Source organism: Argentina anserina, chromosome 3 (assembly GCF_933775445.1).
Source record: "Argentina anserina chromosome 3, drPotAnse1.1, whole genome shotgun sequence".
In the NCBI taxonomy this organism is placed as follows: Eukaryota; Viridiplantae; Streptophyta; class Magnoliopsida; order Rosales; family Rosaceae; genus Argentina; species Argentina anserina.
This window is the reverse complement of record NC_065874.1, coordinates 15,871,544-16,009,026: the sequence shown is the minus strand read 5'-3', so window position 1 is coordinate 16,009,026 and position 137,483 is coordinate 15,871,544. Positions and strand designations below refer to the sequence as shown.

At 37.4% G+C, this 137,483-nt stretch overlaps 15 protein-coding genes, 1 long non-coding RNA gene and 3 pseudogenes across 23 annotated transcripts; 9 read left to right on the top strand and 10 right to left on the bottom strand.

Annotated features, from left to right (window-relative positions):
* Positions 1-258: 258 nt before the first annotated feature.
* On the bottom strand, positions 259-3,577 carry LOC126786349 (probable LRR receptor-like serine/threonine-protein kinase At3g47570). Of its 3 annotated transcripts, XM_050512146.1 has the most exons (3): positions 3,115-3,319; positions 807-3,028; positions 259-691 (listed from the first exon to the last, which is right to left on the bottom strand). In XM_050512146.1, the coding sequence occupies exons 1-3, from the start codon at positions 3,171-3,173 to the stop codon at positions 321-323; spliced, it is 2,652 nt and encodes an 883-aa protein (XP_050368103.1). In that variant the 5' UTR covers positions 3,174-3,319; the 3' UTR covers positions 259-320. The 3 variants fall into 3 exon arrangements, with proteins under 3 accessions (XP_050368103.1, XP_050368102.1, XP_050368104.1); XM_050512145.1 differs by having other exon boundaries at positions 807-3,577; XM_050512147.1 differs by having other exon boundaries at positions 474-684; positions 807-3,577.
* Positions 3,578-10,645: 7,068 nt separating this feature from the next.
* LOC126786350 (DNA-directed RNA polymerases II and V subunit 6B-like) lies at positions 10,646-13,579 on the top strand. Its single transcript, XM_050512148.1, has 7 exons — positions 10,646-10,756; positions 11,481-11,565; positions 11,739-11,772; positions 11,859-12,028; positions 12,113-12,164; positions 12,937-13,004; positions 13,167-13,579. The coding sequence occupies exons 2-7, from the start codon at positions 11,531-11,533 to the stop codon at positions 13,234-13,236; spliced, it is 429 nt and encodes a 142-aa protein (XP_050368105.1). The 5' UTR covers positions 10,646-10,756; positions 11,481-11,530; the 3' UTR covers positions 13,237-13,579.
* Positions 13,580-15,528: 1,949 nt separating this feature from the next.
* Positions 15,529-20,871, bottom strand: LOC126787167 (probable LRR receptor-like serine/threonine-protein kinase At3g47570; annotated as a pseudogene).
* Positions 20,872-24,036: 3,165 nt separating this feature from the next.
* LOC126787166 (probable LRR receptor-like serine/threonine-protein kinase At3g47570) lies at positions 24,037-26,368 on the bottom strand. The gene is made up of 2 exons (XM_050513088.1): positions 24,496-26,368; positions 24,037-24,383 (listed from the first exon to the last, which is right to left on the bottom strand). The coding sequence occupies exons 1-2, from the start codon at positions 26,366-26,368 to the stop codon at positions 24,037-24,039; spliced, it is 2,220 nt and encodes a 739-aa protein (XP_050369045.1).
* Positions 26,369-26,416: 48 nt separating this feature from the next.
* Positions 26,417-27,331, bottom strand: LOC126788663 (probable LRR receptor-like serine/threonine-protein kinase At3g47570). Its single transcript, XM_050514674.1, has one exon. It carries the CDS (start codon positions 27,173-27,175, stop codon positions 26,417-26,419), a length of 759 nt encoding a protein of 252 aa, XP_050370631.1. The 5' UTR covers positions 27,176-27,331.
* Positions 27,332-35,098: 7,767 nt separating this feature from the next.
* LOC126787787 (probable 2-carboxy-D-arabinitol-1-phosphatase) lies at positions 35,099-40,642 on the top strand. Its single transcript, XM_050513687.1, has 9 exons — positions 35,099-35,439; positions 37,378-37,483; positions 37,607-37,823; positions 37,922-38,037; positions 38,237-38,335; positions 39,367-39,393; positions 39,470-39,568; positions 39,707-39,814; positions 40,119-40,642. Exons 1-9 carry the CDS (start codon positions 35,099-35,101, stop codon positions 40,485-40,487), a joined length of 1,482 nt encoding a protein of 493 aa, XP_050369644.1. The 3' UTR covers positions 40,488-40,642.
* Positions 40,643-40,954: 312 nt separating this feature from the next.
* Positions 40,955-42,292, top strand: LOC126788509 (uncharacterized). Of its 2 annotated transcripts, none has more exons than XM_050514508.1 (3): positions 40,955-41,141; positions 41,222-41,325; positions 42,001-42,292. In XM_050514508.1, the coding sequence occupies exons 1-3, from the start codon at positions 40,987-40,989 to the stop codon at positions 42,006-42,008; spliced, it is 267 nt and encodes an 88-aa protein (XP_050370465.1). In that variant the 5' UTR covers positions 40,955-40,986; the 3' UTR covers positions 42,009-42,292. The 2 variants fall into 2 exon arrangements, with proteins under 2 accessions (XP_050370465.1, XP_050370464.1); XM_050514507.1 differs by having other exon boundaries at positions 41,997-42,292.
* A 14,396-nt stretch (positions 42,293-56,688) lies between these two features.
* Positions 56,689-58,106, top strand: LOC126788397 (uncharacterized). Its single transcript, XM_050514388.1, has one exon. It carries the CDS (start codon positions 57,103-57,105, stop codon positions 58,015-58,017), a length of 915 nt encoding a protein of 304 aa, XP_050370345.1. The 5' UTR covers positions 56,689-57,102; the 3' UTR covers positions 58,018-58,106.
* Positions 58,107-63,172: 5,066 nt separating this feature from the next.
* On the top strand, positions 63,173-66,285 carry LOC126788394 (cytochrome P450 71D11-like). The gene is made up of 2 exons (XM_050514385.1): positions 63,173-64,451; positions 65,640-66,285. The coding sequence occupies exons 1-2, from the start codon at positions 63,474-63,476 to the stop codon at positions 66,273-66,275; spliced, it is 1,614 nt and encodes a 537-aa protein (XP_050370342.1). The 5' UTR covers positions 63,173-63,473; the 3' UTR covers positions 66,276-66,285.
* Positions 66,286-67,444: 1,159 nt separating this feature from the next.
* LOC126787165 (uncharacterized) lies at positions 67,445-68,573 on the bottom strand (annotated as a pseudogene).
* A 77-nt stretch (positions 68,574-68,650) lies between these two features.
* LOC126787163 (cytochrome P450 71AU50-like) lies at positions 68,651-70,122 on the top strand (annotated as a pseudogene).
* Positions 70,123-79,088: 8,966 nt separating this feature from the next.
* LOC126787162 (receptor-like protein 34) lies at positions 79,089-79,787 on the bottom strand. Its single transcript, XM_050513087.1, has one exon. The coding sequence runs from the start codon at positions 79,785-79,787 to the stop codon at positions 79,089-79,091; it is 699 nt and encodes a 232-aa protein (XP_050369044.1).
* A 12-nt stretch (positions 79,788-79,799) lies between these two features.
* LOC126787161 (receptor-like protein 6) lies at positions 79,800-82,013 on the bottom strand. Its single transcript, XM_050513086.1, has one exon. It carries the CDS (start codon positions 82,011-82,013, stop codon positions 79,800-79,802), a length of 2,214 nt encoding a protein of 737 aa, XP_050369043.1.
* A 7,957-nt stretch (positions 82,014-89,970) lies between these two features.
* On the bottom strand, positions 89,971-90,899 carry LOC126788399 (uncharacterized). 2 transcript variants are annotated; one of them, XR_007671363.1, is made up of 2 exons: positions 90,688-90,899; positions 89,971-90,275 (listed from the first exon to the last, which is right to left on the bottom strand). It is a non-coding gene; the product is annotated as an uncharacterized LOC126788399 (long non-coding RNA). The 2 variants fall into 2 exon arrangements; XR_007671364.1 differs by lacking the exon at positions 90,688-90,899 and adding an exon at positions 90,415-90,681.
* Positions 90,900-91,680: 781 nt separating this feature from the next.
* LOC126788390 (DUF21 domain-containing protein At1g55930, chloroplastic-like) lies at positions 91,681-99,002 on the top strand. Its single transcript, XM_050514378.1, has 14 exons — positions 91,681-92,583; positions 92,899-92,996; positions 93,095-93,188; positions 93,662-93,739; positions 93,898-94,001; positions 94,082-94,163; positions 94,885-95,024; positions 95,177-95,255; positions 95,363-95,426; positions 96,575-96,666; positions 96,769-96,834; positions 97,455-97,571; positions 97,992-98,162; positions 98,597-99,002. Exons 1-14 carry the CDS (start codon positions 92,011-92,013, stop codon positions 98,834-98,836), a joined length of 1,998 nt encoding a protein of 665 aa, XP_050370335.1. The 5' UTR covers positions 91,681-92,010; the 3' UTR covers positions 98,837-99,002.
* Positions 99,003-100,018: 1,016 nt separating this feature from the next.
* On the bottom strand, positions 100,019-100,366 carry LOC126787160 (uncharacterized). Its single transcript, XM_050513085.1, has one exon. The coding sequence runs from the start codon at positions 100,364-100,366 to the stop codon at positions 100,019-100,021; it is 348 nt and encodes a 115-aa protein (XP_050369042.1).
* A 7,633-nt stretch (positions 100,367-107,999) lies between these two features.
* Positions 108,000-113,514, top strand: LOC126787159 (putative F-box protein At1g32420). Its single transcript, XM_050513084.1, is given in 5 exon segments — positions 108,000-108,124; positions 108,126-108,399; positions 109,286-109,514; positions 113,323-113,330; positions 113,431-113,514. Coding segments are annotated over 5 exon segments (720 nt in total).
* An 11,805-nt stretch (positions 113,515-125,319) lies between these two features.
* LOC126788393 (zinc finger CCCH domain-containing protein 18-like) lies at positions 125,320-129,559 on the top strand. 3 transcript variants are annotated; one of them, XM_050514381.1, is made up of 8 exons: positions 125,320-125,422; positions 126,312-127,227; positions 127,324-127,491; positions 127,605-127,784; positions 128,308-128,384; positions 128,615-128,785; positions 128,871-128,997; positions 129,084-129,559. In XM_050514381.1, exons 2-8 carry the CDS (start codon positions 126,323-126,325, stop codon positions 129,151-129,153), a joined length of 1,698 nt encoding a protein of 565 aa, XP_050370338.1. In that variant the 5' UTR covers positions 125,320-125,422; positions 126,312-126,322; the 3' UTR covers positions 129,154-129,559. The 3 variants fall into 3 exon arrangements, with proteins under 3 accessions (XP_050370338.1, XP_050370339.1, XP_050370340.1); XM_050514382.1 differs by lacking the exon at positions 125,320-125,422 and adding an exon at positions 125,498-125,609; XM_050514383.1 differs by lacking the exon at positions 125,320-125,422 and having other exon boundaries at positions 125,702-127,227; positions 128,880-128,997; positions 129,084-129,558.
* Positions 129,560-132,217: 2,658 nt separating this feature from the next.
* On the bottom strand, positions 132,218-135,278 carry LOC126788396 (transcription termination factor MTERF9, chloroplastic). Of its 2 annotated transcripts, XR_007671362.1 has the most exons (5): positions 134,873-135,278; positions 134,417-134,605; positions 133,637-134,329; positions 132,681-133,381; positions 132,218-132,539 (listed from the first exon to the last, which is right to left on the bottom strand). XR_007671362.1 is itself a non-coding variant. In XM_050514387.1 (4 exons), exons 1-4 carry the CDS (start codon positions 135,155-135,157, stop codon positions 133,064-133,066), a joined length of 1,485 nt encoding a protein of 494 aa, XP_050370344.1. In that variant the 5' UTR covers positions 135,158-135,278; the 3' UTR covers positions 132,574-133,063. The 2 variants fall into 2 exon arrangements, 1 of the variants encoding a protein (XP_050370344.1); XM_050514387.1 differs by lacking the exon at positions 132,218-132,539 and having other exon boundaries at positions 132,574-133,381.
* Between the last annotated feature and the right edge of the window lie 2,205 nt (positions 135,279-137,483).

Below are 137,483 nucleotides of genomic sequence, written 5' to 3'. Positions count from 1 at the left end.
TATCATAGTTTTGGAATTGAGCAATTGATTGATGTTGCTTGTGCAAGTTATCTTCATAAGTCATAGCTAATCATTACTTTGAGACACAGATTATTGCCTCTTCAGTCTAAACTACTTCAGAGACATATCCTCAACCATATATCCTATATACTTCAACTTTGCTAGAATTATCAGAACATTTACACTAAAACACACTTAAATTAACTCCTTCATCTTTTTATTATAGCATATGGAAATCAAAAAAAAAAAAAAGGTGAGCAAGAAGCATACAACACAACATATATAGAAGCCATCATAAAACAGTAATAATGTAGGAGGTTCTAGCCAAGAAGATTGTTCCTAATGGAGTGCAATTCAAATACGACAATACTTATATCCTTTCGGTTTGTTGGGAATTCAGCAGAACATCCAATTCCAATTCCGAATATCAGCTTTAAGCACTCCTCAATTTTTTGTTGTCTTCTGGAGGGTTGATTGCGATCTTCATCAACAGTTGTGAAGCCTCCTTTGAGTCGTGAATCCATAATCTCCTCAACATGTTCAGGTAGAGCTAGCTTCACAAAGTTATGAAGATTTAAGTTGCCACTAAACATAGGATCAACGGGCCTCTTTCCAGTAAATATTTCTAACAAGAGAATACCGAAGCTATATACTTCCCCATATGTAGACACCTCACATCCCATGCTGTACTCTACAGTTTAAAAATTATCACTAATGTTTCTCAACACCAACTGTACATAACATAAATTGGCTCTCAATGAATAATGCAACAATTATTGAAGATGGGAAATTTGCATAAGAATTACCTGGGGCAGCATAACCAACCGTTCCTCTTATTCCAATGGAGCTTGATTGAGTTCCAGAAACGTTATTTGTCAATTTTGACAGAAATCTTGCCAGTCCAAAGTCGGAAACATGTCCAGTAAGCTCTCTATCCAAAAGAACGTTACTTGGTTTGAGATCACAATGCACTATTGGTGTTTCACAATGATTGTGTAGATAGTCCAATGCAGAAGCCACATCGATGGCGATATCAAGCCTCTGGACAAAACTTAAAGTTTTGGGTGCATCTATTCCTTCTTCAATTCCAGTGGTTGGATGAAAGTACAACCAGTCTTCTAGGCTCCCATTCTCCATGAATTCATAAACTAGTGCCTTGAAATCATTTCCACAAAAATCAACACTTGAACATGCAGTTATAATCTTGACCAAATTTCGATGTCTAATATTTCTTAGTGCTTCACATTCAGCCATGAAACTCTTTGAAGCTCCCTTGTATAACATGTTGAGTACCTTAACAGCGACAACTCTATAAAGATCGAGAATTTTTTTGTATACAAAACCAAAACCACCCTCACCAATTAAATTAGTGGAAGAAAACCCATCAGTTGCTTTTAGAAGAGTTGCATATGAAACTTGCAAAACATAGTTCCCCTGAGTGCTCAACTCATTTGATTTCATTTTCTTCCGATGGAGTAAAAAGGATAGCACCATGGCAATTACCAAGAGAGTAATCCCAGATACCAAAGACACAACTATTTTCATGGTACGAGACAAACCTCTTGGTTTAAACACTTGAAATTTGCACTGAGGAAGTCGAAGTTCTGCAAGACCTCCGCAGAGTGCGGTGTTTCCAAGAATTGACGTTGCACTTGCATTCTTAAAAACACCTTCAACTGGTACTTCTCCCCATAAGTGGTTGAAGGATATGTTCAGCTTCTCCAGGTTTCCAAAGCTCTTAAAGAATTGTGGAATTTGTCCAGAAAAATTGTTTCGAGAAATGTCTAAATCTCGAATGCCTCTCAAGTCCTTGAGAAATGATGGAATAGGCCCCTTGAAACAATTGTGTTGCAAGTGTAAAACTTCTAAACTCTCACAGTCTCCAAGGCTATTAGGAAGCTCTCCTGAGAACATGTTCTCAGAAAGGTCAAGTATACCGAGATTACTCAATTTACCGATTTCCGCCGGAAGGGAACCACTAAAGTAGTTTTTGGACAAGTCTAGGTAAATTGATAAGGAGAGCAGGCCACTAAATAGTTGTTGGGGTATCGTACCACTAAGGTCATTTTGAGAAAGATCAAGCACCAACAACTTGTGGCATTTTCCAAGACTGAAAGGGATGCTGCCACTTAGATTATTTTTTTCCAAGTAAAGACGGAGTAACATGGTCAAATTTCCAACAGAAGACGGAATGCTTCCTGATAGTTGGTTTGACAAGAAATCCAATTCCACAAGTGATGAAAGCTTCCCAATGTCAGAGGGAATGCTACCTGAGAAGAAGTTTTCGGACAAATCCAGTGATGGCAAATTCACAAGATATCCTAAACTAGTTGGGATGCTCCCATGTAGTTTGTTTCCAGGGAGCCAAAGGAATTCAAGACTGGATGAGAGATTGGATATTGATGTGGGCAATGTCCCTCCGAAATTGTTGTATCCTACATACAATAAGCTTAACTGTGTGGCATTCGCCAATTCTGAGACAAAATTCAGGTCTCGTTGTCTACCGCTTCCGAGATAATTAGAATGGACATTGAAGACCGTGAGGTTATGAAGCTTTTGCAAATTGGGCACTTGTCCAGTTAGACTGTTAGTTCCAATATGGAAAACCTCTAAACATGTTGCATTGGATATTGACAAAGGAAAGACCCCACTAAATTTATTTCCCGCAATGCTGAAGAGCTTTAGGTTAGGAAACGCAGTGCCCAAATGTGCGGAAACAGTCCCCTGAATTTGGTTTATTGCAACAGAAAAAGTCACAATAGCAGAAAGGTTGTAAATGGAGGGTGGGATGGTACCGGACAAGTTATTTTCTTGAAACGAAAGAAAGGTTAACCTTTTCAGTTGGCCTAGAGAACTAGGGATGCTCCCGACAAAGTTGTTTCTAGTTGCAGGTAGTGCCGTAAGAGATGAAAGGTTCCCCAAGGAAGAAGGGATTTCTCCAGTTAAATTATTTCCTTGTAGAACAAGTATTTGAAGCTTTGACAAGAAACCAAGACTTGAAGGGATTTTACCCACCAGCTTGTTGCCACTAAAAGAGAGAAAGGTGAGGTTGAAGCAACTGGATATGTTTGCAGGAATATGGCCAGTAAATGAGTTATTCTTTAAAGATAATACCTGTAACCTACGCAAATTCCCAATCTGTGGAGGAATTTCTTGAGTAAAGCTATTGTCATCGAGGCGAACTTCCCTTAGAAAGCTCAGATTTCCTATGTGAGGGGATATGGAGCCAGCCAGGCCTTGGGACTTGATGTTCAACCCAGTGACCCTCTGATGATGCCTTGAACTGCAAGTGACACCATGCCACAAACAGAAGTGAATGGAGTTATTCCAGGAGTTCATGACTCGATTGGGATCATGGTGTACGTATGTTGCCCTTGATGGCTAAGAGTGCCAGCCTATCAGTCTCATTTCCAGCTTTCAGCTTAGTGGTGAAGGATTGGTGCAAATGCATGAAGGAGCTAAGACCGCAAACGAACATTGAATTAGAAAGAGAGCATAATACTACTAAGATCATCACTTGCATGGCCAACAACCGCATTTTGTTTGGAATAGCTTGAAGAGGAGTTGCGGAAATTTGTTTGTGAAAAATACTGCAAGTTTGGAATGGAGACATGTCAAAGTGATATTTAAGGAGCAGGATCAGATCATAGGAGCGCGCAGAGTATGAACTTGACTATTTATTAAGAGTTCATACCTTAATTTACCTGTGAAGTCACCAGGTACTGACCCAGTCACAGACCTTTTGATGAGAAGAAATTACCTGCGAAGGTTCAAATGGAACGTCATCTTGCTCTTCTATACTCTTATGCTTTGTATTCTATCAAAGGAATTAAGGAAATGGGTGCCCACCGAATGACATGTCACAAAATGAGAGGAGAGGTTCTCCGTCGCAAGTATAGTCTTCGTCGTCGTCTGTCGGCAGGTAGCGGTGGCGGTTACTACGTCTTCTTCGATTCATATTCATATTCAAGTTCATATTTGGTGTGGGCCAGGCTCCGTGGTGAGTCCTAATTTGTTCCATTTATGTGTGCAGAGGTCGTAGACTCATAGACTCGGTGATAACAAAACCAGTATCTTTCACCAACAGTCCCTCAATTCTGGTGTACCTACCAATGTGATACCTCAACTCTTAATCATACCAATGTGATACTCAGACTCTAGTATTGCTATCATTGAAGTACTTCCGTCAGTTTTTTTTCAACTTCTCCGTCATCTTGGTGACGTGGCAAGTACGTGAGGCCCACAAAAAGGGTTAAAAGATAAAATTAACCCTATCTGAAAGAAACAATGTTTTTCAGGCCCTTTACCTTGAGAAAGACACCCAACAATTCCAATTTTGGCGTCAATTTTCCCTCCCTACTCCTTAATTTGTGTCTCTTATCTAAACTAAAGAACTACCGCCAACCAGTCGACCACAATCTGATTAAACCTATATCAATCTCATTTTCTATTTTTACCCTCGCACTTGTTAAACTAACAGAATAAATATAGAAATTTATATGGAACATCTCATTTCCACAATCTCATAAGAATATAGAAACACATAACTTAACGAAATTCAAATACATGTGTTAAGTACCATTAGTTGCCACCTTTTATGTTGATCTGCCATGATTTTTGCTTGTAAGAACTAATGGTACTTAAACATGTAGTTGAATTTCGTTAAGTTATGTGTTTCTATATTCTTATGAGATTGTGGAAATGAGATGTTCCATATAAAATTCTATATTTATTCTGTTAGTTTAACAAGTGCTAGGGTAAAAATAGAAAATGAGATTTATCTAGGTTTTATTAGATTGTGGTCGACTGATTGGCGGTAGTTCTTTAGTTTAGATAAGAGACACAAATTAAGGAGCAGGGAGGGAAAATTGGCGCCAAAATTGGAATTGTTGGGTGTCTTTCTCAAGGTAAAGGGCGGGAAAAACATTGCTCCTCTCAGATGGGGTTAATTTTATCTTTTAACCCTCTTTGTGGGCCTCACGTACTTGCCACGTCACCAAGATGATGGATAATTTTGAAAAAAATTGACGGAAGTACTTCAATGATAGCAATACTAGAGTCTGGGTATCACATTGGTACGATTAAGAGTTGAGGTATCACATTGGTAGGTACACCAGAATTGAGGAACTGTTGGTGAAAAAAACTCTAACAAAACTGATGACAGATTGTTTTCACATAATTTTACAGAAAATTAAGCGGGCTAAATCTTCGTTTCGAAAAAGCCAATGACATGAAACATATCAATTATATGTGTGTTGTGGCTAGCCTCGTACTTCTACGGTTCTACCAATGCCCAGCATGATGCATACTCGATCTATAACCTAAGCTTTTTTGAAATTGTGCGGGTTTGCAGTAATTTTCTTCAGCAACGTTAGCATGGAAATAAAATGGACTTACGTGTGGGGATTGTCGAATGACTAGTCGTATAAGTGATCGACTCCCACCGAGTATGCAGAATCATCAAGTATTATCTAGAATGCTCCTACATCAGCCCTACTTGATAATCTTTCTTGTCAGTTAGTGAGTTGATCGCTATTTTCTTCTTGAGCTTGATATTCTTCTTGTCTGACAGAGTATCAAACTCCTCACAGAAGGAATCTCATGGTATTCATGTTGTAAGTACCGAAAACAACTACTGTATGACTATGTTAATTACAATAAACCAAAAAGGTCAATTTGTAATTCAAATTTGGTCATAATTGTCAATTTGCACTATAAAGTTTCATTTGAATCAATTTATCTCTTAAACTTGATAAAAATACTGATTTTCACCATATCCGTTAAATTTAATATTTTCCATCTAATTTTAAGTCACATTTCATGCATTTGAGGGACAATATTGTCATTATATATTTATTCATATTTAATAATGAAATAAATTAATAAAATTACTTAAAATGAACACTTGTTACAATGTTTTTTTTCGAAACATGTTATTACGTGATATAATATGTTAAAAGATTTTAGAAAAATATAAATAAATACATTAAAAATTAAAAATAAATGTGTGTTATGTGAGAATTACTATTCTATCATTGTGTGTGTCTTAGCCTTATTAGGTTTCATGTTAGAGATAGATTCGTATATCTGTAATAGATTAGGACTCCGAATCTTACAGGATTATGGTTATGTAATGCCTATATATATGCCTCATTATCAATGATTAAACGGTTACGTTTTGTTCCTCTTCCAACAATGTGTGTGTATATATATATATATACACAACACACTATATTTGAATGAGTGAGTATGTTGAATATATAATTCGAAGTAGGGTTAAGTATGTAGAAAAAAGATGTAAATAAATAATTTGATTAAAAAACAATCCTCCTTTTAAAAAATATTTTTATTTATTTTTTTAAAAAATATAAATAGAAAATGACAACATTACCCCCACGTGCATGATATTTGACGCAAAATTAGATAGAAACAGTTAAATTTAACGGATATGGTGCAAATCGGCAATTTTTACTAAGTTTAGAATGTAAATTGACTCAAATACAAGTTCGGGGTACAAATTGACAATTTTAACCAAATTTGAGATGTATTTTAATAATTTTTCCTTACAATAATTTATTTACACTCTCATAACCCTAGTGTCTTGAGTTGCAGTTGTTGCACGTACTATTGTCTCCGTCTCTTTTGCTTTGAGAAACTTGTAGTAAACTGCTAAATGATAGGGATATCGATCAGGGCAGTCATACAATTTTCTCTACGATTTTATTATTACTGGAGTTGCAATACTACTTTTGGTAAGTCCAACAACAAATGCTTAAACAAGATCAACACATAAATCTACTGCCAGCGAAGCAGCATGCGGAGTGACACACTATAGTTACATAAGTGAGAAATTCTGCCATGCGTCGAACGCACTAGCTGGCAGATACGACCAGAATCCCGTGCTGACACGTGTGTAACATATCACACGCCAGCATCAGCCTTGGCTTAATCGGCGACGATGAATCGTACCTCAACTTCCTCTTCTGAGGAGTCAAATCACAGTTGCTTCCTCCAACCTCGTCGACGCTCCTCTCTTATTCGTCTTTAGCGGCGCGCTACGGAGCAACCGCGACCTGTTTGCACTTCATCGAGCTGAGCTTCATCGACGACGAGTTTGATCTTAGCCTGTCGCGGAGGCATAGTATCTCTGACGACGGTGGATTCGAGGTGTTCGACGGTGTCGTTGGCGATGGAAGGCATTGTGAATCAGTGAAGAAAACTAGGGGCAGAGATCAGATCTGGTTGGAAATAAGAGGAGATGGAGGGTATAAAGAGGAGATGGGTGAGAAACTAGGACCTGGATTATTACTGGGGTCTAGATCTTGAACAAGCAGAGGAGGAAGACCAATTTCAATACCTTGCTCAGGGATCGCCGGAGGATAGAGGAAGATAAGTTGATCTTTTTTTTTTGAGGAAAATTCACTAACAGTCCCTGAACTTATGTGGTAAGGACAGTTTGATCCCTGACCTTTAAAAATGATCAAAGAGATCCCTGAACTCTTATTCTGATATCAATAAGGTACTTCTGTTAAAACTTTTGGAATATTTCGTTAAAATATTCTTTTTCTGTTAATTTTGTCATTTTGTTATTTGTTAGTTGGGAATTTATTTCTTTGAGTTGATCTAATCGAAGATTAAACCTTTCGAGTTGTTCTGCAACTTTGTTATTGCCTTTTTCTCTATATAGATAATCTAGAAATTCAATCAGGCTAGGTCTTAACGGATCAATATCTACTACTCCAATCTCCTTTTGGAGATGAATATGTTCGTCGTATAGGATATTTAATATTCTACAAACGTATTCTATGGAGTACTGACTTTCTTGAATATGTTTTGAATGAAAGCACACTTGCCACTTATCAGTAGCTTTTTCAGTACAAAAACACTGGTAATTTTTAGGTCTGACTTCTTTTTTATTGGATAAAATGAGCCAATTTTGTGACATAAGCCTGGTCTTCACTTGTTTCTGAGCGAAACAAGCTCTGATACCAGCTAGGGCGAATCTAACCGATGCTCAAAATGTGAAGAGGTTTATGATCTTCTTCAAAAATTTCTTGAAGAACTTCGATATTTTCTTGGGATGCGTAGATTCTACGCTGTATTTTGTAGATAATATCCCAATAATTTTTGGTATTTCTTGAAAGGTTCTTTCTATTTGTTATTAGTTTTTTATATTTTTCTTTTTCTTGTTGCAGTTTTTTTAAAGACAGTTTAGCAAACGCTAAAAGCCTAAGTCTATAAGCTATGATAATTGCTATGATGATAAAATAACTGTTTACCTTTGAGTATAGAGGGTAGATTTAAAGATTAGTAAACTTCTTAGAAAAATAAATTTTAAGAATTAAGTCCACCATGCTCCGTCAAAATTTTAATAAAATGACAAAATTAACAGAAAAAATAATATTTTAACGGAATATTCCAAAAGTTTTAACAGAAGTACCTTATTGATATCAGAATAAGAGTTCAGGGATCTCTTTGATCCTTTTTAAAGTTCAGGGATCAAACTGTCCTTACCACATGAGCTCAGGGACTGTTGGTGAACTTTCCTCTTTTTTTTTATATCTGAAGGAAGATAAGTTTATCGGAGATACCAGTTTTCGTCGGTCTGTTTCATTTGCTTTACCGACGTGGATTTATGGAACACATGTCAATAGAGGAGTGGAACACATAAGTTTGTACCCCCTCACTTTGATTTTATAATCAGTGGATAATACTTTAAGTACAATAGATTCAAATTTGCTCACCTCCAACATTAGATTGGTCATATTAATGTTCAATAGAAAACTGTCACTAATTGAGAAGTTGTAACCATAATTAACTCAAGGTGATAAATGAAAATTAGTGTCATTATTAATGATTTTTTATATGATTTATGTGCCATTTCGTTCTCTATCATCATCTCCTCGGCTTCTAATTCAATTTTCCTAATGCCCATGTCAGCTCAATCCCATACATTTCATCTTGTCTTTGAGTTTAGATCATATTAACATTGGAATTGCAAAAACATAGGTATTTGATAATGAGGGAGAAGATTTTTCTTGGTCCAACGAATCAATAGATTTGACTTGCAGCGTGTTGAGTACTTGAGTTGATGTGTTGCGAGAGATATTAAACATAAATTAAGAACATCTCTAAAAACAATTATATTCAAACTACTTAAGTTACACCAAATCGTACTATAGCCTAGTTTGGTACAACTTCATTTAAAAAAAATCAATTTTTAAGTCGACTTTTAAAATTTATAATGTTTGGTAACTTTGGAAAAATTAGTTTTTTTTATAGAATTTATAGGTTACTCACAACAGTTTTTAGAATAAACCCCTATTTGTTTTTACTGAAAGCTCAATAAATGTTAATATTTTTTTTATAAATTTTCAAATAACTACCTTATCTATAATCATTTTTAATATATTAAAACAAAATCATATCCTTTTTAGTCGTTGACCATATGTACAACAATTTTGTTAAGAATTTACTAAATAATTTATTTATTGACAACACTTGTAAAAATAATATTTACTAAATATAAATCTGTTTGAAATTAATTTTTTTTGCAGTACAATAAAAATAAAATAAAAATAAAAAGTTACAATAATGCCACTCTAGCCCTAACTATTAACACCTACCAGCCGAACTAAGAAAAGTTAGTTACCGAAGTTTCGGTAGTACTGAGCTAAGATAGAGAAGTTAGAGTCGGTATACAGTGCCAAATACCTCCATGGATAATATAGTTAGGGAAAAACTTGCGTACAAACTAGTATGTACGCGTGTGTCCGAACTTTCATTTATTTGTATACTTTGGGAATATAAATACATGATTTGAACCGTTCAAAAGTTTAGTTTATTACTAAAGATCATTTCTATAAAATATCTACATAAACAAAAATCGTTTGTTTTGTCGATTGCATCAAACAAATGAACGGTTTATTGTGAAAGTTAGTAGTCTCATGATCAACCATCAATTTGTTTGATGCAATCGACTATGAAGACGATTTTTGTTTACATCAATTTTTTGCAAACATGATCTTTAGTAATAAACTAAATTTTTGAACGGTTGAAATCATGTATTTATATTCCCAAAGTGTGCAAATAAATGAAAGTTCGGACGCACGCGTACATACTAGTTTGTACGCAAGTTTTTCCCATATAGTTATCTATTTCTTTTCGGAAAAAACTTGCGTACAAACTAGTATGTATGCGTGCGTCCAAACTCTCGTTTATTTGCACACTTTGAGAATATAAATATATGATTTTAACCGTTTAAAAGTTTAGTTTATTACTAAAGATCATTTATGTAAAAGATCAACATAAACAAAAATCGTCTTCATAGTCGATTGCATCAAACAAATTGACGGTTGATCATGAAACTACTAACTTTCACCATAACCGTTAATTTATTTGATGCAATCGACTATGAAGATGATTTTTGTTTATGTTGATCTTTTACAAAATGATCTTTAATAATAAACTAAAATTTTGAACGGTTAAAATCATGTATTTATATTCCCAAAGTGTGCAAATAAACGAGAGTTTGGACGCACGCGTACATACTAGTTTGTACGCAAATTTTACCCTTTCTTTTCATGAATTATAATTAATTTTTTATTTTATTTTGGTCGATTCCGTCGACCCACCCTAGTAAAAAAGACGGGGGAGTAGTATCGCGCCTCATTCAGCTAATTCAGTACCTCCTCTTCTCTTGAACCATCGAAGACACCTGCGCCTCTTCTCTTGAACCGTCAAACCGCAAATCAGGGTCCAATCTCAACCTTCAATTCTCAAATATTATCACTGAATTTCCTATTTGCGTTTCGTGATTTTGATTTTAAATTCTATTCGAAAACATAAATTTCAGTCCTGTCGATTGCTTCTTAGCAATGAAGCTCAATTTCCCGTGAAACTCTATTTGCAAGATGTTTGTATTTCAGTAAAGTAGTTAGGTAACTACAATTATCAGTGAAGCAGGTTTGAACAGTATATCATCCTTGTTATGTTTTCTGTGTTTTTCCATATGCGAACCAAACACAGGGACCTGTTTATAGCTTTATAGTACTACTGTATGACACTTTACATTTATCAGCTCTAGCTATATGCCTTGAATGAGGTCCAGCATCAATTCCCTGGTGTCGTAGAGCTCATGGAATTTTCATGTGTGCAACTATTATCAGTCTAGGATTATTATTTTTTAGCTACAAGAAGTTCTAAATTGCATAGAGCTTTATAGTTGTTTTTGTCCTTTTTTTTTTCTTATTAATTTTCTGCTTTGTGCATTCTTGGCGATTTAACACATTCCATTGGGCAGCTACATGTTGCTTTGAGAATTACTCAAGTGTTGCACTTTAGTTGATTGTGAAACACTTCTACCACTTTCTCTTCTTCAACCAGTTGATCCTAGAGACTTATTTTGATTAGCGTTCACATTTGCTGCTTCTTTCATGTCAACTGGTTTTGTTCTGATGTCATTTTTTGTTGAACTGTAGGAAGCTGAGTGATATTTTGAGCAGAAAAGAGGCTTGTTGAGCAATATACAATGGCTGATGACGATTACAATGAGATGGATATTGGGTCTCTCTCTCTCTCTCTCTCTCTCTCTCTCTCTCACACACACACACACACACACACACCCTCCTTCATATGTCTAACTGCGAAATTTATGCATCGTTGTTCAATATCATGTGTTTCTAGGTTTAACACTGAAGAAACTCCATTAGTGACAAATGAATTATTTTTCTATACAGATATGAGGATGAGCCTGTGGAGCCAGAAATAGAAGTAAGAAGTTATTACCTTTTATTTAAATATTGTAACAAAAGTCGGTTAGTGAGGGATGTTGCTAAGAATGGGATATCAATTGTCAGGAAGGTGCAGAGGAGGAGGATGTGGATAACAATGATGATATTCCTGGAGATGCCATTGAAACTGATGACAAGGAAGAACAAGTACCGGTGGAACGACCTCGCAAAACATCAAAATTTATGACCAAATATGAACGTGCTCGAATCTTGGGTACCCGTGCTGTGCAGATTAGGTATTTTTTAGACTCATATTAGTCTGATATTTTGCTGATTACTTTTGGCCGACCTTGTAAAAATCTATTTTTTTGGATGAGCAGCATGAATGCCCCTGTGATGGTTGAGTTGGAGGGCGAGACTGACCCACTTGAGGTATTAGATTCTTCTATACCACTGGATGCAGACAGTTCTTGTTTATATGGTTACCTTATCTGCTTTATTGCTTTGTACTTGGATACATTGAAATTTTTGCCATCCATTACTGAATTTTATTGCTCTTGGTCAAATACTATTATGTCAATTTAATATTGCATCTCTGTTTGGGTGTGTTACTTTCCTGATTTACTATCACTTGCACAAACAAGAGACTCTATGGGTTTTCAACTGTTGTTTTCTTTATACTCCTCAAATTCGAGTAAGATTTAAAAACTGAAGAATGTTAGAAACTTGTGTTGCAATTATATCAGAAGTAGAACGTGTAGGTTGCTTGTGTAATGCCATCAACTAGAGTAATGGTGTGTTGTGAGTATGTGCATCTTGGCAGTGCATGAGATTAGCAATATACAAACATATTTCTGGTTCGCCCATTGTTAACTATTCTCTTTATTAAATTCGGTATTCACATCGAGAAGATATTGTATGATGTGCTTTGTAGTCTAGATGCTCTTTTCTTCTTTTGGTGGTTTTTGTTTTGTAGCCAAAAAAAAAAACTCTTGTTTCTTATAGGATTATGTTTATATAAGTGCAAACTGCAAAGTTTGTATGGCTATAAATTGATTTGCTTGCCTTGTTGAAGAAAAATTGAAGAAAAAGCACTGACATGTGGGAGCTTCAATTATCATTTGCTAGTGCACACTAGTCATGATGTACATGTTGTTTCCTTATTCTACTCAAGTATAATATTCTTGTGTTTTGGATTACTTAGATTGCTATGAAGGAGCTTCGTGAGCGAAAGATACCCTTTACCATCCGCCGCTACCTGCCTGATGGAAGGTGAGATTCTGATTTTAGTTTTGCTTCATTACATGCATCATGCATCGAGTGTTGCTTAAGTAGCTATTCAACAAGTTTGAAAATTATCAACGCAGGAATTTACATGCTGTGATTTGATGTGTCTTTGAAAAACAAATGTTTATGGGTATGTATAATTTTCAGCTATGAAGACTGGGGAGTTGATGAACTGATTGTGGAAGATTCCTGGAAGAGGCAGGTGGGAGGTAACTGATCTCTTAATTACAAGCAAGGAAATTGTAATATAATGTAGAACTTGTTTGGAGGATTTTACTAGTCTAATTTTGTGTTTTAGCACTGCCGCTATGAACTACATGTTAGAGCACTTGTATGTCCAGTATGTTTGAAACTTTGGTCTATGCTGCTTTAATGTCGTATGTGTACTCAGTTGGCAGTTCATTAGTGTCATTGTCTAATCTATGCATGGACACAATTTGCAAATTGATAGCTTTGTCTCAGGGCAAGCTTTCCTCATAGTGTGGCAAAGACGGTTCCTACTCTGGGGTCTAAAAAATAGTAATATTTATATCTAGTGGTTTCCCTGTGAATTTATTTCACTACGTGACCATATGCAAGGGTGGTTTTCGGGTTTTGTATTTGAATCGAACCTCAACTACAACCAAATTCAACACGTTTGAGACTCGGTTTCGAGGTTGTAGTGAATAAAAGAAGCAACCTGGCATCTATGGTTCCCAGACTATTCCCCTTATCAGCCTAAAATATGACCAAAAGAAAGTTACTTGACCTCTTCTACTGATGCTTCGGCCTTCAGTAGTTCAATATCGTCTATTTGCCTCTGTCGGATGTTGCATTTATCGTATCAGTCTTATTCAGTGAGTTTCAGGCAGTATCACTATCACCCAATGCAATAAGAAAACCATCTTCAGACTTGTAGACTAAAACAATAAAGCTGCAATCATTGATCTCCATTCTTGGACGAGTGCAATTTTTGTAAGGGGTTTGGAACCCAGCCAAGTTGGGAGCTCATCCCACGCATGACTTATTTCATTAACTATCAAAAGGACATTGAGGGGACATAAAGCCTTCCAGGACATTAATAAACAAAATGCAGAGTTTCTCCTCAGTTTATGCATATCACTCAAGGTGCCACATGCACTAATGTCACCAAAAATATAAGGAATGGTAGCCAAATAAGAATTCGTACCACATCAAAGTTTGGTTCTGCAGACAAGGATTGGCATCGAACTTGAAAGAAAACTACATCCTACATCTTGGCTATGGAAGAGCACATACTTGCAGTTGAGCCAAAAAATATATAAGAAAATAAGAACACATACTATATCCACAGATCATCGTCGACCAAGAGAACAAACTCTTCTCTACCATAGCGTTAAACACTCTGTTAGCCTCACCAACCTCCTAACTCCAGCAATACCAAGCAGCCAAAGTGTTCCACGAGACAACATCTCTCACGGGCATTTCGTCGAACAACTTCAGTGCAACCCAAAACTTCCCAAACTTGAAACACACGGGCGATAAGCAGTGGACCTTGTCAGCCTCAGTCACTCAGAGAAGGCCGGCGCAAGCCTTGAGCACAGAGGTGAGCTTGACGGCTAGGATGTTAGTGTTGGTGCTGAGGTGGGAATGGGATTGGCTTTGGTAGAGGTGGCGTAGGAGGAGGTCAGTGAGCTGTCGGCGGTTTCCTTAGGCCGGGGCTGTCCCCATTTGTTCTGATAAAATAATTCTTGTGTCCACTTATAGAGTAAACTTCAGAATTTACCATTGATCCGATTATATGCTGCTAAACAATCAAAGTAATTACATTAATGTTAACACCTTCTTGCCCCTAGAGTCACCTTATTATGCTAATGCAGTTGTTGCATCAATGTGGAAGCAAAACTCCATTGCCTTCCAGCATGATGACCACGAAGATGAACTGAGTAACAGATCTTTGCTACTCTTAGCAGCGCATGCCCTTCTAGCTTTGAGAAGCTTGTAGTAAATTGCCAATTGCAAGCCTAGCAGCGCATGCATGCAAAATGCTTGTTGGCAGAGGTGTCGCCGAGTCCGTGAAACAATTGCCAACGACACAGAGCCTATCATTGCATGGAAATATTAAACCTTTGGTGATGCAGATGTGCCTGATTTCAACTGAGCATGAGAGTCATACTGAAAGCTTTGACCAAATTAACTGTACAGAAAAGATTTCACTCAGGGATGGCATAAAGTATAGGATTCTTGCAGCTATGAAACTTAAACTCCTTAAACATTTTATTACAATGAAGACTCAAGAAAAGTCAAACACACAATTGCACTCTAAATTATTTTACATGGTAGTAACAAGAAGACTTCAAAGGAAACATGTGACACAGTCTTACAACTTATTTTTAAAAGCCATCACAAAACAGTTCTAATGTAAGAGGTTCTAGTCTTGAAGATTGTTCTTAATGGAGTGCAATTCCAATACCACATCACTCATGTCCTTTCGGTACGCTGGGGATCCGACAGAACATCCAATTACGATTCCGAATATCAGCTTTAAGCCCTATATATTTTTCTGCTGCCTTCTGATGGGTTGATTGCCAGCTTCATCAGCAGTGGTAAAACCTCCTTCAAGAAGTGAATCTGTAATCTTCTCAACATGCTCAGGTAGAGCCATCTTCACAAAATTATGAAGATTCAAGCTGTCATTGAACATAGGATCGGTTGACCTCTTCCCAGTAAACATTTCTAACAAGAGAATGCCGAAGCTGTTTACTGTCAGCGTGAAACACGCCCGTGATTCACGGAGTGTTTTGTGGGTAGGCTAGTATATATGTAGGTGATCTGTGTATGAAAATAATCAGGCAATATAATCAAATTATTCAAGTTGGTATCAGAGCTGAGTCTCTGTTTTTTCTGGGATTTTGTTTTTGGGTGCACTTCGGTCTCGCCGAGGACGACGCAGAAGTTCTTATTTGCTCCGGTGCTGCTCCGGTGGTCACGGCTGCTGTCTCCTCCCCGTCTCCGCTTCACAGCTGCTGTCTCCTCCCCATCTCCGCTGCCCTCTCCTCCAAGCCCACCTATGCTCCAGTGGTTACCCCGAGGCACCTCCCCGCTGCTCTCCCCTCCTCGCTCCGACGACGACGCGATCTTCGAGACGCTCCTAACCTTCGGTGCTTGTCTTCTGCTCCGGTGGTTACCCTGAGGCACCTCCCCGCTGCTCTCTCCTCCTCGCTCCAAAAACGACCGCGCTCCGATGACGACGCGATCTTTGAGGCGCTCCGACGAAGACGCGATCTTCTGTCCACGCGATCTTCGAGACGCTCCTCTCCTCCACGATCGCGCTATACCTCCGGAGGCGTAGCGACGACGAAGACGACATCCAAGATCAATCGGCGAATTTCTGCCTTCGACCTGGTCAACTCGACCCGACCCGGTCAATTCCGCCTCCGACCCGGTCAACTCGACCCGACCCGGTCCGGTTAGCTTCAGTCAGTGCATACTCACCAACGGTGTAGGTGCATTGACGACAGATTGTTCTCCATTTCTTGTGTTTTTGGCTGTCTAATCCTTGATTTTTTTTACATTGTTTCTTTTCAATGGGTTCTGGACACCAAACGGAGAGCTCTAGGCTTCTTGATGTTCAATTAGTTCCGGAACCAGATATCTATGGTGTGGTTGTGCATGATCATCATACTGCTGGAGGAGCACCTACAGCCTCCATTGTTGGCCGTGGTCAAATTGGTATGGCTTTCAATATTTCTCACTCTGTTAGTTTTGATACATGGATTATTGATTCTGGTGCATCTGATCATATGACTTATGATAAATCTTATTTTACCGAATTGTCCCCTCCACCCGTACCCTATGTTACTAATGCTAATGGTGAGGCATTCCCGGTGTTAGGGACAGGGTCTGTTCGTATTACTCCTACCATAGAGCTTCACAATGTACTTTATGTACCCGTCTTATCTCATCATTTGATATCTGTTCCCCAATTGAACGCTGACGCTCAGTGCTCAGTGACCTTTTTCCCTTGAATAATTTGATTATATTGCTTGATTATTTTCATACACAGATCACCTACATATATACTAGTCTACCCACAAAACACTCCATGATTCACTCCGTGATTCACGTTGACACTCCCCCTCAAGTTGGTGCATACATATCAACCATGCCCAACTTGCTAAGTGAATCATAAAAGACCCTTTTAGACACTCTTTTTGTGAGCATATCAGCAAGTTGCTCTTCTGTAGAAACAAAAGGAAAACTAATGATCTTCGCGTCTAACTTCTCTTTTATAAAATGACGATCAAACTCCACATGTTTTGTACGATCATGTTGCACATGATTATATGAAATATAAATAGCTGCCTTGTTGTCATAGTGCAGCTGCATAGCACATTTAGGCTTAATACCCAAATCTTGTAGCAAATTTCTAAGCCATAACAATTCGCACACTCCCTGAGCCATACCTATGTATTCTACTTCAGCACTAGATCGTGCTACCACATTTTGTTTTTTACTCCTCCACGTAACAAGATTACCTCCAACAAAGGTAAAGTACCCTGATGTGGATCTCCGATCTGTAATATTTCCAGCCCAATCTGCATCTGTAAAGCCACAAATCTCAAGGATATTATTGTGATTAGAAAACATTACTCCTCTCCCTGGAGCTGACTTTAAGTACCTCAAAATCCTCACAACAGCATCCATGTGATCCACACTCGGATTATGCATAAACTGACTCACTACACTTATTGCATACGCAACATCTGGTCTGGTATGTGACAAATAAATCAGGCGTCCAACTAGCCTCTGATAACGAGTTTTGTCAGTGGACACTTGATCTGGGTACTCTGCTAACCGATGGTTCTGCTCAATAGGAGTATCAATTGGAGTGCAATCTAACATACTTGTCTCCGTTAGTAGATCAAATATGTACTTCCTTTGACACAGATAGATACCATCACTTCCCCGGGCTACCTCAATGCCCAAGAAATACTTGAGTGTACCTAGTCCTTTATCTCAAACTCTGTGGCTAGCTGCTTCTGTAATATGTCCACCTCAATAATATCATTACCAGTAACTACCATATCGTCAACATATATGATTATGGCTGTTACCTTCCCTTGTTGGTGTTTGAGAAATAATGTGTGGTCTGAATTACTCTGCATATAGCCAATTTTCCTCATGAATTGTGAGAATATTCCAAACCAAACACGAGGTGACTGTTTAAGACCATACAAAGACTTTCTCAATCTGCATACGGAGTTACTTGGAGAAGCGGCTACATATCCAGGAGGAAGATCCATGTATACTTCCTCCGTTAGTTCTCCATGAAGGAATGCATTTTTAACATCAAACTGCCTAAGTGGCCAGTTCAAATTAGCAGCGACAGAGAATAATACCCGGATAGTGTTTATCTTTGCAACAAGTGCAAATGTCTCATCATAGTCTATGCCATATGTCTGGGTGAACCCCTTCGCTACTAGGCGTGCTTTATACCGGCTTACTGACCCATCTGGATTATGCTTCACTGTAAACACCAAACGACATCCTACAGTCTTCTTGCTATATGGTGGAGGTACAAGCTCCCAAGTATTGTTCTTTTGTAATGCTTCCATCTCTTCCTCTATTTTGGATCTCTCAATGCATCCTGCACTTTGTTAGGTACTGATACAGTAGATATTTGATTCACAAATGACTCATATGACTTAGATAATCTTTTGGTATATATAAAATTTGCCACAAGATACTTTGCTTTAGTCTGAAGGGTAGGTTCATATTTTTTTGTTGGTTGACCCCGAGTGGACCTATTTGGCAAAACATATTGTCTACTATTATCCCTCATAGAATGACTAACCTCAGATGAGTGATCTTCTGTACCAGGAGAGCTTTGGTCAGGGGTATAAACAGCTGTACGGGAAACATGAGGGGCAGTTGTGTTGTCAGCTTCTGGTGCCTGAATCTCTCGAGTGATGACCTCCGGTGATGCCTGTGTAGCTGACACATTGGTAATCTCAACGGAACATGTTACCATATCGACTAACTCACTGGTCTCTCCCTCTCCATGATACAGCTCTTCAAAATATGAATTCTCCCCCTGAAGAGCAGTATCAGAAGAGGAAAAATAACTCATGTCCTCAAAAAATGTAACATCCATAGTGACATAGTACTTCAGGGTAGGTGGATGATACCACCGGTACCCTTTCTGATGTCCTTCGTACCCAACAAACACACATTTAACTGCCCGAGCATCCAACTTAGAACGCTGATGTTGTGGAAGATGAACAAAAGAAACACAACCGAAAACACGGGCAGAAAGATTATGAAAAGAGGGTAATGAGACATGAGATGCAAGTACCTCATAGGAAACTTTTCCTTGAAGGACACGAGATGGAAGACGATTAATGAGGTGGGCGGAAGTAATGACAGCATCACCCTAAAGGTATTTAGGCATATTGGCACTAAAAAAAATACACTGAGCCATATTAAGTAAATGACGATTTTTTCTTTCAGAAACCCCATTTTACTCAGGTGTGTAAGGACACGTTGTTTGATGAACAATTCCGTGTGTGTTAAAGAACTCCTGAAAGACATGATTCACATATTCCCCCCCCCCATTATCAGAACGAAGAACTCGAATGGTGGCATTATATTGTGTTTGGACAAAGGTATAGAAGGCACAAAAAGCGGGAAAAACCTCATCTTTATTTTTAAGAAGAACAATCCATGAAAGACGGGTGCAATCATCAATGAATGACACAAAATATCGCATTTCTGACACAATAGACTCTTTAGAGGGTCCCCAAACATCAGAATTAATTAATTCAAAAGGAAGAAAACTTTTAGTAGAAGTGAATCTGTAATCTTCTCAACATGCTCAGGTAGAGCCATCTTCACAAAATTATGAAGATTCAAGCTGTCATTGAACATAGGATCGGTTGACCTCTTCCCAGTAAACATTTCTAACAAGAGAATGCCGAAGCTGTATACATCTCCATATGTCGACACCACACTTCCCGTGCCGTACTCTACGGTTTAAGCAATATAAAAAAAAGTTATCACCAGAACCATGACATAACATAAAAATATAGCTAGTGAAGACAAATGTAACCCGTGAAGAAGTCCAAAAATCTGCAAAAGATAAGTGGATAGTTACCTGGAGCAGCATAACCAACCGATCCTCTTATTCCAACAGAGCTGATTGAGTTCTGGAATCTTTATCAGTCACTTTTGAGAGAAATTTGGCCAGTCCAAAGTCAGAAACATGTCCAATAAACTCTCTGTCCAAAAGAACATTACTTGGTTTGAGATCACAATGAACTATTGGTGTTTCACAATGATTATGAAGATAATCCAATGCGGAAGCCACATGAATGGCGATATCAAGCCTCTGGACAAGACATAAAGGTTTGGCTGCATCTATTTCCTCTACAATTCCAGTGGTTGGATGAACGTGCAACCAATCTTCTAAACTCCCATTTTCCATGAATTCATAAACGAGAGCTTTGAAATCATTTCCACGAAAATCAATATTTGAGCATGCAGTTATAATCTTGACAAGATTTCGATGTTTGATATTTCTTAGTGCTTCACATTCAGCTGTGAAACTCTTTGAGGCTCCCCGGTGTAACATGTTAAGTACTTTTACAGCTACAACTTTATCAAGTTCAAGAACACCTTTGTACAAAGAACCAAAACCACCCTCACCAATCCAATTAGTGGAAGAAAACTCATCAGTTGCTTTTACGAGCGTATCGTACGAGACTTGCAAAATAGAGTTCTCCAGTGTGCTCAACTTGACTGCTTTCCTTTTCTTATGATGGAGTAAAAAGAATAGCACTAAAGCTATTACCAAGGGAGTGGATCTGGATACTAAAGACACAACTATTTTCATTGTACGAGATAAAACTCTTGCTTTAGACACTTGAGATTTGCATCCAGGAAGTCGAAGATCTGCAATTCCCCCAGAGAGTGCGGTGTTGCCAACAACTGATGTTACACTTGCATTCTTAAAAGCACCTTCAGTTGGTACTTCCCCCCATAATTGATTGAAGGATAGGTTTAGGCTATGTGTCACGGGCCGACTTTTGTAGAGCACAAGCGGACCGTGCGGCACTTGCTAATCGATGAACGAGTAGCAAGTAAGCCAAGTGAGTACCTTGTAAGGGACAATGGAAACCACACGATGTTAGTGGCAAGCAAGAACACAGTTTTTATAGTTGTTTGGCAATCTCATGAACAATTGAATAGACAACAAGAATGATCTCACGGGGCGCAGATAATTGAATAATTCATCTCTTTATTGATGGTAAGACGTTAAGGGAGGCGCAAGTACATGTGCTTACCTATATTAGTTCCGTAGGCCAACCGTCGCCGCCTAGGAACCCTTCTCTATAATAGCATATTTTGCAAAATTAGACTTGGCAGGGGAAAACATGAAACCTTCTCACCATGAGCCTACTAAATAAAGGAAATTACAGAAAATATAAATTACAATACTGCCACTAGCACGCAAACAACCGGCCGTAGACATGACTCATGACCTTGGACAAGGTTGCTTGCGGCCTTACAAGTGCTGCTCCTAACATCCTCCCCCACTAAAGCTGTCGGAGCTCTCGACGACTGCCTTTGAGTTGAAGTCTTCAATCTTCTGCTTGAACTTCTTCAGTGCCTCCACATTCTCCCAGCTTACTTCTTCATCTCCAAACCCCTTCCACTTCACCAAGTACTGCTGGCGTGATCGCTCTTAAACTGCTTGGTTTCGCCCCTGACTCTTGAACGTGCTAACAACTCTTTCGGCTAAAATCTCCTCGACCTCCTTTGGCTTGCTTGATCTGATCTCCACAAGTTCTCTAGCAGGCTTGGTCTTCCTTGTTGGGATGGTGCGGCTTGAGGTTGCTGACATGGAACACTGGGTGAACTTTCATCCATGGTGGTATGGCGATCTTGTATGAACACTTTCCTACTTTTGAGATGACCGGAAGCATGCCTTCATATTTCCTGAACAATCGCTTATCTTTGGAACAGAGGAATTTGAGTTGTTCGGGGAGAAGCTTAACAAGCACCATGTCCCCTTCCTGGAAGGCTCTAGGTTGCCGGCCTTGATCTGCCCATTTCTTCATCCTCCCCACTGCCTTCTCTAAGTAAGCTTGAGCAATCTCGGCATTTGCCTTTCACTCTTTGGTGAAGTTGAAAGCACGGGGATTGTTTCCCCCTGTACACCTCATGCACGGTGTGCGGTAGGAGTGGTTGTTGACCATTAACTATCTCGAAAGCACTATTGTTGGTGGCTGAACTCTTCTTCGAGTTGAAACAAAATTGTGCTACATCTAGCAACTCCACCCAATTCTTCTGGTTTTCTTGGACAAAGTGCCTCAGGTACTCTTCCAGCATTAAGTTGAACCGTTTGGTTTATCCATCTGTTTGTGGGTGATAACTGGAAGAGATGTTGAGTTCTGACCCCAGCAGCTTGAACAACTATGTCCAGAATGACCTTGTAAATCTGGTATCTCTGTGACTGACAACATTTTGCGGTACTCCCCAATACTTCACGACATGTTTGAAGAAAAGGGCCGCGGTGTCTTCGGCCGAGCAATGTTTTGGGGTTGGCACAAAAGTTGCATACTTTGAGAACCTGTCAACCACTACGAGGATGCCGGATAGCTCTCCAACCTTAGGTAAGTTGGTGATGAAATCTAAAGAGACACTTTCCCATGGTCGGATAGGTACTGATAGTGGTTCTAGCAACCCCTGGAGTCTTTTGCCGCTCCACTTTATCTTGTTGGAAGGTCAAGCAAGTCTTGGTGTATTCCATCACATCATCCCTCATTTGTGGCCAATAGTAACCCTGCTTGAGGAGGGCGTGGGTTCTTTGCCATCCTGGGTGACCCGCCCACAAGGTGTCATGACACTCCATCATGAGCATCCTTCGCAGCCCATCGGCCCGGGAAACATACACCCTTCCCCTCTTTGTCATCAACAAGTCATTCTCTAACCAAAATATGCGGATTTTCCCTTCCTTTACTAACTTGACAAGGGCTTGAGCTACTGGATCCTTCTCTAGATTCTCCTTGATCCTTGCCTTAATATTTGTAGCTACTACACTGCCAGACATAGTAGCCAATACACGAAGGGCCGCAAGGTCGGCCTTACGACTTAAGGCATCTGCAACTTGATTGGTGCGACCGGCCTTGTACTCAAATTCAAAATCGAACTCCGCGAGGAACTCTTGCCATCGAGCTTGTTTTTGAGTTAACTTTGGGTGTGTCAGGAAGTATCTCACTGCAGAGTTGTCAGTCTTGACTAGGAACTTCGACCGCAACAAGTAGTGTCGCCAAGTCCTCAAGCAATGAATCACGGCTAACATCTCTTTCTCATGGGCCGTATATCTTCTTTCTGGGGGCGAGAGCTTGTGGCTCTCATATGCTACCGAGTGTCCTTGTTGCATTAAGACACCTCCTAGAGCAAAATCAGATGCATCGGTTTGCACTTCAAATGGTTTGCTCAAGTCTGGTAAGGTAAGGACGGGGTCCTCCATAACAGCCTGTTTCAAATTTAGGAAGGTTTCCTCACAACCTTCATTCCAACTCCACACCACTCCCTTATTCAAAAGCTCTGTTAAGGGAGTCATCTTTTCCGAATAATTTTCAATGAACCGCCTGTAGTACCGCCTTCATGGTTAGTGTATAGCATTTCAAATACACAAAGAGTGAATAGCCTATACTAAAACGAAGACAAACTTCAATTACTCACAACCATCAGAGAGTTTGTCCACTCCTGATGTATGAACAAGCTGTGATCACATGTTTCCAGAATACAATAAGAGCTAGCTTGTATACATGATATCATATACTCCTTATTCTTATTATTACATTAATGGAGTCTGAAGCGTCAAACACAAAATCGCGCTCGAAATAAACTACAGTAGTAGTAACAACAACAGTTTTTTTGATCAAGTAACAACAACAGTTGAAAGACTGCATATGACAACCTAAAAATAAAATAGATGAAGACAACAAGCATATATAAAATGCCTCACAAAACAGTATTTTGTGAGGATCTAGCCAAGAAGTTTGTTCCTAATAGAGTGCAATTCAGTTACGGCATCACTCATATCCTTCCGGTTTGATGGGGATTCAGCGGAACAAGCAATTCCAATTCCAAATAGCAAAATTAAGCACTCGTCAATTTTATGTTTTCTTGTGATGGTCTGGTCGTGAGCTTTAAGTAGTGGATCTGTAATCTCTTCAACATGTTCAGGTAGAGTCATCTTCACAAAGTTATGAAGATTTAAGCCGTCACTGAACATAGGATCAGTGGGTCTCTTCCCAGTAAACATTTCTAACAAGAGAATGCCGAAGCTGTATACATCCCCATATGTTGACACATCACTTCCCATGCCGTACTCTAGCATTAAGACATTATCACAAACGTTTGTCAAGACAAACTGTTTTTTCTTCATGAAGTATGTAACAATTAATAAAGACGGTAAATTTGCAAATGGTATGAGGACAATTACCTGGAGCAGCATAACCGACCGTTCCTCTTATTCCAATGGAGCTTGATTCAGTTCCAGAAATGTTATCTATCAATTTTGACAGAAATCTTGCCAGTCCAAAGTCGGAAACATGTCCAGTAAGCTCTCTATCCAAAAGAACATTACTTGGTTTGAGATCACAATGCACTATTGGTGTTTCACAATGATCGTGTAAATAGTCCAATGCGGAAGCCAAATCGATAGCGATATCAAGCCTCTGGACAAAACTTAAAGTTTTGGGTGCATCCATTCCTTCTTCAATTCCAGTGGTTGGATGAAAATGCAACCAGTCTTCTAAGCTCCCATTCTCCATGAATTCATAAACTAGTGCCTTGAAATCATTTCCATGAAAATCAACACTCGAGCATGCAGTTATAATCTTGACCAGATTTCGATGTCTGATATTTCTCAATGCTTCACATTCAGCTATGAAACTCTTTGAAGCTCCCCTGTGTAACATATTGAGTACCTTAACAGCGACAACTTTATCCAGATCGAGAATTCCTTTGTACACCGAACCAAAACCACCCACACCAATCAAATTAGTGGAAGAAAATCCATCGGTTGCTTTTAGGAGAGTTGCATATGAAATTTGCAAAACAGAATTCTCCAAAGTACTCAACTTTTTTGTTTTCTTGCGATGAAGTACAGAGAACAACACCATAGCAATTACCAAGAGAGTAATCCCAGATACCAAAGACACAACTATTTTCATGGTATGAGACAAACCGCTTGGTTTAAACACTTGAGATCTGCACCGAGGAAGTGGAAGCTCTGCAACACCTCCGCACAATGCGGTGTTTCCAACAACTGATGCTGCACTTGCATTCTTAAAAACACCTTCAATTGGTACTTCCCCCCATAAGTGGTTGAAGGATATGTTCAGCTTCTGCAAGTTTCTAAGGCCCCCGAAGAACTGTGGAATATGTCCTGAAAAATTGTTTCGAGACATGTCCAAATCTCGAAGGCTTCTCAAGTCCTTCATAGATGAAGGAATGAGCCCGTCGAAAAAATTACCTTGCAAGTGTAGCACTTCCAACATCTCACAATCACGGAGGCTATTAGGAATCACTCCAGATAACATGTTGTCAGAAACATCAAGTGCTCCTAGATTCCTCAACTTGCAGATCTCCAGTGGAAGGGAACCGACAAAGTGGTTTCTGGACAAGTTGAGAGAAATTGATAAGGAGAGGAGGTTAGTAAGTAGTTGCTGGGGTATTGTACCATTTAAGCTATTTTGAGAAAGGTCCAATTGCACCAATCCGTGGCATTTCCCTAGACTCAAAGAAATGCTGCCACTAAGATTATTTTCTTGCAAGTGAAGATTGGCCAACAACAAGGATAAATTTCCGAGAGAAGATGGGATGCTTCCTGATAATTTGTTGGAGTGAAGATCCAATTCCCCAAGAGTTGAAAGCTTCCCAATGTCAGCGGGTATACTACCTGTGAAGAAGTTGTTGGACAAAATGAATAATTGCAAATTCACAAGATTTCCAAAATCATTTGGAATGCTTCCATGCAGTTGGTTTTGATCAACCCAGAGCAGTTCAAGACTGGTTGAGAGATTAGATATTGATGTGGGCGATGTTCCACCGAAATTGTTCGTGCCTGCAACCAACCATCTTAACTGTGTGGCATTCGTCAACTCCGAGACAAACCTCAAGTCGCCTTGTTTACCGCTTCCAAGATGATTGAATTCGACCGAGAACAAAGTGAGGTTATGAAGATGTTGCATATTGGGCACTTGTCCAGTAAGATGGTTAGCTCCAATAAGGAACCAGACTAGACTTGTTGCATTGGATATTGACGACGGAATAGCCCCAGTAAATTCATTGTCGTCAATGTGGTACTTCATGAGGTTAGGGAAAGCAGTACCCAAGTGTGCGGGAATGCTACCCTTTATTCAGTTTGCACCCACAGAAAAAACACCAATATTAGAAAGGTTGTAAATGGAAGGAGGGATGGTACAGGAAAACTCATTTTGGCCCAACGCTAGAAAGTATAACATATTCAATTGGCCTAGAGAGCTGGGGATGCTCCCCACCAAGTTGTTGCTATAAGCAGCAAATGATATAAGAGATGAAAGGTTCCCCAAGGAAGGAGGGATTTCTCCCGTTAAATTATTAGTAAACAAAATAAGGAACTGAAGCTTAGACAAGAGACCAAGACTGGAAGGGATTTCACCCGACAACTTGTTGTAACTCAAAGAGAGAAGGTCGAGGTTGAAGCAATTGGATATGTTGGCTGGAATAGGGCCAGTAAATGAGTTATTCGATAAAGATAGTACAAGTAACCTACGCAACTGCCCAATTTGTGGAGGAATTTTGTGGGTGAAGCTGTTGTTAAAGAGGCGAAGTTCCTTTAGAAAGCTCAGATTTCCTATGTGAGGGGATATGGAGCCAGCCAGGTCTTGTGAGTTGAGGTTCAGCACGGTGACTCTTTGACGATGCCTTGAACTGCAAGCAATACCATGCCATAAGCAAAAGTGAATGGAGTTGTTCCAGGAGCTCATGACGCGGTTGGGATCATGCTGAATGATGCCTTTGATCGCTAGAAGTGCAAGCCTATCGGTATCATTTCCTTTCAGCCTAGAGGAAACGAATATAGGATTTGAAAGAGAGCATAATATTATGATTGCCACTTCCACCGCCAAAACCCGCATTCTGTTCGAACTTGCTTGAGAAAGATCGTGTCACGGTGACGGTGTCATGGGTATTTGCTTGTGGAAGTTGCAAGTTCCATTTAAGACATGCTCAAGGAGGACCCCAGGTCATAGGAGCAAGAGTATTGACTGGGGTACACTTTGAAGTCACCATGCATTGACCCATGGTCTTTGCTTTCAATATAAACAAATTACCAGTGAGGGTTCGCCAGTATATATGAAGTTCAAAAATTAATATCCATATCATGAAAGGTGTCGAGAAGATCAACTTTGAATTGGCAAGTCCCATAGGAGTATTGTCAAGACTACATCAACTGTTTTTCCATACACAAGAGGTCAAGAAGATGAGAGGTCTCCCGCCACAAGTATATATAGTCGTCGTCGCTTTGCAGATGACTGACTTCTTACGGTGGATAAAATAGTTCCATGATAAAATAGTATCGCCACTTAAGAACTTAAATAACTAAATATGTTTCTTAGGTGACGAAAAAGTCTCGTCACCTTATAATGATAGAGACGAAAAAGAAATCATGGTGTAAGTTCCCGGTATAGTGACGAATCACTTTATTTCGTCACTTAAGTTCTTCAATCACGACTCTTAGGTGACGAAATTTTCGTCACGTAACTTCTTAGGTGACGAATAATGCTCGTAGGTGACGAAAATATTTCGTCACTTTAGGGTTTTGTTCTAGTAGTGGATGGTTAAACGGTGTTTAAATTGAATGAATTTTTTACGTGATGCCTAAAAATATGTACTGATAACATATGAATTGTATAATTGTTAATGTGTTATGGTGTATGATTTATAGTTTAGATATAGAAATGCCACATTATGAATTAATTATTATAATTATATATTTATTATAATTTAATTTAGCTTCAAAATTATTAGTTTTATTCGGTTGAATTTAGGATTTTTTCGAAGTCTTTGAATTGAATTAATTGTAATTTAATTAATTCAATTGATCATTGATTAACATTCTATATCAAAACGACGACATTTAGCCTCTCATTAATTATGAGAAACCCAAACGAAGTTGTTTTGAACTGTAATTAGAAGAAAGGCCTCCAAGTCGTCTCTCTCATCTTTTCCCCCAAAATCTCCCCAATTTTAACCATTTTTGAAAAGCTTGATTGCATCAAACTTACATAATCCAGGCAATTAATAGAAACCCAACCTCGATACTTATCTAGACTCACCCATGAATTTGTTTGATTTGGTTAATCATGGTACTTTTGAGTTTTGGCTTTTGACCTTTGCTTGGAGGTGGTGGCGGCGGTGGTGGAGCATTGGAGAATGGGGCGGTGGGGTTTGGGTTTGTGGTATGGGTAAGAGAGATGAGATTGGGATAACTCCAGTTCAAAATATGGTCGATCGACACCAGCAGATGTGATCAGTATATATATTTAGGGAACCCGTAAAAATTTCGTACGTTTTGGATATTGTTTGACCGTCCGTACCTACGGTCAACTAAAAAATAGACGTTTTGACATATTAATATCCCTATTGACTGGGGCTTTGCCAAGTGGGTTTCCTTGGTGTGACCGCACACAATCGGTGACAAAAATTAGGTGGTTTCAGATATGCAAATGGTTTTTGGTGTTCGCATTTTGGTAATAGGTCTTCCTTTATGGCATATTAGTGTTGTTTTCGGTTTATCAGAAATTTCGACGGTCAGATGAGGTCTGAATTGGATGAAATTTTTCTGGGTTACTAAATATAAATATCGATCATATCGGTTGATGTTGATTGATCCCGAGAAGTTACATTCATATACTTGCTTCATAATGCGATAGTTTTATTTTAAATCTAATAAAATATGTATGTATAATATTTTATTATTTGGGGGGGTTTTACGGGCCGGCCCTTGCTGGCTTTTGGCGGGCCGGGCCGGATTTCACTTCTCTAATCTAAGTCCGGCCCTCTACTCACGGAAGCGGGCTTTGGCGGGCCGGGTAAAAACCCATAGGGCTTGCGGGTCTCTGCGGGCTAAATGATGAGGCCTACAAATTGGCATCCGTACCGTTGATACACTACACCATAAGACATCATTCATAGCGGCTGAAAATCACTATGAGACTGTCTCATAGCGTTTTAAGAAGTACTATGTCAGTGCCCGTTATAGGTTTGCAGCTTTACATAGCGCTTCGGGAATCGCTATTAAAAGACATCCAATAATAGTGTTTTCATGTTGCTATAAAAAAGTCTACAACAGCGTTTATGTACAACTATGAAAAATATCTTCCATAGCAATTCGTAAAACGTTGTAAGTTTGTTTCTATTCATAGCGTTTAACCAGTGCTACTGTCTTACATTCGATAGCGTTTTGATTCCTATAATAGCATTTCAACGAATGGCGTCATTCAACTGTCAATTTTAAGCAATATATTGTTCACTTCTTATAGCTCTTTTTAGTTATGTCATATAAACCTTCAAGATTGAAACAAAATCAGCTTCAAATTATGACAACCATACAAGCACATACTTCATTTAAAGGTTCAAAATGATACATAACTAATTCAACACAAATGTTCCATCTGAGAATAGAGTTTTAATATATTCCAACATGGACAACTAGAAATTAAACATAGTACACAATAACAACAACAACAACAAAAACCAATTTTGCTGCATTACATGACTTGAAGGAGATGATCATCTTCAACTATAGACTAATGCAATATTGCTGCAAAAACAGAAAACAACAACACCAATAATCAGAGCAGATCCTAGAGCCATGAATATATGACATAATACAAAAAACAACAACACCAATAATGGGAAATCCTATATATAAACATGAATATATGGACTGAAAACAAAACTGAACAATCAGAATGTAAACAATAGTCCCAACCTTATGAAGAAACAGATTTGAGAGAGCGAGAGAGGTCGCCGGGAGAGGCAGTCACTCGAGGCAGAGACGCCGGGAGAGGCAGTCTATAGCACTTACAACATAAACGCTATCAATTAATGCTATGAAAAACCAATTTTGTTGTAATATAATTAACAAGCTCTTTTGGATCATTAGAGAACCAACAACCTTCAGTAACTACTATTTCCTCATTTCCACTCCAATTGAACAACTTGCACTTGATAGGATTCTTGTTTTTACACTAACAATAAGTTACTTTCAACTATTGGTGACTAGAAAAATTAAGCGTGGTTTATTACCTGGGAAGCCACACCCACTCTTTGTCAATCATTTTTAAATTCAAGCAATACTTATGCAAGCAATGTCTAAAAATGAAACACACACAACTAAGAGTAATTATAACTTATTGTAAGAAAAAATAAATCTGAAACTTCATATGAATCTAGAAAGAAAATCAAGGTGCCACAATACATGCATTAGCAAATTGACTGCAAATAAACTCAATAACAATGACAATGATAAAAACAAATCAAGTTAAATTAAGATACCAAAAGGCTAGTGTATTTTACTGAGAGCATACCTGGTTCGATTTTAGCACTATACAGATACCTTTATTGAGCAATTGAGATTCTTCACCCTTGTAGATATGAATTAAACAAACAATTGATGAGGTTCCAAATCTTCCCACAAACGAAACTAGAAAGATAAAAAAACAATAGGAACCTAGAATTTTAACCATTAGCCATATATATTCACTCAGATTACTCCCCACTTATTCCTATAACTTTTTGCTGACAACTCATAACCACATCATTACCCAACCCATAATCATATAAATACAATACAGCATGAACCCACAATTGTAGGCAAATTAATTCATAATCTAAGGCTCTTCAACCTTACCATAAACAAAAATTCCAAAATTGTCATAAGAAAAATGATAGTGAAATCAACAGAGGAAAAAATTCTTGATAGCCATTACCTTTAAAGTGAAACCCAATCATTTGCAAAGATTTCCCCAATCTGAAAAGCCAAAAAACAAGAACACGGTAACAATGTGTTAGACTTGAACACTTCTACATCCAATTAAGAGTCAATCCCCAATTCATTAGTTTCAATTTCACATATCAAAACCCAAGGAGACCGAATTGAAACCCCAAAAGTACAAAGATTCAAACCTCAATCCGGATAAAGAAAAATGAGAACCTAATCAAAGTAACAATGAACCCATTTCACATTCAAACAGCGTAATCCTCATACATAAAAATGGCTAATGGTTCTTAGCAATCAAAGAAATGAAAGTTCATTAGCAGCTCAAGAAGTCAAATAAGAAAGTAGATATCCTAAACAACCATTCAAAAACTGAATTAAAGAGCTAAATCAGAAATGCCCAGAAGAAATTGCAGAAATAAAATCATAGGTAATAAGAGTGAAAAAAAGGGAAGAGAGAATTTGAAAAAGCAGAAGTGATGAGGGTGCTTACCTAGTGGAGCGATATGATATATCATAAAAAGGAACACATAAATACTTCCAGAGAGGCACAAAGACACAAAATAAAAATAAAATATCAAGGCAACTGATAAAAATAACAAACAGTTAAGAAAAAGACATGCACGCATACCAGCAACCAACACCCTATTTCTGAATGTAGAAGCAGCCTCATCAAAAACACAAAGCAGTTGAATTTTCCATGTTGAATATCGGTATGAGTATCATATACGGATTTGACGATCGCTTCTTGGATCTTCACGTACGTTACTACGTATGATTTGAGGGTTAGAATCTGACGCTTGTTATCAATTTTGAAGTAACAGCAAATACAGTCCAAATCACCCAACTTGGCCTTGGCACTGATCATCGTCGACCAGGAAAACAAAGTCTTGTCTCCGAACAACAACGATTGCCTCAAACACCCTGCTACACACGCAATACCCAGCCACCAAAGTGTTTTACACTCTCACACGCATTTCGTCGAACAGCTTCTGTGCAACCCCAAACTTCGGCCTTGATCCCAGACTGAAGGTATGCATGTACTCATCCGGGCTCATGTGTTAGGTTGGATGGAGGGGAGGTGGTGTATCGTAGCAGGATAGATGGCAATGAGCTTTACATTCCTCTAAGTTCTAAATTTTATATCAAGTCTGTTAAACAGCGACAAGCGTGACCCATAAACTAACTGTACTGATATTGTCCCAACTTAGCCATCTCACATGTGTTGGGTTTTAATCACAAAAGATCTCGGAACAATTGGGTATTATCCACTCACTTATAAGCTTTATTTTATTTGTCACTTCTTAGATGTGAGATATCTCATCTCCAACACGCCCTCTCACGTGCAACCTAATTTTTAGGTCTACACGTGACAGATTAACATCCCACATACTGTGACGAAATCAACCAAGGTCCAGTAACCAACGACACTTGGTGACCATCCAATCGGAAACTCTCTCATGACATGATAATGACATCCATTTTGGGCCCATGATAAAGTGGCACCCAACTCGGGACCACAACAGATTGGAGGCGCGACTGGAGAGGGACCCGCTCTGATACCATGTTAAACAACGACAAGCGTGACCCGTGGACCAACTGTACCGATATTGTCCCAACTTAGCCACCTCACAGGTATTGGGTTTTAATCACAAAAGGCATCGTACAATTGGGTATTATCAACTTACTTATAAGTTTTATTTTATTTGTCACTTCTTAGATGTGAGATCTCTCATCTCCAACAAAGTCACACTTGGCTATCTCTCGCATATTATCAAACCGGCATCACTTGTGCATGCAAAGCCAAGCAACCAATCGACTACTGAGAAGTCTATTACAAGCAGAGCAGCGTCATATATGCTTGGACAACTCCAACATACTCTGTCGCGGCAAATCGGCAAATTTTCTCTTTAGATTTGAGCAAATAGATACTTTACATGCTTCAAAAATAATTGCAACAATCTTCTTTCGATTTGAGATGATACAGTAATTTACATGCTTTAATAACGCTTGCAAAGTATGATGATTTTAGTAGCATATCCATTAAGGAAGCTTAGTGTTACAACCTTAGAGCCTGATAGGCTGGGCATGGCATGAGCCTTGGGCCGTGCCTCAGCGAGGCTCACGCATGTAAGGATTGCATGCAAGAAGCAAGGCAGATCAGTAGCGGAGGTATTAGCCTCGCTAGCACAGTGATTGGCTGCGTATTAGCCTCACTAGCAGGAGCCTTACAAGCACGGAGTCAGGTGCTAAGCAATGCAAATGATGCGGAGTTATTAGCCTCGAAAGATGCAGGCATATTAGCCTCGCCAGCATGCAAGGCAGATGCAGAGACAAGTGCAAGGGCTGGGCTGGAGATTAGCCTCGCTAGCAGATGCGGGCAGATTAGCCTCGCTAGCAGACCTGTAGGCTGGATATTAGCCTCGCCAGCAAGGAAGTGGGCAGATCTGACACGACAGGGAGATTAGCCTCGCCAGCAGATCTCAGCAAGCACTAGGCATGCAGTGGCTGGATGTTAGCCTCGCTAGCACGGAGCAGGCAGACCTATAGGCTAGATATTAACCTCGCTAGCACTGATCACAGGCGTGGATGCAAGACAGCAGCACGCATGGAAGGGCACAGTGGCAGGCAAGCACAGGCAGCAAGCAAGCAAGCATGCGCGCGCGCAGCGTGCATGCAGGTCGACAACAGAGGCTGCGACACTTGGCGTGCAGGGGAATGCATGACTCAACACGGCAGTTACTGAGCAGTTCCCATGTAGTGGCAGTTACCAAGCATGCAGTGGGCAGTTATCAAGCAGCCATGAAAGTTACCAAGTAGTGGGCAGTTATCCAAGACAGTTACCAAAGCAGTGGCCAGTTATCCAAGTTAGTGGGTGGTTACTCATGCAAGGTGGCGACTCAATCTTGAAGATAGGACAACAGTTACTCATGCAAGGTAGGGGAAATCAATGGGCTGTGTCAAGGGAGTTACAAGGCTTGCTTGGCAAGCATGCAGGCTGCCACATCACCCTAGGGTGGTTGGGGGTGTCAACCGCCATGCACAAATGCAGTGCAACATAACCTAGGCCAATGGGGTTGTCATTGGTAGACCGAGAAGGGGAATCACAATCGAGAGACTGTGAGAACACAAGCAAGGAGAGAACAATTGTAAGGGTGAGGGAAACACAATAGAGAGCTAGGCAGATAGGGCATGTTAGAAATGCGAAGGCTGTAAGTCTCATTGTATCCTCATTGTACCCTTAGGTTGAGTGATTAATGTAGGCGTACTAAGTGAGTTGCTAGGCAGATTGGGTTTGGGTAGACTAAGGCTGAAAGCACTCTTTGTACTCGTTGTAATCTTCTTGATCCTTTAATGAGTTAAAGGTTGGGAGCGGACTCCCGTAAACACTTGTGTTGTTTGTGTGCGTGTGGCTTGTATGCTTATTGTCGCTTGTTAGATAGTTTTCGCTGTGCAATAGACAATTGAATGAGAGAAGTGGGTAGGCTGGTTAGGTAGTGTAGGCTGCTTAACGCCATCACATAGGGAAAAAGTTTGAGTATCGACTGTGCCCGTGTGACACTTAGGAACGTTTCAATTGCCGTGTTTTTATCTACTCTTGGGTATAGTAGATATATTTTGGATCGAAAGTGAGAGACTTTAAGGTGAGAGAAGTAAAAATATGGCATCGACACTCGGCTTCTATTTAATTCCAAAAAATATGTGACACTGGCGTTTTAAAACGTGACATGTGTGACACTTGGTTGGGCTATGGCTCGCCCGCTCAGTCAGAGATCAAACTTCTTGTCTTGGGCGACGCTTTACAAGCTCGCACAATGTCTATCTGCTCAACCATAACCAACTTAACATGCTTGGTTAAATTCCAAGTTTACACGATTCAGAGACATTACAGACATTATATCTTTCCCTCACTTTCTAGTTTCTACTGCCCATTTTCAATCGTACGCACGTGGGCTTGATCAGATTTTTAGGCAAAAATACGAATGAGTGGCATGACATACAAAAACCCCCATCATATATATTCCAATTTCCTAGCGCCAAATACTGAAAACAAACAATGCTCTCAGTCACTCCTCTTCTTCTCCACACAAACTCCACCCTCTTCTTCTTCTTCTTCCCTCCGTCTCTCCCAACCCGGCCAAGCCCTACCATTCACTTCAGTACCCCGCGATGCTCTTCCGCCCTTCAAGACGAGCTCTCCCCGTCGCCGCCGCCGCTCCCGGCTTTGAAGGCGGCGAAGAGAGTGGTGCTGGTGAGGCACGGGCAGAGCACGTGGAACGCGGAAGGTAGGATCCAAGGCAGCTCCAATTTCTCAGTGCTCACCGAGAAAGGCGAGGCTCAGGCCCACACTTCCCGCCAAATGCTCATCGCTGACACCTTCGACGTCTGCTTCGCCAGGTTGTGAAACTGTTGCATTGTTAGGATCATATGAATCAATCTTGAGTTTAAGTGGTTTAATAACTTGTTTCCTGAAGTGGGTGTATGATGCTTTTGTCAGTTTCGAGTTTTATTCATCTGATTTCATTTAATGTACATTTTGGGTTTCTTATGTTCAGAGACATAAAGAATACATTTTTATATATAACTAGCTCTATTGCCATGGATGTTCGATTTCGCTTGTTCTCGGCTCTAAAGTTTGTGTCTTTGGGAGTCTTAGATAAAATAGGGGTAATGGGGCTAAGGTGGATTAGATGATAGGAAGAGTGGGAATCAAAATTTGTCGTGGGGAAAATGTGGGGAATGAGATGATGATTGAGCTGCGCAGACGTGGGAGATGGTTTTCGATATGGTATAGCTAGTGTTCCTTTTTGTGCTAAGGTGGGGATGGACTTGATTGGATATATCTTGCAATTTTATGGATGATGAGAGTTCAATTCTCTGTGTCTTTGGGTCAGTTTCAGAGTTCAAGGGCAAAGTGCGTCGATTTTGAATTCTGGAATTTTGTTATAGTTAGCTTTAATATTTGGCTGTCGAAATGTTTTTAGATCTGTATCCATCAAAGCATGCATATGTACCTTGATGTCAACGTGACATTTCTATGCCAATGGACTGGTTATTTTGGCTATGATAGATTGGAGTTGATGATGTTGTGAATCAGTCTATCAGGCCAAATGAACAGTTTGATTTCCTTGCTAAAACTATGTTTATTAATATGTATGATTCCATACTGACTGCTAAGGTATATCAGAGCCCATTGCTTGATATTCTAATGCCTTTTCACTATTGGTTGGATCTTATAACCTTTGAATGCATGAGTGCTGCTATCTTCCTTTTCTCTTTGTTATTATAGGCACTAACTTTTAGTTGAACATTTGCATTCCAGCAGCTGAATACAGTCTCAATATATGTAGTGCATGAACAATTCTAAAGTAGGCCAAAAGTCGTGAATATATCATGCGGCAAGGTTTAATTCACAATGTTAACTTTTGGTCTTTAAAGTTTTAATGAGAATTGTTGCCAATGTCAGTTCAAAACTTATAATTCCTTTCCGTTTGTCATTCCTTCGGAATTTCCCCATTAGTTGGATTTCAAATTGGATCGAACCATAAAGTTCAACGGAGATTATTAACATTGTGAATCACCGGAGAGATGATTTGTGTTCTTTTAGCCTTTTATATACTATCCATTTTGTTAACTTTTGGAAGTGTGTGTATAGTTTTTCTTGCTCTCATTCTCTGGACTCTTCATCAGTTATAGGTTCAGAGAAGGTAAGGCTGCTATAATCACTCTTAGTTTATATCATGTATTAGTATAATCAGCCTCATAATTAGGGTAGTTTGAAGTTAATGTGACTGGAGTTTTAGGTTATAGGCTGAAAACAATAGAACTGGGGTTTTAGGTTTTAGGCTGAAAACAATAATATAATAAAACTCTTGTGAATTACAACTTTGGCTATCAATGTTTTAGTGAGTAGTATAATGTAGGAAGAGAGTGTGTGCAGCTATACTCAATTCCGTATGCGACTTTTCCCTGTTGAGGGATTTCTCCGGTGCATTAGACTTGTATAATGTAGGAGGAGAGTGTATGCAGCTATAATCAATGTCGAATGCAAATTCTTCCTGTTGAGGGATTTCTCCGGTGCATTAGCATATTAGATTCATACTACTGTGGGTACAATTAAGCGAGCAAAGCAATGACCTGTCTTTTTTATTGTTCCAAGTCTTAATGATAAATTGATAATTAACTAGTAAAAATATAAAATTAAGAGTCTGAGATGCTGAGTTTAAATTCAACAACCTCCAGTTTAAGTTAAATGTAATGTTGGGCTCTGTAGTGGTGTGGGAAGCTACACTATTGAGAAGACTGTTCGGGGCTGATTTCTGTTGTATTTTGCAGTCCCTTGGCACGGTCAAAGAGAACAGCTGAAATTATATGGGACACTCGCGGAGAGGAAATGATTTTTGATTTTGATTTGAGGGAAATCGACTTGTATTCATTTCAAGTGAGTTCAATTTCTTATTTTCCTTTACTGATTGTGTACTTGAGTCACCTTCAGCTGCATTTGTACCAAAACAAAGAGCTGAATTTATTTTTGTGTTTGTTAATCCAATTTTTCTGATTGAAGGGCCTCTTGAAGCATGAGGGAAAGCAAAAGTTTGGTGCAGCTTATCAGAAATGGCAGGTAGATGCACCAAACTTTTGTATTGATGATCATTATCCAGTGAGAGAGCTATGGGAACGTGCTAGGAGCTGCTGGACCAGTATACTGTTGCATGAAAGCAGGTCTGTTCTTGTGGTTGCTCATAATGCTGTTAATCAGGCTCTCCTTGCAACAGCCATTGGTATTTTTCTGTTCTCTGTTTAGAGGTTTGCCTGAATTGTGTTTTCTAACATAGATGTTCCTTTTCACTAAAGAACTCTTCCTTGGATAAATATTCAGGATTGGGGACGGAGTATTTCAGGACTTTACTTCAGAGCAATTGTGGTGTAAGCGTGCTGGACTTCAATCCACGTGATGACGGATCACCTTATATTTGCCTCAATCGTCTTAACCAGGTATCACGCATCTTTCTACTACCTCCGTATTGTTATTACTAGACGGTATGTCTGTCTCTCTCTTTCTCCACCCCCCCCCCCCCCCCCCCCCACACACACACACACACACAAATCCCCCTCCCTCTGTTTAAGTATATCATTTATGAAGGTTTTGTAACTGGATAAGCTGAACTCTAAATGGTATTCCATTTTAGTGCAGACCCCAAGTTCACCTGTTGAAGCTGGAAGTTCAGGAGGAAGGAAAGCTAGTAAGCGGATTGTACTTGTCTGTCAGGGATCCACACAGTTGAATGCTGAGGTATCACACAAAGATTTTTAAAAAGTGCCTTGCAAAATTTTGGTTATAGTATTCTGATGAGGACATCATGCCAACCCTTTCAAGGTTTATGAATGGAAGAGATGAAAAAATAGAGCAGCTGATCACTACCTTTCTTTATGGTTGATTAATTGATCTCAGGATTTTAATTAGCAGCTGAGAAGAAGTCTAATCCAAAGAGTTTTTAGGCTTAGTGTTAATTCAAGAGTTTACTTGTGTCTTTTTGTTTCTGTTCAGTTTAGGAGTATTAAGTTTTTATTTATTAGGTCTTTTATGTTTCAGTTTCTGAATTTCAAGAGTCCTAAAGAGTCTTAAAAGCTAGTTAGTGTCAGTTATAGAACCTAGTATAAATAAATGTAAAAGCCAATGGGCTGAGATATGCTATGTTGAATAAGAATATCAGTGTTTACTGAATTTTCCTGTGATAGGATTAAGGTGAGAAACCTGGGAGAGATTCCCAAATTATAGTGTTTTGGGTGTGAAGCCTAGACTAAGGTGTGAAGCCTGGGAGTGAATCCTAAAATTAGTGTGTGCTTAACCTACAGTTCTTAGAGCTTGTGATCTAGGTTCCTAAGCAGCTACTGTGCTGCATCATCTTCCCAACTTTGAATAAACTGATTGGTTCAATTTGGTTAGCGGTTGGATTGTAATGTAAAGAAAGAAGTGATACTTCTTGCTTCCTGTTTGCAATTTGTGACGGTAGGGAGCTTCTAATTAAGTTGGAAGCCTATCTGAATTGGCCGTAGTAATGAAAAATAATGCTTCTTGGCCAGATTTATGTTAACTGAGATTTGAAATGCTATTTTACAAAGCAACTAGATAAGGCAATATGATGGTTGAACTGGAAAGTGTAAGAGTCCTATAGGACTTGGAATAGTTCACATGTGAGTTATCATTTTGAGACACAGGATAACAAAATTGTGCATGCCAACCATATCTGGAAATACTTATAGATATAGGTCTAAATTATCAGGTTCCATGATTAACATGTTTTTTCGTCTTTTGGTGAACAGCCAATGGACATGCTTGGGGTTATAAAGGTATGGTATCTACTTTTTAAGTGTTTTTCCCCTTATTGTTGATTTGAATTTGATGTTCTTTTGTGGATTATCACAGGCCCAGAAAATTGCTGAGTTACTTCTTGATTTGAGAGTGAACTCTATAGTTAGCAGTCCTAAGGAAGCTTGTATTGAAACAGCAGTTGCCATCTCCAGAGTAAGCTCATTCTAGATGCTCTAAGCTCTCTCAGTATGTAAAAAATGTATTCATAGTTTCCAAATAATTTTTCATCGTGTATTGGAGATCCACATCATTTGTTTGAAAGAGTTCTTAAATTTTTAAAACCTGTTGTAGGTACAAGAAGCTGCAGATTGCTTGGGAGCTGACTCCGTGCCACGCTGTGTGGAGATGAAGCAGATGGAGAACCTTGATGTTGAAAAGATTCTTCAGAAGTCAAATGAGGCAAGTTCCATAAAACCATCTTTGAGCATACTGCATATCTTACTTAGATGCAAGGGGCTTTATTCAAACTGAGTAACCTAAGTCATAACTGAGTTGATAGAGATGAATAAATCTGCTTGAATTTGTCCCAAACTACAGAACGGCTGAGCAACTACCATGAAACATGCATGCATGTGACCTCTTTGTTACCTAAAAGTGCAACAGGGTCCATCAGGCTGTGAACAAGCTAGTTTGATAACATATATCTTCTCACACTATTTGGTTGATTATCTCTCCTAAGTTTCTTCTCATCTCTTTTTTCCAGAATGGAACGGTAATTCCACCTCTTCAGCCTGGTTGGCCTAATGGATGTGCGGATAGAGTTGTGGAAGCTTTGTGGGATCATTCTGAAATGGCCTGGCAGTCTCTGCTAGAAGAAGTAGCTGATGAAGCAGCACCGGAAAAAGTTGTTGTTGCAGTCGGTCACCCTGCATTGCACATATCACTGCTGGGGCACTGCCTGAATTTGACAAAAGAATGGCTGGGATCGTTTCATCTTGACGCAGGAAGTATCAGTATTATTGATTTTCCTGATGGTCCTAGCGGGAGAGGTGTTATTCGGTGCATAAACTATACTGCCCATTTGGGGAGATGGTCAGTACCTATAACCACATCAACATTATACGATAAATAAAATCATTCTTGTTATCAACTACTGCAGTATAGAAACAGGCGTAATTGATCCTACTGTATTGATGTATGATATAAAAAGAAATGGAATTACTTTAAACCATGTACATTAGGAATTTAGTTTGTAGTTCTTATTGTTGTAATTGTTACCGGTGTTGAACTCGTATGCTTTTTTAAAATCGTGGTTATTTAGATTAAATTTTACAAGTAAACAGATTACAAAACACTTACCAAACAGAAAAGTTATCGTGATGAGTCAAATATAAGGGTTTCTTTTCCTCAAAACTCAATACCAAACTAACCCTTAAGTCTGGCTCAGCGGCTTTGTTTAGACACAAGGTAAGAAAATAATAACTGTGACACGTCAGCTTGTTACCGGTGAATTGCTCTGCCGTGTAAAAATGACACGTATATAGGGGGAGTAGAAACGAGGGTGAACACAAAATCATTACAATAGTGAGAAAAGGGCTTTACAGAGGTTTTAGGGTTCTAAAAGACGCACAATGTCAGCCTCAGTTGCCGGAAGAGCCACTACTCTCCGGGCGTTTTGCAGAGCAGCGACGACGACGACGACGACAACAACACCTCCTAGAATATCAAGAACCACGTGCCTTCCTTCGATTCGCTCCAATTCCGCGCCTCGTTGTCCCACTTTGAGGTACCACTCAATCTCTTGTGAGTAGAGATGAATATGAATTAGTGTAACGATCTGTCTTTGTGTGTTTTGGTGATTACAAGGCTGTTGCGAAGAGAATTGAGCTCGCTTCAACCCCTCCACAGCTCCATCGCTGCTGCTTGCCTTGTTTCTAAGCTCCCAAATCTTGCTGCCTCCTCCTCCGAAGGTCAGTGCTTCTATTTTGGTGTTTTACTAAATTGTTACATAGGATGTCAATTTAGAACAGTTGTGATGGTTGTGTTTGAAGTAGTTATGTTTAGCTGTTAACTTACCGGGTCGATTGAGTCATCGAAACGCGTGGTTAGTAACAATAATGTGAAACGTGTCTTAGTTTTATTAGATTAAGAGTGACAAACTGACAACATTTCGGATGTTGGCAGTGCCTACTTTTATAGTTAGGCATCTGTGTGAGAACTGTGGGAAATGTTTTTGAGGGCGTCTGGGCTCTGTGCTTTCGTGTTGTCTATGTGTTTGAACAAACTGCTCTCCGCTTTACCTTTACTTTCAGCCTTTATAAAGAAAAAATAGAGAATGAGTCAACGGTAAATGAGGTATGGATTGTTTTGTTCAAAGTTGTAGAGGGGACAGCGGTTTAAGCAATGAATATGAGGAAAGACTAAGCTTGACGGTGTTTTTTGGGCAAATATGTGTCGTCTATTCTAGTGATGATCAATTTCTCATCAAATTACTTGTTCTGAAATGGGACAGTTTAGCAATGGTACCTGCTTTATGCTCTGACATGTATATTTGTGGTTTAGATTACTTGCTTATGAATATCCTTAGCTCTTTCTTGAGAGTTACATGATCTGTAGTATGTTCTTCTTTGCCCTGGGACAGGTAGATTTGTGAACTATCTCAGTCCTATCTAAGAGTGAGTGCTCGCAGAGATAGAAGAGTTCTTCTGTTGTTCATGAGTTCGCTGATATGTTCTTTTGGAAAATGAGAACGCTTGTCTTTCAAGGTTAACTTCTGAACATGTTTGCTTAAATTATATAGAAAATCTTTTGGCATGTCTTCATATTCCTTGTACTTTTTACATGGTGAATTAAAGTTTACACTCATGAGTGAGATGATGTTTACTTTTTTTCAAGTGATGTCGTATGACTTGTCAAATCAGTTGTATCAAAGTAAAGAATAATGGATAAAATGACAAAAGATTTGGGGGGGAGGGGGGGGATAAATACGGGAAGATCGTGATGGAATCATAATAGTTGGCCTTCCATTGCTTCACTAATCAGGCACCAATATTATCCGTAGCAATCAGCTTAGGATATTACATTTTTTGTGCTGGTTCAATATTATAATTAGTTTGGTATTTCACTATTTTGTCATAAAAGTTTGAAATAGTAAAATTATATTAAGTCCTTATGATATGGAAAGAAGTCAAAGAACCCTGAGCGTCTGAGACCTTGTCACTATCTCATGTTTGATACTAAAAACAATGATAAAAGATGTTGGTAGGTACATGACTATATTAGTTTTGTGTTCTTAAGTTTCTTACATTATAATCAAATAGTTTTGCTATTTGAGTCGTTCAGTTTGTTACGGGATTTAAAAAAATCAATGCCAAAGTAGGTGATATTAAAAATCCACTATCCTTTCACACAATTGTTTTCTTAAATGTCAGAGTGACAGCTTCTTAAAGGAGAACTGTCACATGTTTACCGTTTTTTGCGTAGTAGTAAATACACAATTAAAAGGTCAAGTTATGAAGTAATCATGCCAGCAAAGTTGTGTTTGGAAAATGATAGGTCTTACAAGGCTTTAAGCTGCTTCCTGAAATAACACATAAGGACTGTCTTAGAGTTGAAATGTAGTTAATTCTAAGTTTCAATTTTTTTATCATCTTATTTAGTGTTAGAAATCTTCATAATGATGCAGAGTTGCAGACACATTCACTGGCTTGAGTTACCAAGTTTTCCAATATATTCCAAAACCTATCATTTTGGAGGTCTTACAAGGCTTTAAGCTGCTTCCTGAGAAGAAAACATTAGGATTGTCTTAGAGTTGAAATGTAGTTAGTTCTAAGTTTCAACTTTCTTGGTCATCTTATTTAGTGTCAGAAATTTTCATGATGATGCACAATTGGAGACACATTTACTGGTTTTAGTTAACTTGTTTCCTATATATTTCAACTTAAGTGAGGATCAGTTGTTTCTTAACAGTTTTAATAAAGTCTTGAACACCTTTCACTTGTTTACTATGATTAGCTATGATTAGTTTGAAAGTTTATGGTATATTTTCAATGATGCTCCACAAGCTTCCTATTTGCTAGGTCTCATCCCTTATGGATTATTCACGCTTAAGTCATTTGGTTTGGTTTACAGATCACCATTAAGTCTTTATGAGAATCTTGCTCTCTCTGTCTGGATCTGATCCAGTGGATCATTCTTTGTTGGTGATTCATTTACTTGAAAGTGAATGTGGTTTCCATGAGTTGGCTATGAGCCGAAATATCTGTTACTCTTTTACAGTAACTAGAAGGAATTCTTTTGTAGCAAAACCACCTACCTCCTTATTTAGGATGAAGGCATTGCTAAAATGATGGTGGAGTGAAAAATAGATATGAGAATTTGGTTGACTAGCTGTTTGGAGATACCAGAGGTGTTCATTCCTTTCGCTTTAAGCAGTTAAAAGGATCCCCCTAGTCCTGTGTCATTTCAATTCTAATTTTCTGCAGAGATTCGTATTTTTTTTTTCTTCTGAATGAAAGGCTGAGAGAATGATCATTAACAGTACTCTTATAGTAAGGCAGTCTCCCTTCACACAAATCCTTACACTCAGGATTGAGTTTTGGACAAGAAAGACTGTCGTCTACGAGATTGATTGTTGGAGGTTTCCTTTTCTCGTTCTTAGACCTCAAGAGACGACCCAGGTTGCCTATACAAAGGTGTGGCTTCAAATGGAAGACCGTATGGAGGATTTAACTTCAGAACGTTGTAGTTACTCGCATCAACACAATAAAGTTCTAGAACTACAAGCCCCAACGTTTTCCATATAATTCTGCATTAATCTCGCAGTTTGATCGGATGTCCCTTAAGCAATTCCACATGTTGGGGCGCTGGGTCTGTCACTATTCACTCACCCTTTTTTTTAAGGTTGCTGCCAACAAGCCACTGTCCATGTCGCTACACAACAGCAAACTAGCTGAAATTGCTGCTCTTTCTAGAAATCAAATCTATTGAATTGCTGGAAAGTGTAACAATTTCTTCACTAACCTATACAACAAATTGGGTGCAATTGCTCATGTGAGTTGTACTGATCCATTTCAGCCTAATGTAGTTATCCTCTCTGATCTATCTTTCTAGCCACTTGGGTTGTGAAATTGCATGTCGAGCAATTCCCGTGTCCAACTCAAATGAAGGAAGTTTGTAATTGAACAGTTAGGTTGAATTGCAATCTTAGGTTCAGAAAGGAAATCTTTAAACTTTTTACTGCAAATTCAAACTTTGAATCCTATGATCCTCATTTTTGTATACAAGCGAGTTGATGAATTATATTAAACCTTTCAATCCCCTTTCTTCTTTTAGTGTCTTACTCTCCACCACCATTATGGATTTATGGGTCTTAAACTCTTGATGTCTCTACCCAGCATCACTTCATCTCCAAAATTTGCAGAATCTGCTTCGACTATAAAGTTAGGATAACAAGTGGTAGACGGAGGTCTCAAGCTCCCCTGATTAGTCCTCTGGCGATAGTAAAGTTCATGGGCACAGGGGATTAATGGATTGGTAAATACAAACACCAACTGCTATAAGCCTGAGCTCCCTAAGTCCCTACATTGTTCAATACATACACTTCTACCTTTCCTAAGTCCTGGCATTGTTTAAGATATGCGTGTCTACCTTTCTCACTACTGATGCAGTAGAGGAGCATAGGCTTGTGGTATTCTCATATCAAGAACATTAGGTAAATGAGGGCCTCAAACTCAAAATTTTATTTGTACTGTCAGTGGATGAAAATATCATACATATGTGAGGCAAGTTTCCCTCGAATTCTTCTAGTTCTAGTGGTCCTCTGCGGGAATTGATCTTGCTTCAAGAATTGTATCTGATAGTGTTTCGCTTGTGGAAAAGTCAATAAAACAAGTTGGGTGCAATGCGTTTTGCTTCACGACGGAATGCCTCTGGCTAAACAGGTCCTATGGACGAGGGACGCCGGCAGACTTGTATTATTGTTGTAGTAGTTGTTCAACTAAGTTGAACCCTTCGTGGTCCTTTAGTGTTTTAAGTCAAACACCCTCGATAAACAGATGATACCCAAAATTTTATCATATGAATTCGCTATTGAGCTTCAGTCGCGGTTATGTGCCACCAACTGGTTGGTAAACTCGAATTTCTTCTACTAATGGTGGCCAACACTACTAGCTCATTTATGGTCCTCTTTGGACTTGGGAGGTTATGTTCATGATCGCTAGTCTAGTGTTAGCTTATTTATGTTATGTTCATGCTTCCTACGTGAAGGGACTGTTCCAAACTATTAGAATCTACTGTGTCTCCTGATACTGAAAGTGATCATGGTCCCAGCCTACTGATACCAAAATATATATATAAATCTCAGCGCAAACTAGAATAGCAATGACACAGGACTAGGTGGTCCAGGATTGAAATTTGAATGAAGAAAAACATGGTATCATTTACGAGCTTGATCATAGAAGTTCCTTCTCTCATTCTTAGACCTCAAGAACCCAGGTTGTAATACAACGTTGATAAAATGGTGACAATTTATACCAAATGCATCGCGTGTAATCACCATTAGCAGGCACAATTGACTGTAGCTACACAAGTACTTCGTTCGCAGTTTTGAGCAACTAACAGGTTCGTGAATCAACATTTCTACCATTGGTGGCTAACTAGCTTATTATGGTGCGCTCTTGGGCTTGGTAACTTATGTTGTTGGTCTAGTTTTACGTTATAAGTCACTTAATGCCATATAAATGAGTTATTTTGGTAAGCAAAAAAAAAAACAAAAAAAACAAAAGCTAATACACAAGTTACCCATCTAATCCTTGCCCATTGGTTCAACTATGCTTGGGGTCCCTAACGAAGTTGTCGATTCTCTACGTTTTTATATACTTAACAACACGTATTAGAAAAACTCGTAATTGTTTTCTACATAACATCTAGGATCCATCACCCTCCTGCAGACAGCACAAGATTGACCAAAAAGAACTTCCCTGGAAGTACATAGCCTCATACGTACTCCATCCTTGTATATACAACATTTCTCGTTTGTTTAGAAGAGAACAAACACTATGCAACGACATTAGCTATAGAATAAGGAATTGAATATAGAACTTGAAGTGTCATTATCATTTGTTAATTTCCAGTTAACATGAAATTGGACTTCCAACAACTTCCAAGAAGCTACAATAGCATCAGCGGCAATATTAGGTGCTTGCATTACATAACATTATATTTGACTTGGTAGGATACACTGCATTATTTTAGTTCCTTAATAGTAATGACTATTTTGAATGACAGTTTTCACATGCTTATATTAATTAGTAGCTGAGATGTCAGATTAAGTTGATATAAGAATTGGGGGAAAGAACAACTAGGCCAGTCCTGGTCTGTGGTTGTGAATATAACTGGAGAGAAGAAATAAAAACTGGATCAACCTAGTTGTTTGTTAATATGAGTGAGATATTTGAGATGGATCATTTGTACCCCAATAGGGCAATATGTTTTGGTCATAGTTGTTAATCTTTAATTTAGGGATTGGCTTGTCCTAATCTGAAAGCAAACTGCACTAGCATAGAGATTAATTGCATGGGGTTGTTGCACTTTGTGTAGTCCAGATCAAACACTTGGTACTCATCTCATTATTTGTTGTGAAAATGACCACTGGATTGGAACTGCAAAGCGTACGAGGGGCAAGACCTCATCTTGTTTTGCCAAGTAGAGTTCAGAATATAAGTCTATGTTAGCAACTACACTACGTGTTTACGTTGCATTTGGAAAGACATGATGAACACTCATATTCATGAACCGATGAACGTTTACTTGAATGAGTTGAATCCTTCAGATGTATGGTTTGAGGTTACAGAATCAAAACTCAAAAGCTAGCTCGAGGGTTACATATGGGCTCGAGTGGTTATAGTTTAATTTCAGTCATCAATTTGTTTGATTCTCTTTTTACATATCTAATTACAGTAAATCATCAACTAATTTGCAAACTTTCTCATGCAATAACAGTCGCATAAGCAAAAAAAACTCGAGTGTTTTTTCTATAAAGACGGGAATGATGATCAATGGATTTAGTTTAAAGAGGATTGAGATCATTGTACCTCCTTGTTTTTGATCTGAAGATCATTGTACCTCAACAGAACTATATGACACTCTTTTGACTCCTAAATATGAGCACACACATCGCAAACTTGATAAATTTGAAGCCATTGTGCCTCTTAAGGAACTTCGAACCCTGTTTAGTTAGCACTCTGAAAAACATGGACTTACTAAGCAATTCTGTTGCAAGACTAATATGTGCATTCCATGATAACCTCCTAATATCCCACCCGTTGTTGTAAAGAGATTTGCTTTCCTTGCTGAAAATATAGAAAATCTTTTGATGTGAATGTGATTACGACCCCAAATGGGGAAAGGGACAAAACAGATCAGCAGAAGAATTTTAATATGCTTAAACAAATTGGGAAGCCATGTTTGTGTATTTTCTACTAGTTTTCTTGTTTTTTGAGTATTTTCATTCCTTGATACCAGGCCTGCAACTTCGTATAGTATAATTTACAGTACAGTTGGCTCTGACAGTCTACCACTATGTAATTCTACTTTAAATACCCCAATTGCGAAATTGCAATTTGCAAATTGCAACATGCATTGTTGCCAAAAAATAATAATTGCAACATGCATGAGTGATATGACCAAACATTGCCTTCCAGTGTCCTAAGTCCTAACATGAATAAATTCATGATAGACCATTTGTATTACATATATAGAGAGAGATTTCATCCATGACCTGTCCAAGTTGGTCTTCTTCCATTATGTTTTCTTCATATTCCTTGAAATTTCAGACCCAATTGGTCTACATTCAATAGTGATCAGCAGCTTATGGTTTGTCATTTGAAATTATTCCAATTTGGGATGTTCTCAGCATTTCGTAATGGCACTGTATCAATGTTTCAAAGATGTTTCGATGCCTCAATGCTTCATGGTCCACTAGGTTTGTACAATTTGTTTGTCACGTAAGGGCTTGGAGAAAGGAGGAGGTATCATTCTCTTAGAACTTCTCCGTCGTCGTCGTTCTTCACATGTTGGTGGCCTTTTTAGGCTATTAGAATTCTAACATGTAGAGAAAAAGACAACAAAACGTGCATACGTTCTAAAAATTTTGACTGTGTCTTTGGATGGGGAATCGACGATCCAACGTCGATCGCAAAAGTGCTTCAATAGACCAATATCAAGTAGTTAACATACTCAAATCATGTGACAATATAGACGTTATTTGAACAATTTGCCAATGATATTTAAATAGAAGGTAAATATAAACTTTCGTTGTAAATAAAATTATTCAACTTCGACTTATTTTCTTTACTGTGACCGTACCTTATAAGTCTCATACTCTCATTTACCCCAGTCTAAACTCACAAAACTATTAGCTATAGACCCCTTAATATGATTTAGTAAATGCCGTGCGTTTAGTATCACCCCTCAATTTTGACCACATTGCATTAAAGTTTTTTTTTTGATTGAATCACAACTAAAGTTTAAGGGTCATTCTCAAATTTTTGCTTTATCTTTGTCTATTTAATTTTTTTGGTCAACTATTTTTGTCTATTTCACTTTCGTTTTAGATCCTTCAAGCTGAAATGCTAGTCTAGATTGAATAATATAGAACTACGTTTTCATTTCATACCCACTATAGTTTTCCTAATATTAGTAGATAAATGCGGCTGCCTCTTGAATATGCACAAGTTCATGTATAATTTAGATTAGAAGTTTAGAACGGATACATGCTAGTCTTCTGAGCAACTGAATGTAGAACAGAAATGTTAATAATTGAACTTCAGTTTCACATAGAATATATATTAGCTAATTAATGATTACAGATCGACTCTGTTTAATTACACGTATGAGAGTATTGAGTGTCACCAAACTTTTCAAAAGTAGACGCTGAAGATTTCAAGTCGTATAAGATTTTGGTGAAATGCAACTAATACCTGCCTAACTGATGGCATGATTTTCTTCCCACAATTGTCGATTGTAATTTAAGTTCTTGATTCAAGACTTGCTGGAAAGATACGAATAAAGTAACCATCATTCGTGTGGAAGGTGGCAAGTGGCAACTCTACTAGAGTAGTAAGAAAGGCCTACAAAATATGATGCCTCTAGGTTTGCAATTTTTTCATTCAAGGATAACGATGTTTTTTTTATAATTTTCAATCAAAAAATTTCAAGACTCTTTTTCTTCCGGAAGTACCAAGATATACAGAACAGAAAAAAAAAAAAAGAAAAAAAAAAGAGATCAATCAAATCATCTTGTCAGAAGTCGATGATTATTATATATTTACAAAGATGTCGTCAAATTAACTGTCCCAATAAGTGAGAAAATTTATCTTTAAAAATCTCACTATGTATGTACAACACAAATTACACTAATACAATATTTGATGGGAAAAATCACTCCAAAGTGTCCTATTGGTCGAGCATTTTGTAAGAAATCCCCAAACTCAATTCTGATTTACGAATCTATCAAAGTGATTAGGGGTACTGTGCTGCAGTGCATAATTGGAGTATTTTACATGCGTTGAGGAGTTGAGTTTTTGGTATATGAAACCTTTGTGCCACCCTAAGTTGATGAAAAAAATAATCTAATGGGAAAAAGGGAAAAGCATCACATAGTAATCACCTTAACATACTCCCAGGAAGGCAATCTCCATATTGTAAAATAGTGTGAGAATATAATTTGGTTTGTTGAGTATAACATAAACCTATTGGAAGAAAATTGGACGTCAATAAATAATATGCAGGAAGTTGGTTAGATACAAATAGTACTACAGTAGCATGACATGCATACTTGTAAACATCATGGGGACATTTAGTCTCCTTCATATTGAGGACATGTACTTGAGCTGTAATGAAGAACATGCTCTGGACAATAGCATATATATAGGGTCCATCCATATCTTACAAGTATGCATGAATGATGCTTGTACTCAATACAAGTCATTAATTGTCGCCCGTGAAAATTTAGAACTTTGGAGTCGAATGAAATTTTCATTTTTGAGGCACTTGTTTTTGAAAAGCAACTCATTGACTTAGCTTACGATTATACTAATAGTTTCGAATGACATCCCTTTTAAATAATTTTTGAGACGCTAATGGCCTAATGTAAATACATTATGTTATTTATCACTTAAACATTACAACTATGCAAGTGAAAAATGAACTCTCTCTCTCTCTCTCTCTCTCTCTCTCTCTCTCTCTCTCTCTCTCTCTCTCTCTCTCTCTCTCTCTCTCTCTCTCTCTCTCTCTCTCTCTCTCTAATAAGGTGTTCTTAACGGCTCGTATTCGGTTTGTGTGGAATTAAAATATTGGATAATGCACAACACACTGTTTAAAACGTTAGGGATGTCAATCTCTGATCTAATTCGTGATGTTCCGATGTGATCTATATCTACTAAAGATGGCAAATGGGTCTAAACGCCCGAACCCGTTAGCATCCCGGCCCGGCCCGAGTCCATTATTGTAATGGGCTGGGCCGAGCCGAGATGTTTTGGCCTATGGGCCCGGCACGACTAGAGCCTGTTTTTAACCTGGCACGACCTGAACACGATAAATTCATGGGCCGGTCCGTTAAACACATAATTTTATATTATTTATATCAATATTTAAACAATTATCATTATTGATTATTTCATTATTTTAACTGCAATATTTCACAAATATTATCAAAATAGTGAATAAAACGTCATTATTTTGAGATACGTAACGTTTTTAAAAATAAGATTATGAAATGTGTTGTAGTATTTTATTTATTTTCATACTCTAAATAGTTATATAAAACAAATATTCAAAGTACATAATATTTTTTTATTTAATTGTGTCATATAATGTTAATAGGCTGGGCCGGCCCGCTTCTTGGCCCGGCCCGACATGAGCTTGTGCCGTGGGCTGGGCCGGGCTTGATATTTAAACAAATGACCCGGCCCAAGCCTGACATGATAAATAAATGGGCCGGGCCGAGCACAGTACGAGCATGGTTTTGGCCCGTTTAAAATGGACAGGGCCGGGTTTGCCACCTTTAATATTATCTACTGCTATACATAATCTTCTAATTAAGGGGTGCCGGAGTCTTGTGGTGTTCTGAGTGTGCGCTCCTCCTCCAATGAATTTTCGTTGGTTTGGTAAGAATACCAAATTCAACCCTCTTATTGTTGATTCCACTATAGATACTCCTTTGAGGGTATTTGTGAATGTACTAAGGTGCTTTTTTTCTTTCTGATTGTTACTTTTAATAGGAATGTACTACTGAGGTGTTGCCGGCAAGGAAGCATGGAAGGCCAAATGAGGAGCAAGACGGAGACCCCAAAACCTACAAAATTATAGGGTCCGCATCTTAGACATTTTCGGGCCCCAAGTGGTGTTTGTGTCATGGATGTTGAGGATGATTTGGTTCTGATTTCCAAGTCTAGTCCGGGAATTTTGAGAATGTTGATGAGTTTGATCATTTCAAAGAGTTGGAGGAGGAGACTGATCCATGGATGTTTTGAGGAGTTTGATGTTGAGTAGGATCCGGTGGAGCTGTGACTGTGTCGTATGCGGAGGCGACTAATTCTGAAGAACTATGACGTCAAAAGAGGTTTAACTCATTTGTGTCATTTGATTTCTCATGGATGAGCATTGAACTACGCTGCATGTCTTTAATGTTTGAAAATGTGTTATTTTTTCTTTTATCAAATACAATAACTACTATGCTACAACGAGTCTGTTATGAGTTGAACTTACGACCTCTCACATACGAAAAAGACTAATATTGCTAGACTAAATAGTACTATGTATGTGTTACTATTTTGGTTATAGTTATGTATGAGTGTATGACATCTGCTGAATAATAAAAGAGTAGTTGTTTTTTTAAGTGAAAAAAATGCCACTATTGCAATCATACGCATAAGTTTGTAGTTTTTCTTTTATCAAATATAATAACGAATATGCTACAACGAGTCTGTTATGAGTTGAACTCACGACCTCTTACGTACTAAAAAAACTAATGTTGCTAGACTAAATAGTACCAGTCATGTATTACTATTTTGGTTAATAGTTATGTATGAGTGTATCACATCTGCTGACTAATAAAAGAGTAGTTTTTTAATTTAAAAAAATGCCACTATTGCAATCATAAGCAGAAGTTTGTAGTAGCAATCATAAGAAGTTTGAACTTTGAAGCAATCAATTTGTGAAATCTATATCAGATTTTATATTTTGTTGGACATGGCCAGAGGGATAGATCGAGGAGGCTAGAGGATGTAAGCTGATCACCCATACATAGGGGTTTTGATTATAGTAACTTAGTAAGTAGGGTTCATGTGATGGGACTGCCATTAATTTAACATGCCCTAGGCTAAATCTCTTCCTAGCAGCAACCACATGATACATAGTAAAGGATGGAATATCTAGAGCAGCACATATTAATATATTCGTCGCTTCCTAATTACCATGTCGACATTTTTGAATTTTACTCGGATTTCGAGGAGGAAGAACTGAAGAAGAGATAATGAACACTATGTCATAAGTCACAACAAAATAAAATCACATAACAGTAAGGAACAAAATCTCTCTGATATATCATCTGATATCTTTTAAAAAAATGATATATTTTATGAGTAAATATCTTATTTTTTCCCGTATTTGCGATATTTTATCCGATAACATAAAATATCTCCGATATTTATGATATATTCAATATATCTTCGATATTTTAGATAAATATTTAAAAAATTTATCTAAAAAAATTTAACTCAATTTGAGGATGTCTTGGACTCTCTTTGACCTGGAGGTTTTTGATTAATTAATCACCTCAAGCCTCGAGAGATATAAAAAATAAGACTAGAAGAGTAGTCTTTTCAATCGGCTAATTTTTAATTTTTCGTAAAATATATCGAGATGAGGAGTGAAAGTTCAAGTTTTAACTCTTAAAGGTCAAGCCATATCAGTGACTAGTGCTCTCCTTGACCCTGAGAGAATCCAAAATAAATGGTCACAACGTAGTCTCACACTCTCATGACGATCATAAGAGAATATCTAGAATTTTAATAACAAGTGTTCTCCTCGAGGAATATAGAAAGAATATTAATCTTTATCTCATTGACGTCCTCTCAAAAGATATCTAGATAAGGAGTGTTCTCCTTGAGCACTATTGGAGAAAGTAAGAAAACATGAGTCACATTGTAGTTTTTGTCTCCTAGAAGTTCCCTCATACCTTCATAGATTGCTAGTAACCTGTGAACCCATCATAGAAGGATGATAATACTGAAATTTGACATGCGTATTTTAGCACAAACGACTTCCTCTTCTGCTTGTGAAAGAAAGTTGAGTATTTTTGCTCTTATTCATACAAAGCAAAGGAATCGTCTTGCATATCAGAAGTTGGAAAAAATCGTATACTATTACTATAACATGAAGTTACGACTACGTGATAAATGAGCAAAGGATAATGTGATCAATGAAAACAACTATATCGATCTACTTCATGTTGCTAGTGAACCACTTCAGAATGACATTGATCCTCTTCATGATTGGATTATGCATGCACACCTCGATGATGAAAATGACAATCCTCCTCCATATGTCGTAGAAAATACAACTGATTTTGGAATTGATGTAAACAAGGTATTAACTGATGAAGTTAGAGATCCGGGAAATGATTCGGATAATGCTAGTGTGTGTGTGGCAGTGTAGAAACTCTAGATAGTTCAGATAGTGATGATGGTGGTGCTGGTGGTGGTGGTCGACAAGGTGGTGGAGATACAAGGTTTGAATATGGACAATTTTATGTAGGTGGAGAATTTGAGCAGTTTACTTGTGAAAGTAATTTTAATCATGCTACCCAAGATGAAAATCATGGATCTATAGCAGGCGGTCATGGTGCGCAACAACAAAATAGGTGCAGGAGGAGGACAAGAGGAGCAATTGATGATCAAAATATTTCATCTGATGTTAGTTCAGTTGCCTTAAGTTTTGATTCTATCAGTTTAGGCACATAGCACAGTGGGATGTCAATCGAATCACATGAAGTCAACTATCAATCTAGTCATCCTATTTACATTTATGGTCAATTTGGAGACGTTTATGATCAATTATCGAGTTGGGTTCATCTTTACTATTCCCTTCTCGGAGAAACTATTAGTAGCTCAAAAGAGATATATGACTATCATGTTAACCATTACAATTCGTACTATATGGTTCGTATGTCTTGGGCAAAGTATTGTAGTTTTATTGACCAACGTGCATCTTTTCAAACACATATAGTCTCTTTCTAGTATTAGATAAAATTAATAATTGTATTTTTTTGTATGTAATTCAATAATAAATAAATAATTTCGGAAGAGTAACGATATTTTTTTTTCAATATCCCCGATATATCCGATATCTCTCTTAAAAAAACGATATATCCCCCGATACCGATATTTTGAACCTTGCATAACACTACATAATACACCTTACTTTCAATAATAGCTACGTGTGCTGGAGCCTGGGAGAAGCAGCAGTTGCTGGGTCTACACATCTAAATTTATTTTGTGGGTTGACACTCACTTTCATAATCATCTGATTGCATGCCCATATCATATTTAGTTTATTTATAGACTACAAAAGTATAATCCCCCTCATATGCATGTTTCCACCAAAATATCAACCTAGCTCAGATCTCTCCCAAATTGCCTGTCATAAAAAAAAAATACTTACCACATTGACTTGTGTAAAATAATCATATCTTGTGTATTTGGATTTTATGGGAGTAGATTGTATATACAAACAAATGTAGACCACTGTGTTTTTTGCTGCTTTCTAAAATATCTCAAATGTATTATTGGTTCCAAAATCCTTAAAATCTGGTATTTCACAGTGTGGAAGAACTAGGTGTAAAATTACCTTCTAGGGTAAAGAATGAGCTTTAGTATGAAACTGGTGCAACATTTTCCTTTAATCTGACCAAGCTAGTATAATCACCCCCTCTTGGGGGTCATATTACCACCCAATGAGATGTTGTCATCCATAGAGAGCTCAAACCATAGTTAACTCACCATAAGGATAATTAAAATAAAATTATTATCAGAAGAGTAAAAGATAATTTAATATTATTAATTAAAAATTGCAGCAATAAAATGATTATAAACTCATTCATCTTAATCTTAAGAAACGCAGCCGTGCTCAAGCGAGCTTTTCTCATTCGGCTTCTTCAATCTTTTCTCCCTCCCTCCATCTTTCTTCTCTTCTTTATTAACAGAGTGGTGGATCTCCATCTTTACTATATTATAGGGTATGAAATGGGGAAAAAGGATTTGTTTGGGTTGAATCCATCGATTGATCTTCCTCATGACCCCATCTTTATGATCTTTTTTTTTTTTCAAAATTGTTCAAAGAATGCTCTATAAATTTCATAGTTGCTCTATGTACTTAATTAATATAATGCAAATATTAACTATTCAATGTTTGCCTCATATGATAGATTGTGTATTGGGATATTGCATTCATGGATAATGAAGACAATGGATCTTGTGAAGATGAGTACAAAGGATATGAAGATAATGCGATATTTGGTGAGACTAATGAGGTAGCGGAATATGATTCTGACGAAGTTAGTGATAATACAGAAGACCTTAGCAATGATGAATATTTGGATGTTGATTTAGAAAATTTAAGTAATTTGGATGGTAAGGAGGATGATGAACACTTTGATGTTGATCTAGAAAATTTAAGTAAGATGGATGGTAAGGAGCAAGCCGAAGTTACAAATATCCCGATTCTTGGTATGTCTTTTGAAAGTGATCAAGATGCTTACGACTATTACAATTCATATACTAGAGTTGTCGGGTTTAGTGTGCAAAAGAATAGAAGCAACACATTCAAGAACAGTAAAGTCATACAAAGAGGAAAAAAATGGTAGTGTTAATGAGTTTTTGCTTTGGACAGTAGCATAAGATCGAACAGATGGTTCTGGGCAAGGGATCACATTCATCAAATTGGGTTTATGAATGAGTTTATTAATATAAATGCTGCAATTTAATTAATAATATTAAATTATCTTTTACTTTTTTTAATAATAATTTTATTCTAATTATCTATGGGTTAATTATAGTTTGAGCTTTCTATATGGATCGCAACATCTCATTGGGTAGTAATATGACCCCAAGAGGGGGTGAGCAAAATTAAATCCGAAATAGTTAGTTACAACTCTGTTTGGCTTTGAGTAGTCACAACTTCCCTTGTTATATAAAATCACACAGCCCAATGTAAAAGGAATTAAAAGCAGCCATGATCATCCTGTCAACAAATAGTGATGATGGTGCTAACTACTAGTACCAGACCAGGTCCAACTTCTTTGTTAGCCTCCGTTGAGTCCGTTCTTTCTTTCTTTCTTCCCCTAACTTTTCCTTTTGAATTCTTTTCTGTTATGTCACCATGTATGAACTGTCATAGCAGATAAACAAGGTAAGCTTGAAGGTCTCTGTCTCAATCTTCCACTCCCTTCCCCTTCCTTCCTCTTTTTCTCTTTTTTATTAAGATGCAAAATTTAAGGTGAGAGAGGGCAGAGAATCATATTTAATTCTTGCACAAAGAACCTGTCTTTCCTCACCTTCTTGCTCATTATCTCCTCCCAGCTTCCCATTTGCAACATTTAAGACAGATCCCATTTCTCAAAAACCCCCAGATCCCTCCTTCTCTCTCTCTCTCTCTCTTAAAATCATCAGAAAGAACTGTTCTTTACAATGAGAGACAAACTGTCTTGTTTTAGTGAAAATGCAGTAAATGTGTCTCATCCTTCATGTTCTAGCTATGCAAACACTGCTTGTGTTTCTCCAACTCTATCTCCTTCAGTTCAAAATGCAGTCACTTGTCTCTACAGGATCACTCTCTCCACCACTAAAAAGCAGTTCTTGGTCACAGTCACCTGGTGCAAGAACAACTATGCACAAGGCTTGAGCATTAAGTTTGGTGATGATCCCTCAACATCCTTCAGACTCAACACCAATTCACGCCTCTTTCGCAAGAAGAAAGGCACAAAGGTCTTTGAATCCCCAGAAAGTTCCAAGATGGCGATCATTTGGGATCTCTCCAAAGCCAAGTATGATGCTACTGGTCCGGAACCTGTGGATGGGTTTTACATCTTGGTCATGGTTGATTCAGAAATAGGCCTAATTCTAGGTGACATGGGTGAAGAAGCTATGACCAAGAAGTTCAAGACTACTACTCCAGTTTCTAAGGTCTCTTTGATATCAAGGCAAGAACATTATTCAGGAAGTAGTACCCTTTACTCCACCAAGGCTCAATTCAGTGATAATGGGATTTCACACAACATTGTGATCAGATGTAGTGGAGAACATGAAGGCTTGAAGCATCCAGTACTATCTGTGTCGATTGATACGAAAACGGTGATTCGAGTGAAGAGGCTGCAGTGGAATTTTAGAGGAAACCAGACAATTTTTGTTGATGGGTTGCTGGTTGATCTGATGTGGGATGTTCATGATTGGTTCTTCAATAATCCTTCATCAAGATATGCAGTTTTCATGTTCAGAACAAGAAGTGGAATGGATAGCAGACTATGGTTAGAAGAAAAGTTGGTGCAGAAAGAACAGGAAAAGGTTGAATTCTCCTTGTTGATCTATGCATGTAAGAGTTCATAATGAAACTTAATTCACCATATCACTCTTTTTTGTTATCCTTTTATCATTTCTCTATGATTATTATGCCTGACTATGGATGATTGTAGATAGATCAACTTGACATGATTTCATATCACTGTTTCTCTCTCTATGAACCAATAATTGGAATAGCTCTTCATAATTTAGTATTTGTTGTAGCTAGTGAATGAATAATTCGATAGACCCATAATTTTCAGTAGGTTCAAAACTAGAGATATCACTCAAGATTTGCTGAGAGGAAAGTGTGAGTATTCTGTGTCAATGATAATTGCTTTCAATGTTGAAAGAATCAGAAAAGTTGGATATCTACTCATTATGTTGGTAAAATTTTGGACAAGTTTGTCTATAATTAACAGGAAAAAACAGATGGTTGATCACTGTTTATTGCTTTATAAGTTTATATGAATATAGAAGATTAAGGCTACTGTCCACTTATATAAACATTAGAGGAATTCTTTCTTTTCCCAGGTTTTGTGAATACAAACAAGCAGTTGAATCCTTTGTCTAAAATTTCACATATTTCTTGTATATATTTTCAAAATGTGACAGAACCTTATTGCTCCACTTGTCAGGAAATTATAATTGTACATATCCTTTCTTCCAAGAAACCAATTCATATTCATGTTTCACTAAACCCAAAAATTCAATTCTAAAACTCAATTTGTTTTCATATACATAGCTTGTGATTCTGAACAATTGATGATCAGCTGTTAAGCCACAAAACAGATTTAGGACAAATCATGTTTCTGTTTCTCTATGTTTTCAACAACAAATCACTTTAGTTACTTATTCTAGAGGTCTCTATAATCAATATACCAAAGTAAATAGGATCCAAAACCACTAGCTAAGTTTGGTTGATTTTGAATTTGGCTGATTTACTTGTGCCAAAAACCCAGTTTCAAATGTAATGCAATAACAAAACAGTTGAGTGGAGTGGCTTGATTACATACCCACTATTAGTACAAGTCTATGGTCCCCTTGGTCTTAAACCCTTGTTTGGTCCACTGGTGGAATCCCAATCATTTCATGCCCAATTTCAAGACCACCCCCAAAGAGAGACTCCTTGCTTGGGACACATGACTTACAGATTGCCAGAGTAGTATAGCATAGCACCATGCATGAGAAAAACCTTATAAAGCAATAGGGAGCCAGGCTAGCTATTTCTCATAGAAAAAGTGCAGGGTTACATGTGTAGTGTTGGTGAAGATAGTAGTTGGGTGGATATATGGTGCTTTTTCATAAATTCTCAGGCATAATCATGCCAATTCTGATAAAGGTACACTGCTATTCAGGGAGAGCATCACAAACACTTACTTGCATGGAGCTCAGGCAGAGTTAGTGTTGGTCCATTTAATTAGTTGGCATGTCCAGGACCATCTATGAGAAACCAACACTCCCTTTCTGGTAGGACAAGAACTTTGAGTATCATTATTTTCACATTTCAGTTCTACATGTACCAACTAATTTAACCCATAGCAGAACTGTAAAAATGAAATAAGCCGTAAAATTCCAAAGTAAAAGTTCCTCTCCTAGGCAAACAGAAATGTTGGCGATTTCAAACTGTTACAACTTATGGGAAATGCAGGGCAGTTCTTTACATTGCTTCAGTCTGGAGCTTGAGATGTTATTCATAATCTTATTTCAGAGGAGGATTCATGCTAATTGTAGCTAGGCTCTTTCTAATTACAATATTTTGTTTAAGCTTTTCAATCTAGCTTCGCGGTCTTAATTACGTTCAGCTAAAAACTTAGTTGCTAGATTTGTAATTGAACTATACTGAACTACTGATACAATTGTTAAGCATCGTCCTGGCTCAACTCATCAACTCATCAACTGTTAGATTAAACACAAGTATATGGTTATATAAAGAACAGGAAAAGGTTACTTAATTAGCAATCACTAATGTCCAACAATCCCGAACTGTCTACAGCGAATTTTCTTTTGATTTTGCTCGAGGTTTATTTGTATAGTTTTACTCTTCGAATTTGAATGTTTGGCTGATCTCAAGCAATTGATGAAGGGACCTGCAATCCTAGTAAGTAGCTGTTACTTTTCTTAAATCATGGATGAGTCAAAAAATTATAACTTTCCTTTCTTTCCATTTGTCTCCGTTGAAATGGGTTTGCCATATTTGGTGTAGGGAAGTTGATAGTAAACCAAATCCCAGAAATTAGGCTATCTGTCCAATCATGTTAGGCAAGTGGCCATAATATACTTCCACACAAGTTAAATGTACATTTTAAAGATAAAAAATGCATAGTGGAACAATAGTTATGATTACACGAAATACCAGTATCATAGCCTCTTAGCTTTGGACTTGAATTTCTTCAACTTGTGGTTGTCGACATGATCATTACTCATTAGTTAGGAATAGGGCTGCAGCCTGCAGAATGTATGTTATAGTGTGTACTATAACTTGCTGCAAATGATAATTCTATCGAGTGTCACAAGCATTTTGCTTAGGATAGCTTTGAAGGCAAGATTAAAGGCATCTCTGGACTATTTCCAAGTTCTGTTCTGTGAAAATGGAAGAAAATTGATACACCAGAGAGGAACAAATGCATTACCAACATTGTTTAGATAGTGATATAGAATGATGAAAGAAAAGGAAGGTTGTTAGAAAATTAAACACCCTCTTGACATAAAGTGTTGCATGTAATGTTTGTTAGAATGTCAGTCTCACTCACAATCTGAACTCATCTGAAATCAGGTACTCAAATATCTTACAGTAATAGAGTAGTTTTTCTGGTCTCATGCATGCTTTGAGTATTTCGTAAGAATTTCTGATTGACTTTCAGAAGAAAAGATAACCAAGAAGAAAAGCTTATGATTAAAGCAAAGGAAATATCAAACATGAGACTGAAGAAAAGCTTTTCTTTCAAATGACTTGAGAGCAGCATTCAGAAAAAATCGAACATCTCTCTAGCCTTTGAGAATCAAGCTTAACTATCAACAGCTTAAATGATGCAAAATGACATGAGCCACCAAAGCCCTTTTGTCTCCAGTTGTCACATATCACTCAACTGTTTGTTGACAATTTCCACAATAGTTTTGGAGGGTTAAAAAGATGATGCTTGACTCACTTTGGCCAAAACAGACCATTACAAAAGATGGCTTGAGTTTCTGCTTGATCCGATGTGGAATGTTCATTGGCAGTTCTTCCCTAATCAGAAGTGCGTTCATGCATTCATGTTCAAAACAAGAAATGGAATTAATGGATAGCAGACCAAAATTAGAATAAAGTTGATGCAGAAATAGCAGGATAAAGTTGATTTTGTTTTTGTTCTATGACTGTAAGAGTTCATAAAACTTGATCATAAACTCGCACTGGTCATAAATTTATTACTTTAAATCGATTCTCTTTGATAAAAGTCATTCTACTAGATGGATATACAGTTCCTCAAGAAGAAATACCATCAATGTGCCCAGTAGCAAAACCAAACCCGGCAGCCAAATTACAAAATGCAACCAAAATATGTATTGTAGAGTTGCAGCTTTTTGCATGTGATACTGTGATAGAACCATATAGAGGCTGCTTCAAATACATATCACTGAAGATTTCACAAGAATATTGCAATTATTATGGAAAAGAGATGATTGATTACTAGGTATCTATATCTGCCGGCGTCATGTTCTTAACATTTTGAGAGGCTCCAAAGTCGATTTCTGGATTTGTTTCGGACATACTAAATTGTGGTAGAATGGAGCACCCTTTTTGCTTAGAACATAGATTATCAATTAGATGCCAAATATAAAGGAAAAAAGTTTAACTTCATCCTTAACCACCAACTTATATGATCAGAAGCCTCTTGAAATGACCACATTTTCTGCAAAGCAAATTGTTTACAAACAAGGACCAGCAACAAACGATTGTTTAAAGTATCTATTTTCAGTTACTAAACAAATTTGGATCTAATTAGTAACTACTGTACTATTTTGGGAAGGCATATGCAAACCCCGTCTGCAAGGAAGGTCCTTCATAGTTCTCATGTAGTGTACCTTGCTTTACATTGAGCGATTCAAAATCCTGGTTGAATTTTAATGCCATACATTACATGATGAACCAGTACTAAACAAGATGATGAAGAAAGCCCTTTAAGTTCTTAGAAGATGCTCAACATGCATGTCAGCATGTTTTAGATCAGTAAAAAGTTATGTGATAAACGTTTCGAGATTGAGCTAAAGTGAGTTGGACAGAGACAAAAGACCAGCTGACGAATTTTAGGAGCCTGTTAACTAAAGTTCGAGTTCTACAAAAGTTGAATTTGGCTTGGATTAAAAAGGTGTGTTTGAAATATTAGTTTGTCGAAAGTGCTTGCTGAAGAATCTGGAGAAATCAAAGTCGTCAGCTAAAGTTTGTACGAAATAAAGATTTACGAGGTTACGGTAGTCACTTTAATTTCTGGTTCTTATAATCTGCACAATTTGAATTGTTTTTCTGAAAAGAGCAGGATGAAAATATAACTTTTTTATCTCATGTATACAGTTTAGATTCCGCCTGTCATCTCTCTCTGATTCCACCCCCAACATAGTTAGCAGTTGCTTACATGTGTTTACCTCGTCTTCTTCTGAGTGCACATACTATGTCACCATAAACTTTCAGGTGCTGTGAGTGTCCTGAATTGCAGCATTTGATCTCATTAGCTGCCTACCATGTCCCAGGTGGTGATCTTGTTGTTTTTGTTCCCTTGCACCTTGTTTCATATGGTTAGATATGACTATAAGTACTATGTTATTACTACCCCAACCCTGTGAACCGAAAATGTGTTCCTTCCTAGGATGAATGATTAATACTCTAAAGTACTGTAGCACAAATAATTTATTAATTCCATCTGATAACAAAGTTTTCTGTCGTTTCAAGTTTGAAAGAAGGGGAAAGAGATGTTAAGCACACGGTGATAATTTTCTAGCATTGATTCCGGCCAGGGGCGGCCAGTACAGCTGCCTGCCGATTGAATAGCAGGAAAAGATTCAGTTGAATTCATAATAATTCTTGTACCAAAAAAAAACAGATGCAAGACAATAAACAATGCAGAGGGGAGGGGATATTTATACATAAGTTGTAACATTGTTTCTGGAGCCTACAGAGAGGTATTATATTACCTCATTTCTCAGAGCATTGCCCTTGTTTCTTTCATCTAAATCTACGACCAGACAGATATGGCCGCTGCTAGATTCAGTATGGGACACCCAGCACATATCAAACACTCACAACATGCCTTTATACATTTTGTTAGGCTTGGATAAGTATTCAGGACAAGAGGACAATGAAGGCGATCCAAATTAAATGAAATCAAATGTGGAAAGCCTAGAAAAGATACTGATAATATGTCTGCTATTAATTATTGTAGTCAAGTTTAATACTGATAACACATATCCAAACAAGCCAATTTGAATTATTTGGTAGAGTGTTTGCATCAAGAAAATGCCACTGCTACATGTTGTGCAGCCTGTACTATATATACTTACTCCATAAATTGGTAAATGCATTCAGAGATACTAAAAACTCCATAATGGACCTCCAGTTATCTTCCTTCCATGTCATACTTACTTTTTCTCTGTTTGTGGTTATGGTACTGAAAATAGCAAGCAGAGGCAAAACGAAAGGCTCCGGCTCAAATCTACCACCAGGACCACGTGAGCTACCCTTTATTGGTAACATCCACCAGCTTGCTGGTTCTCTACCCCATCGCAGTCTGCGAAACTTGGCCAAGAAATATGGACCCCTTATGCACCTAAGGCTTGGAGAAGTTTCTACTGTAGTTGTTTCATCAGCAGAGTTTGCCAGAGAGGTGATGAAGACTCACGACGTAATTTTTGCATCAAGGCCCCATCTCCTTGCTGCAGACATTGTGTCTTACAACTCCACAAACATTGTCTTTGCAAAATACGGTGATTACTGGAGACAACTGAGGAAAATTTGCACATTTGAGGTCTTGAGCGCAAAGCGTGTTCAATCTTATCGACCTATTAGAGAGGAAGAGATGCAGAATCTCGTCGAATGGATTGCATCAAAAGCCAAGTCACCTATCAATCTTACAGAAAAAATTCACTCATCTACATATTCGATTACTTCACGAGCAGCCTTTGGTAAAAAGAGCAAATATCATGAAGAATTTATAGCTGTTGTGAAAGAAGGTATACAACTGGCAGGAGGCTTTGATCTTGCAGATGTCTTTCCTTCTTACAGTTTGCTTCATATGTTAACTGGGATGAGGCCAAAACTTGAAAGGATGCACAAGAAAACTGACAGGATACTGGAATACATCATCAAAGAACACACAGACAAGGCGACATCAAAAGGTGGTGAGAAGGAAGCACAGGAACACCTAGTAGAAGTACTCTTGAAATTTCACGAGGATAATGGTGGCCTTGAGTTTACCCTAACTACTGACAACATCAAAGCAGTAATCTTGGTATGTAAACATTCTACTGATCAATATTATGCCTGAATAAATAGCCTTGATTTTCAATATTGGTTGCTCCAGATACATGAAATCATCAATTTAAATTTGGCTTCATTTGCTAGTAAGGCTACCATGTAGCTGAAGGAGCATTACACCTTAGACCATTACACTTCCCATTTGTTGCCTTTGCATCTGCCATATTTTTTCAGAGATATTAAGTTGGATGCTTCAGGGTTCTTAATTAGTTTGAGAGAATGAGCTATCCTAATTCCTAAGATATGAAGAGCTGAGAGATGCTAATTAAGATCTAATGTTGGCCATTCATAAAATCAGGTTAAGTATTAGCATTATGTAGCAGCATCACATACTGATGCAGAAACTTGAATCCAAAACTCAGAAAGCCAAAAACTTTATACGTACCATAAGTCCAAATCTGACAGATACCAGATATGTATTCGATCAGCACCACATTCCTGAATACACCTTACGCCATTACTTATGATGCCTCGATATTGATTTAAATTTTGACTCCAGTGATTCATGCATCTTGGCAATAACTGCTCAACTAATCAAGTTGTTCATTTCCAAGAGACCCATCAATCAATTCAACCTGGTAGTCACTGAAGTTTAATTTACAGAATAAAAAAAAGCATTTATGATATCACATAGGCTTTAACTTAAAAACAATCATTGATAAAGATTTCTTTACTGTTAATAGTCATAATAACACAGAATATAACAATAGTCAAGGATAACACAGAAGTGTTATGTGATTGCTTTCTAAGTCTAATGATGGACAGAGTAAGAAATCCATAATAAAATATGCATGGAGATATTTACAATCAAAAGCATATGGCCTATGTGCCTAATTCATACAGGCAGATCTCACAAGATTGCTCTACTTTCTATTCGAGATAATGTAGTGCATTATACAGCTGCTACAATTGGTTCTTAGGTTTGATATTATCTCTGAAATAACATTTTCTAGTATCATAATGCTTCTGTAGGTTGTTCTCTTAAGTTCATAGGTTGATGGAATTCTAGTCAGCTTACCTGTCTTCAAGAACATTATTCTTTCTCTATATATATCTAAACATTAACCTGTGGAATAAAATTAGTTTCTCACTTTCTCCTATAGAACATGAAACTAAAAATAAGCACTAGACTAAATAAAAATGGACTCTTAATCATTTTCAGGACATCTTTGGAGCTGGGAGTGAGACATCAGCAACAACTGTAGACTGGGCAATGTCGGAAATGGTTAAGAATCCACAAATAATGAAAAGGGCACAGGATGAAGTGAGGGAAGTGTTCAATAGATTAGGGCAGGTAAGTGAAACAGGCATTAAAGAGATGAAGTATTTAAACTCGATTATAAAAGAGACACTAAGGTTGCACCCACCTGCTCCTCTATTGATCCCAAAAGAATGCAGGGAGACATGTGTGGTTGGCGGATATGAGATACCTGTCAAAACAAAGGTAGTTGTTAATGGATGGGCAATCGGTAGGGATCCTAAGTACTGGACTGAACCTGAGAGCTTTTATCCTGAGAGATTCCTTGATAGCACCATTGATTTTAGGGGAACCAACTTTGAGTTCATCCCCTTTGGTGCTGGAAGGAGAATGTGCCCTGGCATTACATATGGTATGGCTAATGTGGAGCTCCCACTAGCAATGTTGTTATACCATTTTGATTGGGAACTCCCAAATGGAATGAAACATGAAGACCTGGACATGACTGAGGCCTTTGGCATCACAGTCCGCAGGAAAGAAGATTTATGCCTTATCCCAACCCTGTACCATCCTCCACCAACTGAGCAAACCCAAGTGTAAAAGGTGATCAACGGAATATATTCTTGCAAAGAAGTCACTATTTGTATTTGTTATCTCATGTAATAAAAAACAACAGCACCTAGTGACAGCAGCGATCAAAGACTTTGCTAATTTGAATGAGTTGAGAATAATGTAAATATATTTACTGTGGGTAATGAAAATATATGAAGTAACAGAAAGAGCAAATATGCATACATAATGAGGCAAGAAAAATCACCCACACTTGAGTAATGAGTTTAAATTATAGAAATGCATTCATTTTGTGTAAGTCTTGCAATTTTGGGTCTCTTGTAGAGCCTGTGCCATTGGATTTGCCATCTAAGAAAGAAAACCAGTCAATACCGTACCAGAGGATATGAGAGGACTGTGTATGTGATGTATAAAGCTAGGGGTTAGTCAGCTGATTTATATGACTTTATTTCTCCTCCACTCGGCAAAATTGTATGCACGAGATTGTTCATTTCTATGACTTTGAGTTCCTAACCCCTTTGATTTATATGACTTTATTTCTCCTCCACTCGGCAAAATTATATGAGGAATAATTGTGGCTAACGTTTGGTTAGGAACCGAACCAAACGGTTCCTGCAAAACCTGTAGCTGAAACTATGTATAAAAAATTAAAAATCAATGCTTCTTGATGATAATGGCAACATGCAATTATGGAAGACCAATAATTCAATACGAAGAACAAAACTTTAATCCAAACCATCATTATTGAAACCAAAATCCCCAAAATGTAGTTCAAGATCACAATTGGATTTCTCAATCATGCTACAAACACCAAACTAAAGCGCAAAGATGTCATTAGATCACAAAACTACCATCTTGGGTTACTAACTTACTAAAATGAATCTCACATAAACTAAGCCACGGTAGCCCAGGTGAGGTACACTCTGTTTCTATCATATCTTAAGGCAGCACGAGACCATTATTATGATTTTCCCTATAGTCAAGGATGTATCTAATGGTTTCTGTTTCTAGTTTATCAACCAGAAAAAGGATTTCGAATGGATATTATCAGTTATTTACTCTTTGCTGCTAGATTGTATATAACATCAGAAGAAAAAAGAAAATTTGGATCAACAATGAATTGATGGTTAACATGTCAGGTACTATATTCTTTTAGTTATCGAGAAACTCAGAAACACTCACATTACACAGGTTTATATCAAAGATCATCCAGTAATTACATCAAGAAAATACAACATCTGAACGAAATACATACTTGATACCCTTAATAACATTTTGAGCTTCATGCAGCATACATTTGTGCCCATGCATGTGTAGAAGCGCCATCCCTTCCATGGGAGCCACCTGCATTATTTTGAGCAACATCAACAAGCAATACCTAGTCCTAAAACTCTGCTAAACAACTTCAAGACTGATAAGATTATATATCATACCAGAGTTGAACATAAAACAAAGAGGTATAAACATCAATGTCGTGTGACTAAAAAGAGAACCTACTACCTTAGCCACAACACTATTCCTTGAGCCATAGAAGACGGTCTCTCCTCCAACCAGAGGCTCCATGGATGAATCCTAAGCACTACTCACATCATTTTTCGCTTTCGATTTAAAATCACCACTCAAATATATCAACAAAGTACAATGTGTGCGTTTTCCATCTTCAAGATCAACACTTTCATCAATATGCCTCCCAAATCGCTGACCAGCCTTGTACCTAAATGCCCATTTCAACAAAATGCATCAAACTTTATGAACCCAAATTGCAATAGAACTCAAACATCCAAAGTATCAAACAGAGAAGCAATTCTCAAAGCATTAAATGTAATGAGCACGAGCATATCCAACATATAGAATCTGATATTAGGATTTAAGCCTACGGAAACCTCCCGTCGAATTTTGATGTCAGAAAACAATTTACTGAGCCCAGAATTCCATATTGAATCAGCAAGAACATGATCGTTTACAGAGATTCTATCATTGTCCCTAAACGCTTCACCTTTCGTTGGGCCAAGACTTCCTTGGTAAACAAACCCAATAGACTCTGCAACTTTAACAAAAGCCTTCGATTCTGCAGATGTGAAGAATTGGGTACCTGAATGCATTGGAAACAACAAGCTAAGTCAGTGAAAGATTGAATTTTGAACCCCAGAACTTTGAGGATAAAAACGAATAGATTCTTACAGTAAAATGATCATTGTCTTTGAGACCGGTTATCTGAATATTTTGTTTCGGTTTGACTGTTGGCCGCTTTGGTGTTGTCTTTGTAGAACCGGAATATGCTTCTCTTCTCTCTCCCATCTTCCTCTTTCTTGTTTCTGTTTCAGCCATACGACTCAGGGAAATCTAACGGTCAAGAATACACTAATAAAGATCCAACGGTTAACTAGAACCAAACCGAACCATTTATGTTTAATACGGTTCAGTTCTACTAATGTGATCATTTTTTTTCTCATTGGAACCGAACTGAACCGGACTTAAATAGTTCGGTTCCAATAGTTCATTCAAAAACCGAAAAACAGGGACCCATTAACAACCTTACTACAAAGACTAGCTCAAAGGTATGGGGACATCATGCACATGTGTTTAGGCCTTGTGTCTGCCATCATCGTCTCCTCCCTTCAAGCAGGTGAGCTCTTCCTCAAAACGCACGGCCCCTTGTCTTTGCAAGCCGGCCATCTCATGAAGGCGCAAAGCACATCTCTTTCGGGCAGAGGAGCTTGAGCTTTTCCCAGTATGGCTCTTACTGGCGCGACATGCGAAAGATGTGCATCCTCGAGTTGCTTAGCAACCAAAAAATTAGTTCTTTCAAGGAAATGAGGAAAGAAGAGGTTGCCCTTTTCATAGAGGTCCATTAAAGAAGTAGCTGAAACCAGTCAATCTCAGCACTAAGGTGTCGTCTCTTAGTGCCGATATGAGCTTCAGGATGGTGTTTGGGAAGAAGTATGCAGACAAGGAATTCGACAACAAGGGCATGCAATTAGCAGTTGCACCTAACTTGGGAGATTACATCCCTTGTATTGCGCCCCTTGACCTCCAAGGGTTCACTAAGCGCATGAAGGCTGTTAATAAGGTGTTTGATGACTTCTTCGAGAAGATCATTGATCAACATCTTCAATCGAGGGATGAAGAGAAGACGAAGGACTCTGTTGATGTAATGCTCGGCTTTATGGGTAATCAAGAATCTGAATACCTAATTGAATGCTCCAATATCAAAGCAATCATTTTGGTAAGTAACTAGCAAGGCTCTAGCCAGACTTGCTTGATGTCCAAGCTAGCAGTCATCTTGTTAATGTCAGTACTTGTCCATAGACTTGCTTCCCGATATTTTTTCACTTGTGCTCCACAGTACCATAGAAATATCATCGTTAATATTTTCTCTTCTTGATATACTATGATGATATACTCTGAATTTTACCATTTCAAGATGTGTCAATACTACGAAATACAATAAAAATGACTAACACCACATTCGCCAGGACATGCTTGTGGCCTCGATGGACACATCAGCAACAACAATTGAGTGGGCGCTCTCTGAACTCATGAAGCATCCACATCTAATGAATAAGGTCCAAAATGAGCTTGAAAATGTGGTAGGCATGGAGAGAATGGTGGAAGAATCAGACTTGGAGAAGCTGGAGTACCTGGACATGGTAGTGAAAGAAACCTTGAGGCTACATCCAGTGGCACCATTAATGTTGCTTCCCATGCATCCACTGAAGATTGCATTGTAAATGGCTTCCACATACCCAAAAAATCGCGCGTGATCATAAACGTGTGCTTCACAGATAGGAAGGAACAACGTGCAGATGCTTGGCTCGAGGGACAATTATACCAAATGCCTTTGTCATGTCCAACTCAGTTGGCAACAAACCATTAGGAAGTTCCCAATTGATACAAATTGGAACATATCAGCAATAATCATAATCACAACTATATCAGAATGTATAATAAAAAATACTAATTCATACAAATTTGGACCTTTATTGACATTTAAATGACAAAATTTAAAATGTGACAATTCATTCAATTTAAGATTATCTACAACTATTTAATCAAATAGAAAAAAATTGATAAGAGAGATTACTTTATCAGAACCTTGTCGGACTCCGAGCTCCGATCACCGTCGCCAGACTCACTGGACTCCGGCCACCATCGCTAGAATAAATTATTGACCCACAGTAACCTACAATTATAAATTACTGACATCTAATAACCCCCAGTAATCATATTATTGACACACATTGATCATATTACTGACCTTCAGTAACTCCTAGTAATCATGTTACTCCCATTAATCGTATAAACTGAGCATCAAAAGCTCACCTGTCCCACTAGCCACATCAAAATGATTCATTCCAGGAAAATGATTTAATTTGGAAAGTAGGGGATATTGACTAAAGTACCGTAAAGGGAACGTGCAATCAAGCTAACTGTGTTTTGATTTACATGAATAAGAGTACATGTTCAAGAGGCCAAACTATCCTTCCATAATCGGTGTAATCATGTACTCATCAAATCATTCATTATATCATAGTTTGACGCAGCGGCGGATCTAGAATTGAAATGTCACTAGGGTTAACTTTATGCGAAACGTAAAATTACTTTTATTTGCGCAAAATGTAAATTTTGTTTCTCTCCTTATATTAGGTGTGTCGATATTTGTCATCAGAATGAAGCAATTTCAAATTAATCTCTACACAGCTCTGTTTTATCTTTCATTATATATCTATCTCATCTGATGTTAATTAATAAACTTCATTACTTTGATTCTAATTTCCAAATAGGCAAATAAAATACTCAATCTTTGATCATAGTCACCAGCCATTCTGTAATAGACAGTACATACTAACACTCAATTTCGATTCCAAATTTCCAATCATTCTATATCAATACTTTAACCAACAAACCCATATACCCAAAATCCCAAATCATTTCAAATCAAATCAATCATTTCATAAGCTAAATTTGATTCAATTTTGAAAGAGATTAGAGGGAAAGAGCTAAACCTGTGGACTGGTCCAGAGCTTCAGTGGCGCGCACGGGGAAGTGGAGAATGGCGACGTGCAATGGCGAGTGGTGAGTGGTGACATGCAGGCTTGAACGAGAACTTGAAAAGATGATTAGAAGAAGAGGCTGAAGAGCAGATCAGCAAAAGCAGACGAGAAAGTCTTTAGAGATTGAAAGAAGAAGACGCGAAAGTGTGAGAGACAGATGGAGACTCGTGCTGATGTTTTAATTTTTTTTAATAGAGAGTTGGGTTTTTTTTTTCTGGGCTTTATTTTCACTTGGACTCCAGCCCAGTCAAGCCAGGGCTGGATCCGCCCTTGGTTTGACGCAATATTGCTGAAGACATTATCAACTTTCAGACTCTTTTCTCTTCTGCCTGTATTTCTTTAAATCCTGCAAATCAAACATTACCCAATTACCAAGGGCAAGGAAGCCAAATAATGCTGGAAATAGAAACAATCAACTAGTTCTTCCTAAACAATGCACACCTCTTAGTCTCTCTTCTCCTTCTTGTTCTTCCTCCTCCTCCTTCGCCACTCTCTTCAGCTTCCTCTTCCTCCCCGCCACCGCCGAAGCCTCCTCCTCCAACTGCTGCCCATGTAGGGCGAAGTCGCCTTCCTTGTTTTTGCTCGTTACGATCTGCACGAACCTCCTCTGATCTGGATCTAGACAGAGATGAGAGATAGGCTTCGTCAAAGTTAGCCAAAATTGAGGGTGAAGGTGCTACCTATGTTGCTGGAACTTAGAATGGGACACGACTGTGAATTTTGTTGACGAGGTAGAAGGTTGAGACACCGGCGACGTCGTGGTCGGGGAGGATCCGATCAGAGCAACACCTGAGAGAGAGATCAGAGTTACAGATTTGGGAGAGAGAGAATCAGACGAGAGGGTGAGAGGGAGAGGGAATATAAATAAGGGGTAGTAATGTAATTTACCGTGCAAACATTGAAATTGGCACATGAAATTGGACTGGTCAAGTTTTTGAGGATTTTTGTTGAAATGGTCATTTTTCCTAATGTATAATTGTATATACTATTTACTTTCAAAATTTTACAGGGTAGATGTCAATATACGTATATTAGAGTTTGGGCATTTCGTCCCGTATTCCGATCCCGTCCCTAAACTCTCTGAAACGAGATCTATATTTCAAAACTACATATGCCGTCCCGATTTTGATTTCAAAATAACGAGATAGGATTGTGATTAGTTTAGTAAGGCACAGTCAATCCTGTCACATCCCGAATTAATATGAATTTATAATAACTAATATATATAATGTCGTTACATCTCAATTGTTAAATTGATTAAAAAATGTTAGGTTAACAAAAACCACAACCCCCATAAGAGTTTATTTTTCTTTTCTAAGCATTAGGTAAACCGTTGTTAATTAAAATATATAATAATGGATTTAAGCTCAAGATATGCATATAAAGTTAATTAGCATGTAGAATTAAACTTGTAACAAAGTATATTATAATTGATTAATTATTTATTTTCATCATGATATAATTATTGCATTATTTGACAAGTCTCGTTTTGGTCTTGATCTCATCCCAATCCTGAACGAGATATAGGTCTGGCGGGATCAATTTTAGAAACACTTAATTCCGACCCTTCATGTCCCTTATCTTAAATTACATGATAGGATTAGGATTCACCTCATCCCGGCCATGCCCAGCCCTACATATACACTATCTATTAATTGAAAAACTTACCAGTTATCAAAAATAAAATCTTCGGTACCAGACATTACAATATTTATTTATTTCAGTGTTTTGAAAAAAAAACATTATTTCATTGTGTACCAAATTTGTATTATAACATTCTAGATCAAAAGGAAAAGTTACAACATTAGCTCTTTAGGAACAAAACTTGAAAATGAAATACACATATGTTATGCATAATGAGCACTGTTCTAAAAAGCGACCGCTTAGACCGTCTAGGCGCTAGGAGGTGGGTCACCACCACGTTTTTTGCCTATTCAGCCATCAGTGGTGTTCAAGGAATATGGCAGCCACCTAGGGAGGTAGTCCTAAGCAGTCCACGACGTTCCTCAGCGGTCCTTGACAGTTAAAATTAGTGGACTTTTAGAAATATAAAAAATTAAAACGCAGTAGAAGTAAAATAACTTCATGGTGAAGATTGTATTTTAGTTGATGACACGAAATATGAGGAAAGAAAAATGGATATTGAGTTTAAGTCCGATATCGAAGAAGTTAGTGAATGATTTGGAGAATAAGAACTTGAGATTTAGTCTTGTATTTGTTTTACAATTTACTTTTTGTTTTAATATTTTTGTATGGACTTTGAACTTAATTAATTTTGAGTTTAGACTATTTTGAAAATTAATATTGAGTATTATTATATATTTTAATCATATAAATAGTTTAAATACATGTATAAAAATAAATAAATATTTAATAATTCAAATCCGTCTAGGCGCCGCCTAGAAAGCCGTCTAGCCGTCTAGGCACTAGGAGATAATCTTTCGCCTAGCGGTTTTTCGAACCTTGATAATGGGTATGTCTGAGTTCTGAATGTTCTTTGATAACTTCTCTCACAACTAATAAGATTTACTATCTGTTAACCATATCAATTCAAGCTCTGCTAATCCGGAATTGAATGCAGCAAATCAAGCTCAATCAAGGCTGATTCCAGTATTTCCTAATTTATATAATCACCTCTCTGTAATAGCTAGTATCATGCAATAGATTGATCCAATAGTTATGTATATTCTAAAACTACAAGATCAAGATTGTTCCTTGTTCTGTATAAATTGTGTAAGACTTGTGAATGGAAATCAATCAAGTTTACCTCTCCATTCTGAAATCTTTCATGGTATCCAGAGCCATAGTCTAAATGACGCCTTGCTTATCAATCCTTCCTCTCACTTCCCAAATGGCTGATGCTCCCATCCCTCCTCCATTCCCAGCTAGTTCTACCACTACTAATCCTCCACCCTCACCAGCCACTCACACCACCACAAACACTACCATCTCCAACTTCCTCACAATCCGCTTTGATCGTAGCAACTATGCTTTGTGGCTCGCCCAAATGACTCATCTCATTCGTAGTCGCAATCTTATGAGCTATGTTGAAGGCACAAAACCCTACCCACATGCTTTCCTCCGCGATGCTGCCGGTCAAATGACTGACCAAGTCAATCCACGTTATAAGGAGTGGATTACAACTGACCAGATGATCCTCGGCTAGATCAATGGCTCTCTCACACCCTCAGTTCTGGCAACTGTCTCTCGATCCGGGTCCTCCCACTCTACTTGGACATCTCTTGCCTGCCGATATGCCTCTCAAAATCACAATCGCATCCTCCAATTGCGTAGCCGCCTCCTCCGAACCACTCGTGGGGATCGTTCTATCTCTGATTATCTTGATAAGGTGAATGAGGTTGCTGACACTTTAGCCCTTGCTGGTCATCCAGTTGATGAAGCCAATCTCATCTCTATCATTATGAACAACGTTGGGCCGTTGTATGAGACACTGTCAGCTCAGCCCAAGCTCGTGATACTCCCACCACCTATGATGCCCTTGAAGCCTTCCTTCTCAGTGCTGAAAGCCGGATGCGTGATCATAACCAAGCTGAATTGGATGCGCCTCCCACTTCACTGGTTACTCAAATGCAGCGCACCTCCATTGGTGGATCTCGGGGACGTGGTAACAACCCCTCTCAGGGCCGGCCAAATCAAGTCTCTCGGCCTTCATTCTTTGGCCCCTCCACTTATGCTCGTGGTTCTAGCTCCCGTCCCCAATATCGTGGAGCTTCCATTATTGGTCCATCACCCTAAAACATATCCGAGTTCCGAGGTTCGTGCCAAATTTGCTTCAGATCCGGGCATACGGCCATTGATTCTTATCATCGTATGAATATGGCCTATGAGGGCCGCACCCCCACCCAGCGCCTTTCTGCTATGGCTGCCGGCACCACCTCTCCCTCATCTACTTGGTTGCTTGACACTGGGTCTAATACACATATCACAAATGATCCTCACATTCTTACTGATCAAAGGACTTATAATGGGAACGATACAGTTGGCGGTGTAGTCCGTGGCCAAGGTTTGCCTATCTCTAGTATTGGAACAGTTTCTTTCCCCTCTACTCCCTCTTTTCTTATTTTTACAAGATGTCCTTTATTGTCCTAATTCTTCTGCAAATATATTATCTGCCCATAAATTACTCTCTGATCACTTATGTTATATTCTAATGTTTCCTCATGTTTTCTATGTAAAGGACCTCAAATCCGAAAAGACGCTTTTGACGGGGCGGAGTAGCAATGAGTTCTATCCAATTCAGTCGGGTCCAATATCACCTAATAAATCGAGTCTTAATAAATCAAGTTATTTTCTTTCCATTGTGTACGTGTCCCTACCAAGGTGTGACATACTCGTTTAGGTCATCCCTCCTTCCAAGTCTTTAGTCGTCTTGTATCCCAACTTTCTCCAATTGATAATAAATTGCCCACGTGTCATACTTGTCCGTTGGGAAAATCTCAGAGATTACCATTCCATTTATCGGAGTCTGTTACTACAATCCCTTTTCAAATAATCCATAGTGATGTTTTGTCCTCTCCTACTATTTCTCTTCAAGGTTTCCAATACTATGTCATCTTCATTGATAATTTCTCTAGATACTCGTGGATATTTCCTATGAAACAAAAATCTGAGGTTTACTCGCATTTTGTCACCTTCTTTACATATGTCCAAAATAAATTTTCTATATCCATCCGACAATTTCAATCTGATGGTGGTGGTGAGTTTTTCAACTATAAATTCAAGAAATTATTTACTCAACATGGCATTCATCATTGTATCTCATGTCCTCATACACCAGAACAAAATGGTTTGGCCGAATGCAAACATCGCCACATAGTTGAAACCGCTTTGGCACTTCTTGCTCATTTGTCTATTCCCAAAACATATTGGGTAGAGGCCACCACCACTGCGGTCTATCTTATCAATCGTCTACTTACTCATGTCTTACAATTTGCTAGTCCTTATGAAAAACTCTTCCATGTATCTCCAATTATTCTACTATTCGCATCTTCGGTTGTGCATGCTTTCCGTTTCTTCGCCCATATACAAAAAACAAGCTCGATTTTCGCTCCACCAAATGTGTTTTTCTTAGGTATTCGCTTCATCACAAAGGCTATAGGGGCTTAGATATGTCTACATGTCGTGTATATCTCTCCTGTCACGTTCTCTTTGATGAGTCCAGTTTTCCTTTTCGGGACCCTATTGCTGCTCCTCCCTCAACGGTGGTTTCATCTCCTTCACTTAGTATAGTTACCACCACTTCTACATATCAAGTACCTAGTACATCGCAAACACAAGGTCCGAACCCCTCATCTCCTTCACCTGCAGCATCATGCCCTCCTTCCCCGACCACACAGACCAACCCCGCACCTCCATCTCCTCTGGTGCCCTCTCCTCCTCTCACCACTGCCCTTACTCGACCCATAACCACCTATCAAAAGCGCCGCCCTCAGTCCTCCGTGCCTCCAACCTCTTCCACTCTCATCGAATCCCCTGGATCGGCCTTGCTTCCTCCCTCCTCTGCTCCATCCTCCACTTTACCCACTCGTCCTGTTACTAGAGGCCAAAACAAAATCACAAAACCTAATCCTAAATATGCTATGGTGGTGAGCTCTGAAACTCATACTATTGAACCCACATCTTATACCCAAGCCGCCAAGCACGAAGAATGGCGTCATGCCATGAGTGTTGAATTCAATGCCTTGCTTCATGCTGGTACATGGGAGCTTGTTCCTAGATCCTCTACTATGAATGTGTTGCCGAATAAGTGGGTATACATAATCAAAAAGCGTCTTGATGGATCAATTAAGCGATATAAGGCTCGTTTGGTTGCGAAGGGTTTTCGACAACAAGAGGGTCTGGATTATGGTGAGACTTTTAGTCATGTTATCAAACATTCTTCTATACGGTTGATTTTAGCTATTGATGTATCATATGGTTGGCCTATACGTCAGTTGGATGTTCAGAATGCCTTTTTACATGGTTATTTGTCAGAGGATGTCTATATGCAGCAGCCACAAGGTTTTATTGATAAAGAGTATCCACATCATGTATGCAAGCTTCACATATCGTTATATGGGTTGAAACAGGCCCCCCGAGCTTGGTTTTCTTGTTTCTCTGCCTATTTGGAGGAATTAGGCTTCATTGCTTCTCAAGCTGACTCATCTCTTTTTGTTTATCAGTCTGGCTCTGTTACATTGTTTCTCCTGATCTATGTTGATGATATCTTGGTCACTGGTACACATATAGATTATATTAATCACCTTATTGCAAACTTGGGCAAGCTGTTTTCCATGAAGGACTTAGGCTCCTTACATTATTTTTTGGGCATTGAGGTTGAAAGGACTCTTACAGGCTTGGCACTTACTCAAACCAAGTATACATTGGATTTGTTGCACCGTACCAATATGCTTGAGCCATCTCCAGTCAGTACTCCATCCAGCAGCAAACGCTTGAGTATCACTGATGGCACTTCTCTTTCTGATGGTACTGAATACCGAAGTGTTGTGGGTGCTCTTCAATACTTAACCCTTACCAGGCCGGATATTTCATATGTTGTGAATCAGGTGTGTCAATTTCTACATTCTCCCAAAACTGTTCATTGGGTTGCAGTCAAGCGTATATTGCGTTACTTGAAGGGTACTCCCACACATGGTCTCTATTATACTCCTACTAAGCTCACATTGACATGATTTAGTGATTCAGACTACACTGGAGATCTAGGCACTCGTGTTTCAACTGGAGGCACTTGTATCTACTTGGGTTCCAATATAGTCTCATGGAGTTCAAAGAAACATGGAGGGGTTTCTCGCTCCAGCACGGAAGCTGAGTATCGACAAATGGCATACACCGCAGCTCATCTCTCTTGGTTTCGCATACTTTTCAAAGATATGGGACTTCCACTGCATCCTCCACAGTTGTGCTGTGACAATATCAGTGCCATCTCTCTTGCTTCCAACCTGGTGTTTCATACTCGCATCCGTCATGTTGAGGTCGATTACCATTATATTCGGGAGAAGGTTACTCGTCAGGAAATCTAAGTTGGCTATGTTTCCTCTCAAGATCAACTGGCTGATATCTTTACTAAAGGGCTCTCTATTGCTCGCTTTCGATACATTGTGTCCAAGCTTCATGTCCGACCTCAGACCATCAGCTTGCGAGGGGGGGTGTTAACCATATCAATTCAAGCTCTGCTAATCCGGAATTGAATGTAGCAAATCAAGCTCAAATCAAGGCTGATTCCAGTATTTCCTAATCTATATAATCACCTCTCTGTAATAGCTAGTATCATGCAGTAGATTGATCCAATAGTTATGTATATTCCAAAACTAGAAGATCTAGATTGTTCCTTGCTCTGTATAAATTGTGTAAGACTTATGAATGGAAATCAATCAAGTTTACCTCTCCATTCTGAAATCTTTCACTATCAAGATCAAGATATATAAAAAATTTATTCAAATGTTGTATGAGAAAAGATCCACTGCACATCCATCCACTCTTGTATCCTATTAAAAATGGAAATACAACACAAACCCAAAGAGAAGAAGACCTCGAACAAATTAAGCTCCTCCCTCAAAAGTGAAACAATGAACTACTGTGAAGGAAGAAAACTCTAATAAACAAAGCAACATAGCAGCACAGCTAAGATACGATACGTGGATAGTCTTAGAAAAGACCCCCATGTAAACACTAGCCACAAGTAGCAGACAATACAATTGAAATGATATTAACTTATCAAGTAAACTGCAAACATTAGAGCGACTTGTAGTAACTAAGGAACAGACCACCATTAATTTCTAGTTCTCACACTAGTCTTCTTGCCCCTTTTCACCATTTTGCTTCTTAATTCTCTTCCCATGACTCTTATTCGCCAATCAACTTTCCTAATGGAAAAAACAATATATCCCACAGAAAAACCAATTACCATTCCACATCCGTAACCCATCCATACCATTTTCCAGTCAAATCCATTCATATCATCTTCTTGCTGATCAAAGGATGGTGGTTCAGGAGCTTTCTCGTTGGTACATGTTTTGGACAGTGGATATCCACACAACCCCAAATTTCCACTGTATGAATCATTTTCATATGTATCAAACTGATTCCCACGAGGTATTTGCCCAACCAACCGGTTAACTGATAGGTTTAACTTCGCAAGCGACGTCAAATCGGTTAGTTGTCTTGGAATCTCACCAGAGAGCATGTTTGAGGAGACGTCCAGCCATTCGAGATTGGTCAAGTTACCGAAGGCGGATGGAATTGGACCTTGAAGCTTGTTACTAGAGAAGTTAAGCCCCTTTAGTGATTTGAGCTCGCCAATCACCCTTGGAATCTCTCCTCTGAAAACATTGCCTGAAAAATCAATGGTTGTGAACATGGTCTGTATTTTGACCAACTCAAGCTCGAACCCTTTCATTACGACTGTGACTGTGTCTTGGTAATAGTTTTCTCCCATGTATTTCAGCTCATCATCTTGCACGTTTTTCATAGCCACCAACTTCTAAAAGTACTTCGCTGGCAAAGGGCCACCAAACTGATTGGAGGAGAGGTCGATGATCCGCAGTTTCTGGAAGGGAAATTTGGTCTCTGGATTTCCAATTGGACCATACAGTCTGTTAGATCTCAAGATGAGAACCTGCAACTCCGGAAGAGACTCCAACCATTTTGGGAAAGTATCGTTTATGTTGTTGTCTCCCAGGTCTAGAACTTCCAGCATTTTGCAATTGAGTAGAGACTGCGGCAGTGTTCCTTCCATCTGATTCCCATGAAGGTTAAGATTCCTCAAGAAATTATCCTTTGGGAATGTTGAAGGGATCTTCCCACGAAACTGATTCATATGCAAATCCAAAACAGAGAGTTTTGGACTCAAATTCCCTATACATTCAGGAATCCTGCCACTCAAACTATTGTTTGATAAATCAATTACTTTAACAGAAGTCAGGTTGCAAATGGTAGATGGCAATCGTCCAGTCAACTGATTGTTTGACATGGAAAAGAAGTATGTTGAAGGTGATGGAATAGGAAGTTTTCCTCTAAACAAATTGGAACGAAGATCAAGAAACTGTATGTTCTTCCACAAAAATTGTTCTATACTGCCCGTCAAGAAATTGTGAGAAAGATTAACATATGAAATTGAATTTCTCCCCACTTCCAACACCCAAGCTGGAAAGTTGCCTTGAATTTGATTGTTGGAAAGATCCAGCGATGTCAACTGGGTTGAGTTTATCAGGAAGTACGGAAACTGAGTTATATTGCAGGATGACATGTGCAGGGTTGAAAGATTAGGCAATGCATAATTACTGAAATTCTGAAAACTCACCATTAGATGATTATAGGAAAGATCAAGATAGGTGAGACTTTGGAGAGTTTTAAACTTTTCAAACTTCACAACTCCACTCAAGTTGTTTGAGGAGATATCAAGGTTGCTAAGTTGCACAAGTCCATAGATTGAACTAGGAATCAAGCCATGGAGCTTGTTATTACTTAAATCAAGATTCCTCCAGGAAGGAGACTGGAAATCATGGATATTACCAATGAATTCGTTGTGGCTGAGGGTCAAAGAATCCAAAGATGGCAAAGAATATACCCAAGATGGTATTATTCCGCCAAGCAGGTTGTATGATAAACCGAGTATGGTCAAACCCATAGGAATAGAACCAACAAGTTGTTCCTTGGAAGGATGAGGTACATATGAAGATGCTTTTGAAAAATTACTATGAATTTCTGGAAGTTCACCCACAAACATGTTGCTTGAAAGATCCAAGGAAATAAGTTGCTCAGAGTTTAAAAGCGACCATGGTATCTGGCCACCAAAACTATTACCAGATAGAATCAAAGACATGAGTTGTGTGAGATTACCAGATAATTCAAGATGTGGTCGTGAGAAACTGCACTGCTGAAGAAACAAAACCCTCAAAGATTTCAAACTGCTTGTCAAGAATAGCAGATCTATCGAAATTTTGGTTTCCGAGAGCCTCAAGTCATTCAGGGGACTACTCCAATTTGATTTGGGGGTATAACCTGTGAGATTATTGTTTCCACTTAAGTCAAGTTCTTCAAGATTGGGTAGGTGGAATATAGTCAATGGGAACTTCCCGCGCAGGTTACAATTGGAGAGTGAAAGTGAGGTCAAAGAAGAAGAGAAATTCAGGAAGGAGTCGGATTCAACTAAAGACATGTCAACAATATAGAGAGAAAGCACTCTAAGGCTAGTGAGGTTCTGAGCAATTCTTCTCATGCTAAGCGTGTCTATTGTTGTTCTTTCATAGGGATCAAAAGAAAGTAATCCAGAAGAGAGCTTAAGTGAAACCAATTTGGAAAGGTGGGAGATTTCAGGAGGGATTTGACCTGTGAAGTTGGAATCGGCGAGATGAAGGTGTGTCATACTTACAAATCCACCAAACATGGAAGAAATGGAAGAACCCATGAAATCATTGAAAGATAGGTCTAGCATCTTGAGATGGCCAAGAGAGAATAAGCTGCTGTTGGGGTGAAGTATCCCCTGAAGCCCGCCAAAACTAAGGTCGAGTCCGCTCACGTGACCAGTGACCCTTTCGCATGTGACACCACTCCATGTGCAACAGTCTTCATCTTTTGCCCAGGACTCCGTGTTATTAGGAGAAAACGAACTGGAAAGAAAACCATCTAGAGAGAGATTAACTAAAAATGAGTTCTTGAACTGAAGTAAAGCAGAACTCTCATCAGAATTACACATATGCTTTGAAGAAGAAGAAAGAAATGTGGAAGAGTTCGAAGACGATAGTGAAAGGTTCAATTGAGAGGCAAAGAGCAAGAACAGGAGACACGGCCACGAGCACCACCAAATCATCTTCTCTTAAAAGACTGAAAATATGTCTAATAATATTTCTGTGAGAAATTTATGTACCAAGGAAAGTTCTTTATATTGTGAAAATTTATAAGCAGCGTTATATATATTTTGCCTAGAAAATTCTCACAAACATACAATATATCATTGTCTATCATATAAAGGCATCACTCCACGACCAATCGAATTCCACAACCACTAGCTAGGAAGACATATCCACAACAAACAGAAAATTGATTCCATGATGAATTGTTGACTGCTGAGCACTTGTGGTTTTTTCTTTGTGAGATATGTTTGACTGAATGAGCTCCTCAGAATTCATTCAACTTTTTAGACTCGGTTATAGACTATTTCACATTTGACTTTTAAACTACGGAAATAAAGGCTCAAACTCTCAACTCAGCCAGATTTTCATACTCAATTCATTTTGTCTCTCTGTCAAGTAGGTGGATGCTTTTGATTAATTCACAGAATTATTCAAATTCTGAGAGCAAAGATGAGTAGTAGAAACATTTAATCGGATAAGAAAATGTGACTCAACAACAAAGCTAATCATTTTACATATCTTGATGGAATCAAATGCCACAACACCATTCTTTGAAGGAAATCGTGTTGGTAGCTAATTACTTTAACAGAATGTTACAAGTTCTTCTGATTCTATTTCTGTTGAGTCAGTTTCCCCAGAAAATGAAAATATTCAAAGTTGAGTGTTTATTGTCATTCTTTTCTCATATAAGAGTCATTTTATAATTTAAAAGTCACCTGTCATGATTCTTTTGCCTAGTTTGAGCTCTAAGATTGAATTAAAAAGGTTTTTACAATAAGGAAAATACAAATTAAAAAAACAGAATTATGTGTGATTGATGTTGATAAAAGGGATAAAAGAAAACCCTGTTTACAATACTACTTTCTATTCTGGCCGTAAAAGTTCATTTATCTTTTTACTGGACAAGTAAATGCAACAGAGAATAACATGATATTTAACAGAAAAAGAAATTCCAATATAGCATATGATCTAGCATTGAGGCAATATTCACATTTCCAAAATATTATAGACAAAAGGGAGCTATCGCAAACTTAGTCAGGAAAAAAAATGAAAGCAATGACTAAAAATTGTCCAAGGAAGCAGCTGATGTGCTATGCATATTAACTGGAAGCTAAGCTGCATGGAATCAGGTACTGGTACGTGGAAGCGAAACGTTTAGAAGCGCGGAAGCGATTTTTTTGAATTTTTTAGAAAGCGGGTACGTTTTGGAAGCGTCATAATAAAACAATATATATTTATATCTAAAAATATATTATATAAAACAACAAATTAATTACTAAAACATGATAGAAGAACAATATGATATAAAATGAGCTCAATAAACATTTTATAATGACCTAGAATAAACAACATAAACACTTCAATAACTAACATGATACTAGTAGTGTAGCTAACCACAAATGATGCACATACCTTTCAGTCAGTTAATCCATCATACACCTGACAATCTCTCCAATGACACTGACCAAGTATGTGGAATCAAAAATATATGTATCTATATTTTGCAATGAGCGGCACGCCCTAAAGCTAAACGACTTTGCGCCTATATGTATTTGCGCCTATATGTATTTGTGAGTCCATAACAACCTGTGAGTTTTTGAGCCTATATGTACCTTATTCATGAGATGAAATATGAAATTTCGTGGTTGTTCATGAACCTCACTATTCTTTGCATATTCTATAGCTATGTGCCATAGTTTTTAATGGACTCTAGAATTTACTAGAACTCACTTTTGTGATTATTGAAACGTTTAAGTCATAAAATGCTCTGATTTTGAAAAGGATAATGGATCATTTTTAGAAATACCACCACTTTAGCCAAACAACCATTTTTCCTTTTATGTGTCATGTTTGTGACCCCTTAGTTGAATCCAATTTGAGCCTACATTGAGCATTTTCTTCATCACCTATGTTATCTCCACGCTTAGTATAGTTACCTCTACCTTGTCCTATAAACTTGGCAGAATTCTTGTTACGATGATGTTGTGATGATGCATAAAATAAGTGTGGGGTGGAAGACATTTGAAAAAAGAAAGAATCTGTAACGACCCTAAAATTTCAAGTTTAAAAACTCAAAATTTCAAAGTCGTTAAACACTAAACAACTTCAATAAAATCGAAATCATTTAAAATGCCACAGCGTATCATCTCTGAGTTCAAAATACAACTCAGTCAAACCGATTATTACAAACTAAATTTATGATTCGACATTACATAAGATGGAAATGTAATGATCCTCACAATCTCTCACAAAGCTCACATAATAAATCCACTCCAATTCTCACACACAAATCCACGCTAGAAACCTCACCACAAGCAGGATACGAACGACTTCGAGTCTCCGGAGTCGTCACTCAATCTCCACTAATCAACACCTGCGGAATTATCCCCTACACCATCGAATTGGTGCACCGAGATTGTAAACACAAACCCGGTAAGCTTATAGCTCGTATGAGTAAAATGAAAATATAATTCGCATATCAATATATACGAAAAATCATAAATCAACAGATATAAATGCCCTTATGAGTCAATGGACAGCCCATCTGTTTGTCCCAAAAAAAAAATATATGAAATGAAAGTGCTCATGAGAAATCGGGCAACCCTTCTGGTTACCTAAAAACATTTATAATACGGGTACTAATGAACGCTGGTACACATCTGTTACCCCTCACGTAGTACACCGCTGATATTGGGTAACCACCCGCTACCCAATATCCAAAACAATCTGAGTACTCATGAGCCGATAACCACCCGTTACCTCACATGCAGTACTACGGCAGACAGACTAGAGCTCTAACTGTATCGTAACTTTCACCCGGCCAAAGGCTAGGTTCCGACTTGCCAAACACGTACAATAATCTCACATCATATTGTACAAACATCAAGTCCGAAGACAAATCAATATTTTAACAATCTCCATGTTAAAATCACGTACAATAATCTCACATCATATTGTACAAATTAAAATCACATGCTCGATAAAAATCTTGTCATCGAAATGACATCATCACGATAAAATCATAACAGTACATTATATAGCAAACTATATATATATATATATATATATGTACTTATTTACCATTTATACAATATATATAATCCACTATATCGTATACGTGTCATAATTCGTAAACACGTCCGAAGACAAAACGTTTAACAACACATTAAAATCACGTACAATAATCTCACATCATATTGTACAATTTAATTCACATACTCGTCATATAATTCTCGTCATCGAAATGACTAATTCCAATGAATTCATAACAGTATATAATATAGCAAACTATATATATAAGTACTTATTTACCATTTATACGAATATATATATTCCACTATATCATATACATGTCGTATTTCAATATTTAAAACTCTTGCAAAAATCTTGAATTCACCGCAAGGGTAGATTCGTAAATATGTGAGATTTTACTCACCTTATCGACTCGAGCGTAATTCCACAATTTCCGAAGATAATTCATTTCCTTGATTTATCGATCACCTTGAAAAGATAAGAAAAGAATTTAGAAACGTTTCGTAAACCTTTAAATGCCGAAACAGTAATATTCGGTTACTGTTTAGCAATTTTCGGTTTTTACGAATTTACTGTTCACTGTTACTATTTAAGTATTAATGTACAAATACGCATCCAATATGTATCTCTGTACGAGTACATACTGTTTACGTATTTCTGTACGTGTACATACTGTTTACGTATTTCTGTACGTATACATACTGTTTACGTATTTCTGTACGTATAAATACTATTCAAATGTACGTATTGTCTTAGTAAATAATAATTACCGAATTACCCTTCCAAAATTAATAATTACCTTTACTAAAAGTAATTTACATTTACATTTACCGTACGTAAATAAAATTTACATTTACATTTACCGTATGTAAATAAATTACAAAATTACCCTTTTTCAGAAACACTGTTCACGCCGCCGCACGTGGCGGCGTGTAGGGTACACGCGCCACCCGCCGGTAGGCTGCGCGTGGGGCTCACGCGCCGACGCCACCAACGGCGTGTATCTCGCCACCGCCGCCCCATTTCTCCTCCTCTCCCTCTCCTCTACATTCCTGCGGCATCACGCCGCTCCTCACCTCCTCCACGCTACCTCACGCACCGCCTAAGGCGGCGGTATCCCCCTTCATCAAATCCTCCTCCGATCTCCACAATTCCATCCCAAATTCAACCAAAATCATTACACACTCACATGCTAACATCAATCGCATCAAATTCGTACCTAGATCTCACGGTGGAACCCTTCACTCGTCGTCGGGAGAGCTTGAGGAGCCGGTATCGTCGATCGAGCAGAGGTGTGGGCGCGCGGCGACTCCAGGTTCGACCATCGTCGTGGAGGGCTCCAAAGATGGGGAAGGGTGGAAGCGTGCTTGCCTTGAGCACGGCATCGACAAAGGAGCTCGGCAGAGACAGTCCCCGTGCTTCGATCTGTCGCGAGGAAGGCTGCGGCGGCGAGGTCAGGTGCACCGGCTAGAGGTCGACTGCGGTGGTCCCTGCGGTGCTGTAGGAGTTGGCGGGGAGAGGCACGGCGGCCTGGAGGTGGAGATCGCCGGTGTGGTTTCGAGAGGGAGGCAGAGTGAGCGATCGGGGAGGGAGAACGAGAGAAAAGAGAGAGAAAGTGGGAAAAGGAGGCGGGGTGATGGGTTTCCTAAAATGGGAACCTAGCTCCATTAATTGTCTATTTATACCCGTTTCCAAAATCGGAAACGAACTTCCGACGTTAATAACTTTCGTCCGACATCCGATTCAAACACGTGACGTGTCCACGAACTCGTATCGATGAGCTCTACGACTTTCGTGAAGGAAGTTTTCGCAACCGAGCAACGGAAGAAAAGTCGATCTATACGTTGCGGTAACGTTACGTTTTCTAATTAAACAATCCGAGAACGTTTCCGTTTTCGTTTCGAAATGTCGCAAACCTCCAATTGTCGTCTTGAATTAATTTCACAAATTTAGCACTTTGAAAATACTCGACATTTAGTTTTCGAAAAAATCGGGTTATTACAGAATCAACAAGCTTTTAAGCAAGCAATGCCGAGAAAAACAAGAAAAAAAATGAATGATGAACTCGACAAGAAAAGAAAAAGAAAAGAAAAATGTTATGTTATCTTCCATTTGTGATTTGAAGTTGAGTTGTAATTGAAGCTCTAAAAATTTTTACTTGACCTTTGTCCATGTTGACTTTGTGGTTAGAATGATGATTATGTCTAACTTATTATATTCGGCCCCTGATGGTGTGTGGTGTCATAAGTATGATGTTTACTCTGCTAAATCTATATGATTACATTTGTGATTCCTTGATATTCCATGCATTTAGCTAAGCCTAAACAGTTACCTTATCTAATGATCCTAATGATTCTTAAAATGAACAAAGGTTAGTTTGTGGAGATGATCACAAGAGTTGAGTATATAGTTTTGGTACATTCGTGCACTTAATTGTTAAATGAGGTTTTCCTATGTTATTCACAAAGTGCTTTCATTTGTTGAAATATGCAAGTTATTTGATGTCTTAATATCCTTTATCTTGCATACACTTGTGTGTGAATGATAACAATGAATCTGAGTGAAAATAAGATAGTATATCTTGTGAGGAGGATTAGATTGACTAAATATGTTTAAATGCTTATTGTCTCGTATGAGTCGTATCTGACTTATTCATACTATGAAGCATGTTTATGAAACTTGGAATTTAAGTGTTTACATTCAAATGCTTAAACTTGAAAGCTATGTGTTTTGAGATTGTGAGGCAATCATTTATGGGCAATAATATCTTGTTTAGTTTTGTTTTGCTAAGGGACTAGCAAAAACCAAGTGTGTGGTAGTTGATAGGAGCACTTTGTGCGACGTTCTTAACATGTTTTTACCTCTATTTGTACTTTGCTTAGTCCTTATTGTTATATTATTGAGTCATTGAGTCGTAGTAAGAGTCTTGGGCGGTATTAGATGCATTTTTGTGTTTATATGAGTTAAACATGCAGAATTGGTCTAGAAACCTAATTTGAGTAGGAATCCTTATAGGACTAGGAAACCTAGTTAGATTAAGAGTCTTTATCTTTCTACATTTTGGTTGCATTGGCGATACTGATTTTTCTCTTTAATTCTCCTATTTATACTAATTTCCAAAAATGTCCAAATACCTTTTGATTCGTAACATTTTCATACGAACTCCGATTTAGGCGTGCCGTATGTCTACGAATTCGTATTGACGAACTCTACGACTTTCATGATTAAAGTTTTCTGAGATTCTTAACGGATAAAAAATCAACTCTTGACTCCTCACGATAACGTTTCTGAGTATAAAACGCTCGAACACTTTCGTTTTCTCCATTCGTACTATATAATCGAATCATCACCAATTTAAATATCTTCGAACAATAATTAGAAAATAATTATAAATTTCCGGGATATTACAGTAATTTTCATCGGCTATAGAAACAGGGAATTCCAGAAGTTTTGGCCCTTGATAATTACTATCTAAACTGGTGAAATGACCAAACCTGAGTTACTTGTTCTTCCAAGTGATCCTTAGTTAGCAATTAGCTAGAGACCATGTTTTTCTAAAAAGTTGAGAGAAGAGCCTCTATTAAAGCCTTTCTCTACTCGTGGATCCAATCCATTCAATAAATTAAAATGCCAACATGACAGAGATAAGTCAATTAAGGAGAAACAACGACCTGAGTTCCAGTGAAAAATAAAGACGGGAATATGAAGCAGAGCAGTAAGTGCAAGCTTGAATGCTTCATCAGGTAATAAAGAGCTGTTAGTTATGAAACTAAGAACCTGGGATTGAATGATGAACTGAACAGGTGTTGCAGACTTGATTTTTGAATAGGCAGACAGGTCGTGCCCATCGTCCAAAGCTAACCAATGTTGGAGTAGATTACCAGACCAGATGGGTTGAGGGCTTAGTCGAACTTGCATGGTTAAGACTCGGGAGTTAAGGCCCATCGGAAAGTGGCAGAAAGGTCTTACTCAGAGATGAGGAGGAAACTGAATTGGGTTGGAGTCGCGATCACAGCAACTAAATTGATAGAGAGTGCCTCTCTGGCTATTTTCTAGTCTGGTACCATTGGTGTGTAACGAATAGTTAGCTCGTTTGTTTTTTAAACAATGTGGGGTGTCAAATCCATTTATTGCACGTGTAATGGGATTGAGAGTGAATGAGAGAGATGAGAAATGAGAGAATGGAGTCATTCTCATGTCATATGTTTACTTGTTATCCGGAATGGAATGGATTGATTCCCATTTTTGTGTTTACTAACATGGAGGAATAAAAATCATGATAATACTAATTACAAGAATACCCTTACATATAACACAATAATGAACCAATGTTCTTCGTACATATTAAATCGTCAAGGTATACAACGTGCAATTTTTTTTAAACTAATATGCTAATTGTGAATTCCAAATGATCGATCAACAATGTTACTAAATTCACATCACTGCCATAAATTGAAATAAGTCCAACAAGAGTGTTTCAACAGTGAAATAGTCATTTCACATTTCTTGCAACTACATACTCAAAATCCCAGAACTAACTGAAAAACCTAAGTCCTTCCGGTGCAGGCATGTGAAGGATTATTTCTTCGGTAAAGTAATGAACATAACTTGAGGAGAGACCGAAGTGCGAGCGATGATGACCAGTTTGCACATTGTTGCTGTCAATTTTTGAGTTTGGTGTGGATCAATAGAGGACTGGCAGTATGAGACTGCTCATGATACGAGCCAGAAGTACAAGAAAGGAAAGTCCATTTGTAAGAAAATGTGAATATGAGGATTCAAATGTAATAATCATTGACACAGCAAGGGTTACATATATACATTATGAAAGCTATAAACTTGTAATCATCTAATTACAACATTATGAATCCTTAGAAAGCATAACATACCTATCATACCATCACAAAATCAGACTTTTGCAAGTACCAAATCTCTACCTTATATTGCAAAAGTAGAGGTTACCAAATACAAATACACAACAGAGTAAGTTAATTACCATTTTGAAGCAACATTCACAATCAGAAGAACCTTGCCACCGTACTCACTCAGATTTACATCATTTCCCTGATTATCTGCAACCCAGTCCATCGTATACGGATTAATTCAATTAACATCACAAACTACAAGGCAAAACATGTACACGAGTAACCCTAAAAGATTATTAACACAAAACCCAAATTCTTTCTATACCCAAAAGCTTGCTCACCCTACCTGAACGGGGTAGGAATCATCTAAAAACCCTGTTCATCTGCCAAACTGGAAAATAGAGAAGACCACAAGAGTAAGCTGGTTCCTTGGAACCAATAAAACTTACACAGTTACAAGTTACAATACTTTTATGTTTTCTGGCAACCAATAAAATCCAACTGAAATATTTTATCCCGATTACATATCCCAAATTTCTCAGCTACCAAGAAGATGATGATAGAAAGCAAATAGAAACCCAGTAAAGAAGAAAACGAAAAAGAGAAAGAGAGAACTTACCTGAGGCAGACGAAGAAGAGCAGGAGGCAGACGAAGAACAGGGGAGGTGAAGATGAAGACCTTTCAATTTAGGTTTTTAACTGGGGATATTTTAGGATAATTTAACGATAGTGAGGATATTTTTGGGATGAAAACTTGATTCAGCCATGGTTGGAATCAATACATACTCCCCCTTCCGGAATCATATTGGGGGAGTGATTGCTGGATTTTCTGGTGTGACCCACAGAATTTTCATTCCGGATGATGAGTTAGTAAACACATTCTTTAAGGGTAAACGAAATGAATCAAGAAAGAATGACTCCCTTTACTTGAAAGTAAACACGCCCTTAAGGTAGAAGTCATGTATTCACGACACACTAAGATATTTTGGCTACGCTAAAAGAGAGTTAAAAAAGTAAATCTCCGGGTGTGTGTATGAGATTTTTAGCTAGATTGGGTTCCAAATCATGAAATCATGTTTTTAAAAAAAGGTAAATTTAGGTAAACTTAGATCCGACTCAGACAATTAAACTTATAATTGATAGATCTAAACGAACCAAATCGCAACACTTACTAAGATAGATGCTAGACGATGTCAAATCACTATTTTGATTTAACTCTAAACCCTAACCTTAAACCCTAATAATAACATGAGACCAAGTTAATGCAATGATCATAAAAATCAAGCAGACTCGATTTAACGTATAAATACTAGCTTATTTATGCACAAGTAAACAATTCTAGGCATACACAAACTATAACAGTTTCATCTCAAATTTGGCATGCTGAGCTACTCAAACGCATTCCCCCAATATGTATGACACGAACTCATAACGAAAATGGTACAAGATGTTTGTTTTTCTAATAGATGGCACACAAGATGTTTTACTTGGTTAAAATTCAGAAAAATAACCATTCTTTTTCTTATTCAACAAGTAGGGTAAAGTGTAAAAGGAAACGAGTAGAGTTCAATCCAACTTGCCTCCGCCAAAGTGTACCAAGGCTCCTGTGATCCTGTCAGCAAACAAAACCCACGCAAACTCAATTTGTGTCTGCTCATTCCGCCAAGGTTGTTCTCCTCTTCAACTTCAACAGCCAAACATGTTTCTGAACAAGCCCATCAATATCCCACACCCTCTTCTCTATCTCTCCACCCTTTCCCTTCAACTCTGACCCCCTTCTCTTCATCTCCAACATCCCCACTCCAACACCCACTGCTAATACTCCCCCAAAACATTAATATATCATTCATTGGATTCTTTGTCTTTCATAATTTTATTAGTTTTCAGGTTCTGGGTTTTGTTCACATTCTGTTTTTGGTTTGTATATTCGTAATTTGCGGCTATGGCGCTTGAGTCTTCGATTCTAAGCCCACCCAGCTTCATCCCTGGTTCGAAATCATTGAGTTTCTTGTATTACAATAAGCAGAGGAGTTTCCCCACCAAGGTTTTGATGCAAAACAATCGATACCCATTTCGGCTGGTATCCAATTGCACTGGCACTAGCGATTTTAGGAGGTTTTTGGGTCCAAGATGTGAAGGAGTTGACTTGTTTGCTAATAGGGCTCGTTTGAGAGCTGTAGGTAAAGATGGTGAGAGTTCTAGTGGTGCAAATGATGTTTCGGGTTCCAGTTTTGATTTTGTGAGGGTAATGGTGAAGTCTGGAATGGTTTTAGCTGCTATTGTTTGTGGGGTTTTGGTGTATGGGTCCAGGAGAGCTTTTGCTGTGGAGGGTGTGGTCAATGCAAGCTATGGGATTGTGGACAAGAGCATGATAATGTTCAGAAATGCTTGGCCGAAGACGCTGCAGGTGCTTCAGGTTTTTAAAGAGCAGGGTTTGATTTTGGCGGCGCTTTTGGGTCTCTCGGCTTTTTTCTCAATGGCAGAGACTTCGATTACCACGCTATGGCCTTGGAAGGTATGAACTTTTTGTGTTTTGGCCTTCTGGGTGCCTTTACGTAGATACAGTTAATGTGGTTGAAATGTAGCAATTGATTAGTGCATTAGAATCTTGCAAGAGCATGAATGATCTTGACTATATTTTGAAAGAATGCGGGTAACAAATCTACGTTTAGATAATGTGTTGTCATTGGAATGTACCATTATCCAGTGTATGTATTAGAATCTTTGTAAGCATGGCAATAATCCGAATTTTTTATTTGTAAGAATGTGACCGACCTAATCTAGTACTATTTTGTAAGAAGATTAGCTAACTGATAGTAATTTGTGTCAGGTGCGTGAGTTGGCTGAAAAAGAGCCTGAAAATGGTGTCTTCAGATTGCTTCGCAATGATGTGACTCGGTTCTTGACAACCATACTTATTGGCACAACGTACTTTTCTTCTCATATATGTTGGTATTCATTTTTCCCTTGTTCCGTGATGAAGTTGAACATTTCTTTCTTATTGTAGAATTTACTTGTGTACTCAGTGTTGTCAATATCGGAGCAACTGCTTTAGTTACAGAGGCTGCAACCGCGATATTTGGTGAAGCTGGTGTTAGTGCAGCAACTGGAGTAATGACTGTATGTTTCATTTTCCTTACCCTTTATTATACATAGTTGGAGGTTTGAAATTTTATTCTGACAAACTGGGTACCGGTCACTTAAAGTTTGATAGTGGTCCTTATAGCATATATGTTTTGCACGGTCAAGCTTGTAATGCTGAAAATGCCAATAGCTTGTATCATATCCTATCATGACACTGAAATATATTTTTGTTATCTGGAGTGGACACTGAACACCACTCCTTATTTAATGACCGAATAGCCTATTCTTTTATTAGCAGTTTCAAGAGAGAGATTCATCAGTTTTGCTGGACTATTTGGTGTCAGATGTTAGTGTTAATTACATTGGTGGTTGAGACTAAAATTTGGTAAAATGCAAAATCAGTCTTCTGTTTTGTCCCCTCACTTATTAGGGAAGGACATCTCATATGAGAGAATTCTATATGTGTAGACTGATATCTAAAATCGCTCTTCCCCCTTTGATGTTGCAAGGTTCTTATTTTGCTTCTCACGGAAATAACTCCCAAAAGTGTTGCAGTTCACAATCCCACAGAAGTAGCTAGGTTTGTGGTAAGTTAAATTCTTTCTCTTACTTCAACTAAGTTCCACATGTCGATACTAGTTAGATGTCCCTACCTTCTGGTATCGTGGCACAATTTTTGTGCTTAACATATGTTACTCCAGCTTGTCTTGCTTACTTTACGTGTATTGTGGTTTGATGCCTCTAGGTCAGGCCGGTGGCTTGGCTTTCATTGGTTCTATATCCGGTTGGAAGAATTGTTACATATCTATCAATGGGGATGCTGAAAATTCTAGGATTGAAAGGAAGAAGGTTTTCTTTTGAAAACTCAAGTTTATATTCTCCACACCTTCTATTTTGTTTGTATTTATTTTCTTGTTGCTTTCAACCAGTGAACCATATGTTACCGAAGAGGAGTTAAAACTGATGTTGCGAGGGGCAGAGTTAAGTGGGGCAATTGAGGAGGAAGAACAGGTATTCCAATACCCTTATTTTCAAAACCATTCAGTTGAAGTATTGATTGCTTTGGTAATTTCAATGAGTAAACAGTTATATCTGTTTTCTAAGTGCTAATAGTGAAAAAAAAATTCGATCACTGTCATGCAAGCTATCAGTTTAAAATTCAGTGTTGCTGCCATCAATCATCCGGCAGTTGCATCCATCACATTTGTATGTATGTATAGGTGACACTTATCATTTCAAGAATGATGGTTATACTGTGTATGGATTAAGGTCCTGCTGTATACAGAATTACAGAGAGAATAAAAACTAAGGGGTGGGTGTGGGATATCGAAGTATATGTATTGTGGCTCTCTATAGGTGTCTGGAGGGTAGCTCATTACAAATGCAATGATATTGTTAAAAGGATGTGCTCTCTAGATCTCTCACATGTGGGTGTTAACCATACAAGTATATATTAGTACGTATACGATGATACTGTAAAACAGATCTGCTCTCTACATCCCTCACATATTTTTCTTGAGTCAATTATACAAGTATATCTTATGGCAAAATTATTGTCTCCTTTGAACCTTGAACTGGCAATGGCTTCATTTCCGCTTACTAAACTCTATGAACCTCTATTCACTAACACGGTTTATGCGATCCCCAGAAAATTGGACACACACACACAACATGCATGTATCTATTTATAATTTAATTAAGGTACAGATTTGGTAAATGAAACCTTTTGCAGGATATGATTGAAAATGTGTTGGAGATTAAAGACACGCATGTCAGAGAGGTGATGACACCTCTCGTAGATGTAGTTGCAATTGATGCCAGTGCAACACTAATTGATTTTCATGACTTGTGGGTGACTCATCAATATTCAAGGTAAGCAAGGAGGGTTACTGCTTTTGTTTTCATTAAATAATTTTTTCCTAGAAGATTTATACACCTTATTTTTTTTATTAAATAAAGACTGGACTTATTGATGCATTAAATATTTCTCGTGACTGTTGATAATATATTGAACTTTCTTTTAGGGTGCCTGTTTTTGAGCAGCGTGTTGATAATATTGTAGGCATTGCATATGCAATGGATCTCCTGGATTATGTTCAGAAGGTAAGATTTTCGTACTCATATTTCCCTTGTGGTTCACATATTCTTTATTTCTTGTCTGTATGGAACAATCTCATAGTGCAGAATTGTAATTGTGTTTAATTTTGAAGGGTGAGCTACTAGAGTGTACTGCTGTGGGGGATATGGCTCAAAAGCCTGGTTACTTTGTGCCGGGTAAGCTTTAGTAGAAGTTCTAGCAACAGTTGCATTCTTAAAAAGACTTCATTATGTAACATCTTTAAGTTTTGTATTCATCACAGAAACATTTACATCGTATTCTTTACAAATGAACCATTTTTGAAATGAAATGATATCACTGGAATTGAAGTTGTTGGTCGTTGTTGCTTAAATGCTCAGGTGATGTCTTTAACCTCTAGGCCAAATCCAGCAAACCCTTGTGAAGGCGATGAACTGTGCCTACTCTGTTTTCTCTTACCGTGTTTTTTTTTATGTCTATCTAGTTCTTTATTTTCTATCACAGTGTGGACTAAGCCCAAAAACATACTTACCAATCACTAGCCTCGATTTTATCAACTCATTCAAACCAATAGAATAGCCTAGAAGGATACCATCAGTTGTGTGTAAGAGTCTGGACCATGCTCAAGGTGTGCCCCATGTGTGCAATCCATTGTTAGAGTCATGCCAAGCGGTAACTTATAGTCCATATAAATCATAATTTGTAAAAATCAGTGGGCAGACTGGAACTGATGTCACACAATTATACTTGGCGGGGCTATTGAAGTTATCCCATCTCTACTTTGATCTGTGATCTTTTTCTATGTGATGCTATCTGAAGATTATGTTAGGTCATTCCTGCAAGCAATTATGGGTTGTTATAGTCAAAGCTGTCAGGAATTTTCAAGCTCTTCAGCCTATCTTGGTTGGTGTCATTCAGAAGTTCTCTTGTGCCCAAAAAACAAAAGCAATTTCACACTGGATAACCACCTTATGCTCTTTTTGTTTTTATTTTTGATATGATATATAAACATTTTATTTTAAATCAGACCCATGCTATATGAGTCTAACCCCACAATCATGCTGCCAACTTTAGCATGTCATCATGGTTTTCAGTTCTAGTTTTAGCATACCTGAGTATCCAAACCTCAATACTAGTTATGCTACTAAATGAGTCTAATCCTACATTCATACTGCCAACTCCAGCAATTTGGTCATGCTTATCAGTTCTACTTTGTGCACACCTGAGTATCTGAGCCTCAATACTAGTCATGTCATAGCTGCATGCATTTGTCTGTTTTTGTTTAGAAGGACACCATCTGGTCCTTAATTTTTAAATGTATTAAGTAGTATAATGCATTTTTCAGATTCAATGTCAGTCTGGAATCTTCTTAGAGAATTCCGCATCCGGAAGGTTCACATGGCTGTGGTCCTCAATGAATATGGTGGAACTGTAGGGGTATGTTTAGTCTTTCATTTTTTTAATATAGTATGTTCAATGATGCTGTTAAACTTCTAACAAGTTGCTTATCAAGCCTCCTAACTTGTTGTGGTGAAACAGATAATTACACTAGAAGATGTGGTGGAGGAAATTGTTGGTGAAATATTTGATGAAAATGATTCCAAGGTATGCTCTTTGATATACCTCTTTCTTTTAAGTCGTTGACCATAGAAGTGTCAAAGGGCACAACCCAAAGACATGGCTAATTTGCAAAACAATTAGATGTAAACAACTAAACAAATCTTTATGGTCCCAGAACATGTATGCTCAAGATTTTGACCTTCTCTTTGTAAATGAGCCTTCATGCAACACACAAAGTGGTAAAACTGTGCTTTGTTGATTTGCAATATAATTGTGATGTTAAGGATCTTATTATAAGGATTAATTAGGATTTTGTTTCAGCAGTAGGAGGTTGTATTATGAAGATTTGAAATTTCGTATATTAAGTTAATCTACCCCTTTTCTGATTGCTGAACCCACAGATTGGGACTGATTCCACGTTATAGTATATCTACTATCCTAATGCAACCTCTTTAATGCTTTAAAGAACGGAGCGAACTTAGCACTGGAAATACTGATCCAGTGATGGAATCAAACATACTTATTTAATCCATACCATTCTTATTGGAGAAGCCCTTTAGTGACCAATAGTTTGATACTAGGACATACTCAGCTGATGTAATTCTGACTGTTTGGTACGTTACTATTTTTAAGTTTACTAATTGAAACTGTTGATTCTGGATCAGGAGGAGATTCAGAAAAAAACTGGCTACATTGTAATGCGTGCAGAGGGAGTATTTGATGTGGATGCAAACACATCTATTGACCAGCTCTCTGAAGATCTAAATGTTAAAATGCCTGAGGTATTTCATCCTTTTAAGTTCTAAATCCTGAGTATTGGTCTTCTGAAAACATATTTGATTTTAATTTTATTCTTTAATCTTTAGTTTGTCATGTAGTTGTAGCCACATCGGCAAACATACAATTTAATGCAACTGCAAGTTAAGGATGCAAATCGATGTTATGATCAGTTTTTAAAAAATGGCATTTAAGCCTGATAGGCTGATAGTTATGATAATGACTTTTAGTCTGAACCTCAGTGTAACAAAACCTTGTAAGTGTCTTCTCAGTGTTGATTATCAGAGCATAAATGTACACAGTTTCTTTTTTCCATCCGGATATGTTTTTCATTTCAATACACAGGTGTACACAGATTGAACACATGAAGACACATCCTCCATCAATTGACACATTGACCTCTGACTTTCATCTGTTGTTTGTAGGGTCATCAATATGAGACTGTATCCGGATTTATATGCGAAGCGTTTGGTTATATTCCAAGGACGGGGGAGAGCATCAAAGTATTGCTTGAAAAGGAAATTGAAGAGGAGAATGATGAATCCAAATCTGAGAAGCAGGAGAAAACAGAAAAGCACCAAATTTTTAAACTTGAGGTACGCCGCATGAGTATTTGGTAATATAAATGCATATCCATTACATGTTGCAGATATAATTAAGTGCAACTTTCAATAATAGTAGAAAATATGTTGCTTTAAGTGATCTACAGATGGTTAGTGATTTTTTGCGGATGCCATGATTAACTAGCAATTCCCACTATATATTCAATGCCAATTCCTAACCACAGTATTACTTAATACCACGAATCTCATTCAGAGTTGTGTTCTCCGACTAATCCTCATCCAAGCCCACTTTTTTTTTTTTTTTGCTTCTTATACAACACTGATACCTTAATAGAGTGATGGATGGTTTTTTTTAACAGAACAGTGTACATGGGGTAAATAAAGGCCATGATAGTAGATTGACAATTTTTGTATTCTGGTTATTGAGCCCTAGAAAACACTGAAGACTAATGTTATCTTGATTGCAGATTCTTGCTGGAAATTGCAGAAAAGTTGGTGCTGTTCGATTTGAAAGGTTAGAAAATGATACTGCTACGTTGGAGACCAAAGAGGTTGCCCGCTTGGTTCCCAAAATTATGAAAAGGAAGTCCAGTAATAGTCATGACTCAGATGGTGGAGAATTTGATGAGGATTCATTCCAAAAGAGACCACATCTTGAAATATCTGATGAGCATGAAGACACTGTTGATTATCGCAGTAGGCATTAGTTGAATTCTTCTGTTTCCATTTTTTACGGGAATCATAGAATAGTGCAATTTGAGAACACAAATTACGAGTCGATGGGGAAGAATGCTGTAAAGAAATCTTTATTTGAACTTTCAACACTTGTAGATTTTCATTCATTTCTTCCAATACATGTTTGTCATATATGCCTAGTGCCTTTTTAAAGTCAAAATTGGTTTAGTAGTGGTCGGCAGTGTTCAGGGAACCCAAGTGGAGGGACCAATTCAAGTATTCAACAGCGAAGAGCTAGACACTAGCTTTCCAATTTTGTTATTGGCATTGAGCTCCCTCTAATTCTTTTTACTCTTATATTTATTATCTTGGTTGTTATATTGAAAGCTTTTGGATACAAATCCACCCTTGTAAGATCATATTGAATTAGAGGATAATCACCATGCTAGAAAAGAAAGAAACTCAAAGCACGTAATATAACTACGGAAAATCCGAAACAAAGATTCCAACTGACATAGGGATCCCTCCCCTTCAAAATTTGTGAGCCAGCTCTAGTCATAAGGAATATCTTATTCACTAGTTTGTTTAGAACTGATGCGTAAGAAGAGCCGCTGGTTCAATCAATGTTTCGTCACTCGATATATTCATGAGGATTACCTCAGTTTAGTCTCCACTCTCTTTAAGGATTGAAATTTTGGTTAACATAATATTGCACACATCTATGATAGGAAACGACTATCAAAAACGGAAAGTAGCAATCTCTCTTTCTTCCGCAACGATATTGCAGAAAAAAAAAACTTGTAGCTAGGTGCAGAAACGAGATGGTGATTTTGATATGTCATGAGCTCGGTGAGTTGGTAATCCTCAGATTTATTAGTCAATGAGAAGAAATCCACGCATAATCAATCCTTCTCAACTTGAAAATATAAACATCAGGTAGATCACAGGCAACCGTCATGAAAAGGAAATGTAGTAATTATCACACCATTACGTACATAATATTATTATCAGTAATATCATAAAAAATGAACAAAAGGTGGGTGATCTTCATCGATCGATCTGGCCGGTACATATTTCATAATTACATTGCATATATTCTTCCTCAGGAAGTAATTAGTTATAGACTCATATTCTTATATATTTAGTATAACTAGAAAATAACAAAGACAAACTATATAACAACCATGAAATGAGGTGTGATTGCTAGAAGTTGTTCAAAGGTGAAGAGAAGTGTCCACATCCGAATCGTCAAGTTTTCCTGGTCTGCGCATGACTGCTTGATAATTTTGCTTGCTCTGCAAGTAACTGGGTTGGAGGTACATTGAGACCTGCGGCTGCGAAACTGTCATTTCAGATTGAAACACCAACCCTTTCGGCTCAAAATGCTCGGCGACCTGAGTTTGGGTGGCCCTCTCTGCAGATTCGGCTATGAGCTGCCTCAAGAGCTCTCTCTCCTCCCTCATCTCCTTGGCCCTCTGCAGTTGCTTAAACCTCTCCTGCAACAAGGCAATGGAAGAATGGACTTTAACAGTTCCATCATTAAGGCTCTGTGATCTAGCCATAGGAAGGTGGAGGAGGATAGTGTAATTAACTTTCAATGAGACTAATGAGAATGCCCTTAAGGAGGAGTTAGAGGTGTGGCATTGTGGTTCTGTTAGTTCCTATATATAGGAATAGGAGTATAGGACAGGGGGTTAAGTTGAAAATCGTCATTAATTTATTCAAATCTTTAGCCATCTAGCAGATCCTAATCAATGATATAAACAAAGAAATTGAAGTATCTGCAGTTGCGGTGCAAAGCACCAAAGGCCAAGAAGGCAAAGGTCGGGGACTAATATTCTCACTAAGTTGGGTTTGGTAAAATGTGGAGAGGCAGAGAGACACAATAGAGAGAAGATGGTGGGAAAGAGAGTCCAAAGGGGTGTTGTGTTTGTGTAATTTAGCCATTGGAAAAGCTTTTGTGGAGGAATATGTGGATGGGTGATGCTTTGTCGGCTTGTCTCCGAGGGACTTGATTTGGCATTGGAGAAGATGTAGCCTCTTTTGGTTAGGTTTTGGTTGGATCTTATCATTATTTTTTTACCTTTGCACATCTTCCTTTCACCGATCCGGAGTACAGAAAATAGTAGAAACACCATCGATATCGATGGGAAAATTCTATGGTGTTCTGGATGATGACTTACTTACGCCTGATGATAACCAAGAATTCTTCTTTAACTCTTTTCTTTAGTCTGGGGAACAAATAAACTTGGAGAGCTGGGGGTGTTTGATAATACGAACGTTCTTATTGAAATGAGAGGAAGAGAACCTACCAAAATGCTCATATGTCCCTCCAGTGAGAGTTGGGAAAAACCTCTTGTTTCTGTTAACTTTCTGATTTGGTCTTTAGTTCTTGGAGGAAATGGAAAGGAAGACACATACATTAGATTGGATACCTTTTCTTGGTTCTTATTTCAGGTTTGAATTGCTTAGTTGATGATCAAATAACTAGATATTTTAAATTATGTCAAAATCTTTGATGAGATCACAACCACTTGATATCAACCAAACACGTACTCCCCGAAGTCCCGAACGCACATTTTATTCTTTGTTATTTAACGTTTAAATTTTGGGAGAATTCAACAAACGTTATCTCAACTATTGATCATTCTAGCTTTTAGTACTTCACATTTGAAAACGATCGCATTGATACCTCAAGTTTTTTATTTCAGCCTAATTTAGTTCCTTCTATTAATTAACATTATTTGTGGCTTCATTACCCACCAATTTTTAAAGGCATTTTTGTGACTTCATTATTTTTTGATTTCATCTTTCATTTCCTCCAATTTCAACTTGAGAAATTTAGAAAAATAACCACTTTTTGAGATCGAAATTGATAATAAACCCAAGTTTTAGATTTTTATTGAAATCTAACCTCTTTGATTGTTGTAAAGACATAACTACCCAAAACACAAAATTCACCTTTGACTAACGTTTTCTCTACTACGAGAGTCTGCAAACTTTTAATCTCTGAACCAACCAAGAGTTTTGAACTTCTGATATGATGAATTTCCACGAGGATGAATTTCATGAGGTGAAACATCTTTGTTCTATGACATACATGTGTGGAAGTTTCACGTTCTTTTTGGCATCCCTTACGGGCATTACAACTTGATCAGAAGTACTACATGCTCTCATCATTGATTATCTAGTGCTTATTACAACACCCCATATGCATGTTTTCTCCATATTCAAGCAAGAGACTAACCACGGCAAGAACACGTCATTCCAAATGACAACCTCCTTTGCATAATCCTACCAAAGATGGCGAATTCTCTCCCCGAAGAGATGCAGGGTTTATACAAAGATGAAAAGTCGACGTGCTATGTGGCAATAATAGACCAAAAAACCTTCAATCGTGTTGAGGTCGACAATTTTGTTGTCTCCAGTTAGTGTCTAGCTATGAATTTATGGATTTCGACAGAGTGTACTAAAATTAAAATCTGTTCTAGAGGGGATACATGTCAGGTCTAAGGTCACGTTCGTCATTGGCTTTCAGTGAAGCTTTCTATTCTTTCAATTAATTAAGCTTTGGGTAATCATGTCTTTATACTAGGCAAAGAGGTTAGATTTCAATAAAAATCTAAAATGTGATTAATTATCAATTTCGATCTCAAAAAGTGATTATTTTTCTAAATTTCTCTTTCAATTTTTATTTTTTTAATAAAAAAACCAAGTTAATTAATTCACATCATTTCATTATAAAATTAATAAACATTCTTCATTTACTACAACTATTACAAACAAGCTAAAATTCGCAATACAAAATAAACCAGCATATATTTTCTATTGTATATGTCCATCAACCAACAACCATAATATTATAATAATATGCTCAAAACTCTATCATAGCTCATAAGCATTTAAATGTTTCAAAAACAAAAGAAATACTTATTTAACAACAGTCCCGCTCACCTACGAGATTGTTTTCAAGGGACAAAATGGGATAGTTCGGCTATGGCTGTCAGATCATAATGAAACACATCTAAGGGCCCAAATGAAATGTAAACACGTTCCAAGTCTACACCCAATTATTTCCCTTATCAAAGCCAAGTCGAAGAACAACAGTGAACAATCTGCGTTCCCATTTTTTGTCCGCACATAGAAATTTGAGAATTACCACAAATAAATTCCATCCAGATTGAAAAGAGGACTGAAATTTGAAGAGAAGATTGAAAGTTTAGGATGGTGAAAAAGTAGTTTACTTCCATGATGCAAGTACTAGAACCTAAAGCATGAAGGGATGTCATAAATGATGAACACTTCCTCGATTTAGAATCAAGATTTGGAGTCAGTTTCTCTTCTTGATAAACAAGTTCGGAGAGCCTCATGAATAATTATAAATTTAGGGATTATGAGAATTTGGGGTTGAGTGCGAACAACTCCATATAAGATTTTTGGGTTTGAACCAAAATCCCAGATTCATTTCTATTTCAAAAAAAAATCAAAAAGATTATTGCTTTTTCGGCAAACTATGGTATGATTCTTTGGGGTTTCTTTGATTTGAAAAAGAATCGAAAGATCCAAGAATTCCCAACAAGTTAATTTAGTTTTCTCATTGACATTGAAGCTTAATCACCTTTTGCTGAATGATTTTTCAGTTGAGCGTTAGATGATAGACTAAAAAATAACATTTATAGAGATAGATAAGGAAAGAGCAAAAGAAAAAAAAAAGCAAAGATTACCATGAATGGTAGTGGTTTATGGGTTAAAAGAACTCTATGTTCGTTCTTGATGGGGAGGAGAGAAATGAGAGAAATAATTGAGTGTAGATTAGGAACGTGTTTACATTTCATTTGGGCCATTAGATGTGTTTCATTAGGATCTGTCGACCATAGCCGAACTGTCCCGTAAAAACAGTCCCGCATGTGAGCGGGACTGTATATAATAACAATTGGTTAATTTGAATGGTATGAAATGTTGGCTATATAAACTAAGTGAAATCAGTGGAAAATAAAGTGACGAAAATGCTTTTAAAAAATAGTGGGAAATGAAGCCACACACAGTGTTAATTGATGGAAGAAACTAAAATTAGGCTGAAATATAAACTTGAAGTACCAATGCGATATTTTTCAAATGTGAGATACTAAAAGTTAAAATGACCAATAATTGGAGTATCGTTTGTTGAATTCTCCTTTAAATGTTTATCCTAAACTCGAAATTTTTAATTACATATTATTTCTCCCAACAGTTCCCCTCACCCCAATTTTGTTTGAGTAATGAGTACCTATCTAGCTTCATAACAATTTCGTTATATTTTCATCAATTGCAACTTTAGTATATTACTCTTGAAATGTCTTAAGTTCAGTCGTCAATCAATTTAATCAACAGTATTAATGAACTCTTTCATACATCATCTCACTTCTTGTGAAGCACGCTAATTGAAAAGTTTATCAGTTTTCGTTTCTGAATTAAGTGTTTTTTTGTCAAAATAGTATGAGGATTGCAAATTCTTTAGAAATTAACATGCCAAATTAGGTTTTACGGTACGTATGAGACCTTTATGGTAAAGGAGCGTCGGACTTTGGACAGAATGTTTGGATCGAGTGTTTGGACTCCCAATTAAGTACATGCAGCTAGTATTCATCTTCGTTTTCATGTTCTTATCTGGATCTTTTGGATATATTATTGTCGACGACATAATTTTCATGAAGTAGTTAATGATATAGACAAGTCGATTTTAAACTATCATATAATTCAATATTCATGCCCTTGTACTCTTGTAGCTAGCTTACCTAAATTCGTACACGTGAAAATTGAAACTGATTAATCATGGCTAGCTTGATGTATAGTACTTTTCTCTGTTTGTGTTTTAACTTTCTTTCTGGGGTTTGTGATGTAATAATTGGAATGCTAGTGAAGCTCCTTTGAAACCAATAAAATTATCCATTTCAGCAAGTTTATGATTTGCTCCTCTTAAACTACATACTAGCTAAAGTGGTCCGAGTATTAATAATAAACACATATTCCTTAGAATGCACTAGATAATTTTGATATTCATTATCAGCCTGGATTCCCCCCAGAAGGCCCAAATGATTCCTATAATTTGGAAACATTGTATTGATAAAATTATATTTGCATACAAAGTACGTAAAGGCTAACGTTTATGTTTCCTCATGAATCATGATGATCTTCCCTCCCTTCTATGTTTTGGTTGTCTTCTCCTGCCAAATTTATCAAAAGCCTTCATTCTTAATAAACCAGGTCCCGGCACTGTCCCAATTTCCAGCCCACGGTGCCCACTGATGACTAGTGGCCTGCTGGGGAATTCAAACGGAAAATCTACCAGGGTCGACTTGGCGAGTATTGCATGCTGTCATGCTGAAGGTGGTGCATGAGTGCATAGCTTTTAAAATCTCAGAAACTCCACATTTCTCCGACAGAGCCCGAGTTTTTCCTTCATACATATATAGGAACTCTTGTCAAACGCAGCCAATTGGGATTTCCATATGGTATATGTTGGAAAATGGTTGGAAAAACCATTTAAAACCAAATTCTAATTGATTAATTAAATTAAGTTAAACTTATAATTAATCAAAGATGAACATAGATTTGAGTTCTCCATAATGAGGGCTACAAGATCATATGTTTGTTTGTGTAATTTGGTTTGTGGGTGAATAAGAAATTGTCACTCAAAGATGGCTACTTAGAATGAGGGAATGGTATTTGTCCCACATTGGAAAAGAGAAGTGTTGAAAAGACTTTATATAGAATTCATTGTGTATGGATTGTAAAGTGTGTAAGCCCCCGTATACCCTCTCGCGCACGCGTAGGGGGTGCAAATCCTAGGTCGCAAGGGAAACTCGTGTATGCCCGTGTGACCTGCGGACACGAATGCAACACCGAATTGAGGGTCGGAACGCAGATTTTTTTTGCATTTCCGAAAATTCGGTTTTGACTGTTCAAATTCTTCTTTTGTAACAACTGAGTTATTGTGTGTTATGGAGAATTATAACAGAATTGAAATCAATGTTTGATTTTTTACAGCCATCTTATTAATTGCTGATTGCAAATCCTCACAGTATAAATAGACACCATCCTTTCATTGTAAAATCATCCAATTCGAAACACATTTCTCTCCCACTCTCAAAGTTCTTAGTTCTTCTCTGGTGATAGATAAAGGTACCTTTCGAGTTCGTTGAGGGTTCTAGTTAGTAGTGCAACTTTCTATAATTGTTTAGTCGTTATATCCTGGGAGACAAGCGCCAAACATCCTTGCACCGGTAGAGGAGGCGTAAACGTTTTAAGGACAGTGTGGTATCACACGTCTCGACTTGTTCTTCTATCACAAATCGTTCGGTATTTTTGTTGAATTTATTTTCGTGTTCTTCATTTCTGATTTATATTTATTTATAATTCAGCTTATTAAATTATATATGCAATATATCATTGATCTTTACAACAGTATAGGCCCCAACATGGTTGTGGGATACAGTAAACATTGCACGGAATTGAAATCGATCGAGTTGAGGTAAACTGGTAATACTGATCTGTTTCTGTTGGAAGCTGGGTTCGGGAGAACCGGAGAAATCCAAAGACTCAAGTCGAGGTGAAGTACGTTTAGTATCCTAATTCTAAGGATGATCGATGGTATGTAACATACGTAACCGGCCGTGAGAATGTTGTTGACTTGTTGGGTAGGTTAAGAGAGCAAAGCCCTAACCAATTTCCGCTGGCCGGTTTCTGGAATCTTTCCTTCAAATTTATTGCTCAAGATATCAATGAAAATTGAAGTAAAAAACCATACATGAATTAATTCTTTTTCCAGATTTAATTATCACTAATGAGTATGCATTAAGCATACGAATGACTTGTATACGTGGCATTTAGACAAGAATATGATTGTCAATGAGTCGTGTCGGGTTAAGGTATTTTACGTGTCATAAAATATAACTCAAATTTAACCCATTTAATAATTGTGTCAAAAATGTAAACTCAAACTCAACATACTTATTAAATTGGTTACCCGTTTCCAACCCATTTAATACATTTAATATATATATCATGCAATTTATATAAAATAAGTAATTAAAACAAATATTTAAACAAAATAGCAAAATAATTTATTTTATTACCTATATTCTAGTTCAACTGGAGTAAATACTTATTAAAACTATATTGCAAATGATGATACTTTATTAAATTAGCCATGTATATGTTTATTATATATATAATTTTTATTAATTTTATATTAATCATGTTATGCGGGTTCATTTTGTGTTAATGAGGTTGATTCATGGTTGACCCGATTATTAAATGGGTCATGACAAGTTAACCAGCCGCTAACCCGCTTTTTAATCATGCGTGTTCAACTTGCTTTATTTCGTGCGGGTTTCGAGTTGATAAAATTATATAAATGATAAAAAAAAAGTTTTTAAGATTATTACCATGATTATAATGAATATTAATTAACTAAATTATATAGACTATGGGTTTTTCATTATTTTGGTAAAATATTTTGCAATTGTACTAAATATAAAAGCTATCCAAAAAGGTTACAACAACTACAAATAGATGTCGTGATCTCAATTAACTATTTATATGTTGAGGAAATTGATATATATAGATATATATCGAGGTCTATATTCTAAATTTATGTTTAACATTTTTTTTGAAGGAAATATCTTTAACATTTAAATCTACCTTAAATTTAATATAATATATAATCATTATTATCTGTCTTAAAGATAAACCATTATTATCTATGTATTAAACACTCTCTTCTTTGTTTTCTCCCGTGTTTTCCAAAAGCTCAGTGTTTTTTTTTTTTCAAAAGCGGTTTTCTAAATTTCAAAAGCATCATGAACCTATATTTTGAATTTCAGCTGTTGGAGAAATCTATTCTAGCCAAAAACAGCTTTTGGAAACTTTATCAAACACGATTTATTTTTCTCAAAAACTGAAGTAGCCCCAAAAGCAATCCCAAAATATGTCCCAAACTGGACCCTAGTCTCAGTTTTATTAAGCTACTTCCTCTTCTAGGAGGACTGTAGGACGTACACGACTCAAAATTCGTTCTTATTAGCGTTATTACCCCAGGAAGTTTGGTTCCTTCCACTCTATATTAATCTCTATCCCTCTTCATGGTCCTCTCTAATTGCTATAAAGTGGGAGCTCGTTTGCTAATTTTCAGAAAGAAAAACATGTCTTAACTCAATGATGAACAAAATAAATAAAGGATCAAGTTCGGAAGCCATAAAACTCCTAGAACTTCCTTGGGACATCATCATTGAGATTTTGAGCTGGTTGCCAGTCAAGTCGTTGCTAAGGTACAAGTGTGTCCAAGCGATGGTGTTCATTAATTCAAGATGACGAGTTCATTGTAAAACATTTGGATCAGAGTAGTCCTACGGATCACTTGCATTTGCATCAAACCGATCATAAGAACTTCTTTATATCTACTGATGGAGGGTTGATTTTGGAGGGAAGTTTGAGTACTTCTAGGGTTTTTCGTATCAGAAACCCTTCAGCCCAGCAAGTGCTATACCTCCCTGATAGACCCGAGTACACTAACATGGATTTTGTTTTTAATCCATCTACTCGCGTGTGTAAAGTGGTATGTTGTGTTGTTGGGAAGATAACGAAATTCACTATACTGAAGCAAGTTTGAAAGTTTTAACTATTGGAAAAGATGAGCAATGGCAAACTCGATGTGCTCCTCCCCAACCAAAGTGTGATGATCGCTCGCCTCGAATACGTGAGAAGGATACACTTAAGTGGAATATAATACTTAAGGCTGAAGTAGAAGTGGCAAATGGGCCCAAATGTCCGAGCCCGGACCCGGACCCGGTACGTTAAAAATCGGCCTAGTCTGGTCCGAGCCTGTTATTATAATGGATCGGACCGAGATATTTTGGTCCATGGGCCCGGCACAGCCTGAGCCCGTTTTTAGCCCGGCACGACCCGAGCACGATAAATTCATGGGCCGGCCCGTTAAACACATAATTTTATATTATTTATATCAATATTTAAACAATTATCATTATTAAATTTGAATATTATACTTTTTAAATTAAAATCTATTGATTATTTCATTATTGTAACTAGAATATTTCACAAATATTATCAAAATAGTGAATAAAACGTCATTATTTTGAGATACGTAAAGTTTTAAAAATAAGATTATGAAATGTGTGTGTAGTATTTTATTTATTTTACTACTCTAAATAGTTATATAAAACAAATATTCAAAGTACATAATATTTTTTATTTTAATTGTGTCATATAATGCTAATGGGATGGGCCGGCTCGCTTCTTGGCCCGGCACGGGCCCGAGCCCGGCACGATAAATAAATAGGCCGGCCTGAACACGACACGAATACGGTTTTGGCCCGTTTAAAATGGACCGACCCGGCCCGTTTGCCACCTCTAGGCTGAATGGATTGCTCATTTGAGCCAAATAATTGGGGTTAATGGACCAAATTCACAAGAACATTTCTTAATTGCAAGCTCAATATTCTTTGGATGCGTGGAGAGAATGTTTCAGCACTACTATTCTGCCACATGGAGTTTTCCAATACCTGACAAAAATTCGGTGTTATATTTTGAATAATTGGACAATTGTAGCTGATATAACAGAGGAAACCCTTCAATTTTTAGCCTTGGCGGACTTTAAAGAGCATAAATTGAATGAAAACAAAAACAAAATTCCCTGGAAAGCTTTAAAGGATTGTTGCCAATATTTAAGAGAACTAACTTGTTCAACTGACACTACTATAAATCAGGGCTAACAGAACATTTAGTTTAGGGATAAATAAACAAGTGTCCCTATATCATTGCATTTGGGGACATACCGTGTCCCTAAATAAACAAGTGTCCCTATATAAACAAGTGTCCTTATATAATTTCTCTTCAGACTCTTTCTTTTATCCGTGAAATACCATGCCATATAGAAACCATTGGCCGCCATCAGACTAACTCATTACCTTATCCATGGAATACTATTTGGAGTGAACTTTGATTTTACATGTGATAAGAAAACGGGGGTAGTTACCACACTTAACCCTACAGAGAGAAATTATACAAGCCAATCCTCATAACGCTCAAAGGAATGATGTCGGAAATGCAAGCTAGCTAGTTAATTTGTATGATATATTTTATGTGTCGTTGCAATTCAGGAGATGCTACTCATATCATCATATAATATAATATGATGATAATCTACAGTTCTTAATAAGGTTTTTCAGTTCTTCAGATAACAACACACCAATATTCATTCTGAAAATTAATAACATGTGTGGGATAGACCTACCTGGATGTCCACATCTCTCGTTAATCCTCATCGATCAAAGAAACCGATATTTAGACATAAATAGTGTATGTGATGTTATTTCATTAAAAACTTTGTTAATTAATAAAAACTTCATATATAGGTGAAAAATAACCTAACCTTGGTAAAATGACCAAAAAAAGTAAAACGCATCCTTCACATTTGACTGGGCCAGTCTTATGTCACAAGCGGCCTTATGCCAATTTTTTTGTACGGCTGTGGTATATATGTATATATACAGTCTCTATCCAGAGTGAAGGTTCACTCTGAAGTTTCAGAGTGAAGTTCCAATTTTGGCACACTTTTCGGTCAAATTTTTTCACCATAAATGATTCAATATTTAGGTATGCTATTCAAGATCATCTCTACAAAATTTCATCTAATTCGGACCACCGGGAAGTCGCCGGAAGAGCTCGAGTCACCGACGGTGGTTGATTTCGTGGAGGATGAAGTGCGGCGTGATTCGAGTCCCAATCTTCTTGCACATGGCACCGGGGGTGAGGAGCAGTGGAGAGGAGCTATCCTCGAGCGCTTGCGTCACCTTTTATACATTTTCTAAAATCGGAAACTAACTTCCGTCGATGATAACTTCCACCTACGACGTCCAATTAAGGTGTGTGGCATGTCCATGAACTCATATCAACGAGCTCTACAACTTTTGTGAATGAAGTTTTCGGAAACGAATGACGAAGATAGAAGTCAACTCTCAAGTCACAAACGTAACGTTTTTCCAATTTAAATTTCCAAAGATGGTTCCGTTTCATTTGAGATCGTCGAGAAAGAGAAAAATGCGATTTATTCAATTTTTCAAGTTTAATAATTTCCAAGAATTCATACAATTCGAACCTGAAAATTTGGGGTATTACATATGTAATGTGGTACACTCCCACAAATGTCAACACCGCCCCTTGATTCTTACTCTGATTATGTGTAATATCTAGATAATTTATAATTATTTTCTAATTATTGTTCGAAGATATTTAAATTAGTGGTGATCCGATTATATAGTATGAGGGAGAAAACGAAAGTGTTTAAGCGATTTTTACTCGGAAACGTTACCATGAGGGGTCAAGAGTTGACTTTTTATCCGTTAGGAATCTTAGAAAACTTCATTCATGAAAGTCGTAGAATTCGTCAATACAAGTTCGTAGACGCACAACACGTTTTAATCAGATGTCGTATGTGAAAGTTGTTAGCAACAAAAGTTTGGTTTCCAATTTTGGGATGAGTATAAAAGGAAGGAGAGGAAATTAGAAATTAAGAAAATCAGTTTCTTCCCAAAATTAGCTCGGTTACTGTTCACCCGAGCTCGGGTACTGTTCACACGATTTTTCTCTCTTGGTTGTTATCTCTGACGTTTGGCGATGGAATTGAGTGAGACCAGTGGCATTGGAACCGTCTCTTCGTCCCATACTGATCTGGGTTAGTGTTTGGGAGAGATTCGAGCTGTTTGAAGTCCAAAAATGAAGAACAAGGCAGCTATCCGGTTTTAAAGAAGTGAGGAGAACTCCCTCCTCCGGCAACCAATCAAGGTGATTCTTCTTGTGTTTTGAAACTTGTAGGATTTATATCAACCCTGTAAAACATATTTATCTATTTCGAAACACACAAGGAGAATCGATGATTTCTTTTTCTAGGGTTTTTGAATAGTGTTGATTTTTTGTTCTTCGTCGATTAGACTGTTTAGGCTTCGATTTAGACTTTGTTGTCAACTAGAAAGTTGTTGAAAATGTTGCTTAGATTGTGGTGGTAAATTTTGGTGATCATTGGTGGTCACTGGAATAGTGGTAATGCCACCACTGTTGGCGGCATATGGCGGTATGTTGGGTCATATTTCGGAGTAATGGTTTACTCCATTATGATGTACTCGTTGATACAAGCGTTTACATAGGTCATTTGCATGTGTTAGATTAATTCTTGAGTAAGTTAGTTGTTGTTAAAGGTTTGGTGATTTTAGGTTGAATTTGTTGTTGGTTGTTTTCGGGAGTTAGACTATTCTCGGTTTGGTGGTTTATTAAGTGAGACATGTGTCACTTAGGTACTTGGAGTTCGTTGAACCAAGTGAGCGAATCTCACTTGAGATTGCAAGTTGCTAGCGGGAGTGAAAATTTGAGTAAACATCACGTTAAGCTAGTTACCCATAGCGGTAATTAGGCGTATTTAGTATGCGTTGATTATTTGTATGTTGTGAGATTGATAGATATATATATATATATATATATATATATATACCTTTAAGTGATAATGAGATCGTGCATATAATTCCATTGTTTATATGTTGTTATATTTTATTTATCGCATTGAGATATTATGCGCGTTTTGTTGGATTATATTGATTGTGGTGAGTATCAAGGTGTTTTGCCTTTAGTGGCAGCCTTGATGGTAAAATATCTGTGAGTGTGTGTATGTCTCGCATAGTGGCGGCCCAATGTTGGATGTTTTGACATTGTGTTAGTGTTGATGTACCTATTAGCAGGGTTCTTGATCCACCAACCTTAAAATCGTTCTAAAAATATAATTATTTTGAAAATACATGGACTTGATCAACTACGGTCCACGGGTAAGTAAAACATGATTTTATTGTTATGATTTTTAAAAGGGTTAATGGTTAAAAACTATGTTAAATGATTATGATGTATGATTCTTATTTCTTAGATTTATCTGTTTGATAAGTGATTTTCTGAACTACGTTATTACGCATGAATCACTAATTGTTTTTATGTGCAGTGTAATCTCCTGAACTAAGTTATTATGTATGGATTACACTTTTCTTATCTTTTTGCTTTTTGTTATACGTGAATTCTTGCATGATTCACTAATTGTTTTCTTGTTTAGTGGTGTGCATATATATATCATGTATGGATTGATATATATTGTACGTGGTTTTAATATTGAGTCTTGTTAAAAAGTTTTCTAATCTTCGGACGGTGATGTCATGTAAATTGGAACCAAGCCTTGAGCGGGTGTTGGTTACGATCAGTTAGAGCTATCAGTTAGAGCTCTAGTATGTCTGCCTTGTACTACATGAGGGGTAACCAGGTGAGCTCCCCGTCTCATGAGTACACATATTTTAAAATGATATTTGGGTAACCAGGTGAGCTGCCCAAGTCTCATGAGTACTCATATTTTAATATGTTATTTGTTACGGATAACCAGGTGGGCTGCCTGAGTCTCATGAGTACTCATATTTTAATATGTTATTTGTTACAGGTAATCAGGTGGGCTGCTCGAGTCTCATGAGTACACATGCTTTAAATATGTTGATTGTACATTTTCTTTGTATGTGATGTATGTTTAAATGTTGGTTTACTTATACAGGCTGAAAAACTTACTGAGTTTGTGTTTACAATCTCGGTGCACCAAATCGATGGTGTATGTGATAGTTCTGCAGATGGGGATTAGCCGGCTCGGAGAGCTTACTCGGAGGATTATTGAGGGTTTCCTTCTTCTGTTATGGTGATGATTGAGTGAATATTACATTTCCCATTGTTGTAATACTTGAGTGTATTAACACTGGTGATGTATTATTCAAGTCGACTGAGTTGAACTGTGAATTCAGTTTCGATACACTGTTGCTGTCAGATGATTTCAATATATTTGAGATTATTTTATAGTTTTCATGGTTTTGAATTCGAACTTTTATCATTCAAAATTTCGGGGTCGTGACATTATGAGAGCTTCAAACAAACTTTAGCATATCAAGCATTATTGAACATAATTTCCAAATGTGGTCTTGGCAAATCGATGTATCGTCCTCAAATCTTGATCCCTTTTTTATCATGGAGAGAAGACTGAAAAAAGTTCGATTGCGTTGGAAATCAGATTGATCTGCAGTAATCTTCCGTCAACCAAAACATTCAAATCTAATGAATTCTATATTACATTATGAAAGATCCATGATACTTTTAACTTGCTGGACTTAACCATTCTGGAAAGGGAATATACATATGGCTATATATATTCGTATATAATCACATAATAGTGCAACCCCCTGACGGCGGATCATAGATGTGCAGTTCCATCTCATGGTAACGGAAACGTTCCCTAATCGAACCATCGCCATCTGAAACCTTCTGATCAGGTTTCTTTTCGGTTATTTCTTCTATCTCACCAAGTCTGCATAGCCGAGCTTCTTCCTCAGCAATTTTGCCAACCTCCACTACAAGAAAAAGGACCTACAACAACATTACAATAACAACTTGCTTTAAATGCAGGTTGTGAATTACTATTTTTGACAACATACAAAAAATGTATGTTGCAGAAGAGTATAAACCACAACATGCGTCACGTGAGTGTTGTTAATTTTGAAATCGACTACACATTAGGCACGTTATTATTTACGCGTTGTCATTTATATCTATCAACAAGTAGAAAATCACGTTGTTAAATATGATTCCAAATAACAACATACTGCATGTTAATTTTGACATGTTGGGTTATGTTGTTAACAATTTGAAAGGGAGGGAAGTAAACAAGTGCGGAGAAACAAGGGAGCTAGTTTTCACCTCTTCTCAACACCAGATAAACATAAATAAGGAAATGAAAAAAGTTCGCAACACTTGCCAGTGGCAGGATCTGCAAGTTTATATCTCTCTTTCTCTCTCTCTTTGTGAAATTAGAGTTTCGAAGCTTCATCTCGGATCCTCGTATTTCAATGCTACGAATTCTTCCAAGAGATTCTCCATAATTATTCAAGCTCCGGTGTTCGTTTCAATTCAAGTAGCGGTTCCGAATTGAATCAGAGCTACTCAGGTGGTTTCTGCGATGGCGCCTAGCCAGAGGAGAGGAGCTAGCAAAGCCTCTCAGGCCGCCACCGAGCACCATCGCCATGGAAACACTAGCAGTATGACCGGGATCACATCTTCAACCTACCAGCTCGTCATCAACGAGATCGACTTCTCCGCCGGCACTCCTCTCCCTCTACCTCTCCGGTCTCGATTACAAGGTTCGTTGAGATCTCTAGGTGTTCGATATCAGGTTCCGCCCGCCGTAGTTCTTAATTCGTCGCTGCCTTACTTCTTCGGCTCGATAGAGCCTTATCGCGACCTCGTCATTGTTCTAATTGTGCCTGGCGAAGCTATTTTGAGGTATCAATCCATTTAATCCCTCTTTTACTTCATCAGATATCAATTCGGTCAATATTCATCGTATTAGGGTTTCAATTTCAAGTGATTTTTGCAAGTATGGTGTTTTGAGTCCATTTTTCTTGTTGTAGTATCAAATTCGAAGAGCTTGAAGAAGATAGGCGCACCAAGGTGTCCATTGAGTAAGAGGTTTGAGGCTATGATTCAACACATGATAAAATTCAATTGTATTTTTGAAATTGAGTGAATTTTTTATGACTGAATTTAATTAGGTTTTGATCCTTATTGCAGGCAGGAAGTGGTTTCCACAGTTGGATCTGATTTAGGAGCTCTTAAGGTAATTTTACTAGTGAATTAAATAATGGAGAATGAGTTTCATGGTTAAGTTTCTTTTTTCTTACGATTGGATATGATCAACTGAAAGTTTTCCATCATAATTAGAATGTGGAATTTGTTTGGGTGTATACGGAGCTCATATCATATTATTCATATATAAATGATGCACTTTCTTGTGCAATGTTTATAAATTTTCAGAATTCAATATTTGTGCAGTGATTGCTCATGAAATTAACGCTGGTGATGTAAAGAAGTGCTTAGAACTTAAGGATCAACACCTGCAATGGCCTGATGATGCATACTCAAAAGGTACTACGAGTTTAATTGAAATTTCTTATACAATGTGGCCTGATGATGCATATGTGAAACTGCTGAGAAGATAGTGGTCTGTGGTAAACTATTGCATGCCTTTCAAATATTAATCTGAGATTTTTAGTAAAGCTGCTTAGGGTGTCGGCATTTTTAGTAGCAAAAGAATTGTAAAGTGTAAATTGTTTGATATAGAATAGTTGTAAACTCTAGGGAGACTGCCTCAATTTAGCTCACTTCGATTTAGTTGAGTTATTCTAACACTCATGGCGTCAATTTCGATCGCTTTCGGTTTTTTTAACATATGACTTTCATTTATTTCACTCGGGACATTTCTAGTATCTATGAGCACTGCTTCGTGTAGTTAACCTGAGTTCGATTTAATTGGCTATGTGGATATTACAAAGATTTCGTTGAATATATATGGGTATATTTCACTAAGTGTACAACTCATTTTGGGCCTCATTTGTGCATTGATTAATCATAGTAACATCTTGAGAGATATACTTAATGTGAGTGGAGGGTTGTGTATTAACAGTCTATGTGTTTGACAGCAGCAGCAGAAGGAACAAAGAGAATGGTTGAACTTGAGTTTTAAGCCAGAGAATTTCCTTCCGGGAGTTGCCAGTGGCTTCATTTTTTGGGTTGTTGTTGGATTTATCACATTCTAGCAAGGGTTCTTTAAGGTTAAAGAGGAAAAATTTCTCAGAGGATAAGCCCCAACAACGAAGTTTGGTCTCAACTAATGATGATGAAGAGCTTAAAATGGTTGGTTTCTTGATAAGTTCTTAGTGAATGCGTGTGTTGTCTGGTGTTACTGGTGGTTTATGTCATGCTTTGGTGCTTGTTGATATGTCTACTTAGTTGCTGCATAGCTTCATAGGTGTAAAGGATAAACTTAATGCTGAGTATCTAGTTTTTTTTTATCAATGATATAATTTGATGAAATTGAGTTTTCATCATCTCATAATATGTGAGTTCAATACTTTAAATTTTAAATCTTGTATTATGTGAGTTCAATACTTAAAGAGTGAAAAGAGTATGGTCAGGTTAGCAATCTAAACTATATGTCTTAGTGATAAGTGATTACAAAGTGGGGAAAATTTTCCGTAACTTGCTCTAATATTTGTATAAAAAAAACTAGTTATGAACTTATCTTTATCAAATACTCTCGTACTTGTCAAATAAAAATGAATCAGTAGAAACTAAAGAAGTACTGTTGCTATTACATTTGTTGGCTTCAATTCAACAAGTTGCTAAATTGTCTTCAATTCAACCTGTTGCTAAAATTGTCTTCCTTCATTTTCTAGCATTGTGAAGTATTGGCCATTCTTGTATCAGATTGTGTCAATGTTCTACTGTTCTAGTACACAAGTCTAAACAATTGACCTTATTTCAGCTTTAGTGATTAGTGTCTTGTCTTGGTTATTAAATAGTCTCTCAATTTCATGACAGGTTCTGGTATGACAACTGGAAAAATCGCATCTCAGTGTGCGTGTAAGTAAGAAATCTGGTGATTCTGATTTAATTTCTTTGATAACTCCCTTTTTCCTAGCCTCATCATTTATACTTCTTTTCTGTTCGGTGTTTATTTTGGCTGAACTGTTTCTTTCATAAACTTGCAGATCCTGCCACTGGCATGTATGCAGAACTGATACAAAGGTGATTATTATGAGTACTTTTTCTTAATATTAAGCCTTATGTTTGTTGGACTGTAAGCTGAGATCCTTTGCACTAGTTTTATAAACTTCTTGTAGAACATTATGTAAATGTGGTTATCATACTCAATGTTTCTATTTGTTATTTTCTTTTTATAATGCAGGAAACATGCGTGTGGGCAATCGAGTCTTCTCTAGGGTCTTGTCTAGTTATGTAAGTTAATGGAGTAATAGTGTTGATGTCTCTCATTTTAGTTGTAATGGAAAGGATGATGTATCAGAATTTTATAAGGCATTTATGTATTTCTTATGGTTGAAGTGAGCATAATATTGTGGTTAAATCATGGTGAATGATTATAGAGTTACAAGAAAATAGAGCCGGTAAATTGGGTGTAATTTGTGTATTTATTAAATTGGTATAACTACACATTTAGCAGAATAACATGCCATGCATGTTGTTAAAATTTATAACAACGTGCGAAGTGTGTTGCCAAAAAGTACAACGAACACTTTGCATGTTGTTAGAAACTTATAACAACATGTAAAGTGTGTTGTTAAAGAGTACAACGCACACTTGGCATGTTGTTGAAAATTTGTAACAACATGCATCGAATGTTGTTAAAAAATAGAACCTAAATTTTGCATGTTGTTAAAAACTTACTACAACATGTTAACTGTGTTGTTATAAGATTACAACGACGTGTATGCTATCTTTTTCACAACGTGCAAAACGCGTTGTTAAAACTATTTAGACTTTTAACGATTTTAACATTTACAACATGCGCTGAATGTTGTTAATTACTTTTGACAACATGTAATGCACGTTGTTAAATCTGTTTTGTGTTGCATCAATCTCGTCTCCAATTATCTCTATTTGGTCTCTCCTTGGCCTACTGATTTAGCACCTGCAACAACGTACATTACTCAAAAAAAAAAAAAAACGTGATCAAGGACCAAAATCTGGTTCTTAATATTGGCATATATATAACAGAGATCGAAGTACATATATACAATTGATTACCATCTTCTACAGAAGCTATCTTCATCGCCTTGGACCGGCATTTGTCGCACCAAATGTTCGCCTCAATGGGTTATCTTTTGCTGCAGAAAGCCAGAAACATATGTTATAGACTTATAGTTAATCAATTACAAAGCCTATTAGACACCCAAAGCCATCATAATATGGTATTTTAGTGAAAGACTGAAAGCGTATGGGAATATATACGAATATGGCTTGGGATTGGAGTAGTAGTCTAGTAGATTACCTTCATATTCTCCAGTAATGAACAAAACCATAATGTGGGTTTTCCAAGAAGAGAGCTAAGGATGTTCCTGCTGCCAAATTTATCAGAATGCAACGAAGAGCTAGAAAACTGAGTCTGTCTTTTATAATGCATGAAAATGTAAATTATATCTTTGCTAATTAACATGGTAATATAATGACAGCTATTAAGTACTCTAAAGAATATTTCTGATCCACAATATGTGCGTTGATCGAACGTGAAATATCGCAATTGCCTACTTGTTCCTCTTTGTTATTTTGATTAACAAAGACGACTGCTAGAAGTCTATTAGTATACTAATAAGTCAATTAGCACATTCCTAATTCCTAACTAAGTCACCATGATAAGCTAGCTGCATTCGTACGTACGCGTAGAAAGTACTACAATTAAGCTGGGAAGCACATGCATGCGTGTTTGATTAGCTAGTCTCTCAAAAGTCAAAACAATATATTAGACGTGTAATTAGAGGATTTACAGCCACTAATTCAACTAAGTAAAAATTAACAGAACTGCACATGTGAAAGGCTAGCCATGCAATCAAGTTCATTCGAAACAAATTAAGAATATTCCAGTATCTGGTTATGTGCATCTACGTTCCATGAATTTTGCTTGAAATTGTTAAGATAAATTATTCCATACGTCCATGGGCGTATGGCTGATAGTTCATTCATGTACATAAATAATATTCAAAGAATCAAAATAGCTTTTGGACTTCATTGAGCTCTTTGATTGTAATTTATCTTCTGTATACAATGTTAATTATAAGGACAGTCCACACATAATGAGTCTTAGTTGTTTTTATGTGTAATTAGAAAGTTAATTAATTTAAAAATACATGCATATACATTTTTCCTTCTCATATATTGATAATCTCACATTTCTGATGATAAATGTTTGAATCATTTTAATTATATATACACCAGAAGTTTACATAATTAACTGCAAAGGGAGTTGATCACTACCTCCAATTAATCTTATACAATTACACCCCCTTTCTCTTTCTCATGTACATATATGTGTATAGAAAACTATGGAATTTAGAAATGAGCTGGGTTTGGATTTGTTAAAAAGAGGGTGTGAAGAATTACTCATTTTGACAAAAAAGTGTCCCCCCCCCCCCCCCAAATGAGGTTTTTGGTGTGGTCTATCGGGTTCGTCTGTTGTACATACATGTACAGCATACAGCAGGTTTTACAGGCATTGATTAGGGGAGCACGTGATCTGTACGATGGGTTGTGAGTGTGAGTGAACTGTGTTTTTCTGTATGCATGACATACAGCCGCGCAGAACAGAATTTTCCTGGTCTATCGTGCTAATTGAACAATATATAATATAAAAACTCTAATTGTCTCTACATTATCAACCAAGTCACGAAGATGACCTAAACTAGGTCAAAATAACATACACGAAAACTAATTTTCTCTATACCCAGAATCATTCTCTCACTTTTCAATTTAATTCCCATTAAGTTAACGTGCCGTAAGAGTTACTCATATATAAGAGAGGAGAATCGCAGCTTATCTGTTTATCAGACTAGAAAAGGAAATGAAACTATTAATTACATTAATTAATTAAAATCCTGTAAATAAGAAACTTCTATTTTCCATAAGTTAAACACAGACTTATCATCGACGACGATCGATCAGTAACACGATCATGCATGAAGACTTCTATCTATATATGGTCGTTTATTAATTTCTCATACATCTTCTGCTTGTTCCAGTAGTTCTTCCACATTGACTAAGTTAGCATGGCCAACCTTCTTCCTCAAAGAGAGGACCAAACCAACTGGATCAACCCCATCTCCAATCACCACGATTTGATCTCTGTTTCCCTCATTGAAAGCCACTGAATTAACACCTGCAACAGTTATCAAATCACCATTGTGGAAATCAAAACGAGTATGTAATTGACTCGATCTTCTTCTTATATATACACGTACTATAGAAATTAAGACTCAAAACAGAAGAAAAAATTTAAGAAATACTGTGGAAAATGAGGGATATCTATGAGATCGTAATATGAACAATATATACCATCTGCGATAGCAGCTATCTTCATGGCCTTGGCCCGACGTTTTCGGCTTTTCATCTTCACCTCAATCAAAATTCTCTGCTGTAACATTCATTCAAAATTATGATATACACACATACACACACACACACACACACACACACACACACGTCGTTATACCCTCAGGGCTCAGGGTGAAAGGAAATCAGTTTATCCTAATTTAAAACATATATAATCACGATTGATATCATCTATATTCAAGATGCATGTTATCTTTACATAGGAAAAGCATTAAAAACACATTAAGATCTAGAGAATTTCATTGGGAATATAGGGATGAAGAGAGCACGATTTTATCATTTAGATTGCCCATCTACATATAAATGATTGATCTCTTACCATCATATTGTAGCCCTCCCAATAAAAATTGCTATGTCGAATGTAACTGATTTAGTTTCTGTTGGTATCCCTTCAATAATATATCGATGAATTAAGATCTTGAACTTTATGGAATATCTATGTAGTATGTAGTCATATATATAAGGTACAAATATAAGTATGAACCAGCCGGCGAGAGATTAATCCAAGATTGCAAGTAATCCTCATGTGTAGAACTACATGCTCATGAAGCCAGAGATCCACAATTTCAGGGTTCAAAGGTATATTGCCGCGTTTCCAGACCAGCTTGCTAGCTAAGCTATGGCAAGAATTATTTGCTCATATGAGTCATATCTCTTCTTCTGCAACGCTCTTACTTTGTGATGACTTTATAGAAGTCAATTAGTGTATAGTCCTGACTCCTGAGTACTTTATACAAGTCAATTAGTGTGGTAGAAGCCAAACTTTAATATCATGCAGATCTAGTCAATAATTGCCAAAAAGCTTCAACGTACGTAGCATGTACGAAGCTGATGAGGTATGCCATCGAGTCATATATGATCATGATTTATGACATCTTCCACTTGCCCAATATTTTTCCGTCTGGGTTTGGGGTTTGAGAGCAACACCAACAAGCCCCGAATTTGAGCAACAAGCATGCATACACAAATAAATAGATAAAAATCAAGAAGGTTCAGCTAGCGTCCAAGCAACAGTAGCCTTAGTGTTCCTTCTTTGATCTGGGGATTCGATCGACAGGTACAGTTGTGGCTGGCTTGGTCTTATTTGCTACTTCATCGATCACTTGCATCTTTAGGTAAGTTTAGAGAGTTATGACGTTTTCTGGATATGCCAGGAGCGGTTGTTACGAACACAATCGTGGATTCGATTGAATTTGCATCTCGACACGGCCCTGATTCTCTTAAGGGTGCAAGATTTTAGTGTTGAAGTTGATGTGGGCGGCCATGAGTATGGTGCAGGTTAAGGCACGAACCTAGCTGGTCCAATCCACTCGATATGATCTCGCAATTTTGCAAACCAATTCCACATTTCGAAAATCTCAAACTGAATATTCGGTAAGCCATTTATTTTGGGAGCTTATTCGATTTAGGGAGCTTATTCGTGCACTGAATAATTTTCGATTTATTGATAAGGTTTTGAGATTGGGAGTTGTAAACAATATTAAAGAAGTGATTGGACTTGTCGTGATTTGCTGGCTGTGCATTTGAATTCACGTATGTGAGCTACGAATATGAGATTCATGGTTTGAGTGTCACAACGGCTTTTGTGCGATGTGAATTATCTTCGGTGATTCGTGCTGGCACCGTGACAGCTTAGGCAGGCGGTACAACAACATCTTCTAGAGGCTGGTGCTAGCGGCGATGGTTGGTGTCTCAAGGTTGGGTTTTCGGTCCGATTTCAGCCTAATTCTTATTTTTGGACTCCGATGAGTCCATGTAAAAACATTGAATAAGTTAGCTTTACAGCTTATCTTATGGTCTCAGCATATAGATTACTAGAATTTTAGGTTTCTAAGATTTTGGTAGTTTTTTATATTTTGATTTAACATAATCTGCAATGGTGGAATGTGTAATGTTGTTTTCCTACTCATGATCAATGAAAGTATTATGTCTTTTGCTAAAAAAAATCTTATGGTGTGACTGTTTTTACTGGTTTACTAGAAAATCAGAATCAATACATATGCAGTGTGAAGTTTCCTTTTAAAATTATATATTGAAGTTTCAATTTTGGCTCACCTTTTCGGTGAAATGTTTCATCATAAGTCAATTAATAGATAAAATTTAATCTAATTTGATTATTGTTAAGGTATCGAAAGTATATTGAATAAAATAGATGAATCAAAACTATTCAAAATTAATTGTTCTTATAAATCTCAATTTTGAAAGCTCAAACAATTATCAAATTGTATACAAATTTGTAGATATGATTGTGTTGTATATACCGTACCTAATTAAATATTGAATGACTTATGATAAAAAATTTGGCCAACAAGCAAGCTTAAAATTAGAACTTCGCTTTGTTATTTCAAAACGAAGTTACGCTTTGGATATAGATTGATATTTAAGTAAAACAGACACATTGTAAAATAAATCTTGAGAAAAAGTTTTTTTTTTCTTTATGCCATATACAATAATATGTTTTATCCATTAATAATCTTCATATACACAATTGTATAAAAATATATGTAATATTAAACTCATATAAATGATTTTTCCACCTCTACACTATTTCATACTTTTTTTAGTACCAAAATACGGGCTGAGTGAGCTGCTGCTGAAAGGTATATATGTAGCTTCTATTATCAGAGATCCCTAAAGACGTACATCCTACTTATAAGCTAGCATGATTCAACCACACCAACCATATTCATATGAGATGAGTCGGTTGCCTTATATACGTTCATTCATAGTCTACAAAATTCAAATACTTTTTCATTTCCGATAGTCCAAATTGATGAAGAGATTCAATGATTCACGACTCGGAGTGTCTCGTGTACACGGTCGTGATCCTACACGGCCATGTGTTTCTCACGTGATTAGAAAGATTACAGATGGCGTGAATCAATGGACGTCAAATACAAGTCTACAACTCAAAAACAATGTTTCACTGGAAAACTAAACCGCGCACTCTCGATTCAAACACTCTGCTCCGCCAGTTCAACCAGATTCCTCCTCTTGCTTACTACACTGCAATGATATTAGCTCATCCTTATACAAGCATCAATTCAGGAGTAAATCATGACACAAGTGATCGAAAGCAAAATGCATTTTTCCTTTTCTTTTATGAAAGTACATGTATAACTTCATTAAAAATCTGAGAAGAAGAGGCAGTATATTGATATAGTACCAACAGCTCACCCAATTTGGATTGAAATCCTTTTGCACCAACTCAAATCAAGGTATGTATCATCATATAGTTATCTCACACAGCTAATTAGAAACACAAAATCATCACCCACAACCAAATCAGGAAAGCCCATAAAAGAATTGGCTCAACTTAACCTTCACTAAATCACCTCATCACCTTGACGACGATGGATCATTAGAATTATGCTATTTGAATCTCTTGAACACAGATGAGAGACAAGGTTTTTAGTCTCCGCGGAAGCATGATCTTGCAATCTCAATGCAAAAACCCCCAGTCCCTCGAAAACGTCCAAATCCATTCAAATCATAGGCACCAATAAGGGCCCGTCGAGGATGAAAAATTTGGTAAAAGGGGATGCAAATTGATTTGAAGATTTTAGCAAGCTTATACCCAGTTACCCACCCACAAAATATGACATTGACTGTTTAAACTGTAAGTATAATATGATGGCTCATACTAGTTCTTTAGAAGCCCCAAACTAAAGGCTCTTAGGTACATCTGTCTTTGAAACATGCCGTATAATTTCACTGCTGTGTAATCGAAAAAAAAAGGTATTATTCATACTTGGTACCTTTTAAAAAAAATTACATTCATACATGTACTTGCATGGAGTAGTGGATAGTAGATACATACCCACATACGGGTCCTACTTGCTGAACCAATGAAATGTCATAATGGCTTTGTCATCATACTCCTGCGGTTTTATGTCCCACATGTCATCTCTGCGAAATCTTAATCCAACGGCCAATTCTTCACCAGAGCCCACTAAAACAAAAAACGACGAGATATACTCCCACCTTCTTCTACCCCAAAAGAACTTCCAGACTACCGACACGTGGAGTTTAACCGACATAAGTGTTGTGTTGGTTGTACTTTTGGTCTTGGGAGTTCTAAATATAGCACCTTGGTACTTCCGAATAATACTACGGTTTTTGTTAATATTGCTTTGTTTAATTTCGAAAATTTGGAACAAGGACACGGGCATTTATGTAATTCACGTGGTTTTGAATGGATTCGGTTACGAAGATGATACATTCAAAATTTTATGGGAAAAATTGTTGCCTAAATTTTCGTTCCTCCTTTTATTTTTATTTTTTTATATTTTGAAATTTTGGAGTGCGCTTCGTTTTCTGGCAGTTTTCAAGATGATTAACATTATATTTATTTTTTTCAGATAAAGTTTTAGTGAGAGAGTACTTACTACTAGACATGGACTCGTAACCAGGACCCAGAAAAAAAAAGAGAAAAAGGTAAAAGAAACACTCTTAGACTCATTGTGTTCGATTGTTGGGGCCTTCCAAAGTTCCTTTCTTTTGAACAAGTTTCTGCTTAGGCTTTGAAAACTGAATGGTTTTGGAGGGTACGTTGTTTTAAACCTAAAACTTTGTTGTGTTCTTTGATAAAGGTGTGTGCTTTTGGTTTGGATTGAGATAAAGATGTGTTCTTGCTTATTAGTTGTAAGTTCTGTTATGGTTTGGATTGCTTTGAACTGGGTTCTTGTGGTTGAGAGAAAATCATGTTTTAGGAGATTTGTGGAGGTTTAGAAGGTGAATCATGCGATTTAATAATCAAGAATGATTTTTTTTTAAGAAACAAGAATGATTTTTTTTGGTGAGGCAGAGTGAGATTTCCCAGATTTCCCAAAATGGGAAATGCTTTTATGGTTCTAGTATCTTCCTTCTGTTGTATTTTGTATATGAAAATACCAGTTTTCTGATGTTTCTTTTCTGTAAAGTAAGTTTGAAGTCTGGAAATTTTTTCTTCTTCTGTGTGTGGTTTATATTTTATGTCCGTGATAAATTTGGAAAGAACAGCGGTTTAAAATATTATTTTAGCTAGATTTGAAGGAATGCCTATTTCTGGTTCTGGTTGCAGCTTTTTTCCATGGTTGAGATGAGACTAATTTAATTATATATATTCATAGTATTTGATTTTACTTCCTTTTATGGCTTAAAATGAGTAAGAAAAATCTTCTGTCAGAACAGCAGAAAGAAAAGATATGCTGATTCACTGATTTACTGAATCCCTGGCTAGGGTTTTATATATTGGGGACTAGATTTCATGTTCTTGTGCTAGATTTTAAATTCAGGGGAATTTTTCTTTGTGACCAGCAAATATTTCTCTCTGTCTGTGATTTTATCGTTAGCATTAGGTTTTAAGTATGTGCATTCGTAGTATATAATCATTTTATCTTCTTTGGTGTAATATTCTGCTACTTAATTGTTTCAGTACATTTTGCACATTTGCAGGGAATAGATAGATGATGGATTTTTCGGACTCTTCAAAACTTGTTTTCAGTAGAATACAGGAGGTAGACCCAGAAAATGTTAGAAAGATTATAGGTTATCTTCTTTTACAAGGTCATGAGGAACATGAAATGGCTTGCTTGGCCCTGGCTCCAGACCATTTGTTTCACCAAGTGGTGCTGAAAGCCAAGGCTGAACTTCTGCGGTTGGCTAGCAAGTCAGTGTCATCCCCAATCTCACCTCCCATGAACCCAGCCTCAGGTTCTTTCTCCCCATTTTCGTCTGTTTCTTCTAGGCCTCCTGCAGCCTTTCGGCTCCCAACACCCTGTTGGGATCCCCAACTTGTTTCTAAGCAGAACATGGACTTCATGCCATTTGGATTCTCTGATTCTACTGAGGAACTGCAAAATCAGGCTCGAGTTTTGAGTTTAGAAGATCATATGGAACCACACAATTCCGGGATTTCAGGATGTCCTGATGATTACTTTTTTAGGGATGCTACACTTGGTGGAAGCTTAAGTCCTAGACCAGGTAGACGAAGTTCAAGTCTAGAGTTTCCAGTTAAGATATGTCACTACTTCAGTAAAGGCTTTTGTAAGCATGGAAGCAGCTGTAGGTATTACCATGGACAAGTGATTCCAGAGAGCTTCTTTCAGATGTATGGGCATGATGGCATCATTGATGATCATATCTCGCCCATGTCTCTTGAGAAGTTGGAGTGGGAAATCGTCGAGCTGCTAAGATCAAGAAGGGGAACTCCTATTTCAATTGCTTCTCTGCCAATGATGTATTATGAGAAATATGGAAAATCTCTTCAGGCAGAAGGCTACCTCACTGAAAGCCAGAGACATGGGAAAGCTGGTTACAGTTTGACAAAGCTTCTTGCTCGGCTTGGAAGCAGCATACGGCTGATTGACAGGTGCATTCCTTTTGGCTTCTGTATTCTGATTTTTTAGCTGGATAGCTAGTAATTCATAGATTGGGTATTTAACTGGTGCATTGGTGTTACCTATAGGCCTCATGGGCAGCATGCAATAATTTTGGCTGAAGACTCTTTAAAATACATGGACCATCGGTATGAGAGAGGTGATCCCGGTCCAATTGTTAGTGGCTCTCGGCAAATATACTTAACATTTCCAGCTGACAGCACCTTTAGTGAAGATGATGTATCCAACTACTTCAAGTAAGCCAAAATTTTGAGCTCCTTGAACATTAAGTACATTTCAGTTTTCTTTGCATGTAATTTCTCAGGGAACTCATTCATTTCTCATTATATTGATTTTTTTTTTGTGGCAGCACCTTTGGCCCTGTTGAAGATGTAAGGATCCCCTGCCAGCCAAAGAGGATGTTTGGGTTTGTAACCTTTGTTAATGCAGACACTGTCACAATGATTTTGTCCAAAGGAAATCCTCATTTTGTTTGTGGGGCTCGTGTTCTTGTGAAACCTTACAGGGAGAAATCAAAGCTTGCCGAAAGGTAAAGTTTTTTGCACTATGCGTATAACATTAGTGAGTGTTCACTTCAGATTGAGATGTCTGATTAATATTGTTTCTTAATGGTTCTGTCGGTAGTGGTCTATACCTGACCTTCTAGTGCTAACAACAGTGGTATATCTTCAGTTTTACTTATTAACCCCAAAACCTGTATTTTCCAAGCAACTGACAAATGCAAATTGGCATTTAACCTCCTGTATGGAATTTGACAACGATGTTTGTGTGGATATGTTCATTGTGCTTCCTATGAATTTTGGTGTGCACTGTTTTTGGGGTATTTTTTTATGATAATTAATTGACCTATTCTATGTGTTGGCTCTTTATCCTTCAGATGTGAAATAAGCAATTTTACCCGCCGATCATGTATTATTGAAAAATATTTTTTTCTTGTGTTTTGAGTTGTATTTGGTCTTTGGTTTGTTGTTTTTGAGAACCCCATTACAGTTACTTGATGGGTTCTATCTGCTGTCTGATCCATGTTAAATGGCTTGTTTTGGTTTATTCAGAAAGTACCAAGAGAGAATGGAGCCAGCTGATCATTATTCTTCGCACTTTTCAGACATGGAACCCGATTTTCATTCACGTGAGTAGAACCTGACATTGCTTTCATTGGAGACTACAAGCTCCTATTTCCTCTTGAGTAAATATAAATGTAGTAGAGTCTACACCCGAGACATGAATCCCCCTTTTTTGCCTATAAAAAAAACTGTAATGTTTGTCAGTTATCTGCCTTTTCTTTTCTCTAATTTAATTTTTGTTGTGTCACATTGTCTTAGAGCTGTTATGTTGGCTAATGCATCATATTTCTTGTAGTGTCAAGTTGGTGTAATAACTCTAGATGGCTGCGGAAGAAGTTGCTGGAAGAACAAGAATTTGCACTTGAACTTGAGAGGAGTAGGTTGGCAGAGCTACATTTTACGCGAAAGCCAGTTGCATATCAGCCGCATTCTGGTTACTTAATGGATGGGCGAATGGTCTCCGAAGGTCTATAATTTCTATCAACTTATGAAGTTAGACTTGAAACAGTAATCATTTTTTCTTCACCTGTTAAATTTCTTATTTCCCGTAGTTCATGCAGATAATTTCAACGCCCCACCTGCAGAATGTTTTGATTATCTGTTAGATGTTATGAATAATGGGACCACCAGTGATGATAAACCCAAACATACAGGCACCAACTACACCGACCAAGAGAGGTTTAAGTTGTTTCGTCTGCTAAATTGTTTTAAATTGTCCTATAGTTTTCTTTTTGCTGACAATGATATTTTTAAAATTGTTGCAGTCAAGGACTTAATCTCCCAGATAGCCCATTTGCAACTTCGATAGCTAGTGGCATTTCAGCTGTCATGTAGGCTCAGTGACGCAATGTCAGATTAGAGTTAGGTACCGGTTCACATCGCAATGACATATTTGGTTCTACACATAACAGCTCTCCTCGTTTTCTTGGCTTCATCGGCATTGTTAAGAGTTTCCTGCAAGTACATATCATCTGCATGAAGAAACGCTGGTAGACATTCCTCCCTATCACTACTGGGTTGAAGGACATAAGTCAATACTTAGAATTACAGGTACATGTTAAATGTTGATCACAGAAGGCAAAGACAGCTTGGTCTTTATATTTAGTCTTTTAGTGGAAGAAAGGTGTTAAGAGTATAAGCAGGTTTTTCAGGGAGCATAATAATGTACTGTTCATATTCATAGCTCTCTCACCACGACTACGAGCAAAATGTGAACGAACTTCAACCATAAATTTAAGTAATATATATATATATATATATATATATATATATATATTAGTTTGGGGTTCTATATGCAACTTTCATATGTCCCTTTATTTACTTAATACACCTCTCTTTTATTTTTAACTTTCAAGAAAACCTAATCGTACCTCTTCTTTTTTTATACCCTCCACCTACTGTAGTCGTCCATCATCAAACTCTCTTTCAATCTACAGAGATTGTTTTCTCCTCTTAGAGTATTTCTAACAGTTTCTCAATATTTTCTCAAAAATGGAGAAACAAATTTCAAAATCTCCATAAAATTTATGCTCTAACTCTAATAACTTCTTTATTTTACAGATTTTTACATTTATTACTTTAATTAAAAATTATATTTTTTAATTTATCATAACCATAATATATTTCATAATTTTATATTGTTGACTTGAAATATTTATTACAAATTTTTTTATTAGTTGTAATATAAGTTTGAGTTGTTGAAGAAAATGTAAGCATTTAATATTTAGTTATGCAAATTTTTGGCAAATGTTGTAAATTTAGAGAATCAACTTTTCTTTTTCATCAATTTCTCTATTTTAGAGAATGTGATGGAAAAACTGTTGGAGTTAAAAAATGAGCATTTTTTTTTCAAAATGCATAATCTGTTGGAGATGCTCTTAATTAGCTCTCTACTATTCAATTCAATACCATTGAATCGACGATTCTACATTTTAAACGGATTTAGATTTTCTGGTTTTTTTTTTTACAATGAACTCCAAATGGGTATCATGCATTCTCTGGGCATATATTATTTTGGTAACAATTGCAAATTTTTCTAATGAAATGAGAGCATATCAAAGTGAATGGGTGGAAGAGAGGCGGCCGTGTTACCATATGGAACATCTACAAATATTCTCATATGAAGAATTACAGTGAAAGGAGATCTATAACCTAAATTTGTAATACGGCTCTGTAGACAAATATGGTGATTAAACATTAGTTCAATTTTGATGATGTTTTTCAGTTTAGAACTTGTGAATAACTCAAACTTGATTCAATGGATTGATTTCTTTATCCATCATTATTCCTTTTTTAATTCTTCATTCTTGACTAATTTCAAGTCTTCCTTCTTAATCGGATTTAAGTTTTCTGGGTTTTTGGATTGTTTCAAAGACTCTTGTGGTGAGGTACAAACAGTAAAAGAAAAAATAATAATTCTCTCTATTTATATATTTGTCCTTATTGGTCTTTTCATATGAGTTTAACGATTCAAATAAAAACAGAAAAATAATGGAGGTACACACAGTAATTTAAGAGATGTAAATAGAACCCCATATTAGTTTGACTAAAGTGGGTTTGTTCTTGTTTTTTTTTTCCGGTTTTTATTAGTTTAATTTCTCTCATCACATGATAGTTTCTCATCGAGTCTAGCAAATTTGTAGGATCAAGATAGATGATGCAGAAAACAAAGCCTCATACTATTGATTCTTTGCTTCTATGCTTATATTTGTGATTGGTTTGGCAAAAGAACCGAGATTTTGACCATGTATACATATCCTAGGTAGTCCATTTCTCTTGGAGAAGGTAAACAATTTCAATACAGGCATTGGAAGCATCAGTACTAGCCAGAAAAACACATGCGCTATGGTCATAGATTTATCTTCTTTCTGTCAGATGTCCATTGATCCTACTAAGTTTTAATGATACCGATTAATTTGATCTCAAACTAATGATGTCTCAAACTTCGTAGTCCTTGAATTTGATCTCCTTCAGTAGAAGCCAGAAGGGTCTGGTTGGAAGCTGTTTCTTGACGCATCAAAATGTACACACTCAAATAATCTCATAGCTCCCTGGTGAATCACTTAAGCAGCCAAGTAACTTTAGACAGAAGGCAGAACACATTATAAGGAGAAACCGACCTTGTTAGCCATACATGATCTCCTGTATTCTTCAAGATTGTCTCATGCATTGTCCCTTTCCTTGTTATTAATTCTGAAATTGGACATCACCCACCAACCATGGCAACTAATAGGGGAAGATCTGATAAAGATCTTAAATAGCATTGAGAAGCAGCCATATATGGATAATGAAGAGTTTTTAGCCACAGACTGGATCAAATGCCAGAGTTTCCTCCGACAGAGGGTATTATTGTATAATGTCTGCCTGTATAGGTAGATGAACACGTATAATACATCTACATAAATATGAACCAAAGTCTTCTTTCTTATCGACACCAAGCGTCTTCTGCCATTTATTGATCAAACACCACTATGATCGGCAAGCGAGCAAGTCCCATGACTCCCATCTATACCGATAATCATTATAGCGAAGCATGAATCAGGGATATCGTTTTAGTCTACCAACTGTTGCACACATTTGGTCACAAGTTAGAAATTCATATGATAGGGGTCTATATCTAAGTGGATAATTCCTAGTTTCCTACGACGACATGACACAGAAATTATCATCGCTGTTCATATGAGTTTTGAGTTCTTCAAAGTCAATGAGAAGGTTGAGAAAAATATGTAGTTTTTATGGTTATGATTTTAGCAGTTAAATTTGATATATGATTAGCTATTTGCGAGAAATAAACTATAGGGCTGCACTCCGTTGTCCATCAGATGTCTCATACTCGCGTAAAACTATCCATTAGGCGAGCAAGATCGATGAAATGATTAAATACAGGCACGACATGAAGTCAATTTAGGGATAGCAAGCCACACTTTACAGTCACAGAGAAACTGTAGTAGCCAGGTAATAAAAACTACAATAAAGACGTAATAACATGAACAAAAACTTGGGAAGTAGTATAGGGACATAAAGAGAAATTTAATTTTACAAGGTAGTGTCTTGCTCTCTTGAGTATCTTTCATCCTGAATAAGTAACAAAAGTTCATCTTACCGAAAATCATACGAGAAATCCAAGTGCTTCATAGATGAATGTGCCCTTGAATTTAAGACAACGGCAGCTAGTAAAGCTTCTCCTTTTATCCGCATGATAATAGGAAATACAACACAACCTGCAGTGAGTATTTTGATTAGAATGTTTAAAATCGTAGAAAACAATAAAGAAACAATGATCTGGAGGTTTTTTAATGGCACAAAACAGCAAACAATAGTCCTGCAAATTACCATTTCCTATTCAAATTAAAACAAATTACCTGATAGTAGTTAGAAACTAGAATGTAGTAAACGTCTTTTGTCCTTACAGTCAGAAGCAGTTAGAACTTCAAAAACAATGTCCACCAGATGCCTCAATCCGAAAATGTAACCGTATATTCAAAACTGGGGCAGCTCCTGTTTAAATAATGGCACTGGAGTTGCATGATGAAACCACTTTTACACTATACCACAAACAAGCGCACCATCAAAACTGTTAATCACCAGGCAACTCGTATTCTGCAAGTCACGCGATAACTGGAGACTTTGAACTTAATGGAAACCCTATTAATGTTTTCCTACAACAAAGTCGGTGGAATTGCTAAAGAAAACTTTTCTGCTTTGAACACTTGCAACCAGTAATTTACGAGTGACTTCAGAGGAGTTATGCCTTCCTTTCATATTTTTCAGCAAACTCCCTGAGCAGTAATCTCTGCCTGAAAGCCAGATATTTATCTACACTTGTTCCAGCCCACTGCTGACAGAAGGATTCATCTGTTGGAACAAATGAACTCAGGGGAAATGGCCCCTTAGGAGCTTTCTTCAAAGAGACCAAGAATCTATGTCGAGGGCGAATTCTCTGCTCTAAAGACAAGCTTAGGTACATAGGATACTTGGTCAAAGAATGCACTTCATTATTTAGTTCATTGACCAAGTACATGTACTTGGGTTTTAAATTATCCTCAAGTGACAGAGATAATACCTACACATATACAAGTTCAGCATCAACAAGAATGAAACTTCCAAATGGTATATATTATGAAATTTAACTTGTGAAGTGTGAAGAATTTAAATTTAAAAAAAAAACTGCTTCTCTTTCCTTCAAAATACGATTACATTTCTACTTTCACTATAAATAGGGTAGAAATTCATATACCCAATTCCCTAATTTGGAAAGACAAATAAACCTTAAAGTAGAAAGATTATAAGAAATGTGCATAGAAGAAAGTAAGCATACCTGTGTGAGACTAGTTAAAACTTTCAAGATGTCAGAATTACACATCCCAATGCTCCTAAGGAAATTAATCCTAGGGAGTAGTCCATCATCAATGCTATAATGAAGGAACTGAGGATGTTTCTTAACCATCTTCACAATACTTTCTCTGGGTGCTCCGATCTCATCTGAAAGAAAGCTACAACGAGAGTTCCATGATATATCAATTCGCTGGACCAGAATTTGAGGGCTTAACTGTACCACTTTGCCTAGATCTTTTTCCTTAATCCCTACCTCTTCAACCAAGTACCTTACAGTCGGTTTCAATGAATTCTCAACACTATAAGAAAAGAGAGATGGCGTAGCAGCGATAATCCGCCCGATTCTGGAACTTGGAATACCCAAATTCAGCAGGAAAGCAACATGGAACTTCAAATTATTCTCAACTGTATATTCTAGAATTTGTGGCTGCCTTAATACCATTTTTCTAATATCTCTCTGCTTTACACCCACACTTAACAAATATTCCAACCTTTCTTGAGCGGAGCACACATTTATTTGCAGAGAAGGCATGTGCCTCTCATACATTTGAATAAAGTGTGATTCCTTAAACCCAAATGTGCTTAGGTAATCAATAAGGGGCAGCCACTTCTCATCCATATCAATTTCCTCTGATAGCCGAGGGAATCTATCCTCCATATTCTTCTTTGCAACGCGCTGCAATCAAAGAAAACTAATGAGATCTTTCCCTTTAGCGCAAAATGGTATAGTTTAAAGAACAATTCATGATAATGCTGATGCTACCTTTCCCCTGCGAGCTACATTCAAGGCAGTTTCCCTTGCTTTCCTTGAATGATGATCATAGCTTCCTACATAACTCTTCTCTGCAACACCCTTCGCATTTTTGTCGTTTAAATGGCCATTGGCAACACCATTTTGTGGTTTGGACTTCCTCCTATTAACATCAAATTCTGAAACCTCCGCAAAGTCATCCTGAGTAGAAAATCCCCAAGGAACACAGTTCAATCAAGCTCACACAAACAGAACGAACTATTACACGAAACAGGGAAGTTCTCAAACTCAGAATCATTAATCTCAAATTTCTCAACACATCACAAAACAAAAGACAAACACTTTATAACGAACTAGAACAGCAGAACCCAAAAAGAACAGAACACAAGAACATCCCACAAAACACAAACTAACAATGCAACAAACCACAAGTACAAAACCAACAGACAGAAGGCAGAGAAAACTCACATTGAGGAGCCAGTCATCGTCGGACACGTCAGCAAAATGATAGGCCTCATCTCGGTCGTCGTAGGGGGAGAGAGGCTGGCCGTAGCGGGACCTCCGGTTAGACTTGAGGAGTTTGGGGTTGGAATGGGTGGAGAGGACGACGAAACGGCAGGAACTGGCTCGTCGTTTACGGCCAGAGAGGTCTGAGAGAGTGGTGACTGTGAATTGGGAGAGATGGAGTTTGAGAGAAGAAGAAGAAGAAGAAGAAGAAGAAGGGTGAGAAGGGCAGAGTGAGAAAGGTACCATTTTTTAAGAGATGGGAAGAAGGAGGAGGAGGAGGAGGAGAATATCCCCTAAAACCCTAGTAGAAGAAGAAGGGGATGAAGAGAATAGATATCTAGTGGCATTATCTTTATCTTCTCCCTCTTCTCGCTGTCTATTTCGTTGTGTTCTGCTAATTGCAGTGAAAAATTGATAATGGCTGCTCCACTGCTCCAGTAATGACGCGTCGTTTTACCCAAAGATTTGCCTAATTTTGTTTTTTTACCTCAAAAGAGTCGAAGTCACAAATCAACCGAGGAAAACCAAGACCAGCCTTTCTTGGCCTCAATTAGCAGTTTTAGCACTAAAATTGGAGTCTTGGAGATGCGTTGCAACTGGAAGATGCCTCCCTTTGTGTTGATTAGATTTCTCTTTTACCACCTAAAGACACGGACCTTGATGATAGCGTTACATGCTTGACTGTTTTGTTTAATTAAAAGATTTCAGTCATCGTTATATTGTAACGTATGGCCCATTCGATAAAATACAATGAACATTAATATGAATTTTGTTACTAAATATCGATCAAGGACACTGTTTTTTCTGATGACGAAGCAAATTGATATTGAGCTTGGACATCACACATTACATACAAAGAACTCACTCAATTCTTACTTTCATTGCAATTTTTCAAATGTTCATAAAAACTTTTATTTTATTATAAAAACTAAATACTTTTTTGGGTCAAATGATAAAAAGCTACTACATGTATAATGTATAAAAGCTTTACAAACATAAAGCCGCGATGGAGTATGTCCTGGTCGGGGATTTCCAATGAGGACTATTTTGTTGAAAACTAGTTGAGGACTTCTCAAACAATTATTTATTAGACATATTTTTCGATCACATTTTTAATCTCAACCATTTATATTTTAAGTCTATATAAGTAGATTATTTATACAAATTTGTAGTCACTTTAGTTATCGTCAAGGTATCAAAGTATATCAAATTAGTTAACTGATTAAAATTATAAAACATAAATTATTCAAGTTCATAATAAGTAAATCACATTTATGAATGTCTTAACGATTTCAAATTAGATGAAAATTTACAAAGATGATATACACATATATAACTACAAACTAAACGGTTGAGATTTGAATATGAAACCGATAAGTGGATTAGTTAGAGAGATCATCAACTAGTTTTCAACAAGATGATCCTCGTTGGAAAAGACTCATTTAGGTTATAACTAAGGCAATTAACATACTTATATAACTAAAATTGATGATCAGTCTCATCAAAGAGTTAGGGCACCTTCAACTGCTTGATAGCTCATAAGTTTTAACATATACCTTGTGTTATAAGTCTCAAAGGATAAGATAACTAGAGGAGAGCAGTGTGAATAATGTGCTTTTTAACACTTACTGAAACTTTTGTGACAAGAAATAAAGGTGCATGCAGTACCTAGCAATAGTTAGAATTATTGGAGGTCGGTGTAGAATTGTCCCATTTGTAAGTCCTGAATTAGGAAAGGTTACCTAATTGAAAATGACCCTGAATTATGAAGCATGTAGATGACCAAATCACCAATCTAATGAATAATGGTAAGGTAGGAGACGTGGCTCAATTTAAACATCTACTCTCTCTCTCTCTCTCTCTCTCTCTCAAGAAAAAAAAATCAGCGGTGGTGCGCGCCATTAATCCGGTGCCAATATCGAAATGGAAGCCTCGATCTCCTCCTTCACACTCATCAGAATCCCAAGTCCGACACCTGCACAACCCCATTTGCAAGCACGAACATCAGAAAACAATATCAATATTCATGCTTTACCAGAACAAAATGCCACAACCTCCCTTTGGCTGCAGCAATCGAAGAAGTCTCCGCCACTATAACGGATCCGGGGCCGGTCGTCCTGACCTGGCAAATTGTCGTCGGAGCTATAGGTATCAATTCATTCACTCATTACGACTCGGATTATAAAGATAATTTGTTATCCTGAGTACGTACGTACGTACATGTTTGTGCATGCAGCTGGAGTTACACCTTTTGTGGTCGCAGGGATTGAGTTCAGCAAAAGAATTAATTGTAAGTGTCTTTCGATGTTCATATAATTAAGACCATATAGTGATATAGGCCATGGTTAATTGTTATTCCGATATTACGTACTTAGCAATATAATTAGCAGATAGTTAATTCTGGTTTCAATATATGTTTATATGGAAATATTTTGGCAGATAGCACAACAGATATGCGAGGTGTGTGGAGGGTCAGGACTTGTTTTGACTAAAAAAAATAACGTCCTGGATGTGGTATGGTTACTTGTCAATTTTGTTTTCGTTAGAAGTTGTAAAACCGGGGGTTGATTAA

Excerpts from the sequence above, each read along its gene's own strand:
- LOC126786349 (XM_050512145.1), bottom strand. The coding sequence starts at position 3,339 with ATGAACTCCTGGAATAACTCCATTCACTTCTGTTTGTGGCATGGTGTC. Across the intron at positions 692-806 it reads GGTTGGTTATGCTGCCCCAG|AGTACAGCATGGGATGTGAG; the intron begins GTAATTCTTATG and ends TTTAAACTGTAG.
- LOC126786350 (XM_050512148.1), top strand. The coding sequence starts at position 11,531 with ATGGCTGATGACGATTACAATGAGATGGATATTGG. Across the intron at positions 11,773-11,858 it reads CTGTGGAGCCAGAAATAGAA|GAAGGTGCAGAGGAGGAGGA; the intron begins GTAAGAAGTTAT and ends ATCAATTGTCAG. Across the intron at positions 13,005-13,166 it reads CGCTACCTGCCTGATGGAAG|CTATGAAGACTGGGGAGTTG; the intron begins GTGAGATTCTGA and ends TATAATTTTCAG.
- LOC126787166 (XM_050513088.1), bottom strand. The coding sequence starts at position 26,368 with ATGAAGTACCACATTGACGACAATGAATTTACTGGGGCTATTCCGTCG. Across the intron at positions 24,384-24,495 it reads GGTCGGTTATGCTGCTCCAG|AGTACGGCATGGGAAGTGAT; the intron begins GTAATTGTCCTC and ends TCTTAATGCTAG.
- LOC126788663 (XM_050514674.1), bottom strand. The coding sequence starts at position 27,175 with ATGCGGGTTTTGGCGGTGGAAGTGGCAATCATAATATTATGCTCTCTT.
- LOC126787787 (XM_050513687.1), top strand. The coding sequence starts at position 35,099 with ATGCTCTCAGTCACTCCTCTTCTTCTCCACACAAACTCCACCCTCTTC. Across the intron at positions 35,440-37,377 it reads TTCGACGTCTGCTTCGCCAG|TCCCTTGGCACGGTCAAAGA; the intron begins GTTGTGAAACTG and ends TGTATTTTGCAG. Across the intron at positions 39,569-39,706 it reads CAGCAGTTGCCATCTCCAGA|GTACAAGAAGCTGCAGATTG; the intron begins GTAAGCTCATTC and ends AACCTGTTGTAG.
- LOC126788509 (XM_050514507.1), top strand. The coding sequence starts at position 40,987 with ATGTCAGCCTCAGTTGCCGGAAGAGCCACTACTCTCCGGGCGTTTTGC. Across the intron at positions 41,142-41,221 it reads CCTCGTTGTCCCACTTTGAG|GCTGTTGCGAAGAGAATTGA; the intron begins GTACCACTCAAT and ends GGTGATTACAAG. Across the intron at positions 41,326-41,996 it reads TGCTGCCTCCTCCTCCGAAG|GTAGATTTGTGAACTATCTC; the intron begins GTCAGTGCTTCT and ends GCCCTGGGACAG.
- LOC126788397 (XM_050514388.1), top strand. The coding sequence starts at position 57,103 with ATGAGAGACAAACTGTCTTGTTTTAGTGAAAATGCAGTAAATGTGTCT.
- LOC126788394 (XM_050514385.1), top strand. The coding sequence starts at position 63,474 with ATGTTGTGCAGCCTGTACTATATATACTTACTCCATAAATTGGTAAAT. Across the intron at positions 64,452-65,639 it reads ACATCAAAGCAGTAATCTTG|GACATCTTTGGAGCTGGGAG; the intron begins GTATGTAAACAT and ends AATCATTTTCAG.
- LOC126787162 (XM_050513087.1), bottom strand. The coding sequence starts at position 79,787 with ATGAAAAACGTGCAAGATGATGAGCTGAAATACATGGGAGAAAACTAT.
- LOC126787161 (XM_050513086.1), bottom strand. The coding sequence starts at position 82,013 with ATGTGTAATTCTGATGAGAGTTCTGCTTTACTTCAGTTCAAGAACTCA.
- LOC126788390 (XM_050514378.1), top strand. The coding sequence starts at position 92,011 with ATGGCGCTTGAGTCTTCGATTCTAAGCCCACCCAGCTTCATCCCTGGT. Across the intron at positions 96,667-96,768 it reads AATATGGTGGAACTGTAGGG|ATAATTACACTAGAAGATGT; the intron begins GTATGTTTAGTC and ends GTGGTGAAACAG. Across the intron at positions 98,163-98,596 it reads ACCAAATTTTTAAACTTGAG|ATTCTTGCTGGAAATTGCAG; the intron begins GTACGCCGCATG and ends TCTTGATTGCAG.
- LOC126787160 (XM_050513085.1), bottom strand. The coding sequence starts at position 100,366 with ATGGCTAGATCACAGAGCCTTAATGATGGAACTGTTAAAGTCCATTCT.
- LOC126788393 (XM_050514381.1), top strand. The coding sequence starts at position 126,323 with ATGATGGATTTTTCGGACTCTTCAAAACTTGTTTTCAGTAGAATACAG. Across the intron at positions 127,228-127,323 it reads AGCATACGGCTGATTGACAG|GCCTCATGGGCAGCATGCAA; the intron begins GTGCATTCCTTT and ends TGTTACCTATAG. Across the intron at positions 128,998-129,083 it reads AACTACACCGACCAAGAGAG|TCAAGGACTTAATCTCCCAG; the intron begins GTTTAAGTTGTT and ends AAATTGTTGCAG.
- LOC126788396 (XM_050514387.1), bottom strand. The coding sequence starts at position 135,157 with ATGGTACCTTTCTCACTCTGCCCTTCTCACCCTTCTTCTTCTTCTTCT. Across the intron at positions 134,606-134,872 it reads ACGATGACTGGCTCCTCAAT|GATGACTTTGCGGAGGTTTC; the intron begins GTGAGTTTTCTC and ends TTTTCTACTCAG. Across the intron at positions 133,382-133,636 it reads TTTTAACTAGTCTCACACAG|GTATTATCTCTGTCACTTGA; the intron begins GTATGCTTACTT and ends GTATATGTGTAG.